The sequence below is a fragment of the Melospiza georgiana genome, chromosome 3 (assembly GCF_028018845.1).
Source record: "Melospiza georgiana isolate bMelGeo1 chromosome 3, bMelGeo1.pri, whole genome shotgun sequence".
NCBI lineage: Eukaryota > Metazoa > Chordata > Aves > Passeriformes > Passerellidae > Melospiza > Melospiza georgiana.
In genome coordinates this window covers 95,555,127-95,699,305 of record NC_080432.1, presented here as the reverse complement: position 1 = coordinate 95,699,305, position 144,179 = coordinate 95,555,127, and the positions used below count along the sequence as shown (strand labels likewise).

The window sequence follows — 144,179 nt, the reverse complement described above, 5'->3', positions numbered from 1 at the left end:
TTTCATATTTACCCAGACCGTTTTGAGGTTTTTTGCTGAAATTATGTTTAACTGGGGGTTTTGACATGACACCAAGTGAAATTCTGTTCCAAATTTTAGTTCCATTCAAGTTTAAAAAAAAAAAAAATGGAAGGGGGGACCATATCCTTCTCTGCTGTAAACCAGCATCTCTACATTACTTTCAATAAGGCTCTGTAAGCTTACAACAACTGAAGAGCTAATCCCAGTGAAGTAAAGCCATGTGGTGAATTGAACCAAAGAAAATGTTCAAACGAGTAAGGCCAGCTGTATAGCACAGGCAGACTCTGCAGCTGGGCATTGGGCCAGGTTTCCCCATTAATTGCCTCCCTATGCTTCATTGAAGGAAGTTTGAAGCCATTCCAAATCTCCTAAGCTCCCCAGCACCACCCCTCTGTTTTTACTCCAGCTGAGACTTCCAGACATTGCTCTAACCAGCAACAAAAATGGGAATTCACACAAAGAAGTTTTCTAAATAGTACTTTGCATGAACTGCAGAAATGGGGCTTAGTCATGAGTAACTCTAGTTCCTGGAGCAGCACTGTTGTAGGGGCTGATGATGAGGATCCAAGTAGAGGAAATGAGGTGGGAGGAGAGGCTGGGGCTGGAAAAACAAGGGGGGAAAGCATATGGGAAAATTAGGGCTGGTCTGAGTTGGTTGCAAAGGAAGGCAGAGGAAGCAGCTCTCAAAGCATAAAGACTTCTGAAAAAGTCTGAATGGAAAAGCAGGAAAGGAAAGTCCAAGAAGAAGTGCATGGGTAAAGTTTGTGAGTTAGATGTTCACAAGGCAGATCCATGTCTGGAAAGGAAACTGAGCAGGGCAGTGTGGGAAGGAATTGAAGACCTTCTTTAAGACAAATCATCAAGGAATGTTGAATGGGCCGGGAGAATGTGGTGGCAGTAAGCAAAGAGACACTGAGGGTAGGGAAGTGAGAGCTGGAGTGGGAAAAACTTAAATTGGCTAAAACAGGACAAGTCTGAACACCTGACTGAGGAGCTGGGAAAGTAGAGGGACTTGACATGAACATGATGGTTAAGACATCAGCAGAAAAGGTCTCACCTCAGGAAGAGATGGCCTAACACATCAGTATCCAGTAAAGCAGTCTCCCTTAAAACTCTAAAATATAGATCATCATTTCTGAGAATCAGCATTTCCAGTGGCAGCACATCACTGAAAGCCAGAGTAATTTTTATGCTGAAATGATCAAAAATAGCATGTATTAGAATGGTTCTGCCCATCACTCTCTGTGCTATCCAGTATCTGTTTCTGACACTTCACATACTCCAAGACAGTACTACTCAATCCTATTGGCAAGCAGTCTAAATTCTTTCTCACAGCCACGGCAGAGACGATAGCAATATTATTATTATTACTGCTATCAATTAATCTCTGAGTTGAAGGGGGGCTTAAAGAGGAAATGAGAACAGTGTGAAAGCCATGGAATGGTATGGAACTGATGAATGAATGAATGAATATGCACAAGCCAGAAGAGCTGTTTTGGAAAGATTAGATATTTTTCTTTACTATGAAATTAACACACAAAACAGAAAAAAACCCACTTAAAGGCTTTGAAAGAAGTTTACAAAGCAAATTTCACAGCTTTGCTCTCAGGTCTTCTGCCTTATGTCTTTCAGAACAAAGACCTCAAATGAATAAGACAGGGATGCAGGGACCCTGTCGGTCAGGGCGTGAAATTCATACTTCCCTTTCCCTGGTCCTTGGTTTAGAGGACTGAAACAAAGACTATTTGCTGCTGCCTTCTCACCTCAACTGTACTCTCCATGAAAAGTGTTCATCTTCAGTACTTGAGTGTTCTGTCAAAATTTTCAACTTGGAGGGACTGATGCCTTTAGCCAGACCTCTCTCTGTTCCCTGTAGTTATGACAATAGTTCTGTAATAGAGCTGCGCATGCTAATCACATCATGGGCAAGATGGTTTACTAAATGCTTTACCAAGTGTTATACAATATCAGTAGCTAGAAAACTACGCTTGCTTCTTCCTTTTTTAGTCTTCAGAGCCCTCAGACCCCCCAGCCTGGCCAGTGGGAGCTGGCAGAACATCCCCTGGGAAGTGCCATCTGATAGCTGTGAGAGAACAGCACAGGGTGGGTGCATTCCCTCCCTCTCCCCCTGGCCAAGTCCTCCAAACATGCAGACTGTACCTCTCTGTAAGTGGGAAGTCCTCAGTTGGTAAGACAGTCAGTTTTAGCTCTCCCTGCAATGCCAAAGGCGAGTCCTGAAGCATGAACGTAGTTCTTCGTGTTCTCCAAGATATTGACTAGCAGAGCCAACAGCAAACTTTGCTCTTTTGCCTTCTGTTCTGATTAAGTCAGACTTTAGGCCAAACATTGGAGTCACTTGCAGTGATTCTATTTCACTTCAAGGTAGAATAGTGTAAGCACTATGACTCTGTATTTATAACAGCCTAAATTCCCAATTCTTCTCTACCTTTCTGTGCAATTGCACTCTGCCTTGGTTACTTTTTATTTGGCTGCTCTTTAGCTTGTTGTTATGTCTGACAATAACACATATAGCTTTTTGTCATCTGTAGTCTTCAGCTTTTATAGCATTTAGGTTGTTCTGGTGAACTACCATCCCACCTCCCAGTCTTCCATTATCAAGTTAGTATTTGGAGGAGGCTGGGAGAATAGGGGGAACAGTGCATGACATAGTGATTTTCCCTCTTTTAAGCAATTGTATTTAGCAGACTGCATGTTCTTTATCCTAGAACAAAAAAACAGAGGTTATATGAAGATGTTTGAAAAGTGGATGGCATGGAGTGAATTCATTACCACTTCAAAAATTCCCACAAAGGTTTGATTTCCTTTGTTTTTAATTGCCAGCAATGAAACAGTTCACAGTACACTGCAAACACAGCCCCAGCTCTTTGTTAGAGACAGTTGGAGAGGAGGGGAGAGAGGGGAAGGCTCATGAGGAACATGAATGAGTAAGCTTTGCTGACTCTTCTAACTACAGAGCCTGAAAAAGTGCCTATAAATACATTTTCCATGATGGTAATAGCTGAGCAGGACTTTTGTTGTATGATAAGTGGGAATTCAATCTTGTCAAACTTAGACAAGTGGGAATAAATTATAATTAATATCTTGAATACAAAACAACTTATTACATTGATCTGTATTTTAAAACATAACTTTGACATGTATATCATAAACAATACATTTGCTTTACTGATTGTGCTTTCAAGTTACCTCTCTAGTATTTATTGGTATTTTACTACATATAATCTCTTAGCCTATCTAATCCAAATCACAGATGTCAATCACAAATACTATTTTTGGTTAAGAACAACTGTCCATTCATAGTGTATCACATAAACAGACTTATTAAACATGTAAGGTTGCATGTATGCAAATAATGACAAAAAAAAGAGAAGTATGTTTGTCACATGGTGTATCTGAAAGAAGTTAATTTTTCTTTTATTATCTTTCATTTTCCTCTAGGGATATTTATTTTCTGAAAACTTTTTTCAGACAAAAATTGAAAAGAGCTATTGTAAGCTATTGTAGTAACATCTCAGAAAAAGTTTTAGCAAGCATAAACATAAATCAGTGTCCTTTCCACTAAAACATGATAAAAATGTATTTCAAGATGTTAACATTTATGGAAAGAGAATTTTAATCTCATGGATTTATGTCTTGCAAAAATAAAAGTTGCTTTTAGCCACTGATTTTTTTAAATTACCTAAGATACAAAGTTCAGACACTGGATCTTCTGGTATCCCTAGTTATGCCTTTTTCACTTTCCTTTAGAAAAGGCCATACAGTTTTGCTCACTTCAGGTGCTCATTGTGGTTTACTGTGCCAGCTCTATTGCCTTTTACAGGTTTTCTCTTTTTGGTTGTACTTAACTAAAACAACTCTACTAATGCAATATAAAATCTGATATTTTTAGCTCAATAAATTAATGTACTATTTTATTAGGAAGAGAAGATGCTACTTCTAGTTCATCCCAATCATACCAATATCTTCTGAAAATTACTCAGTGAAATCATGGTGCATTTTCTATTGCTCCATATTTGCATAAGATCTGAGAGATGTTTCTTTGCTGTTTTTAATGGAACAAAAGTACAGACATATTCTACTGTAATCTGATGTCCATAGTTTGAAGCCAGATGATTTGAAGCCGGCAGAGTCTAACAGGATGATGTTTAGTAAATCCAAGTGCCAAGTCCTGCATTTTGGCCACAATAACCCCTGCAGCGTTGTAGGCTGGGGATGGTGTGGCTGGACAGTGCCCAGGCAGAAAGGGACCTGGGGGTGCTGGTGACAGCTGGCTGACCATGAGCCAGCAGTGTGCCCAGGTGGCCAAGAAGGCCAATGGCGTCCTGGCCTGCATCAGGAATGGTGTGGCCAGGACAGGGAGGTCACTGTTCCCCTGTACTCAGCACTGGTGAGGCCACACCCTGAGTGCTGTGTCCAGTTCTGGCCCCTCAGTTTGGGAAGGACGTTGGGATGCTTGAGCACATCCAGAGGAGGCAACAAGGCTGGAGAGGGGCTGGGAACCGTGTGAGGAATTACTGAGGGAGCTGGGGGTGTTTAGCCTGGAGAAGAGGAGACTCTGGGGTGACCTGATCACAACTCCCTGAAAGGTGGGGGTTGGTCTCTTTCACCAGGCAGCAACTGACAGAAGTAGAGGACGCAGTCTCAGGCTGCATCAAGGGAAATACAGGTTGAATATTAGGAAAAAGTTTTTCATGGAAACAGTCATAAAGTTCTGGAATGGCCTACCCAAGGAGGTGGTGGAGTCACCATCCCTGGATGTGTTTAAAAAAGACTGGATGTGGAACTCGGTGCCAGGGTTTAGTTGAGGTGTTAGGGCATGGATTGGACTTGATGATCTTTAAGGTCTCTTTCAACCTGGTCATTCTGTGAATTCTGTGAACACTGTGATCTTCAAAACAGGATGAGATTTCAATGCAGGTATATAACATACCACTCATACTTGCACTCTGGAGTTTCCATAGTATTTTTCCTGCCAAAGAACCACAAAAAAACCATTATACATTTTCTCAATTACATTTACTGTGTGTTTCAGTATTTTTCTATTCACTCCCCCATTCCCTTCATTATATGTCATCTTCCATGATACCTGCATGATATGCATAATTACACTCCTATGCACAAATGCAATCAAATATTGCCTGCTGAGATACATGTTTTATAAATTGTTTGCTTCATACTTCAAAGTTACAGATTCTGGTGCAGCGCCACTTCCTGCAAGCCTTCAAAGTTCACTCTTATGAATCTAATGAGTAAAGTTTCTTCCTAGTGGTCTTCATCCTTTTCCTCACCTTAGCTGCCTCTGAAAACAATCTCTTAACATGCTTAAATAAATGTTTATACTCACACATTCTTTTGATGACTTGAGAGGCTACCTAGAACAGGGACTAGACAGTGTTAAAGGAATAAAGTAGTACATTTATTAAAAAGGCCTTCAGAGGATATACCTTGGGCAGTACAAGAGCCTGGTCAGGGCTACACTCAAGGGTGTAGCCATGGGTCACTAGTTTTCACACTTTTATTAATTTTTGGTCCATTTACATATTGGGGTTAATTGTCCAATTACAGCTTCAGGTTATGAAGTCCCATCCTCCCAGTTTGCTCTCTTCAATTCACTGTTGTTTACACTTTTTGGCCCTGAACTTGCAATGGTGTCCTTGGTTCTTGGGCTGGAAAAGGATTGTTTTGTCTAAACTGTGATGAGAACTTGATAGCTTTATATGAAGTTCAGAGATATACTAATGCAGTACAGAATCTGAAAAATATGAAAGCTAAAACTTAAGGCATCACTTTCACTTAAAGGTCTCAGCCCTTCTTTTTTTTTTTTCCATATGAGATAATTTCTGGGGTGACAGCAAATTGAAGTGTTTATTATTTATTATGTTATATGAAGCCTCACAGCCTCCCTGCTCTGAAGACCTTAGACTCTCAACAGGTACAAGAGACAAAAAAATACTGTTTTTTTAACATTAGAGATCACCCAGCTCCCAGAAATACAACTTGATGCTTCTGCTCTGACAATTGTAAGACACTGGAAGGCAGAAAGTGCATGATAATTGCTCAGGGCAGCTCTTTCCTCTTCAGGCAGTAAGTGGCAGCATTGCAGTAGTCTTTGCTTCCTTATCTTCTTTGTTGCTGCCTTCCTAGGCAGTCCTGCTTTTCTGCTCAAGCTCACAAAACTCCTTCTGCCATTTCTATATCCCTAAAATATAATATTATATTGGAAAGCAATATATTATATTAAATATAAATAATCTTGTGTAAAATTAAATAAAAAATAAAATTTGCAGATGTAGGGTCTTGTGAATGGAGATTATGCATATGAAAAGCAACCCCTCCCTTTCTATGCTCTCAGTCAGGGAGTATTTTGTATCCTTATCAACATTTCTAAAAACTGAACAAATTAAATAAAAGGAAGCCGAAGTATTTTCTTCCTGTTTCTGAAGCAGAGGATGTAAATAGGGTTCTATCTATAGGTAGATATTATAGTGTAGATCCTTATTCTTGAATATTTTATAGCCACTAAAAAATAAGCATCAGATCATTTCATGTTAATTCACTTCTCAGTGATAAGGTACTGCATTTACCCAGTTCTAAAAGCACTTTTTGGAATAACAGCTGTGATTTTTTTCCTAGCTCATGATCATCATCAGCCATAAGGAAACGGCAATCAGAAGGGAGGAGACAGATCTGCTGATGAAGCACAAGCCTGCCTTGTATCTAATTCCCTCTCGAGCTTTGTTGGCTCTGCAGTGCTAAAAGGAGCAACATACATCAGGAATTTAGTTTTGTCACATGCATAAACATATAGTCCTGAATATGAAATACACCCTTTTCAGTGTCTGCTGAAGTGAGTGGCAATTTTCAGTTGTAGAGTAGGAGTAAAGAGTAAATCTTTTCCTGAGAAGAAATGGATTCTCAGGATAATTGAATTTTTGGTTAGGCCTGTCTGTAGTGATTAACTCGTGTGGTCATTAGTTCTTGGGCTGTTTCCACACTATCTGCCTCTGTACCATGATGCTGGATGTTCCTGTCAAAGGTTGTCGTTTTCTCTGGTGTGGCATTTATGTTACTGGCCATTGCAGAGGAATGAAAACTGTATGATCTCTCTCTTGTGGAAAATTGTCTTTATAAAGATCTAGTTTTCCCATAAGAACATGGCAAATTGTGTAAGGCAGCTTTTCATTAAAAACCTTTCTTATTAGCTGTCAAGGTTAAGAGGTGAATGAGAAGACTTCTTTATTCTTCAGGGCAAAATGGAGCATTTTCAGTGAAGAACACTAGAAACACTTGCAAGAAAAGGAAAAGGAAAAGGAAAATGGCTTTATAATAATTTGCACCATGCCTGTGTCAAAAAATCATTTTATGACATTTCTGATTCTCCGTTTTCAGTAACATTTTATTAACTGAGGCCTGATTTGATGCTTGGGCATTTTTGGTCATGTTTAGGACAATCAGTCATAGTAATATTTTAGTGAAAATTTTAAAAGAATTAATTAAAAGGATAATACAGTGCATAGTCTGGCAATTATTCAAAATTCTCTTTCAGTAATATTTATGTTTTTCTGCAACACCACATAAAAACACTTTTAATCAGCATGTTTTTAACATACTTTGGAATACTGTGATAATAAAAGTGCTTTATAAACTGTTACTATTAATTATTACTACAGAATTTTTCCTTCATCATCTTTCTGATCATTAAAGAGCATTAATGAGAAAGTTTACTCATTGTGAGTAAACACGCATGAGCTGGTTTTCATGAATGTCTTTCCCTGAGACTATATGACTGCTGAGATGAAAGCTCTCAAATGTTAATGCACTTGAGGTTTATAACATCTCATGTTACTGTCACAGCACATAGGTCAGGGAAGAGAACTGGGAGTGATTGCTCATGATAAACCATCTGCATATTATTTTGCAGCAACATAACAGGGCAAATTAAGTCCTGGGACATGTCTACTGAGTTATGAAGTTATTGAAGAACTTCATCTAACATTAATGAGGCATCATTTGAACAAATGGGAAACTCTTGTAATAGGATATCAGAGAACTAATTTCTAAGGAGCTGAAGGGAATAAATGTTGAGAAAAGGCTAACTGGATTTGGCCTTTAATGATGCATAGGGAAAAAGAGGAGAGTACTTCTCACATTTCATATTCCAGTATTAGGCTACAAAAACTGCCCTGTGTCCCCTTGAGAAATAAACAAAGTCTTTTTCAGAATTACTTTTTTCCCTTTGTTTTCTTCTCCTCTCTTCTATTTTATTTTGGAGGTCAAGACTTGAGATTACATGTTCACACACAGAATAATGAAAGAACTCTTTAAGCAGACTGTGTACATTCACAGCTATAAAGCATAAAAATCTTTTAATATCACTGTGCCTACTGTGCTCTAAACTACATTTTGCCGGCTAGTATCCAGCTACAAATTATATGTTTCAGGCTGAGTTGCTTTTTCAGTGATTTACATGTGCTTTTATTTTGTGTTCTGGTTTATGTTCTTCTTAGTTCTGTGATAGGGACAAAATCTCTACCTACAGTGGAGGAGGACTAGAGAAATTAAATAGCTCTTTTAAATTTTCCCTGTTTGAAAATGAATTTAATATTGACTACATGATTTGAACTAAGTCTGTAAATGTTCTGAGACCACTAGTTCAAATGTTAAATTGCTTTTTATTGATACCAATTACAGCTTCAGAATATATAAAGGAAGTTGCCCTTAAATCTATTCTGTTCCATTAATGGGATATGCAAGACTTACATTACCCAATTAAAGGCTTGTGCATCCTTCTAGCTTTTAAGAAAGTAAACATACAACTAGTTTGTCTAGTGTTTTGTATAGACACAAAACTAGTTATCTTAGAAGAGATGCATTTATTTATCCCCATGCTCTCAGACTCAAAGAAGCAAGGGTTATGTCCAGCATCCTATACTCTTCTGTGGGATAACTAAATCTTTAAACTACAAAGTGACAAACCCGTGTGTACTCAAATTTGTTCCTACAGGATCCCCTGGAGGAGAGCTGATGGGAGTGAATGGGGTTAATACCAGCAGAGAATTTGAACCATTTGTTAAATGGGAAAACAGCATAAACTACCATTGTCATAAGTCTCTTTTGTAAGCTTTATAAGAAATTAGAGATGTAAATAAGGTACAGGAAATTATTTTTCTTTCCAGGGAATTAGACCATTTGATTACAGCATGCTTTGGTTATTTAATAACATCTGGAGAAGCTATTTCAACTGCCTTCAAGATAAAGATTAGATAAAAATCTTGGAACATAGCATTTCCTATAAGTGGAAATAATGTGGTGTATGAAGGGGGAAAATAAATAACAACTCATGTATTCATGTTATTAGGCAGTGCTCAACATTCATTTTTATATGAAATTATGAAGTTCTTTTACCTTATGTCTGTCATTTGTGATGAGTAATTTCTATATTGTTGTCTGTTGCTACATGAGAGGAACGTTTTAAACACTGCAGGTATTTTTGGGAACCACCAGAACCTAGCAGTAGAAATGTTAAGTTAAAAACCTTCACAGTACAATAGATCTCCAGATCTTTCTACTGGGCAGAGAGAGGCCTGCCTCTAAATTTAGCTTTTGTCTTGTAATCTGTAGGATAATTCCAGGACATTTCAGTTCACTCAGACCAGCAGCAACAGTGAAAATAAAGCTATGATCCTTCAAGTCATGTTTGGGTTTAACTCTTGAGCCTTTTATATTTGATCTGTAATAAAATAATTCAGTGTAGCTGTTGGTCTCAAGGACCTGGGTACAAGTGACCTATTTTAATTATTCTTATGGGACCTACTGCCAGTGAACTATTACATTTTTTCTCTGAATTTCCTTGTCTTGAAACTGAGCAACCAGATTAATATCTGTTTAGTATTTATTATTAGCTGTGAATATTCAAGCAACACATTCGAGCTAAATTCAGTAAATTATTGAAATGGTAGATAATGTAGTTTGCAGGTGACACTCACAGAGAGAAAGAAAGAGAGAGAGAGAAGAGGAGAGGAGAGGAGAGGAGAGGAGAGGAGAGGAGAGGAGAGGAGAGGAGAGGAGAGGAGAGGAGAGGAGAGGAGAGGAGAGGAGAGGAGAGGAGAGGAGAGGAGAGGAGAGGAGAGGAGAGGAGAGGAGAGGAGAGGAGAGGAGAGGAGAGGAGAGGAGAGGAGAGGAGAGGAGAGGAGAGGAGAGGAGAGGAGAGGAGAGGAGAGGAGAGGAGAGGAGAGGAGAGGAGAGGAGAGGAGAGGAGAGGAGAGAGAAAAAAGAAAAAGAAAAAGAAAAAGAAAAAGAAAAAGAAAAAGAAAAAGAAAAAGAAAAAGAAAAAGAAAAAGAAAAAGAAAAAGAAAAAGAAAAAGAAAAAGAAAAAGAAAAAGAAAGAAAAAAAAGAAAAGAAAAGAAAAGAAAAGAAAAGAAAAGAAAAGAAAAGAAAAGAAAAGAAAAGAAAAGAAAAGAAAAGAAAAGAAAAGAAAAGAAAAGAAAAGAAAAGAAAAGAAAAGAAAAGAAAAGAAAAGAAAAGAAAAGAAAAGAAAAGAAAAGAAAAAAAGGAGGTTTTTACAGGTCTCATCTACATGACAGATGAGCAGCTGTTAGAAATAGTACCTGAGCTGAATGGTCTGGAATGACTATGTCCTTTATCCAGCTGTGACTAAATACACATACCCAGCAGAATGAATTACATTAGATTAATTTACATAGGAACAACAACAATTTTCTCTATGCTGATGTTGTAATTTCCTCTGCATCAGGGCACTCTTACTTATCTGATTATTTAGTTGATCAGCAACCTAAACCATCTGCACTCAATTAACAATGTCATTCCTGCTAAAAGCTGAGCTTGTGTGATTTCTAGGGATATTCATAAGCTTCTTGTTAGTTTGAAGAAATGCTGTGCTTACTTAAGTAACCATTCATGGGAAAGGAAGACTTGGCACTCACTGTAGGTACTATGGCTCCTATCACATATCCTCCATTGCTACTATGAAAAACCTTTTGAAGCAGACATTATTAAACACCCCTTAGCTGCCAACCCTTCACTGGGACACTGCAAAACAAAGTGGTTCAAAACATGTATGAGTTTTGGACAACTTGGGCAGGAGTCACTTCATGTAACTTTGAATACCTGCAAGGTACTTGTTAACATCCAAGCTCCTCACCCTTGGTTCCTTCTGCCATCAACAGAGGGAATGAGTCATGTCTATGACAGGATCCACCACAGCATAGGCATTCACAGGGTGAATCCTACCAAACTGTAAAGTGTGGAGTTTTGGTGATGAAAAGAGCCTAACTAATCTGAGCACAGATGTTCACTTTATAGTTTTCTAAAGTGAAGTAGAAGGAATCCAGCAAGGTTTTGGTGCTCTTTGAGAATCTGAAATGTCTGTCACCTGTCATTTTTATTTGCCATGATTCTACTGTTTTAAATTCAGATTACAGTGGAGATTTTCAGAAACTCGGCATACTCTCAGAAAACATGCAAAAAGATGAAATATATTTAATGGACAGCAGGAAGGAAAAGGAGCAGTGAAAGAAGGAGGCATTGCAAACTGTAATATGGAGTTGTTATACATTGCATTTCTGGCTGACAAATGGCATTCTAGCACTTTGCCACACTTTCCTGCCCTGTGTCCATAATCCTCAGAGTTCCCAGATCACAGCAGAGCACTCCCTCCTGTCTGCCTCTTGGCTGCTGGCAGTGAGTGCTCTGTGTGACAGGTGCAAAGCTGTGTCTCACAAAATGTAAAGGTATTTGTGTCCCTATTTTTGCTCAGTTACTCTTTAGGGATGTACATTTTCCTGTGGCTATATGTCTGGGGCAGATGTATCTGTTTTACAAGCCAGTCTCACTCACTGATTTTTCAAAATTTGCACTAATGAAAAAAATTCATCATTTCCTTTCCAACAGTAGTTACTAATATATCAGAAATACTCAGTAGTGAAATTCCAATGTTTATTTTTAGTTAGGTACAGTAAAGATTTCACATGCTAAAATGCATATTAATGCAATGATTCTTTTTCAATTTTTTTTATCCTTAAAATACATTTTTCTTCAATTTTCTTATTCCCATTATCAAAGACTGATGATATAATTTCCCTTCCTTTTCCAGATATCCTTTTTCATTCAATTCTAAAACTTTGCATTTTCAAGGGAAATATATCAGTGTATAAGGACTCAGTTAAACTTCTCCAAGGCAATGCTCTGGAGCAAAGTTCTTCTAGTTCTCGTAGGCAGTGATGTGGGTGCTCACTGCTCTGAGGAATAAGCCTTGTTCCTGAAACAAATTGGCCCAAGAGGTGTCTTGATAGTGTTCTAGCAACGTCTAGTTTGCTTACTGCCAATTGTTATTCTGTTCCTTAGAGTCTCTTCCTATTCATAAAGGCAAAACTTTCTAGATGCCTTTCTGAGCACTGATGAGCCAGCATCCAGCCTAAAGTAATCTACATTATTTCATCATGCAGTTGTACCCAGTGCATGGCCTTTTTGTGGACCTTACTTTCTGTTATAATTGAAATCTTGAACCCTCTTTTTTTCATGTTTATGCAATCTCTTTAGATATGGCAGCTTTCCAAAACACAACTTGTATGTAACAGTATCAAGACTACCTCATATTTTCTGTTTATATCACATTAAGTGAATGAAGTTAAATATTCAAATAGATTAAAGCTTGACATGTATTCCTGTGCTGGCATAATCGCACAATCTAAATCAAAACAACACAATGACTTAGTAAATTCAGATATATACTTTACATAATTACCTTAATAAAGACTGTGTCAGTGCCATGTTGGCAAGGATGTTACATCAGTTATAACCAGCCAGATTTATATTTATGCTGTGCAAGAGAAATGTGCCATTCAACAGGCCAATAATTCACCAGTTGTTGTTCTTCATTTCTTAGTAATTTTCTGTGATGAAAAGCTCAAGTCATGCTGAGACACATGAGTTGACCATTATCTTATTACAGCCTGCACAGGAGCATCTTCCAGTCTTTCAGAGTTCACTCCTCAAGGAATGCACATAGCTAAAGGTCTGTAATGCAGTAACTTCCAGGCAGGGTGATTGGTTATTTCCCTCTTTCTCCAGAAGAACGTGAGGAGAAGAAGTGGGAGAACAGGCATTGGTTCCTGTGTTTGATAAATAATTGCCTTTGCTGACATCACTCTACTCATGTTATGATTATTGCAGTCTTTCTAAGGATCTGCTGACTTCAAGCAGGGATCTTAAAGGAAAGACAGCACAGATAAGCAAATAAGCCAGCCCTTTCCTTGGAAGGCATAAAATTTTCCATTAAAAAGCAGAATATAATATTTGCTGGTGTTGAGTCTCCCTGGAGAACACATTTCTGCCAACATGCCCATTTTGTCATTTTGAAAGTCTAAGAACAATGTTAATTTTTTTAAACATGGTTTATTTTTTAATTCCTGTTTGAGGAGGTAAAAGAGAGTTTCAATAGTGTTAAAGAGCTTTCAAGTAGCTAAGGGGGAAATGTAAGAACTAGCTGTGTTAATTGCAGTGGCTTCAAACACATCTGTTAACAAAATGTGCGCATGCCTGTAGATTTTGATTACCAGTGGACTGTGAGATTTCATGCCCAATTATGCCAAGATATAAAGGAAGGTCTTAGCAGTGGCATGTGGCCACCACACACAGGCCCCAGACTCCCACTGCAACCTGGTGGTATCTGTGGCATGTCCCTGCAGGCCTTGTCCTCGCCCTCGCAGGCAGAACTTTGGTCACCATGCAGCAACACTCCTGCTCACGTTTCTGTATCGTGTTACTGTCACCATGCTGCTCATTTGGGTTCACGTGGTGCTTCTACACATGATTTTACACTGGCACAGGGAAGGCTGGATCCACAACCGTCAGCCCTCAGCAAATGTTCATTTGAAGAACTGAAGTTTGAGCATCAGGCTTTGAGACTTTATGACTCATCTTAAATGGGGTCATAATCTCTTAAATGGGGTATAAAGTGGGATTCAGAATATTAGTTTCTGGACTTCCTTCATTTTCAGAAAGCACATATGGACACAATATTCCTCAAAGTTTCTGGAGCCACTGCCTACACTTGCTCTCAAGCTGTTAGCATGTGAAAAAATTTTGTGACTAAATATAAACTGAGATTGATTTCTTCACAAAACTAATTCATGTCCAGGGAAACATTTGTGTTTGTTTACTTCTCTTACACTGTCTTTTTTTATTTACCAGTCACCATGTCCTAAGCTAGAATTTTTATTGACATTCCTTTGAAGTGTGACTACAAATACGTAAGCAAATTGAAAGAGTTTTGTTTGTTACTTTGTTGGATCTTATACCTAGAATCTTTCAAATTCTTCATCCATATTTCACATCTAAATATTGCGATTCTTTTTTTCCTCTTAGTATTTTCAACTTGACTTGAAAAATTAAGAGTTTGCTTTTCAGAAAGTGGAGGTACTTTGCTTTAAAAATTGAGTATTACTACAGTTGGGAAGCTTTTGAAGGCATTTCTTTTATTGTTTATGTATTTTATTCCACTTATCAGTGAGGCAAATTAAATCTAATATTGTATCTAACTCTATTTACTATAAATACGTTTGTTTTCTGAGAAACATCCTGTGAGAACAAAGTTCCCTGCTTCAGAGCTCAAAGGATTAGGCCAATTGCAAAGTTTCCTTTCCAGAAAGAAAGTTTAGCCCAGAAAATACAGCAGTTTGCCCCAGGCTTAACTAACTAGAATAATTGAATCTCCTGCCAGCCATCTTAGATATGGGTTAAAGTTGTTTTGTCAGACATTTCAGATATCTACATTTACTAGCTCAAATGATACACTAAGATTCTTACTAGGAGGTCAGTGGTAAATAGGTGAAATCCATACTGGGTACAGTGGAAGAGACAGAGAAAGATTTTGTATAACTGTGTTGGAGTTTTGCAAATTTGTATTATGGGGCAGAGAATACCCCTGAGAAAATTCAGTAGTTTCCATACACTTCTCTGGGTTTGTTACTCAGGTTCCCACACTTCTCCTTCCTGCCTCATTTCCATCACAGCTGCACTTTAAATAATCAGGGCCTAATTTCTCTTTCCCTTGATCCACTTTCACTGCAGTCTAATGGAGTTAGATTTTGTTTTATTTCATTACTTCAGGTAATGGTGATATTATTATGCACAGGGACATGAAGGCAGAACTTGTCAGAGTGACGAAGAGTTTGGGAAAGATGCTCTGAGAGCAAAAGGAGAATGAAGATGATTTATTCACACATGTTAAGTGGATAAACTATGGAGAAAGATTTTGTCAAATTCCATGTCTGAAGACCAAAGCCTCTGTATAAAGAATTTTTTTTCCAGTGCACTGGCTGCAGATGAAATACCATGTAAAAAAGAATGCTTACTGATTTGCAAGAATTTTGTTCCAGATATTATTTGTATTGTAGGTAGAAATAAAGTGAATTACAATAACTTCAATACAGCTCCCCCAAAGCATTGTATCTGTGGTGTACATATTTAAGACATTTTCTTTCTATTTTGAGTGAATAGTGTTCTAAATTATCTCGCAGAAAGAGAATGGATTAGTGTTTGAAGCATGTATAGATCTGTGGTTATCAATGCTTAGTCTACACTTCTAATAATGAATTAAAATCTACACACATGTAAGCAAAACTAATCAAATTTTTCTTTATGAAAGTTGGCACAAATAACCTGTATACATGGAAGCTTCTTCTCCTTGAGAAGAATCTGTACCTGAAGAAGGAGCCCTTATTTCTCCTTATATTTCTGCAGTGCAACTTACCTGTGACTTTTAAAAGTACATACTGCAAAGATTTTTTGAGTCAGCATTCAGATCTTACTCTATCAGTGAAAAGAGCTCATGGTTACTTGGATCTTTTCATGTGCAAGATCTATCCAGCCAGAAGACCCAGATGTAGCTCTGGATATCTACACATAATGTGTAGATAAAACCAGCAGATTTCCTGTGGTCACCAAAAGATGGGAGCAGAGAGCTCCTCCCCCTGCAAAGCACGAAGACACAGCGTTTACATAACATCCTTAATCATTTTTTTCAAATGTGTCACACAGAAGTTTTACAGAGCTGCTCATCTCAAAGCTTCTTCCTTTCACGGTAAAAAAAGGGGCTACTCTTGAGTCCAATCCAAGTCATTGTTCCAACTAAAGACAGATTGTGTTGCTGCATTTAGCCGAGTCCTGTTTATAAAACAGTTTTTTAATATTTTTTGTACTGTCACAGTAGATACAGTCCATGTCTTCAAACCTGAAAAAACCCAATTAATTTATTTAATTAAAAGAAGAGCTTAGATAATTTTTGCTACATATGAGATTCCTTGAGATTGCATAATGTGTCCAGAGTTTTGTATACTGTATATGTACTATACATAAAATGCATACTCAGTCAAGATTAAAAGGGCATTGAATGAAATGCACATTGTAAAATGTTGCTAAATTATGACAAACTACTTGATTTTGAGTAGCACATGAAGTATATAATGAAACTTATTCCTAAACCAAATCAACAAGACCTTTAGAAAGTTTCCTATTTGGCCCTCACTTTCTCAGGTTATTCAAAGAGAATACATATAAATGAAGTGTCAGTGATTCAATGCACAAAGCATAAAAAGCCAAAAATAATTTAGAGGGAACACATTCTTCACACACAGCATTTTATACTGTCACTCTGTTTTCTTTAATACCCAGGAGATTTTAGCATAAATTATTCTTTTAAAATTGATAGCTGTTAGCATTCATACTGTTCAGTCCCTTCTAATGAACTTCATTTGAGATTGAATTATATGAAATCATTCCCCAGTTGGCAAGCTATCCATTAGCAGTGACTTCTGATGATTTTTTATAAAGTCGGGATACAGTGAACATATTCTTCACTATATCTAAAAATCACATGCTGGAGTCAAGCAAACTTAGGATCATAGAAAAACCATGGAATTATGGCAGTTTCAGAATGTCAAGAAAAATACTCCTTCCTGTTCAGGCCTGAAGGAGTTGTTTAGCATTGGTGGACTAGCACATTCAAACAAGGATAGAAAATACTCTTAAGTCTGCAAAGATTTGTTCAATCATTAAGCCTCAACTAGAAATAAATTGAAAGAAGATATTTCCTAGATATTATGTTTAAAAACAAGCATTTAAGCTATTTCTTTTTAATTAAATATTGAGTATTGCTTTGGCAAGTAAAAAGCAATAATGATAATTTCAAAACTATGTAACTTCAGTGGAAGGGAGTAAGGATGTACATCACAGCTCCTGTGAAGCTGCTCCACTTTAGTGCTTCTATCACATCTCTGCTCCTTGGATTCCTTTACAGGTTAACTTCTATTCAGACAGAGGCTGCTGCTCATAAATCCCAATTAATTTTATAAGGATATGACAGAATAGTTAAAAATATTCTACAGGCTGAAGGGAAAGATATTCACAACAGCCAGCTTTACAATGAAGTGAGGCTGGGTGAATTGGAAAGCCATTATGCCTTGAACTGTGTGTGAAACCAGTTCCTCTGAGGGGGACTGAGACCAAGACTCCATCCTGTGCTCTCTCGCTGGAATAGAACAAGGTGGGGACAACCATCAGAAAGCAGAGAAGGTCCTGGGAGTCCTGGTGACGTTAAGCTGACCATGATCTACCAAAGGGACATCACAGCAAAGGCAAATAGCCTCCTGTACTAGGCAGCATTGCCAGCAGGATCAGGAAGGTGATCCTTCCCCTCTTTTCAACACCAGTGGGACCCATCTGGACTGTTGGGTACAACTCTGTGCCCCTCAGAACCAGAGAGACATTGGCATATTGGAGCAAATTCAGCCAAGGGCCATGAGGACGAGAAGCCTAAAAGCCTTCTTATTCCTATCTGATTTTTTTTTTTTCTTCTTAAAATGTAGATTATATCCCTGCTATAATTTTCACTTCAATAAATCACTTCTATGAAAACCTAATAGCATTACTTAATGGCAGTAGTTTTAAAGAAACTAAGGGTTCACATCACTTTCATGGTTTTTGTCAAAAGATGTTAGTATTTTAATCTGTTCACATACTGCCCCTACATTTATAATGAAGAAAGGTAATGCAATTCTAAGTACCCATTCAAAAACAGAAAGGCCATGAAGGTAGAGCCAGATCTCTGTACAGTGCTTTGTATTATGTTGCCCATTTACATAACTTGCTAATTCCATTCTGTGCATCTAATTTCTACACTTAATGAGTTTTTACTTTTCAGAATGACCTTGCTATCAATAAATAAATTAAGCATAAGGCATTAAATTAACCAGTACTACCAAATGAAATTAAAAAATCCTTGAGCCATAAAACAGTTTATAAATAGAGAACACATCTCAGGAAGCTCAATTTATCTTGAGCGCAATCACATGGCACATACAGGACAACCAAGGGATCAGGCTCATCCAGGATGGATTTAGGAAAGGCAGGACTAGCATGATCCATCTGATCTCCTTTTAGGACAGGGTGACCCACCTAGCGGATGAGGGAAAGGCTGTGAATGTTGTCTGCCTGGACTTCAGTAAATCCTTTGTGACTGTCCTTCACAGTATTGTCTGAGAGAAGCTGGCAGCCCATGGCTTGGACAGGTGCTGTGTCAGGGGAGGTTCAGGCTGGACATCAGGAAGAGTTTCTTCACTGAAATGATGGGTCAACATTGGAAAGGCCTGCTCAGAGAAGCTGTGGAGTCACTGTCCTTGAAAGAGTTCAAGAAATGACTGGATGTGGCACTCACTTCTATAGTGGGTAGTGATTAAAGTGAGATTGGACTCGATGATCTTGGAGGTCTTTTCTATTCAAACAATATTAAAATTGCTCAGAATAATCACACATCAGGCTCCTTTTACAATTGTCCATCATACCAATTTTACTGTCTCCACTCCAGACAGCCCAGGCTATGTATAGGTATCACAAACATATACAAAACCAGACGGCAGCGAGTATTCTGGCACAGCTTCCAGCTCAGCTGTCATCCCAGCTGATTCTCAGTGAGCTCAAATATAATCCATTGAAGATGTCATTCCCACAGGAAGCTGAGGATCAGTTCACACAGGACTTTGTGTTTGTTTGCATATGTGTATTCACTGTAGTTAATGTCATTTTACTGACTGCACTTAAAAATTGCCCTCCTCCCGAACCGTGTGAAATGAGATTATCCCTCAAACATGAGACTGTTTCTGAAAAAATACACGTGAATCAAGCCCCAGCTAGTCTCCCACGTTCATGAGAACCACTGGTTTCAGAAAAGCAGTATCTGAATAATAAATCTTCACATCTTATTTTGTCTTCATTATTCCTAATAGAAACAATAGACTGGCTACCCTTTTGGGTTTCTGATCCAGAATGATTGCAAAGTGATTATAAGCAAATCTTTTATGTCTCAGACAGAAATCAATTTTTTCCTTCAGGATGCAATGTTGTATCTTGTTTCAAGGATAAATGCTGAAAAAAATGAAGCTCTTTTCACCGAAACAAAATTACTGTAAGGATAAATGCGCAAATTAAAACAGAAAAAAAAAAACAACACCCTCAATACTACTATTACCTACAGTGTAATCCTAAACCAACAAAGTCCAAATGAGGATTTATGCTATATCTGTTACCAGTTTCGGACTGGCTGTGAAAAGGCTAGATCTAGTTTGAAGAAAGATCCTGCTGCAACACATGTTAGCCAGTGGAGTCTGTTGAAGTAAATGGAGTCATATCAATTATTATGAGAAGGATTGCCCGAGAATGAGAAAAAAAATCATCTTTCAATAAAGAGCTCTCTAACAAGGAGTAGTTCCACAGCAATATGTAACAACTACCTTTATTTGATACCCAGCAAAAGGAGAAAAAAAATACTTGAAAAAGTGGCAAAATTCTAGAAACAAGCATCTGTCCACAAAGAATAGGGAGTAATCATTGTGTAATAAATCTGTGAGGTCCCAGCATGGCTCTAAGAATATGTGGACAATAACCATGCATTCCTCTAAGCTGAATAACTCCTATAACTAAGAAAGAGGAAAACAGGAACCAAAATGTTGTTGCTAGGATTATAAACAAGCAAAAGTCCTCATCTTGGGTATATCCTTAACCATAAGATATCTAGTATCTTTTTGTTTCATCATTTTTGTGTCAGTCATATTTTAGTGTTTTATGTACCCTAGAATAAAAGTAGAGTATCTTATGTGGCACAGCTTCCAAACTTAGCAAAGGCAGCCAACACTCACTCATTCACCAGTTACAATGCATTAAATCTTTACACTGATGGGACTCACCATCAGTTTACACTGTCTGGATGCCTGAGTATCCAGTACTGGTATTACAGGACAAATCTTTCCAAATCCTTTAGCAACACTGCTAATACAAATATTATCTTGTGCCAGCACACTGTCAGGAACTATGATGCTGTCCACAGCAGTCTCAGAGAAGAAATAAAAGATGAGGAAAGTGAGGTGTAAATATGAGATCATGTAATACAAGTTAGAAAAGGGAAGTAAGAATTTTCTGCTTAAATAGGAAGTGTGGAAACCTCTTCTCTTTTCCTCTTAAACTTTTCCTCTCTCAATCTTCAGTCTTTGAAAAGATGTCTAGAGCAATCTTCTGGGAATTCCCTTAGTTTCTTGACCAAGTGTCTACTCAACAGGTGACTTCTTATGAAAATAAAAAAATACTTTTGTACTTTAAGACATATGGATTTTGTGGCATCTAAATTCTGGGCCTTACCCAAATTTCCTTTAAACTGATGAGGCCATCAATGACAAATATTTCAGTATATGTAATTCTCCTGAGGAATACTTTCAAAGCTGTGGGAAAAAGCTTTGAAAGATCATATCCAAATTTCATAGTGCTTTCTGTTTCATTTCTGTTACTTGGATTTCTTAACATTTTAGTAAATACAAAAAAAATTTTAACGTGTATTGGAAAAACAGACAAATATTCATGCACAGTCTGGAGTAACAAATGTTTCCAGAGAAATCCAAAAAGTAGTGGAAATGGTAATAAAAATCCTACCTGGCAAAAAGCCAGCTAATTTTCTGCAATGGAAAAGCACGCTAATTCCAGAACATAGCATGACAAAAGCTCTAATAAACATCCTGAATGCTTTGTACCCAGAAAAAAAAAAATCCCTTCTACTATGTTCTCTAGTCTACTATGAATACTGTTGCTGTGTGATCATCTCCTTCTGCATATCCCTGTGAAGAACTAGTACTCCAGGGATTTCTTTGCCTTTGATGACTAATCTGTCTCAGCGGTGATGGGAGTTTGCCCTTGACTTCTGCAGAAGCTGGGTCAGGATCCAGAACAAACAATGACAGACTGCTATCTGAATCTGTGCAAACTTGCTTGAAAAAAACCCCCACCAAGTATACGAGAAGGGGCAATGAAATGAATTTAAATGAATTTTATTTTACCTGTGACATCAAACAAAACATTTCTGATTGATACTATAGGCCAAATTTTCTCATATCGAAGCAGAATTCAAATTAAGCTACTATGTCCAACTTGGCAAACTTATCTGTTGTTTTAGTGAACAGGCCAAGGATTGACTAGACACTAGATCAGAGCTGGCAAAAATCTTCATAGTTGTACTAGATTGATTTATGCTGACTGAGAATCTAATCATATATCATCCTTTAATAAAGTCAGGTATACAAGAGGCAATGGCTTAAAACTTTTGATAGTTTTCTCTGCATGGACAGAAGACTTCAGAATTAATTCTGGCAACACTTAAAAACATACATTCACAAAACTTTTGGAACTAAGCCATTCTGGCAGCAAAAACTCAGACTAGATTTGAAAAGTAGTCTCTATGGAAATCTTTTATTGAAAAAAAAAAAAAAAAGTCCATGAAATTATTACTCTGTAGACCAGAAGAAATGCAAGCCCATTTCATTAGGTGTTAACTCTAGCAATTAGCAATTAGACATAAAAAGACTTTTCAGACTAGCATAGCCATAAATTCAAGGGATTGCTACTAATTACATCTATGTATTCTCATTTCAGTGAGATTCTGTCTGATTTGAATTTTATTCATCTAAAGCTTATTCCAAAATATTTTAGCTTTTCATCCATTATGAAAATATTGTATAATGCCAGAGGAAATACATGCTTCACACAGTTTCTCTTCTGATATTTCAAAGACATTTGGCACCTTCCCATTTAAGAAGGAACATCTTGTTATTGCAAATAACAAGACTGTAATTTTTTTAATGTAAATAGTGTGTCCCCTTCTCTAGAATTTTTAAGTCCCAATTGCAGTGATTCAACTAAACATTTCTGAAATCAAGTAGATAAGAAGAAAAATAGTACATGGTCAAGAGTCTGAAAATATGCAGATATCTTTGTTTCACAGTTTTTTATGATTTTGTGGCAACTGTTTTTAAATTCTATTTCTTCAGTATGAGGGGAAATAAATAAAACTACTGTTTTCACAGATTACAGGGTTTTTTTCTAATTAACTATTCACTGTGTTCACATGTTGATTTACAGCTAATGTAACAGAAAGGCAACTGTGCAAAAATCTCAGGGGTAGGAATAGTCAAAATTGTCCTGTTAAAATTGTCAGGCTGATTTCTGCTTTTCTCCTGAACCAAGCCTGTGATTCTCTGCCAAGATTAAGAGTCTGTCTTGGGAAGCAATTCTTACAAGTAATATAGCCCTTTCTCCTTCGTAGTTCCTTAGTGTTATCTCTCCTAGACCTTCATATAGAGAATCCAATTTAAAACCTAAAGTCGCAAAAAGTAGCAGAAATCCAGTACTTAAAATATATGCTTTGGATCTCCATCTGGTACAAACTTCACCTCACTGCAAATATTGATGTAAGAACTTGGTTACAATGTTCTTTAGTTCTCCAGTCCTCATGTCCAAGAATGCAAAGGTGAATTTTTCAGCTTATTCTCCTGTCTGTGGATCTGACACATCGCAGGGATGGGAAAGCCACCACTTCACACAAGGGTAGCCTTTGTGAATCCAGTTTTTTGCACAAGCAAAACCACATGGCATCTAATGAGGGTTATGCTAAGGTTCACATTAGACAAAGTCAAATTAAGAACTAGTAAAACTTTAAAACTGTTATGAAGTTTTAGCTGGGCATTCTCCAAGTGTTATTCTTACTTAGGTTATGGTATTTTACCTATGCAAGGTGCAGACACCTCTGCTGGACTTGGGATGGACTGTTCCTGGAGAATTGTTTCTATGGTGGCAAATGTTTGTGAATATAAGTGCATTCATGGCTGGACAATATCATGATAGCAACATCATGACAGTAAGCTTTCCTGTATGAAGTTCCTGAGCAAATGGTGGAAAAAGAAGTAACTTACTAAATGAAAAAGAAAAAAGTTAGGACAATAAAATTCCTGATAAGAAGGAATTTTAAAAGTCATTTCACATTGATTTCTGTGGGATTATCATTGGGTGATACTTTTTTGCATATTTATGATTTACAAAGCTCATTGCCACACATTATAATTCTCCCAGCTTTGAGATTGATTTGTATGTTCTTAAAAATTTTCAAAAGTATTACTTGAAAACATTATACTTACCAGAATGTGTCTGATTTACAGACAATTATGGAATGGAAATATTCTCATAACATCAACATGCATTAGTTAGTAAAGTTTTTGCAAACCATTCAAAATTTTACCAGGAATCAATAGAAAATCCTGTTGTTCCATTATGTGATTTATAACTTGGAGAAAGATAATGAATAGGGGAAACTGCTGATATGCATTAATAGCCATACAATGTAATTATTCCCTGAATGCAAATGAGTACAGTAGATTTTTGATAACTAAAATATTTTGAAATAGTCATAAGCACAGAAAAACTCCCCAATGTATATCCTCTCAGGCAGATATACTGGGAAATGCCCCTCAGCCTTCAGGCTCCCTTTGGTTTAAGGAATTCACATGGATAATTAAAGCTTCCATACTCTCAGACTGAGGCCAAGCAAAGCTGTGCTGGAATCCTTTAGCTGCCAGATGAACAGAGCCCCAGAACTTTCAGAAATTTTTCTTGCATCCTCTTACAATAAAATGACTGCCAAGGTTAACTGTCACATACTTGTAAGGAGAAGTAAATCTCTCAGTGAGAAAGGTATTTCCCATTGTTTAGTAAAAAAAAAATCTGGTTGGAATAGGTGAGAGAGGGAAAGACAAATGTGCTTTGAAGCCTGAGCCTTTTTCAAGACTGAACATCTTGAGTCTTTGCACCAAATAACATTTGCAAAGAATTAATATGTGAATGGGAGCTAGCAATTCAGCAGCCATTAGGGAGAGAATTATAGACCACAGTCTGAGGCTTTCCAGGGCACAGCCAGCTTTATATACTAAGAGAACAAATAAATTAACTTAATTTCTCCTGGTTTGGCTATGAATATAGATCACAATTATTTTATAATTTCATTTGGGTAGTTTCCCTGATTTTTTCTAAATATCTAAATAAAATTCCTCCAGCAGTGTTTTCTAGCACACACTAATCCTGTTCCTCTATATGGAACACTTCCAAATTGGATTGCTTATGATATTCTCTTCCTGCAAGCTATATTTCATCAGAAACACCTGTGATTTATAAGTTCTTTCACCATTTTGTTATTTAGAGAGTAGGATCTGATATTTACACTGTACAAGCAGCAATCCTGCTTGTCCCCTAGGAAAAGAATAACAAAATGGAACCAAAACTGTGGATAGTAGCATTTTTAATCAAGATAAAAATGCAATTAAAATAGAAAGATTCTTGAGGATTGCTCCACTGAGCTTACAGAAACAATAGTACCTATTTCTTTTTTTCTACACAACCCTTGTTTCCTTACCCAAGGAATACCATGCAATTTTTTTCTCTTTCAGCTTGAGTGACAGAGCTTGCTGAAAATTTATTCTACTTGCCCTCATTTGGCAGGGAAATTCTCCAGAAAAGGTTTTAATTTCTTTCTTAGAAGCAGTTTCAAGTGTCATGTAGCCTCTGATTGCTACCCTGGATTAGAGAATGTCCATTTTATCTGAACTAGGTAATAATTACTGTGGTGATGGACAATGCATGAGGTAACACTCATCTTCTTATTGCTTACTGCAACAAAATGCCAAAAAAATTGTAAATATCAGATTGTGCATGAGCTTTCATTTAGATTCCTCTGTGTTGTCAGCTATAACATATAGGTAAAAAAACAACTCCATCTCTGTTTTCACACATCTTTTAGAATATAAATGACAGAACAGAAAAATATATGTGCATATTTTGACATCAATAGCACTTAACAACAGTGCTTATAAATAAAAGATTGGGGAATAGGAAAATTAAAAAGGGAAATGCAAAGTTATGGAAGCATAGTTGAACTCTACACCATATAATAAGGAAGCCCAAATAATTCAACAGACTTACTCAACTTCTCTAAATATATAATCGCAAAATAAAAAAATTCTCTTTCCAAATTCATTCCTATGGCAAGTAGAACATCAACTGTGATCAAGGTCATGTTTTCTTCCCTACCTGGAGTTGGAATAAATATCTTTGATATGAAGTCATATAATTCATTCAATAAAATTAATCTAATTAATTATTAGAATCTTAAGTTCAATATTATATAATTGATACAGAAATAATTGTATGGGAAATTATTTTTTAAACCAAAAATAATCTTAACATTTAAGAATCAAAGCTGTAGAAAATAGACAACAAGAGGGAAATATTGCTTGTTGTGTTTTTGAAAATCTTTGATTCATTCTATAAAAGAGAATGAACATCAGTGTAAACATCAGCCCAATGATTAAGGAAAATAAATCTCTTATACAGTGAAAGCAATATGAATGAAATACAAGAATGTGATACTGACAATACTTAAACATTCTTGAAATTTCAGCATACATTACACAGTAGTTCTTTTATTCTATCTGAATGTATATGCAAGGAATTGAAATCTCATTGTGAGAGATAAAGTTGAATTTGTTGTGTAAGCAAAACTTAATGACAGTATAAGTACAAAAATGCAGTTTGATCAGTCTTGCTACATTAAGCACAATAAAGTCCAAAGCAGTAATATACATAATTAGTGCTTTGAAAGGAGACATTTCCCAGAACTGAAAAGAAATATGAGCCAAGTCAGCTAACAGAAAGAATTTAGGCAGAAAAATCATATGTCAACTAGAAATCAATTATGGGCATTTTGCTTTATGTTCAAAATGTAATAAGCCTATAAACAAACAAACAAAAAAACCCAGAAAACAAAATAAGAAGGCAGCTATAACTAGTGTGATATCTTGAAAATTCAGAAAACTAACAGTAAAAATATATAAATTAGAAGTTGGAAAATTGGAAGGAAAATAATATAAAACATTAAAACACAACAAGAATAAGGACAATGAGAAAGAATAATACATAAGGATTAACGTGGCGTAGGTCTGTTATTCTATAGAAATGGTACATCCATAAAATGATAGACATGATGCTAGAAAACACATGATCAATATTGATTGAATGTGGAAGGAATCACAGTAATTCTTCAGAATGAAAAGACAGAATGCCATCAGACTGATCATTTTAAAATGTAGTGCCGTTGTTTGTTTTGGAATTTTAAAATCAAGTAAGATTAATAGATATTGATTTTTTCAGTGATTTATCCAATAAAAAATTATATTTTTAATTGCACTTTTCATATCCCTTCATCCATGATCTTCACAATTCCTTTGCATTTTTTTCTGCAGTGAGTGCTTTAATTTTCTGTAGAGATCATCTTTTGCTAGTGGTGTCCTAAGTGTCATTTTAAGTGTCTAAAACAAAAGGCTTTTGGCTACTTCTGTGTTAACAAATCAAGCACTGCCAGGGAACATTCCTGGGCACTGGAGCTTGAATATGTTAAACTCTTAAATTCCCTGGCACCATTTTTCCTGGGCCAGCAAGTACTCTATCAAACAATTTCGAGGTATGGCTTGAATGTTAATGCAGCCCAGGAACTGATCTCAAAGATGTACAACCTGCTTTGGTGTCTAAGATGATAATGGATTCTGTCCTCTCCCCCTTGGCCTCAGTGTCATAGAGCAGCCCCAGGTGTACAGTTGCCTTGTAAATGTGTAGTCTTTTGTGACAGACCAAATAAAGACAGATTCAAAATTAATGTCTCAGATTCTGAGCCAATGAATGCCCTTTCATATTTTTGGCCATAAGTTTTAACTATCCCCAGAGCAAAGTCACTTTTTATGACTATTTTCAAGCTGCATTTTGGGCTTAATTACCCTTGCAGTATAAAATCCAGTTTTCTGTCCAATTTTCTTATTGTGATCCTGATAATGTAAGTTTCCTGTAGACAGTTTTATTGGGTATAACATGCCCCTTGTAAAAGTAAATGGGTTTAGTTCAGAGTAGGTCTTGAATCTTTTTCATTCTTTTTAATGTCTGCTGCTTTTTTTCACCTGGCTTTGTAAGTTCCCAGTACTGCAAAACAAATCTAGCACTTTTCTAAAGGACAGTATGAAAAAAACTTGACACCTGTAATTTTCTATATTGTCTTTCAAGCTTAGAATGGTCTAGGCAGCACTTTTGCCAGATGAAGTCTCACATTTCATAGGTACGAAATAAGCATTTCATGAACTTAAGGCAGATTACTTGAGTAACATTTAAAGTATAGTCTTTGTGAACATGAACTATGACTGTCTAAAATCAGTGCCTGATTTGTCTCTTTAGAGGATGGAGACACCACCATAAACCAGAAAAGGGACAGCCATTCTGCCCAGCAGAAGCACCTTCTGCAGCTCCAGTGTCATAAATAAAATCCACCTCCCACTTTAGGCTCTAGGTAATTTAGAAGTCTACATTTGTCTTTAAAAGTACAGAGAACAAGGATATAGCATGTCCCTGGCTTTTCCTTGATAAGACCATATGTACAGTGGGCTTATTTTTCTTTGGCCTAACAGGATAATGAAAAGAGAATTCCAGCAGCAAAGAAGAAAATTTAATTCTTGGTTCAATTTTGTTCAAAAGAGAAATATTTAGGCACACAAATACAGAGTAGCTAGACGGAAGCTCCTTACCTTCATTCTCTTTTGAAGACAAAATACTGAGAACAAAAGTAAGCCAGAAGTAAAAACAGCCCCTCTGCAGATGAATGGAATGAAAAATATCTGTTAAAGGGTCTTGGAAACTCTCAAGCTATGTTAGAATGTGCCTAGTTAGTACCGATGCCCGTAATTTCAGGGCATCTTTTGAAGTTACAACTGTTAAGATTCCTGTCTGAAACGCAGAAGCATTTTAGCCATTCAAATTTTAACTTGGGAAGGAAGGGACCTTAGGTCTACAGCTATGGTACAAAGTTAAAAATGCCCAGGAGCCACTTCTGGCACTGAGGCAGAAACAGTTTGTGTCATTAATAACAAATGGTTTATCCCACTAAATCAGGATGGCTTCATCCAAACTGTAAACTGGATGTTTTGTAGCACTATTTAATTTATTGCTATAGAGGTTATAGGTGAAATGGATCTCATCCAAAATTAGCACAGTCCCATATCTGAAACAGTCTCCAGCAGAGTACTGTATTTCATCAGCTGTTTTTCTTTTCTGTTTTCCTCCACAAATGCCTAGATTTTTCTATGTGTGACTAGTGGCATCTGCACTTATTAACTGGTTTTATGATCAATGCAGTTAGAACAACTAAGATTTGCATTATCCACAGTGCATATTTTTTTCAGTTTTCCAAGAAACAGTCATCTTAACTCACCTACAGACTTCTATTACTGTGGATTGTCATTTGGAGCTATTATTGATGTCAGAGGGAGTTGGATATGGGGATTAAAACAAGCTATTTCCTTTGGAGACTGATGTTACTACTTTGGTTTAACAATATTATATTTGCTCCAATGCTATTCATTTACTATCTGCTAGACTGAAAAATCCAGATCTTCCTTCCTTTCCATAATCTCATCATTTTACCGGAACTTCTATCTGCTGTAAACATTGTGTTTTGTTCTATTTCATTTCTGCAGGAATTTTGTTAAGAGATATTCCCATATGATTTAAGAGTTGTGAAGAGTGAACACATTTTACAAGATTCAAACATGACATTACTGAAGCCAAATAGCTTAGCTGTTTTCCAGTGTATTGGACCTTTGTACAAATAGTAAAATTATCCAGAGGATAGAAAATACTCACAGAACTTTTCTTTGATACATAAGTCCTCAGGTTTTTGGTATGAACCAGATTCCAACTGTTCAAGGAGAAAGAACTTCCCCATAGGTGGTGTCTGCCACAGCAGCCTGTAACGCCAAGCTGAAATATCTGCTTTCAACCACTGCTGGATAGAAATGCACACATAGTTCTCTGAAAATTATTAAAATCTTTTGTTGCTTTCACCATTAGTAGCATTCTTTGCAAATATTTCCTACAATTACTTACAGTCCTAATATAATGAATTTGCCAGGGTCATGCCCATTGTTTATTACCACCTTTCATCAGGTAGGACTGTTCAAATAAATGCACATAGAAAATGTGGGAAACAAATCGATTTATGCATCCAAGACAGGAACTCAACTGCATGAAATATATTCATCCAACAGGGAAAAAAAATAAATCAAGATAAATTGAACAAACTTTGTAAGTAAAGCAATAGTGCCTGATTTTTGGGTTTCTTTGTCTGACTGCCAAAGGAAAAGGCAGAGTCAAATAGTAAGATATCCTGTCCTGTCAAAACTTATGGAGAATACAACAAAGCTCAAACAGTAAAACTTTCCAGGAAAACTGGAATCCCGCTGAATGTTTTCCTCAGAGAGGCAAAGCGGATTGGACTCATGCACGTGATTAATTACAATGACCTGCCAGGAGTCCCCACCACCATGACCCAAAAATGAATGCAGAAAGGATAGCAATGTTATAAAACAGGCTGTGAAAAAAAAGTCTGAAGAAAGGCAGAATTGAATAGGGAGCCAGTAAATTAGCTGTCAGGCTGGAGAAAACAAGACAGGAAAAGGAGTAGCTCAACAGGAGACAAAACGTCCAGGGGCTCAAGCTGTCATAATAGAACAGCTGGAGCAGAAGAGCTTTTTACTCTGGTGGCTATTTCGCCCCATTTCTATTTTGTGCTGGGATCTTGGGAGAAAAAACAGAGTCCATGTATGACTTCCCTTTACTCTGTCCAGGAATTCACTGGAACATGGGGACTCAGATTACATTAATGTCATTTAAAACAAATAAATTAGAAATTACATCAGCAGAGATCCTTGCTGGTGAAGTGCTCTCTAACATGACCTAGCAAGCTGGCCATATTTTGTCCAAGTGTGAACAAGAACAGCATTCATTTAGTTTGACTCTCCATTAAAACAGCAGTATAAAAAAGAGCTCTCCCAACAGAAAACAGGCAAAATTGTCTAAAGCTTTGAACACTGGAAGAGCACATTCTGTTTCCAGTTCTGCCAGTGAACTGCTGTTCTTTCTCCATCTGTCAAGTTTCTCAGGTCATGGCTGACAGTAATGAAGTGTCATATAAAGAATAAATACACCATAAACTTGATAAAGAGGCTTGATAAAGAAATGCTATTTATTTTAATTAAGGGTGCTGAATTAACTAAATGGCAGTTGTTGCCACGGACTTTCGGTTTTTTTCTCAATTCAAGAAATCAAATAGCTTAAATTACTTCCTACCCTTCTCTTTTTTCTTCTGTCTCTTTATTGCCTAATTAAATGGGATGTGAATGCAATACTAGAGAAATTACAGTAACATTGCATGCTGTTTAGAACGAAAAAGGTTTTGTTGGTAGGTATCTCTGGAGGCTGTCTAGTCCAACCCCTGTCTCAGAGCCAGCTACCAAGCCAGGTCAGGCTGCTCAGGGCCTTGTCAAGTTGAGTTTCTACAGTTTCAAGGATGAAGATCCCATAGCCTTACTTCTCCAGTGCTTAACCAATGTCACAATGGAATATTTATCCCCATATCCAGCTGGAATTGCTCTTGTTACAACTTGTCGCTGTTGCCTTCTTTCACTGACTATCACAAAATCACAGAATACTTAGAGTTGGAAGTAACATATGGAGATGAACTGTATATTAACTGTGTAGGGGTTGGTTCCATCTATCAGAGGCATCCAGTACCTTTTGAAAGGATCTCCTTTTTGACACCCTGCTGCCATCCAGCAGGTCCCAGATGTCCCCAAGTTCAATGACTTCTGTCATTCTGCTGCCAGGCTCAGGTGTCTCAAATGACACTCAGGAATCATTGTACTGATGGCTGATTAAGTAAATAATCCTCCAATATTCATAATTTACACTGAACCATATTTTCATTGCCTTCAGTGGAAGTCTAAGTCCTGAAAATGCCTGTAGATACTTAACCCCAAGTATCTAAGTGGAGATGTCTTTTGTGCTGTCCGTGTCTGAACTACTCTAAAAGAGGGACAGAACTGGCACAGCAAACAATAATCTGTGATAATCTGGCATCAGTGATCAGAAATGCCTTTAGCTACCTTCTGCTAACAAAATTGGTTGTAAAAATAAGCTTTCAACAGAATCACTGAGCAATATTAGAGATATTTTCTGGGGAAGAATACAATGCAATTCATCAGGAACGAATGTCAAGTTCTGTACATAAGAGTGATCAGCTGTATAATGACAGGCTGAATAATTATGATCTCTGCTGCTATAGAAAAGGGTCTCTAAAGTAGAATGAGCCATGAATTGAAAGTTATTCAGTGTTAGGCTGCTACAAAAAAACAGAACATACCATATTGTGATAGATAAGCAATAGTTTTGTTTGCAAAACACGAGAAGTAACTTGTCAGTAGCATAACCTCAGGGGGAGCACCATGTCCATTTTTGGGCAGTGCAGATCAAGAAGAACGTGGGTCAGTTCAGACAAGCAACAGAAATGACAGAAAACATGGCCCATAAATGTTGAAGGAATTAGGACTGCAAAATCCAGATAGGGCTGAGGAAAGAAAACATGGCATGACTTAATCTTTTCTGACTTTAAAAGTGACAAAAAGAACAAGGAGGACATAAAGACTCAAGGCCATTTCTGGTGCTGATTGGTACTAAAGATGTTTGGCCACTATAATTTATTTCTCCCATGTGAGTGTATCAGGAGCAGGGTCCATGCAGCCAGTTCATCCATCACTACTGCTTAGGTCACCCTCATGAGCTAGGATTTTGGCAACAGAAGTCTCTCAGAAAATATGAAACTGCTGCCAAACACTGAAGACTATCCAGTCTTGTAATCTTTATTTTCCCCCATACTATGTGTCAGCTTGTATTTGTACAAAGAGTGTTTACACCACATAAAGAGCTGAGTCAAGGGCAAGCTATACAAATAATTTCATGACAAAATTTGACCATATTTCCATTTCTTTAAAGACAGAATCCAAGTGCAATTATCAGCTCAGAGTTAAGTAGTGCTGTGGAGTTGTGCACAAAACATGTGCTTCTGTTTAAAAGAAAAAAAAAAAAAGAAGAAAAAATAAATCCATTGGTAAAAATTTGATGCCAGGGAGTAGCAAGGGCCAGCTGTTGCCTAAGGGCAATGACAGGGAAGGTGATACAGGGCAAGTCATGCCCTCATCAAGTAGGTGCAGTCCTGCAGGGCTGAGCAAATTGGGCAGGACCATGGGCTGGTAGCCGGCTGTGGTGGTTTGACCAGGAAGAAGTGGGAATTCTGGGATGCTGTGGTCAAACCAATGGGGGCTCGGATTTTGATATTGGGACCTGGTGTAGCCAGTGGGGTTTGGACACACCTCTGAGACCACACAGGGGTTAAAGCAGAGCTTCGGCCCTGGGAGGCTCTCTTGAGACTTCGAGGGATGGAGGTCAGATCTCCCTTCCCCCGTCCAGCCGCTGCTGCTGGGCAGGGGAGGGGCAGCCATGCGGTAGGCCTGGGCCTGGACAGAGATGGGGGGTGAGGAGGCCCTTGAGGATGGAAGGGTGGAGGAGCCCTGAGAGACATCGGGCAGCCATTCCCCCCCCAGGAGTGAGAGAGAGGAGAGCCGGCATCTGAATTTGGTAGGGGCCGGCCCAGGAGGAAAAGGGGTGGGGGGAATGCAGCGAGGAGGTGCTGGCTGGAGCAGCAGCGAGTGTGGGAGTGCCGGAGCTCTGGGACAGACAGAGACTGATTTTTAACCCTTTTCTTACATGATTGGGACCTTGCAAAAATGCTGATCCTCCTCGGAGCTGAATAAGAAGGGAGATAAGAGATGAGATAACAAGGACCTGGCCCAAAGGATGTGGAGAAGCCTGGCTGAGTGGGGAGAGATGATTGGAGTGGCCTTTTGGCTGGACTTTTCTTGTGTAGCCATAGACTCAGATTTATTCCTGTGACACAGAGACTGCACTTAGGGGGAGGCAGTGCCTCAGAACCAGGAGGGTTCAGTGTGGGTACCCCTTGGCCCCAGGGGTTGGAAAAAAATGGGGGGGACAGATGTCCCAAAGCAGAGACTGTGCCTTTTTGGAGTGAGACAAGGCATCCTTGAAAGACAACCCTAGGAGCAGCTCTGGTCCATGCACAGTGGTGAGAGCACTGGGCATGGAAGGAAGGCGTCACGATGGCAAAGGACTTTCTGGGCGGTGCCGAGTGACACGGAAGCACAGGAGGTTTCAGGGTGTTTCCAGGGGAAGCCTATGGTGCAAGAAAGACTCCACTCCTCTTCATGAACTGAAGATTGCGTATTCTGAAGGGTGGTGCCAGACTGGGCAGTTGGTGATTTGGGGGAATGTATCAGATCAGGAAATTTTGATGGTGGGGAGGAGGAAAGTGCTTTTTGTAAGGTTTTCAATTTTTTCCCTTATAGTTTTTTCCTATTTTCTTGTAGTTTAGGTAATAAAGTTTTCTTTATTTCTAAGCTGGAGCCTGCTTTGCTTATTCCTGGTCACATCTCACAGCAGACACCAGGGAGAGGGTATACTCATGGGGGCACTGGCTCTGTGCCAGGCCCAAACCATGACACCGGCCCACCAACAGCCCCAGATCCAGGTCCACAACTGATGGACTGCCAAGGATCTGAACAGGGGCAAAAAAGATGGAAATATCTGCAAACAGACACAAAACAGTTTGCACAGGGACAAGAGAGGCTGTGGCCAAGATTAAATGGTGTCCTGGCCTACAGGGTGGGGTGTGGAAGGCCAGCAGGATTAGTAAGGTGTATCAGTTCTCTCATGGCTCTGGAAAGTTTCAAAGGAACAAAAAATGACTTATTCTTGATTTAACACAGATCAGACTGATTTTAAGGGTAGCTGTTCTTAGAAACAGTTGATGCTACACAGCATTTTAAAGTTCAAAGGAAGATGTATAAAATTCAATAAATACAATTTGTTCACTACTATTGAATTCAAATATACACATTTCTACCAACAGCAAAACATATTAGACATTTTCTAGTAAATATGGGCTGAAAGAGAGATTTTTGGTCTTGGCTTATGCTTGGAGTTTACCAAAATTACATCTTGGGTTGATGGCAGAACCAACTGTGCCAAAATCTTCTCAAATAGTCATGTAGTTTTGGAAAAAATTCTCATTAAATCTCCCGAGAATTGTTGTTTTTTGAAAGTCTTGGCTGCATCTGAAATGGGAAACAGGCTCTTCCAGCATTGGGATTTTACTGGAAACCATAAGCAAAGAAATGATGTTGAAGCTGGGAATTCAAATGTTTCCCCGCCCTTCTTGGCCAGAGATTAGATGAGCTGGATGTGACATACTAGTTTCAATCCATCTGTTCTTTCAGGCACTATCAGATACATAGCTCATTTCACTGACAGCAAATGCTCTGAATAATTTGTACTACTTGCATTCTGCAATATCCTTGGTGATCTGTTCCCCTTCCCCACTTCCCCCACAGACACAGACTTAGCTATTCATCATGTGCTCCTCACCTCATTGTACTGTGAGACAGCTGTGCTCTCTTTAGACCATTTGACTGCAAAAGTTGGCTGGCAATCCTGTACAGCTGTAACCTTGGCCCACTAACTTTCTAATGAAACCCATGCCACAGTGGGTACCAAGGGGAAAACAAATACCCTTTTGTCCATGGAAAGTCTGGCAGGGAAGCAGATCCACTTTTGTTTCAATAACAAATTTCCTTTGACTGCAGCCCTCCCTTTGATTTTTTTCACAGTTAGTCAAATTGTCAGAATAGCCAAGGGCAGGGAGGAGACCTACTGTACTTTGGGTTACAGCTGCCAATTATTCGAAACAAAGAATCTATGCACAATTAGCAAAGAAACTGCTAAATCAATTCTTAGAGTTCTTAATGGGAGGTGGTTTCATTCTTCAGACTGGTTTCTTTTTCATATGCACACACATTCAGTAGAAAAGCCTGGAGCAGTGAGGAATGTCTGGCATTTCTGCTGTCAGTGTGCATGTACATTGGAGTCTGTTATTTTTAGCAGCCCATCACATTCAAGTATGCATGAATTCTCACGTAACCTCATAGCATGAGCAGCTCAGGGAGTCAGGGATGTGAGGCTTTATCAGATCAAACACACAACTTGGTTCCTGCTGAGTGTTTTTCACACTAACACTTGCTGAATATTCCAATCCAGGGGCAAATGATACTATAAGATTAAAATGGAGAAGAGAAGCAGGAAAGGCTGTGGTGGCTGTGGTATAGCATAACTCTGCAGGACAGAGCTAAAATTCATTAACCTGGAGATGGCATGGGGAAAGCTGATGTTCAGTGCATTTTAGACAGCCATATGTCTTTTGTAAGTGGCTCTAAGAAAACGTTTCTTTCTTAGGGGAAATTTTCTGTAAATAGAAGATTTCTGGTGGGTGTACTGTAGTTTTCTGACCCGTGTCTAGAAATGAAGCTTTCTTTCTTCTGTCTTGGCCAGATTATCTGATAAGCAGCCTTTAAGGGCCTTCACAGTAGAAGTAAAACAGGGTCAGCTTTACAAAGAAAGCCCAGGGAAGGTCAGCTTTTGAGAATGTTTGAGACATAGTTATTCATGTAAGAGAAAGGGGCAAATTTGAACTGGAATTTTCCAGAGCTTTTTCAATTTCCCTTTAATTCCAAAAAGAGTAAGGATACCATTTCTTCCAATGCCAAAGCCCAGCAAAAGTAAGAAAAAACACTTAAGAAAATATCCCAGTGTTAGGGGCAGAGGATTTACTGGTTCAGCCACAGAACAATTTTACAATGAGCTTCCACTTAAAGAGGGCATTGTTTTAAAGATAGGGCAAGGATCTCTAAACTGCTGAGTGGTTTTAGATCCCTGAAATTTTGCAGGCCAAGCAGAGGACAGTTTCAAGTGCCTTGCATCTCTGCTCTAGCACCAAAACATCCAAAATCACTTGACATATAAATGGGAGGGGGATGCACTGAAAAAAATAAACAGGACTGTATTCCATCAGAGCACTTCTTAAAAAAAAATACTTTTTCAGTAAAATGAGGCAGAAATAAATGTGAACCATGGGTCAAGTATTTTTTAATTTTTTTCATTGAAGTGTTTAATCAGACTTTCACTATTTAATTTAATCACCAAAGCTTGGGCCTAAAGCCCTTTGCTGAGGGAAATCCAAGTTTAGAACATAAATACAACATTCCTGCCTAATGCAGCTTTGATCTAATGAATAATAACATGGAGTGATTCTTGTTCTATTACTCCCAGAACACAAATGAAATGGCCTTTGTGTTAACTTTCTCTGGTCTTGATTACATCTGTATGTCATTTATGTCTAAGAGAGTAAGACAAAAGCAATTATAATTCTGTTGGCTTAAGGGCAATCTCTGCTTTTGGACACAGAGAGGTTTAAAAAGGGTTGAATTGACTTTTTCCCCTCCTCCATTTTTATTTTAAGTTTCTTTTAAAAAACAGAATGAAGAAATGGAAAAAAATGAGCTAATGATATGGCTACTAGTGCTACTTGTTGCTTCTTGTGAGCTTGTCCAGAGTTCATAATGCACATTTCCTTCAGAGAGGAGATAAAGTTTTACATAAATATAGATAGCATGGTGTCAAGCTACTAGGGCTGTGCAGGCTTAAGGCAGCCTCTAAAAATACTGTGTATGAATATGCTGAATGTCTTTCTAGTCCCCATGGTAACCAAAGGAACAATCAGTTGCTCTGAGGACAAGTGGAAAAGAAATGCTATGAGAAAAACAGACCCTTTCTGACTAGAGCAAGAAAAAGGCATGATCTCTACAGCCTCCTAGAAAAAATGTACACTGTCATTATAACTTGCAGTATGCAAACAAAGGTCACAAAGGGGATGGAAAATACAGAGCTGGCACGAGGCTCTGTGGTTTTGTGATTGAGCTTGAGGTACAGAGGTAATTTTCAGCTGGTAATTATTATTTCCCTGCTACTGCCAAGGCTTCCATGGACTAATCTCTACTCTTTCAGGGTTTCTAATTGGGTATCCTCTGAACAAAGCCCCACAGCTCATCTTGCTCAGCATCAGTCATCTTTTAGAGGTGCATCAAAGCCACTGCCAGGTATAAGTAGGATTGCCTTACTCCAGGGCAGAAGTACCTATTAACACCAGCATAAGATATCTGCAGCATTCCCACCAGAACTCACCAAGCTGAGTTTCTTGTCACAGCATAATCTTATGTGAATTTTCATAAACAAAAATATTAATTTTCCATAATGATGATGTATGAGAGATCAGCTTGGTATACCAGACATGTGATCTTGTTTTTGTTGTAGAGATCTCAGAGAGCAGGAAGGAAATGTTCCTGAGGAGCACAAGGGAAAGGAAGAGGATCTGGAGCATGAATTTGCAGCAGAGAATTGGAGGAAATAGCTGGGGAAGATGGACACCTGGCACAGTAATTGAAGTTCATAACATGATTTTACATGAGAACATCAAACCTGTACCAAACATTTAAAACCATGTATGTTTAATACACTTTCTAAAAACATTTATCTATGCAGCAGAACATATAAAAATGTCACTAGAATACAACTATATTAATAACTGTAACAGTGAAGAGTTCATAGTCGTAACTGATTTTAGTCATTGTCTAAATCACTAATTGAGCATCCCACAATGCTCAAACTAGCAAAATAGTATTTTCTATCAAATGATTGCTTAAAAGCATTGTCTTGCATCTTACTCTAAAGCTTGAAGAGTTCTTTTGGGCTTCACACCAGAAAAATGAGTGCCAGTGAAAGAGATCCTTTATGTTGTGTCTCTGATCTCAGACACTGGCTCTAAATGCAGATTTAGGAATCCTTCACCTCATCATTCTCAGCAGGCATTGTCTTTTGAAATCTCTCCCATTATTTGAAAAGACAGCAGAAAAATTTCAACACATTAAGTGTAAACTGTAGAGAAAAATGTATTTCTCATTCCTGCATGTCACTTCCAGAATTTCAGCAGCAGATGTAGCAGAGCTACCAGAGCTTCTGAGACCAGATTCAAGATCCCTTCCTTCTGCCCTAGGTAAGGTACACTGTTTTCTTGGCAGTTTTTGAGTGGCGCCTCCTAGGCAGAAATACATGTACGTGTGCTAGGCTTTGGAATTCCACACGGTTAATTTGGAATTCTACCATATGTGGAATGATCTGGACAGCGTTCCACGACACAGGGGCCCACTGGATGTGATGCACAGACTGACCTCTCAGACCTGAAGTGTACACTTGCACTAGGTCTGGCCCTTTCAAAGTATGATCCATCAGTGCACCATAAGCAGAATGCAGCTTATACAGCAGTCTCAATTTACATCATGCATTACTGCCTGTCACTGTAGTAATTACCATTAATGGATAATAAAAGACAAATCATCCTCATGTGTCCCTGTAATCCTCACATTCATACATGTCCATCTGGTAAATAAATTTACTTTATATTAGTAGCATGTTAACCAATTTATTTTTCAAATTATATTTAGTGAAAAATTATATTTTTCACCATTATATCTCATAAGGCAGAAATTTTTAGCATTATTGTTGTCTGTCTTCTCTTGATGCAGGGAACCTAAACCCCTCATGCTTTTTTTGCTGCATTTATTTACTTTCCATCATCCCTTCTCTCTCACTGGAGAGCACATGTCTCAGAAAAGTTATGGCCATGGAAGAAGGATGTTAGAAGCAGCAGGAAGAAGATGGATGCAAGATCCAAGTTGGACAAAACTTCAAAGCAAGAACATATGCACTCACCCTCTTATCTCCTTTCCGCTTTATCAAGACACATCTCTTGCTTCAAACACACCTAACAGCATAAGGTCTGTCAGTGTACCTTAAAACATCAGTGAAAGTGCCTAGGTCTACAGAGTCCTGGGGAAAAGAATAGTGGCATTTCAACCACATGAATGCATCATTAATCAAGTAGTAAAAAAGTGCTGGGTTTACAAAGTATGACCTTTTTCTCCAGTCACACTGGATTTTATCACTTCCAACAAACTGTTGGTAGAGCATGACAAAAGAAAAGAACAAGATCTTTGGATTGTCAAAGCTCACTGTCAGTCATTGTGAGGACTGCAAATGTTGATAACATCCTGGGCTGGGCATCCAGGTCAGATTGTAGAACTGTTTTTCACTCCTGCATGTGCTGAGGGAGAGCCTTAAGGGAGTTGTACAAAGGCAGTCTCAAGATCATTGCTCTTCCCTGCCACACACTTCATGGCCAAAAACTGGAGGGAAACTAACGAACACTATAAATAAGGAAAAATAAATACAAAAAGACTAAAAGAGGTTACAGTAAAGCAGAAATTAGAAACAGGCATAAGTCAAAAAACAAGCAACAGTCTAAATAGAGACAGGCTGGCATCAGTTCAAGCTATGGGACTTAAAATAATTTAAGGCAGTCACCTTTAAAAAGAAGCCGTAGCAATTCACTGGTTCTATCAACAGCTTAAGCCCTTCTACAGAGTAAAATCTCTGTTCTTTCCCCTGTTTACTCTGTTTTTTCATGCATCTGGCATTTCCCTCAGGTCCTAGTCCTCACAGATAAATTTTCCTCCTTCTCAGAAATGCATTATTTAGAGTACTTAAGCCCAGGGTTTTTTTAAATTATACTGGTAAGCAATGGTATTTTTCTGGGTCTTTGACAAGGGGTGACAATTTTTAAATTAAGGCAACACAAAATTTTGCACAATTGTTTTTACTGTATTATGTCTCAAAATAACAGCAAAGCAGTTGAAAGTATAATCACTTATGGAGAGATAAAAATGCTTTAAATTTGCCATCTATAAAGATGAACAATTAAGAAAAACTAATGTATGAAAATGAGGTTACCATAAAATAGCCCGGAATAGTTATGCTGAAAATTTTTTGTTAAATGGGAATAAAATATTACTGAAAAATATTATAGAAAAATCTTTTTAAAATGCCCTTTCACAGAAAACGTAAATGGTATTGGCTTTGTCCCAAGTAGAAACAAGCTAAAATGTCCATGGGGTCATGAAGATTTCCCAGAAACTCCACAAAACTGTGAAGTGTGTCACAAGGAGGATTTTCCTGATGAAACCATGTATAAATAGTTTAAATAAAGTAAGCAGAAGAGTTAATTCTGGCAGAAGAGATCCACCTTGAGTTATTGAGAAGTTGCTAACTCCTCATGTGTCACTCTCAATTTAAATCAATGGATATTACAGCTCAAACCATCAGAGAATAGAAAAACCTGGGACTGGTAACTTCTTATTTAATTCCCAGTCATAGACTTTGGGTTTCTGGGAATGTTCTCTGCCCCTTCTTGGCTCAGTACAAGACACCGCTCAACCCATCTGCCTACCCCACTGCCTTCCTACCCCTTCTGCACACTGAGGACAAGGTAGGTGCAGCTAGCTAGTTGAGAAACATAATTTGTTCCAAGATGTTATGTTTCTCAAGTGAATGTCAGATGAATTTGTAATTGTGAGAACTCTTGAAACATTTCCAGCCTTACACAACATGTTTGTTTTAGGGCTCCGGTAATGTCTGTAATGTGTGGGTCTGCTGAGATTTGGAACAGATGCATTATTTTCCTCAGCCACCTGGAAGAAAGTAAAATATTGAAAAAAGGTGGTTTATAACAACTCCCTGGTGTCCACAAGCTGGTCTGGCTAATAAAAGAGAAAACATTTCTGATTTTTTTCAGCTGCAAAACAAATAGCAAACGTATCATTGCTGCTTTCTGTCAAGGACATTAAAATGTCAGGAAGTTTGCAAGGCTTAAAATCAACACACAGTAGCTTGCTTAGTGTCCTGGTTTGGGGGTACAGTAAGGATTTGTGAATATACTTTTCAGACCTGTCCTGTAAACCTGAAACTAAAGAGAGAAGGCCTCAAACCTGTGTGCAATTTAGTGTACACCAGGTGGTTTTAGCAGGAGTTAGAAGAAATTCATAAGGTTGTTTCAAGTTCATAAATTATTTTACTGGGAAAAAGACACATTTGAAGTTTACACTTCTGAGAGTAAAAGATATTTGAAAAAGTGGCCAAGATCAAACGGCAGCCCAAACAATGGACCTCTCCAGACTGAGCAACGTTCAGCTTGTTGCAACTGCCCTTGAAATTACTGGCAAACTCTTTCACATATACAAATATTACCAGCCACAACATTTGCTGAAGTCCTTCCTTGCTTCCCTTCAATATAATGAAATGTGACAAAATCTTTTGTTATCCCCATTCCCTTCTTTGAGACATAGGGGCCTGTCTGTCTTCAGGCTGAAAAGAGGAGCTTTGTGAGCACAGCCCTGGGCCTAGGGGCAGGCCCAGCACGTTGTCTGCCAGCAGTGACGTTGTAGATGAGCAAAGCCTCAGGCAGGGATCAGGAATGTGTGAGGAGACCCTGCTAACCTGCAAGGCTCCATCTGCTGCTCTGCTCATGTATGGTCTCATGGCCTCAGAGCTGGTGGCATCCATAACAAGAAATTCCCAAGCTGGCTCAAGATGGAGCTTCTCTCATGCAGCCATTGGTTCTTAAAGGTGGTGAATAACAAATCTTCCTGCATGCAGGGGCCATGGACGATTACAGACCAATCCACAGAATGTGGATATTGTCAGGAGAGATAAGCCTTTAAAGCAGCTCTATAGGCGTGCTTTAATATCCAGGATTTCTCAGGTGGATTTACTTTTTAAAAAGTGTTTTAAAATGTCTTCACAGGCTTACCAAAGTTTTCCCCCATTCAGATATACAAGGTTTTACCTGAATTATTTTCATAAATTTTCCTGAAATGTCATCAATGTTAGGTAAATGAGGTGTTTCTTAACTAATGCTGTGAATAGGGAGGACAATAGTATACACAGCAAAAAGCACTTGTCAGAGACAAGAGGTTTTGTCCCAGATATACACATTTCAGCTGTAAATGTAAAGACCAGTTGTTTCACCGGACATCTTAAGCTGCTGGCCTAAAAATAAAGTTTGGGTAGATAGTATTCTAAAGAAAGAACTCTGGCCGGCTGTGTTTGCAGGCTTTACAACCCTGAATGTACTTCTCCTTCACATGTTACAACTCAGCTGCAAGACATATACACTGGAATGTCCAAACTAGGTTTCAGATCTATATATTTTATTGAAATTATTTTTTTTTCATTTCATTAGAATGCTAAAATTTCAAAGGAAACAATCTGCCTCTATTGCCAAGAGAACATCAAGTTTATCTTTTGTCTCTGCATTTCAGAGATCGAATGGCAATGATTAAAATATGATTTTGTAGCAAATATTTATGCATCACTAACAAAATTCCTGCATTGTTCTTGTGTGCTAGCCATTGTGTAAGACACAGTCAGTTCATCTCATCTTCGAAATATAAATTATGACATTTACATAGCAAAGTGCTGTGTAAAGGGATCAGTGTGAGAGAAGCTGGCACTTCTTGAAAAAAACAAACCAAATAAAATGTTTATTTTTCAAGCCTCTTCTCTGCTAAGTGAGCTAGAATATAAGGACATTTAGTTATAATACTAAGAAAATGAAAAATTGAATACATTCCTTTCCTTTCACGCCCCCCCCCAAATCTAAATCTTCGTTATCTAACAATTTACAATGAGCTACATCTGCAAAACTGCATAGCTGCATTTGAAAATCCCAAAGGCCTAGTGCAATTCCTAACAGATGTATCATTGCTTTTATACAAAGGGGAATAATATGGCCCACTAACCACAAGAAATACATCAAATTATATCTCTGGTGATGACTCTAGCGTCTGGTGATGATATCATGTGCCAAAGAGTTTTTTCAGCATCTTACACAGACCTAGAATTAGGCCTGTCTGTGAAGCTCAGCAGAGAATTGCTGAGCTCACTTCTCAGTCTCAATAGCTCACTTCTTATTGACTTTTCAGAAATGCTATGGAACATTTAATTGAAATGATAATGCATTTATGAAGTCTATTATTTAGTAAACCATTTGTTATCCTTACATCATGGTATAATCCAGATATCAGGTTTACGGGCAATGTCTTCTTGTGTTAGACTCAAATTGCTCTCCTGGGGTTTGATGGCGTGCTTGATTTTTCCAACTAAGCCCAATCTGGAGGCAAAGTGGGAGTGAGACAAGCAAACCTGGATGAAAAGCTAATGGGAGTAGAAGGGTTAAGATGAGTAGTTAAGGATACAAGGGGAGGAAAAAGAGCAAGCGACCAAGGTGACAATGCAGAAGAGAAGGTAAACTGAAAGGTACATCAGAGAAGTGACAGCAGGTCTGGACCCAAACAGGGCTTGTCAGCTAATATAGAAATTACATGGACCTGTAGCCTTCAAGCAGCTCACATAATTGCCAGTTATCCCAGGCATTATTTTGTCCATTGGTTTTTAGACATGTAAAAATTGCCACTCTTCGAAACTCGTTGGCCTGTTTGCGCTAACTTTTTGGAAAATGTTAGTTGGAATGAGATGGGAATGTGCAGGTTCTTTCTAACTCATTCACAGGTATGAAGCCTGGCATCATTCTATTTACTGTCATACAGAGCTTCATCAGCCTTGGAGTCAGCCGCATGTCTGCATCACTGCCCTGGCCTGCAACCAGCTGTTCTTGCATGCAGAACAGCCTAGCCTTCTGATAAAGTGGTTCTTAAGTCTGTGAATTTTCTCTGTCTTCATTCCATCAACATTTAATATTAGGCACCACCTAGCTCTCAGCCTCTCAAGCATAATGAGCTAATCAGCAAGACTGCATTGCTGCATTGCTCCTCTGATGCTTTATAAGCCATTAAATTACTGTCAAAGCATTAAAACATAAAAAGTCTCAGTAAACTTTTACATGAAGTATTATCAAGTAGCTGAAAATTAGCACTGGCATGCCTTTTCCCAGTTACCTAAAGAAAAAGGTTATTGTAGGTTGCTCACTGTTAAGCATATTCTTTTATCATATAGCCCATTTTTATTTTCTTAACTGCCATTGTGCATTATATTAAGTTTAATATCCAGCATCACATTTTTATCTGACCTTTTAGTGGTATTTCTCATAAAGTAGCTATCTTCAGAGATCTTTCTACTCACTGGAGAAATACTATATTGATTGTCTACCATTGTACACAGTAAGTTCTGTCAATAGCATCTAGATAAGTACAAAAGGTTCTTCTTCCTACTAAGAGTATATATGAATACAAATTTACTTTTCATGTTATGACATCAAGCAGTTAATGGTCATTCAGAAAATTTGCCACAGTGTAACAAGATTACTGGTGAATAGCATATAAATATTTTAGTAAAAACATTCATGCACACTAGACAAGGAATTCAAAGACTAACAGAGAGTAGGGTGTATCTAAGAAATACTTTGCTTAATTCTACCTATGCTCAACTTTTTACAGGGAAATCTCTAATTGAACTTCTTATATAAGATTTAAAGCTGCTAATTTCTTTAGGAGGAAGGGTATAAAAATATAATTCATGCTATAAAAATTACCTGTCTTCAGTCAGAAGATTTTGAATTCAGCTGTGAAATTAGCCCATCTCTCATCCCTCATCAGGTACATTTATGAAAGGGGCATCTTTACATCTTTATCAAGAACTCTTGTTGAACAACTTGCAAGAAACAAACTTCTTATTAAGATTATTGAACATTGCATGGCTGCAGAAACTCTAGTGTTTTGAGAAAGTAGAAGCATGTCTTGTCTGATTCCATGCTTGCCTGGGAAAATTTCAAGAAGGTAAATATGCCAACAGAATGTGAAGACAATATTTTCCAGATTAATTTAGGATGGAGATTGTCTGAAAACATCAAAAATTCTGATGAAAGATGGAATTTAGGACTCATCAAACATCTTAGAAAATTAAACTGATAAAAACTTAATTCTATCTGCTAGCAGAGACAATATTTTTGCCTGTGCATTGTCTGATGATGATTTCAAGTTCACTGGGGTTCAGTGAAATTCTGGGATGTTCTATGATTGTTTTCAAATTATATTAACTGCATTTTTACTTCAGTTTAGTTTCAGATGAGCAATCTGATGTTCAAGTGATTTGAGGATTTATTTTAAGGGCACAGGCTATCTGTGGCTATCTGACAGGAATTAGATTTGCACAAGTATGGTCTCACTAATTCTTCTTGCCTTACTCCATCTGCATGAGAGGAAGGAAGAAAGGACAGGGAACTCTAAATCTCCACTATAGGGCAGCTGGTAGGAAATGACAGGCACTGCAAGGCCATTATCAGCCACTCCCAGACCTGGAAAACTTCTGTCATAATCAGACCATCTAAGACTCAGCTTCCCCCTCTGGTTAAAAGTTCATGGAGGTGTTGTACATGGTAGATTTGTCTTCCTTTGATCAACCAAACTTCTATTCAAAATAAAGCCAAAGATCACCAAAATGAAAAATAAACAAGGAAAGGAAATAACACATAAGAAGAAACAACAGTAAGCTTTCTCTGAGACACAACAGGCCACCAGTGAGCTTCAGAGTTTTTAAAATACTTTAAGAGGCCTGCATTATTATGTCTTTCTTACAGACAGAAGACTTAAATATTGAGAGCTTAAATTAATTGCCTGAGCATGCCCAAAAGCTAACCCAAGAACTAAACCTTCCTATTTCTTATCTTCAAGGCCATCCTGCCTTCAATTAATTGCTCCAAATCTAGTCAAACAAAGTTAAGAGATGTTTTTCCCTCTGTCTACCTTGATGCAGAATCTACTTTATGATCAAGATGTCAAATAGTATCAATGTAAATCCAATAAGTCTGGAGACAAGAAGGTGAGCACCTTCATTAGCCAAGTGTCCTCTCCAATGTGTTTAAGAGCAAAAACTTCCTCCTAAATTCTATTTAAATACTTAGGCTAACTCACAGCTTGACTGCTAGAGTTAAAAACCATTTTCTTGCTTTTTTATTTTAGTTTAGGCAACTAATTCTACCTCTGACTTTTAGTTTTAAAAAGCATTTTATTTTGGTTCAATCATGTATATAAAACACATTTAAAAAAGGAAATACTGTGCAGACTGTAGAGTACTCCCTAATAGTTCATTTCCACTTTTCAGTACACAGGTCTCTGTTGCCTTCAGGTCAGAGAAACAGAATTGTACCAGAGAATAGATACAAGGAACAAGAGTCCTAACCACTGGTTTTGGCTGGAGTAGAATTCATTTTCTTCCCAGTGGCTAGTATGGGGCTGTGTTCAGGATTTGTGCTGAACACAGGGTTGATAACACAGACTTTTTTTTTTTATTTCTGAGAAAGTCTTGCACAGAGCCAAGGTCTTTTCTGCTTTCCATGCTGCCATGCTGGTGAGGAGGCTGGAGGTCCATGGGAGGTTGGGAGGAGACACAGCCAGGAGAGGTGATCCAGATTGAGCAGAGGGATATTCCAGACCACACAACATCATGCTCAGTATAGGAAGTGGGGGGAGAAAGGAAGAAGAGGGAATGTTTGTTCTCCCAAGTGATCATTGTGTGTGATGGGGCCTTGGTCTCCTGGAGATGACTGAGCTTGGGAAGCACTGAATTAATTCCTTGTTTTGCTTTCCTTCCCCTGTTAAACTGTTTTAATCTCAACCTATAAGTTTTCTACCTTTTTTCCCTAGCTTTTACCCTTCTGACCCTCTCCACATACCCGCTGATAGGGGGATAAGAGGCTGCTTGGGGTCGTTTGCTGGATGGAGTGAAACCATGACATCCAGTCATCTTAAAATCTTTATCAAAGGAATACACAATCTATTAACACAGTAATGGCAACTTACCACTTACAAAACCACATTCTAAATACTGCAAATAGTTCTTACATGGTGGCATTTCTTTCACAAGGAATAGAACTTTCTAGGTGATAATGAGTAAATCAGCATATAAGTAAAAGCAGGTACAATGTATTTAGATATGCTGCAAATCTTGAAAATTAAGAATTTAATATATATTTATTTTTGTACATCCTGCACTCACTTCTGTGCAGATTTCACCATGGACTGAATAAATTAATTCCCTCAGTTTACTTCAGGGATTATTCCACACTTTGAGGAATTTAATAGGGTAGCTCAATGTTCAATGGCCATTTTTCTCCTCCCAAAATTGCGTTCTATTTAAATCACCTCAAAAAAACTCTTCCTTCCATTTTCCCAAACATTTCCTTCAAAATAATTGTGAATTGTTGCCATATTCAGACACTTCGTGATGGTTGCTTGGCAAAAGATCTGTTAACTCCCTTAGGAAATGAGTCCCTGTGGCACCATAAATGCTGGTTTTCTCTTACATCCATTCCCTTTGACAGAACACTTTGGTGAGGACTTTGTATCACTTGTTTAGGTACAAGGTCACCAGAATCATGCAATAGAGAGTCATGTGGACTACAGAGGTCACTAGATAGGCATAAGAAATATTTACATCTTAGAAATAAATACATGTAATCACTACAGTCACAAAGACTTTAACTCATATAAATATAAAATATTTCATAATTAAAAGAAAATACATGTAATAAAGGAATACGATTTTCAGTGGAGATTTCCTTTCTGGCTCCAGCTGGAAATTCATGTATTCTATAGAGATATTTAACTAATTTGCTCTCAAGTTTACAAGACAAAAGGGAAGTATGGATTTTCTGCCTGATTGCCAGAGGTTTTATTCAGGGCCCAAGAGAGAAATGTGTTCATGCAAGTCATGATCCTGTGCATGCTTCCTTGGTGTGCTGTGCCAAGACTGATGTAACAAGCCTTGGGAATCTTCACTGAGGACCCTAATGTGCTAACTGAGATCTGAGATAGCAGCCATCATCCTGACAGTCTGGCAAGCTGTCTAGAGGAATTCTCTAAATCTTCTGAAAGAGTCAAAGATATTCTCTAAAAAGTGAAGGATTTCCTGATATCTTGCCCAAACCACAAAAGCTAGCTTTTATGTGGATTCCAATTTCAGTTGTAGCTAGCACTCACAAGGATGGACCCTGCGTAATAAAATCTACCTAGGAAAAAAAATTAAATCTTTTCTAGGATAACATCACCAAGGTTTTTATTGGTGTCCTAGAAAAGGAATACATTTAGTGAAATCCTGTCCTTAAATTGTAGTCACATATTATCCCTGGCAATCTTATTAGGGAAGATTTCTAAGTAAATTGGTCATGAATGTTCCTTGGAATACTTCTGTTTTCAGGAGCTGCAACTAACTGCTCTGTTTATTCAGTTTACTTGCACTGGGCACTTGTGTAAACAAACAAAAATTAGGACAGAGGCCTGGGACATTAAAGAGAATAGGATTTCTTCCTAATGAAAATATACTGTTCAGTGGTGTCATATTGAACTGTAGTAAGATGACATTACTGACACTGATCTCCTGATCTTGTATCTAAGACACCAAATTCCTTCTCCTTAACACACAGAATCGAGAACTACAGGAGTATTATTCGATTATCTGGGTGGAAATCCTGGCCCAACAAGAGTCTTTCCCAGGACTGACCATGAAGTGTCAATGACATCACCACATTGACTTAGCAGAAAGAAGATTTCAGCCCTGTCTTATCCCTTGGTAATTTTTATGAGATTTTAATGTTAATATTTTAATTTTAATTTAATGATTTTTATGGGCTTTCAGAATGAAAAAAGGCCACCTGTTTGGTTGAAGATAGAAAGACAAAACAGAAAAATAGTGGTCCACTTAGGTAAGTGTTGGAGAATTTTGCTCAGAAATGGCTTATAGAGTTTTGTTCAGACATGCCATAAGCATATACAGCTGATGGAAATGTAAAAGGCAGCTGTGAGGAGCAAATTCTCACAGCCTGTTTCTGTAAACAGCAAAAGTTCTCAGGCACGTTTATGTAAACCGCAGAGGTTCTCAGATTGTTTTTAATAACAAGTAAATATCTTGTCCTTGGCTGGTTTGGGAAAGCAAAAGTTGACAAACATGGAGGCCTTGAGAACTTTCATAACAGGGTGAGAAAATAAATCTTGGATTCAATAACAAACCTCAGGTATTGAAAACAAAAGGAGGGGTTAATGTGTAATCTGTGACCTATGATGAGCTCGGATTTTGCAATATGCATGAGCTTAATTAACACTACTATAAAGGTGTGTAAGTGAGATCAATAAATTGGAGTCGATGCTGATCAACAAGGATGGGTCGTCTCCCTTCGCTTTCAACAGGTAAGCAGTTTCTATAACACTTTTCCAAGATCATACCTTATTAAGAGCTTAAATTGTAAGTACTTACATTTTCTATAATCCCATAGGAAAATTAAGATTATGATTTTAAAACAGCTGAAATGAGCTGCACAGTCACTGACATCAGCTTTCTTCAGACCAGACTTAGTACTAGTATCTTGGTTGCTTTGCAAGAATCTGTGAAAGTAAAGCTATAACATTTTCTGTGAAAGTCTGGGATTAACATTCTAGTTTATACTTAGTAATAAGCAGTCAACTACTTAAGATTTGGTTTACAAAATAAAGCAGTAATTGTTGTGGCATTTCCATTTTCTTTTATTCTTTTATATTTACTATTTTATCTCTTTTATATTTTACTATTTAAAGTAGTAATTAATTTTAAAAACACTATGTATGCATAAATATTCTAATAGTCCAAATAAAAAATATTATGGATTTTAAGGTGTCCATAGTTAAATACAGCTAATGCAAATACTTCTACAAGACAGGTAAGATGGTTTGCAAAGTTTCTAGTGGAGAAGCAAAATTGTAACCAGTAATTCAGCGCAGAACAGAAGCACACTTCTCCTTTCTAACCACCTGTGAACAAGTGATGCCACAAAGCCCACCAGGCTGGTACTTGCAGTGTTAGTCTCAAAAGAGACACCAAGGCTTGAATGAACTCAGGTTCATTCTGTCTCTGAGTAATTTTCCAGAGCTGTGGTGGTGTTCAGAGGCACTAGGAAGTTCTCACATCTGCCAACCTTGCAAGCCAAGTCATTTTATTTTCCAGTGGTGCAAATCCAGCACTAAAATATGCAAAATTCCTGACCACAGCTATAGCTTCATGTAGCCCAAACTCTTTAAACTTCTAATATAAACAATTTCCCCAGCCATATTTTTCTGCTCTTTCATAAGTGTGGGCTATTCTTGTTTAAATCTAATTTAAATTAGAGACAGAACTAAGAGCTACAATACAGGAAAGCTGAAAGGAAGAGACAAGATTATCACTAGGAGAACACAACCTACACTGTGTGTTACTGCACAGTGTAAGTCCTGACTTTCTGTCAAAGCCTCTCCCTAAGCTCTTGTACCTTTAAATAGTGCATCAAGAGTGAAGCAAACAGCAGCAGATATGAGGGGGAAAAAAGCTGGAGACCATCACCAGCTTTTTTTCATTTGTGAACATCTCACCGCAGAAGGAAAGCAGCAGCCCAGCCTTCATTTCTTTTTCCTTTGCTTTCTTATTCTCTCAAGTGTGGTCAGTCATACTTGGCTAATTATTGCTACAAAGAATCTCCAAGATGGATTCACTGTAACTGCATCAGAACATCTCTACCAGATTACTTAAATTTCAAGTTATGTAAGTAAATAACTTTTTCTAAAGAAAATGAAAACAATTACTGATAAATCTGGTTTACTTTCTGGACTGTTTATCTGATTAGAGTAACATAGTTAAATGCAAAATCATTCACGGGGGGGATGACTCCTAAAAAATTCAGGCCTATAAAATAGCTAAAAGCAGCTCTAATATCTGGCTGAACATTAATTCTTGGCGTCATTTAGTCAAGAGTCATCTTACACTGCAAATGGCACCCATCTAAACCTTGTAGGTTTGAAATTAAAACAAAAAGAAGGCTGGTCTAATTTAAAAGTGAAACTATGGGTTAGGATGAGTGGTTCAGTACTAGAATACAAAACTATTGCAAACTGAATTTTTTTTTGTGAGAGTAATCCCTACTACACTTCAAATTATGGTCATGTGGAAGCAACATTTTAAAATTTTCTGCCAAGACTGGAAGCCTTTTAAAGGCACTATTCAAACACAAGATTGTGCTTTAATGCAAAAAACTCTAGACAAATTGAGTTTACTAGAGAAGGCAACAGTGACTTGTCAGGACTTCAAAAAGTTTGTTAATCTAAAGCAATAGGTAGGACCTATGCCACTTTTTATCACTCCCAATGTGCAAAATCCTTGAACTCAAAAAGTAAGATGACATTTTCTAATATATACCTGCAGATCAAATAAAAAATACTAGCTGCTTGTGAAATAGGATTTGGAGTAACAATAGTATTCCATCAAAAAAAAAAAAAAAAAAGAACATAGGATGAAGGTTTTAAAATCTACAGTAATGTTTGCCAGTAGCAGAAACAAGCTGTCCTTTTCTGACTGCAAGGTACTTATTGTTTGTTATTGCCTGAATTGATTGATGATATAAAATAAATTCCAAATATTCCCACAGCAATATTTAAATACTCTTAAGTATTAGAGAACAGCCTGGCAACATCCAAGGCTGAATGCAATCCTGCAAAGACATTTCAGATGGAAGAAAACATTTATTCCACTTCTGCAATATCTCCAGTCTGTTGCATTCCATTCAAGAAAGCTATTTCCAAAAAGCCTAATTAAGAAAAAATCCTTTCCTGTGACAGCATTTGAGTTTTTAAATAAAAATGTAGGTTGCTAAATAACTGATTTTTACCCAGAGATAATCATGGCTAAAACAGCTTGAGTATTCCTTCAGGAACTGGAATAGCTCTCTGTATATGAAAGTTGTTACACTTACCTCTCAGGTGTAGCAAGAAGATGGCTTTCTACAAAAAGAGTGACCTAGGAAAGAGCGAGCCCTCAGCTTGGTGTCTCCTAGCAGATTTCCATGGAAGTGTGAAATCTCTGTTATTGAAATCCAAAACTAACAGTGCCAAATCTGTCATCCAAGCACAGGAAAAGAACAGGAACCACTGTATGTCCCTCTGGGAAATGTTTTTAACTGAATGACGCTGAATCTTTCTCTGAAGCATCTCATTCAGGCCTCTCTTGTCTTTGTTCAGCAGCCAGGTCCTGCCATTCTGGGTCAGGCTGATGACATGCCCTAATAAACACCTTGACCTTCAGTCCTGAGCTCACATTTAAGTCCTCTAGCTATGAAAGCAGGTAGGAGAGAAAAAAATAAATCTTCACTGCAAGAAAGGCAATGCACAGAGTGGAGGTAGGGGACTAAAATCCTCCCTTACTACCACTAGTGGCTGGTTCAATAAATGGCGAAATTGCTTCCCAGTGCCTCTGGACTGTCTATTGCAGCCTAGTATGTGTGACTTTGGTAAAATTAACCTGCTCCTATATTCCTAATGCATTCTTGCAGTTGCCTAAAAAATTTCAGAGGCCTTGATGAAATCCTTCCTTTTTTCTCTCTGCTAAAACAAAACAGTATCTTATTTCCTTTTCTCTGGACAATTCCTGACTACTTCCCCCCCCCCCCCCCCCCATCCCCTCTGGACACCTTTTTCATGCTTATCTCTACGAAAAGAGACATGATGCACTTTGCCATTTCAGTCCTTGGGATGGCTGCACATGAGATTAACCACTTACAGCATCTCATAAAGATATAAGTAAATAATGAGATTTGTTTTGGCAACTAAGCAACAGCACATGACTTGTGGGAATATAAAGCTGTATCACTGAGGGAGGCATCAAAAAACCACAAACATCTTTACCAAATGCAATAATTAGGTTTGTTCCCTTATTGCAGGAATTGCTGTTCTGTTTGTTCCATTTCTGAACAGATTCAAACAGATATTCAATTCATAGCTTTTAAGCCAAACACAGCTAGCCAGATCTTCTTGTAACTTACACATATCTGATCTGTACTCTGCTCCATCTGTTAGCAGGTTGTAATGCTCAAGCCCCGTGAAAGGACCATTCATAACACTGCCAGCTGGACAGCAAATTCATTGGGCCCAAAAGAAAAGGAGAAGTTATGCTGGAGGTGCAGAGGTTTCCTTACCATGTCATAGCAGGCTAAGTGAGAAAAAAAGGAAAGTAACAAACCATGTTATGAAAGACAGGACTCGAGGAAATGGCATGAAACTGTCTCAGCAAGGTTTAGGTTGTGTATCAGGAAAAGGTTCTTCACCCAGAGGGTGTTTGGGCACTGGAACAGACTCCCCAGGAAAGTGGTCACTGCACCAGAGCTCAAGAATCATTTGGACAGTGCTCTCGGGAACATGGTAGGAATCCTGGAAATGCAGGGCCAGGAGCGGGGCTCAGTGATCCTTGTGGGTGCCTTCCAACTCAGCTGATTCTGTGGCTCTATGAACTAGGCAGCCAGAACAATTGCAAAACAAGAGTCTGGTATTCTTAGTATGTTGGCTTTAAAATATGCTGTTAAGCGACAACGCTGCTTCTTTGTGACTCAGAACAATCTCCTGACATCATGATCCAAAGCTGGTCAGGACTGTATTAGTCTTGAGCAATTCATTAAGCGTTTAGCAATTTATTGGTTCACATTAGTTTTAAGGAGAAAATGCTTCATTCTGCTGGGAGCCTGACAAACTTCCAGCATGAATGAGATATGTGCATATGCTCATATTAGTATTTTTTGTTGACACAGTTTAATCATATATTGGATGGACAGTTTAATCTTATATTTTTTCTTATACAAACCAAAAATTAGTCCAGTGAATTCTGAAATATATTTCACTGAACCCCATGCTGTAGATGAGAGACCATTAGAGGACATTATGCAGTCTTTTCTTCTCCTGATAATTTTATAATTTTATTACACTGCTTATGCATAACTTAAACTATTTTAACAATACAACAACAGAATAATGCAGATGTTTTGAGAAAATTAGTCACATTTATCAGCTTTTGATACCTTAATCTAGTTTTCAAACTAAAACCATGGAACAGTCCAACATGTCTAATGATCTCTCTACAAAGATTTCTGATTTGGTACATACTACAGATATAAAGCATGAAGCTAGTTGAGGATTTGAAAGACAATATGAGGAAAAATACTTTAGATGATATAATGATATAGGCTATGGCAGCAAAATATTATTTTACAAAACAAAGTTAATGGCTATGGGAGGTCATTCCCTATAAAGATGACTTTAATCATACTGCAACCAAATTATTCTTAGTTGTAATAAACTAAAAGAAATAAAAAGAAAAAAAAATTATTATTTCAAATACAACCAAGTCTTCCTCAAAATATATCAGTATCAGTGCAAGGGTTTTATTCTAAATGTCTACACTTTGTGGTTTGTTAGCAAACTTCTAGGCAATTAACACTGAGTGTGGGTGAGCAGCAGTATTTTTCAGCAGCCTGCTGGAAAACACACAAATGACCTATTGCAGTTTTGCTTTTCTAGATTTGCCTTATAAAAAACTGTAAACTATATAAACTATAGTGAAGTGCAATTAACTGCAACTGAACACCATTCTTAACCTTGTCTCTTGGAATCCTTCTTTAACTTCTTCCATATCAAAATAAGGTAACTTACAATTTTTATAACTTCAGTGATACTGTATCACAAAATTCTTCAAATGAATTTCAAGTAAATCTGAAAAAGGAACTGACCTAGTGTCCTAGAGATCCTAACACTTCACCAGAGGATGAGAGCAACTCATCATGTGTCCAGTAGTTATTCATGTCCCGAGATAAAAAAAATAAATGAGGTAGAGAAGATCTCTTGCACAGAAGATTCATTTTGAGCTGAGATTGCATGAACCTGAATATCCATTGGTGAAATGATGTGAAAAAAGAATGAATGTAGAATCAAGTGCTTGGGAAGGCAAGCCATGACTGGACCTATTTGAAGACATGAGGAACTGTAAGAATAGGCTTAAATTTGCATGTGTTTGTATTTAACTGTTATGGCATTCCCATTTAAAAAAAAAATTCAGCACTAAGGTCTAAAAAATGCATTTTGCTAAGAAAGAAGTGTATTTTTAAATATTCTTCCTAAGCCTGTGGTATCTTTTTCCAATCATCTAGAAGAAAACAATGAAGAGACATTTTAATTATATGTGTTGTAATATTACATAAACTACTGAATCTACATGACTCATTAGCCCATTGCTTACTTCTCAGAAACACTCTTGATTATGACAATCCTGCTTAAGATAAGTAATATGAATCCTATAAAAGGTTTACATTGGAACTTCAGCAAATAATTTAAAGAATACATGTACAAGAAGAAATCTTGAAATTTACTTGGAAATGTGACCCATTTTATTTTAACTGTAAAGCATTCATTATACAGTGCAAACAGTTCTTTGGTAAATTTACTGATTAAAATAACAACAATGACAACTTTGTTTTAGGTAACATTAAAAAAAGAAAATAAATATGTAAAATTTGCATCATATTACAGCAATATTCTCACAGTGGATACTGAGCAAATGGTCAGCTAGCCATTGGCCACTGTTTCAGAAATGTTGAAGTCAAGGCTGATTCTAAAGACACTGCAATAAAACTGAACTAGTACAATCCATGACTGATTACATTTTACACTGTGGATAAAGACCTTTTTTTCCTGGTTTATAAACAATGGATGGTGAAAAATAACTCAATATTAGACTTGTTACATTTGTTTAAGCATATCCAGACTCCTAAGCCCATTTTATATACCAAATGAATAAACAGTGAACAACGAAGAAAACCTCCCACTTTGGAGGCTGGAGAAAAGGAACAATCAGCTATAAGGTACTATTTTATAATGTATAAAATGGAAACTCTCTTCTCCTATAAGCAGAAATCTTGAGAAAATTTACTTATTATAAAATTGAAAAGAAAGAATGCAAGTAACCAGCTGGATGTATTACTGCCTTATTTAACTGTTTTGACAGTTAAATTATATTTGGTTTAGCTATGCAACCCTTCCTCTTTGAGGAATTTCTGCTATAGGTCAATGGGAGCTCCATCTGAGTTGGAATTACAGGACGAGATGTGGTTTGGACTCTCAAGAAAAGTCAACAAAACACAGAGTATCAAAGGAACACAGGAATGGCAATCTTTAGGAACCATGTGATACTCAAATATGCTCGCCACCCAATTTCTAGAAGTATTAACAAAGAACATTACATAAATCAAAACATTGTATATAAAATCAATTAAAATATTCTTAAAAATATAAATTGCAATTCCATGTGTACCACACACCTTTAACACAGCACTCACATGTACATATTGATTCTACCATAGTATGAAACAAAGTTTCTGTAGTAAGCTTCAAAGTTACAACAAAGTTTGAATGTGTGTCATGGTAACAGTTTATCAAATTAGAAATTATTCATGTTAGTAATCAGAAAAATTATGTGCCAAAATATGATAGTGGATTTCATATTGCTGTGCTAGGTTAGTTATTAGACAGGTATTTGTTCTACCATGCAATAATTAAGTACTCAGTCTGTTTGCATAATCTGAAATACTTAACATATGAAGTTTTAATTTTGTGCAGATTTCTTTGATACCCCAATCACTGTCCCTTGAATTTCAACACTTAAGCTCAGAAGTCAGTGAACCATGTAACCAGTTTTGCTTCTTGTGAGTCCTGGCTTTGGACTAAAGGACAAGGCAATAATATCTAACAAATTAAGTATTCAGGGAAAGAATCAATTCTGAATAAACAGAATAAAAACTGTAAAATGAGGTATGATAGTTGTCCTTCACTCAATCTAATTCCTGGTCAAAAACACACAGTTTGCATCCTATAAAGTACACAACTTTGAAATGCTAGTGTAGACATATACTCTATAATGTTCAACATTGAAATGGGAGATGAAGTCCATTGAAGACCATTTTTAACACGAATGATAAAAATATTGAGGTAAATATATATATATTCATTAGATGAAACTGGGAAAAAACCAAACACCTTGTCAGAAAAAGTAGTCAATCCACAATTAATCATGTTGCTTGATTTTGATTTTTCCTTTTTTCAACAGTGCCACAATATAATCAGGAACATATGTCTATTGACAACATGCACAATGAATCAGTAGAAATCTTTGTATACAAAATGGCGTGTGACATCTTTTCACATTTTCAAAACAGGGCCATAAAATTACATGAGCTGATCTGAGATAAAGATAAGCATGCTTTCAAACTGACCTGGATGGTGATGTTACAAAATTTAAAATAAATGAAACCAACAAACAAAAAATTCATCAAGCAATTATAAATGTTTTGACAAAAGGATTCTGCTAATTTTTAAGATCAAATGCTACTCTGTCATGCATGTTTCCCTAGAATGAGGAACACTGTCAATTATATCTATAATACACATTCAGTTGCTTTTACTTTCTTCCAATCACAGCTATTTATATTTCCTTACTAATTCTAGCTTTTATTGCTTTGAAAATTCGGTTAATTTTGCTCCTTAAATTAAGGAAAGGATGTTGAAAGGTGTCAAGTAGCTTTCTTTATTTCCTTGCTGGTCCAGGCCCAGCAGGGGTAGTGTGATTTAACAGAATTTCCATGCATTGATGTTTGCAGAAACTGGCCTGGATATGGCATTGCTCAGGCACGGTGACCTCGTGTTTTCCTTTTCCTGGCATTTTACTAAATAACAGCAAAAAGTTAAGTATCAAGACAGACTGGTACTAGAAAGGGACATTTACTTAATGTTGCTAAGTAAAGATAGGAAACAAAGTGTTCATTTTAGAGTAAATCCTAAACCCAGTCATTTTGGGTACCTAAAATTACCCGACAGTGTTCTTTTAAAGTAGCACCAGTTCGAGTTTGTCTAACCTGAGAAGTATAACACACAATTAACTTTGACCTGTTTGCTATTTTCCCTTTTGTTAATTTTTGCATTGTGATTCACCTTCACGGGCAGAAAATTAAATGATACATTATGTTATACTGTTACAGCACCATTAGAATATTGTAAATCTCTATTTCTTGCTGTTGTTAGGACTGCAGTTACCTGGTTTTGCCATCAGAAGGCGCTGATATGATTTGAGGAGTATGCACCCTAAATTCTTAAAAAGCAGAGTTATGGCTTCTTTTTATTAGTATTTTGTTGTAAGCAGACTGGACAGCAATCTCCTTCACCCTTCACAGGTGCTTCGCAGTCAGCGGGCGGGCACGATTCCACAAAACAGGTAATCTGACCACCCTGTGCCAGGGGAAAATGACAGCACAGAAACAAACTTAGCTACATGTTCCAAACAGAAAATACATTTTTCATGTTATTGCAGAAAATAATCTCATTCCTTCCCTGTAAGAACCTGATTAATATGGAAACTGCACAGAGTCTGCTTCAGTATAACCTTGCATTGAGAAGGTGAAGGCACTCTCTGGATTAGCTCGTTTTTTGATAAAGCAGCCTATATGCTTTTGTCCAACATTCAGGTGTGACTGGGGTCACAGAATGTTGTGACCTGGGGACTAAGCACTAACATATTTTTCTACTACCTTTTTAAAACTTTCTCTCTGATAGAAGATAATTACAATCTAGCAATAAGTCAGATGAGCTTTTATTGATTTTTATGCATTTGGTTGGATTTTTTCCAAAGTGTTTTGCTTTGCAATTAAATTTACCCATGTAACTACACATCCATGAAAACAGAAATATAATAGATAACAGCTGGATTGAAAAATAATGTCCAGGGCAGGGATGTCTGAATAATATAATTTTCTGCAAACAAAACCCTGAGAACCATAGAAAAATTTTGCAAGTATTACACAGAAATTATCAGGTACAAAACTGGAACTGCTGTTTTAGAAGCAAAATTATCATTTCTATCACTAAATTAATTTCCAAATACTTACTTTGCATTCACACACAGTACAAGGGTCCCTTTTCCAGGTTTCATTGCTGGAATATGATTTACCCTCTTCATCAGTGCAATCAGAATTACTGAGGCGTGATTCAAGTTTTTTTATCTTGAAAACATTAAAAAAAGTTAGCAACTGAATCAAAAAAAGTTTTTATTTGTGTAAAGTATTCTGTTTTTTCTCCTATGATACATGTTATATAATCCTTGTTGTACTTGTCTGGGTTTTTCTTCTCACTGCTTAGTTTTTATATGCTAAAAGATTAGAAACAGGTAAAACATATGAAGATAATCTTTCAAAAGAAAGCTAACAGAAAATACATCTTTCCTACCATTGAAATACTCAGATAGAGCATACAAAGAGAAAAATCTTCATGTTTAATCTACAAAAAGACAAATTTAAACTGTCAAAAATGTTTTGGAAAGGAAGTGAATTTTAATTTTTTTTTAAAAAGCACCTTAATTAAAAATGTTTACTTGAATTTTTAAATAACTTCTGTTTGGTATACATTTTAAAAATGGGATTCCACTATGGCTGAATAGAGTTTACCTGCAAACATTGTAAAGTCTTCTCTAAGTGATCTAAAGCTTAAATCTGTTTATAGCTGTAGTCTGGCACATTACTTCTTCTGAAGTCTGCATTTTAATCATTGCTTTACAAAAATTGTACACATTTCAAATGGTAAAAAATATTTTATTAACACTAAAAACAAATTTTTAGAAGATGAATTCTGTGTTTAGTATACAGTGGTTACACAAGGCTTCAGGTTCAAAAGTCAAGAGGGTCCAGCTGTAGAATATTTCAGTATGATTTCAAAAGAACACAGAAATAAAGAATACCACACCATCTTCTGTGTTGGTTTTTGTTTGAGGTACTATGTGGTGGGTATTTTCTGCAGGGGATGTCTAAATATTAAAAAATGTAAGACAGATTATAGGAAAACATTATTAATTAAATCTACAATCAGACATTATAGACTACAATAAATTCATTATAGCATCTTACCTGATTTCTGAGGCTTGAAATAGTTTTTTGCATTTCCAAAACAAATTCTTTGAAGTCATTCACTGCAGGTACATTTCTATTTTCATCAGATGTGGATGTTGCATTTCGAAAATATTTACTCTGTTTCACGGAACTGCAACAAATAAATGCAAAGTCAGGATATTCATCTAAATCCTTTTCATTTGGCTAGATATTTTAGGACACTTAACAAAAATGTAGAAGAAAAGCAACCAACAAATGTAGGAATATGAACCACAACAGCTGGTGCTGAAGACAGACTGAGGACAGGTGAGCTCCAGATTACTGTCAACATCAACACCAACAGGGAATTTCTTATACTTAGAAAAGTGATGTATTTCATGCAGGGATACGCAAAAAGTTGTCACCAGTGACACTACAGCATCGCATTAAATTCACCCCTGATCTCCAACAGGAAAGCAGGCTAAAGTAAGGGAGTCTTAAATAGTGTTCCCTCCAATATGAAATTCACATTTCACATTCTGAACCATAGATTCTTCCTCTACAGGCTTGTATCAAAACATGTATTTTAAGAAATATGACTTTAAAAAGGAGAAAGTTGCATTTCATAAATAAATGAGAAGTACTTCTAGGTATGAATATTTTTTTAACTAACAATTGACATCAATACTGCTTATAGTACACAAAAACGAAAGTCTTTTGTCTGTAGTGTTTTGTCTTTCCAGCTGATATCTCATAACAGATATATAACACTAAATTGTGTTAATCAACTTAAACTGTTAATGAGAAAGAGTAACAAAAGGAACTGTCTGTAACTAACAATATATTATCTGGTACTACTTGAATAAACAGGCATTCAAAAGTATGGATAACACTAATTTTTAAGTCTCTTATTACATTAAGATCCTTGAATCCATTTACTTTTTTAAGGATTCTTGAATCCATTAATAATTACAGGCATTACTATTTGGTTAGCATGTCATCTCCAGTGCTAAGGGATACCCAAAGAATGAACTGGCAAAGAAATTCTCATATATCAGCGCTCAGGACTTATAATCTTTCTGCATAAATTAAAGCAGCACTTCCTGGCAGGGGTTCAAGCTACTCAGTTTCCCATAGTTTATAATCTAAATTAGAGAAAAAGAACTCTAAACAACATAACATGCCAAAGTTCAAGTAAACCAGCTGCTATTGTATAACAAAATATTTAATCTTCCCCACCTGTCCAAGTTATTGAAAATGAGAAGCTAAAAAAAAGGAGGAAAAAACCACAAATGTAATTTAAATACAACACTGAGCATGAGAACTCATGGGAATGTTCAGTGACAGAGGTTGCTCTAGCTTTATTTATGCTACAAAGGAAATATTGTAAATCTACTATTTTGTAGTCCTAATTAGTAATTGGACTGAAACACAGCCAAACGAGCTGGTAGTTAAATGTAAGGGTTTTTTTTTCCTTGCTTTCATTTTGACTTAATTTTACTCCTATTACAACTTTAGAATTATGGGACTACGCACCCTTAAAAAGTCAATTGCTGTTTTGTAAATTTTTCTAGCAGTTCCTTTGCAAAGATGGACAAAACATCCTTCTTCAAGGATTACTTCAAAGGAACCTTCCTTTTCATATTATCTATAGACCAGCTTATCCATAGCTGCTGTCTTCTCTTGTCTAAAATCCTAACACCTAAAGGATCTTTTATTTTGGGACAGATTCCTCTCAAATGAGTGGAACATAATCATAGTATTCCTTCAAGTACTATAACACCTCCAGAGGATTTGAAATTGCTGAAATTCATTTACCTCTCTATGTATCTGTCTAGATGCTTTCCTTGTCAGAGTGGGTACACTCTGCTAGATCATCATCATCATCACTCAAATAGAAAGCTTTGTTTGTTAAAAGAATGCATGCTGAATAGAAAGAGCTGTAATTCAGGTGTCTCAAATTTGTTCATCATGAAGGATCCTCACAAGAAATGGTCTGAGCAGAACTCATTTCATGTCACTAATTCATAGGTAAGTTTTCATTCCCATGAAAGGGCAAGGATCTGTACAGCTGATAATTTGTGACTGAAACTGTGATTTAATTCCTTGGTATATTTTGACGATTCGGGAGTTATAAACAATATCATTGGCACTGCTGTTCTCCATTCCTGCTTGAAGTATTTTGGGCCCAGGAGCAATCCTTATCATTATCTCAAATTTTTATGCAACTGAAATCACCACTTGGTATCCTCCTATTTCTACAGGAAAATCTAGAAAGTCCAAGTAGGAAATAAAATAATTTAGATTAATTTAGTTACTGCAGGTGCTGTAGGAATGTGGCATTTCATATCTCCAAATTACACTTCATTAGTGACTTTTTTTTCATGAAAACTGCAGGAAGAACAAGTACTATACTTGAGTTTTACACAAATTTGAGCTTGAAAAAAACCTGGTTCATTGTTAGTAGATATGCAGAAGTGTCAGAATAAAACACATCAATCATAAACTTGAGAAAGCAGGAACCGGAAAAAAAGTGGCATGTGCTCCTAAAGAAATTATTCAGTTTCATTCCATTTTGAAAAAAATGTTTTTTTAGAATTCTTTTTTAAAAAAAGGCCTCACCTTACTGATTTGGACATTTTCATTTTCTTCAGGGGCTTGTCCTCCTGAAAGCTGTAGTCAAGAGAACGTCTTCCCCGAAAGTGATACGAAAATGCATTAAACTGTCCTCTGGTTCTACAGTCTGAAAACAGACAAGAAATTACACATAAACAACAGCATATTTCAGCAGTTACAATATTAATATGGTTTGGCAGTGTTTTCTGTATTGGTAAAAGCAAGTCATACATTCAGTCTGATCCCTCTGGAACTGGTTGATGGCAGATGAATAAATCTCAGTGATAGAATATTTAAGCTAGTTAGATGCAGAGAATGTGATTACCCACAGACCAGCTTTTTAGTGTGAAACAAAGGAATAAATACAACTTTAACAAACCCATATAGTGCTACTTTATTCTTTTAACTTCTGAAATTTTCACTCTCTTGGCTTTTAATTATTTTCTGGGCAAACAGGGCAGCTACATAGGAAGAAAAACAATGACAGAAAAACCGCTTTGTGGGTACCTCATCTATCCCAGCCATTATTACTTGTTATTTCTGCCATCTGAAAGACAATTTTCAATTTAATTCCAAATGTGCAGACATGCTTTATAGGTTGATGAGTCTTATTTCCAAATCTGGGGAATCTGAATGTATCACCAGATCCTAAACTCCTTCCACAACAGAGCAAAAATCTCAAGCCTGAAAATGAGCTATAACAGAAATCTTCTAAGATCTGAAGAGAAGATCTTGGCAGCATGAAGAATGTCTTTCTTCCAGTTCACTTTATTTAGCCTTTCAACCACAGTGAGTATTTGGAAAGAGTCCCATTTAAGACAGAAAAGCAAAACAAAATAAAACTGCAACAGCGCTTGATAGAGGAGACAATGAGAAAATAGAAGTTTTCTCATTTCTGTTCACAGAAGCTTTAAAGCTACAAGTTATAACGGGCCAAGCTGAGGCAGGAACAAACTACATGATCAACTGCTAGAAGCAGAGTCTGCTAAAACCAAAGGGAAAGTCTAAATAAAGGACGCCATAGGCATTTCTCAGCTAAGTTTGGTATTAGCAGAATTAGCCATGAAAGCAACTGAACGTGGGAAGGAGTAATTTTCCATAACGTTTCTCTTAATTTGCACCAAAACAAATTAAATCAGGATCTCGGTAATATTTATAAAGTATTTTTCTGGAATTTAGATTGAATACCTGAAGTTAACACAAATTACTGCAAAAGTTTCAAGTCTATAAACACTGCTTTAATGAGCAACTAGAGAAACAAATGGAAGGTTGCTCTGATTACAAAAAAATAGGTATCTTGGACTACTCTTAATTGTGTTGAACTTTTATGTATATTAAAATATTATCATTTCTCTGTTAGGAAAAACTTACGTTTGTCTTAATGGCTTAATATCATTTAAGACAAAAAAAGAAGAGGATTACTGACAAAAAAAAAATTCAGATCAAAACCAATATCTACAGATCATTCTTGAACACCTTATCCACAATTCCCCTTCCCTGTGCTTTCCTTGCTGTTAGTCCCATTCTTTAATAAATGCATTACTTTCCTCCTGTAACAACAGCACCCACTAAAGAACTACATGCTATTTGCTGCCAACATATTGTTCATTCTTCTTCTGTGTTCTGCTGTTTCCCACATAACCTCCTTGCTGTCCACTCAGAAAGTAAACTCGTTCAGATGGGAACAGACCCATGTGTCTGTAAGAGGCTCGGCATGAAGGCATTTTTGAACACCCTTAGACACTTCTATATTTAGTATGGAAATATAAGTAATAAGTAATATAAATAAGAGAAAAAGGATCATACTGAAAGGTTCCTGAAGAATGAACTAATTCTGGTCAGGGGAATGTTTTCCTCAAAGCAATGTGCTGCTTAAAGTTTCCCTGAGTATCACAAAGTCTCTGGTTTCTCTTGAAAGCAATATGTGAAAAGTTTCTGCTATCCTCCTTTGTTTAGTAACTGCTATAGTCATCTTACATAACACAGATTTTTTGGGGTTTTTTTGTACAATAACACAATGACCCATTGTTTTTTTCATTCTTAGGTTGTTTCTTAGAAACAAAGGTCTGAAATCTTGGGAAGATTTTATCACCTTAGACTGGTAAATATGAGAATCATATGTTCAGTGGCAGCTTTAAGTACACAGATCTGACTTTCTGAGTTTTTCAAAACTCAAATATGCCAATGTGCCAAATTACCAGCTCATGCTGTTGGTTTCTCTTTCAGGTAAAACAGGGAGGAATGTCACTGCTGAGAGGTGCAGGACAAAATGCATCAGCTTTCAGACAGCCTAAATGAAGAAATTCCTTCTGTCTCCTTTTTTTTTTTAAACTTTATTCTTAATAAAGAATATCTTAGCAGTAGCAGTAAATAAATTGAAAAAAAGCCTGAAATACTGCTCCCCCCCCTCCCCAGCTTAACCAATATCTCCCCAGATTAGCTATACCCATTTAATTAGCTATATACCATTTAATTTTCTGCAGAAAAAGTGAATGTTTAAAAGTGACCTAAGAATTCTTTTTCTCTGTGGACAGTTTTATCTCCCAGAAGTTAGCTACTGTTACACTGCAAGTGTCAAGTTGATCCATTTACAGAATCACAAATAATCACAGAATAATTTATGTTGGAAAAGACCCCTGATATCTTCAGATCCAACCTTTGACCAAACACCCCCTTGTCAACTAGACCATGGCACTAAATAACATATTCAGTCATTTCCTGAAAAATTCCAGGGATGATGACCCTCCCACCACCTCGCTGGGCAGCCTGTTCCAATATATAAAATCCTTTCCATAAAGAAATTGGCATTTCTATTTGTATATGGAAGCCATGTTCATATATTTAGAAAATCCAGTTTCCCACGAGGTTTAAAAAATGCAACTATTACATAAATTGGATAATAAAAAACCCGATGGAGAATTATAGTGCAATCTTAATTCTCTGTGAATCAGTCCTCAAAATCTAGGCCATGGAGAATTAATCTAACAGTAGATTTAAACAAAACAACTTGAAAGACTGAGGAAATGTGAAGCAAAGCACATATATCTATTTGATACTAGTTTGATTCTCCAAGATTTATTGTAGTGAATTAGGTTGCTTTTACTGTAAGCATTTGTATTAAGAACTTGTAGACATGCCAGTGGGACCAGTAAAAGGGTGGAGAAACTAAAAATATCTGATGTAAAATGATTTTTTTTGAGTAGATGTTTTCACAAAGCAGCTACTTAAAAATTGCACAACATAGGAAAGCAACTTTTCACACAAAATGAAGCCCTAACTCGAAACAGTTGCTTTTGTTATTGCCAAAATGGGCCATAACCCTTCACACTGGACAGTATATCTTCATTTATTCTGTTGAATAAGACTTTCTAACAAAGGATAAATTGAACATCTCCAAAAATGTAATGTGGTGGTCTGAAATCCTACACTACTCTGCTCAGATCAGAACAGATGTCTTTTGTAAAAAGATTAGTTAAACATCTGAAAAGGAAAATGTATAGGAGGCAGAAGATGAAGTAACATCTGCATCGGTTGTCGTCTGCCAGCTGATATACTGGGGAATTTTAAGAATAAAGATGTTTTCTGTAGTTTATCTCAAAGCTCACAGACTGAGCTTCAAGATCAGTCTATTACCAGAACTAGAAGGTTCAAATGTTGGGAAAGCAAATGTCGAGTTTGATAATATATAGCTAATGATAAGACTAAAGATATTTAAAAACATATCACACTTTCATGATGTAAATAGGTCTTGGATGGTCTTCAGGTAGATAAAGGAGAAACACTAGGTTCTTGACACCAAACCAAAGCAAATCCAACCTCTCCAGTGGAAAAATTAAATAGGACTAGTTAGGGGATTTTGAAGATCAAAAATATGCAGCTTTCGGAATACAAATCAGTAAGAAAAAGTAATTTCAGACAGACTGAAAATCCGTGGAAATTTTTAAAATAAAGACCCTAGGAACTGTCCTGCTCACCAGATTGTGAAGTCAAGAGTGTCTCAGAAAGGCAGCAACAGTCCATAGAAAAGAAGGATATCCTTCAGCTGCCTAGATTTGTAGAAATCACTGAGACAATTCAATTAGGATGCTTTCCCACCCATGTTGATCTTAGAGTCAATGAACACTGACATAAGGCGAGATTGCAGCCTGACTGTCCTCCAGAGACATCTCTTTATTGCCAGCAGTGGAACTTGGACAGATCTGGCAACTGAGTCAGGAGTTTGAATTTGACCACAATGATTGAGGCCTGTTGTTTTCCTGTTGCTCTTTGGAAGGGAGGGCAACTACTGGCATGAAACTCCTGGTAGCAAAGACAAAGCAATGTAATAACTTGTCTTCTTAATTTATGTTTATGAATGGAGAATTGTATTTAATGGATCATAGATACCTGAGAAAGATAAAATATTTTTGGTTTGGATGAAATACAAATAAAATACTGATTCTCTCAGTAAAATCTGTAATCATACAAAAACTGGGCTATATTAAATATTTCCACTCAAAGATAAAAAGGATGACGCCTTTATAATTATAGACCGTGGAACTTAATTTTAGTAGCCTGGAATAGACTGAATTGTTACTAAGCTAACAGACCCTATCTTTAAATGTAAATTTAAATGTACAAAGATAATTTGAACATAGAAAGCAAAGATATATGACCTGACCAAAGCATACAAGTTCTGGGTAAAGACAAAATCTTTTCAGACATAAATCACATCATTTTGGTGCTTTGGGAGTTCTTGGTGAACAATATCCTTAGTCAAAAGAGAACTTCCAGTCTCACACAGAGATTTCTGTTAACATTTTAGAGAGTTATTTCCACTATAAAGCACAGAATTTAGTGCTTTGCCCAGTGCTGTTTAGTATTCTCGTTGAAGATTAAAGGACATAATGAGAAGTGCATAATAAGAGATTAATGTTGTCAGTAGAGAAGCAATAGACAGCATAATTGTTTCTCTGGTCTTAAAATACAAGAGTTCATAAACATAGGTCTAATATACCGAAAGCATTCAGATTAAGAATGTATCTTAACTCTTCTAATGAAATACAGTGGAATTAAAATGTTTGATCATAATTTGTATAAGGCTGTATTCTTGAATTAAACAAACAAAGAAAAAGAACAATATCTGACAGAGGAGATAGGCTGTTCACTAACTGAGAAATAGTTAAGAAAAATCTTTCCAAATCAGTTTACACTTATAAGGATGACTTGCATCTTATCTGAATCACTTCCTCCAGGGTCATTGTCCATTGTCCTCCTGGGTCCATGTGAAACCTCAAGGGTTTTGACATAAAACAAAAGGTTAAAAAAATTTCTTACTTCAGCTTACAAAAAAAAAAAAAACTCCACAAAACAAAACCAAAAAGTGTGAAACTTTTAAAGATTTACATTTGAGTAATCATGAAAACCTACACTGATTACTTTAAAAAAAGAAAACAAATTCAAAGTACACTTCTTGCACTAGAGAGCCTGAAATAAAGCACCAAAAGTTTCTTGTTTGACATATTTAAAGCTCGAGTGCTCTTTGCACAAATAAAGAGCAGCAGCAAATCCAGCAATTACTCATCATCTCTGACAGGACAAAGAAAGGTAGAAAGTGAAATAAGACGGAAGAAAACTTTTGCACTTCAGTGGAACTCCTACTTTTTGCCATAATAAACTAGTAATTCTGTTGTATGATTTGCCAATTGAAATCTAAAGTCAATCTGTTCTTTTTATTATTATAAAGAGGAATAATTCTTTGCTTTATAAGAAGGAAATGCTATCATTATTCAAAAATCTACAATGCAGATTTTTATAACTAAGAAATTTTTCTATTCTTCATATGGAAAAGCATTTTGACTTTTAACAAAACAGGAAGGACAACAAAACCAGATGTGTTTTTAACCAGGCTGAAACAGCTGAACACATGGGTCACTTATGAAACACACATAAAGGGCAATGAGCAATCTTCTGTATGTGAGATCTAAACTTAGGATAATTTAAATTTTAAAATCATTAGAAGCATTTTAAATCTGGAGAGGGATTAAATTTTTTTTTCCTTTTAAATAATGAACAATAATAAATTTAAATAAACAAACCCCCTTAATGTATTCAACTCAAAATGCTGTTCCTGAGTGTATGCCCCACCTCAGAGAAACAGTGGCTACGGAAGGAAAGAAATTTTTTATATCAGCTACTTAAACTGGATTCCACAGAAAACGTCACCATCATTCATCCGTGCAAGAAAGCAGTTCAAGCCACGCATACTTCACTTTCTCTTCATTAACCCCTGCAAGGCTTCAGCAGTTCAGAAAAAGGGGATACAAATAGGAATTTTTTTATAAAACAGTACTTATTTACCCTTACTTTTGCTGGACAGTTGTCTAACTGTGCTGCATCCAGTGGTATTCTCTGGTAGCGACTTTCTTAAATGAAAGTGCAAACTGGGTTGTTGAACACAAGAATACTCTTTTCCAAAGATAACATCTGTTCTAAAGGGCTCAGTGATAATATAACATTTAGAGAATCAACACATAATTTCTCAGAACAGCTTTATCTTTTTTACAAATCAATATAAAATATGTATTTGTGAAACTGTCTGTCAAGCTTCATGAACCATGGCAAAGAGAACTTATCCTGAATTTGAAGAATGTGCTTTATTTATGGTAAAGCATTTAAAGAGTGATAATTGATTTTCTCCCAATGTTTCTGGCATATGCCAGGGAAATTTTGAAGAGATTCTGGAAGACTTTGTATTAAAATTACAATGTGTCAACAATGCCTAGCTTTTTAGAAACTATTATCATTAATTTGGGAATGGCAAACCTGTCTTTTAAACATTGTTTCAAAAAACCCAAGTAACTTACCAAAAAAAAAAGCTGTAAAAATTAGAGTAAGGCCTGAAGGATATTGTATATGGGGAATACTGTACAAGATCTTATTGAAATTGAAAGTATTTATTTCTGTTAGTTTCACACTGATAACTGACATTTTGAACAGTCTTCAAGGAAGAATTTCCTTAGAGAGGGATTATTTTAAAGACTTGTTAATTGGATAAGACAATACAGTAATCAGTTTAAAAGCTAAGTTATGCAGTAAATTTGAATAATAAATCTCTATCTACCTTTTTAATTATGAGTGATATCTGAGTTTGTTCTCATGGTACAGTCACATGACTGTAAATCCTTCCTCAGTATTTACTGTATCTGTAGCAGACTGAAGAGACATCCTCTATCAGTTTAACTTTTACCTTTTGCAATAAATTCTGAGCTGTATCGCTAAAGAACTTGTCATTGTGGACAATTATATTTTACCAAAAGAGTTAAATAGATAAGACACTAGTGGAAGATTATGACTTCTTTCAAAAATGAAATCCACCAGTTCTTTACACATGCATGTCTTTCAACAGAATATTGAATATCCTACTCAGCAGTAGTAAACTCAAGAGAATCAGCAGTAGAAAAGATGAAGAACACAGATCTGGATACCTTTCATCAGCAAATCTACAAGGTATTAGTATTCAAATATATTAGGGAAATGATCAGATTCTAATATTATCAACCAATACTACCCTTATCCTCTGAAATAAGAGCAAGGCTCTTCATACTAGGAATTTGTTTGACAGCAATTTCTCAATACTAAGAGTTCCCAAAATTCCTGAATATACTTTTACAGCCTGGGCATGCAATTTGAATTTTGTCCAAAGAAAAAGATAACAACATTGTCAAGGAGATCTCAAGAAAGAGAGGTCATTGTCCTCTGAAGCATTTTGTTGTTGATGCTACTGAAAACCATTCTGCACGATCCAGAAGATTCTCTTGGGAATGGATTCTAACTATGTAACAGTTGCAGAGAACTCTGATGTGACGATGGCTGAAGAGAGGCCACGCAGAAAATCTGTGAGATAGAAGCCAACAAACAGGCCACCAAGCAGTGTCCTGTGCTCCATGCAGCTAAACAAATCCTATTTTAGAAGAAAAAAAGCTTATTTTTCAGGGAAAAAAAATTACCCCATGCTCCTAACTTTTGAAGGAGATGGCAATGAACAAGAATATTTGTCCACAAAAGAAAAAACCAAGTAAACAATTATCTACACCTTGCTCAAATCAATGTAATTTTTATGAAGTGGTTATTTAAGATAGAATATGGAATGATTTCCCACTTAACAGGGGCTATGCTTCAGATTAGAATTTGTGATATCTTAACAAAACCCCCAAAATAGTAAAATATCTTCTTAAAATAGACACTTAACAAACTACATACACTTCACTGCCCCCAAATCCACCTCTATACAGACCTTCACAGCAATCTTGCCACATTCTGAGGTCCAGTTTAGGAATATCTTCACAGCTACTATATCCATGAGGGAATTCAGCCACCTTAAAGACATCATGTTGTACCCTGGTTATGTTGTCACCATTGTCACACAAAACTCTGGCAAGAGATGTCTGCTTGATCTGAGTGAGCTGAGCAGGCGTGAACACACCTGGGTTTTCATACCATAACCTGTAATCTCACAGAAAAGACAAGTCTGCTAGTGAAAAGAAACAACTGGCAGTTTTTCAAAGATATTTCAATACTGTGTTCAGAATTAAATGAATTATCTCATAAATCCTGTTCTGAACATTCTATCAAGGGACTGATCCAAATGCAAAAATCTTGGTTCCTGGTGTCACTTCAGCACTAGCTGGTGTCATGCCGACACTCTGAAAGCGATGAAATCTTCAAGGAATTATTTGATTTCTCTTCTATTCTCATTTTGATGACTTGAGTATTTCTGGACATCTAAAATGCCACCAGACTATGAAGTTAAAGGTTCTTTTAAGTAAGAAACTTGAATGACCATAATTTCTTTCTTTAGGCAACCTTCTTATGGTCATGAAAACCTTTTGATGGAATTGCTGACATTAGAAGAACAGTTAATCTATTTCTAGTTGACTATAAAGATAAGTGAGATGATTTAATTCACCAGTGATTTTTTTTTCTGTTAAACTTTTTTCATGACTATATTGATTCAGGGACTTTCTCATACATGCTCAGCTAATTAATTATATTCAAGAAGTAAACAGTATGGTTTCAAATAGTTCGTTTTTCATACATAAAGGGCTAAAAGCCTGTTATCAATAGCAAATATAAATAACACATTACCATAAAAAGAAAGCTTTAAATGGAAAAGAAAATTTCTTAAGTTACTGATTCTAACTGCTTACTGTTCAGACTGCTTGCATTGTAGTATGCATAGGGGTTATATATAGAAATACTGTTCCAACCTATGCTTAAGTAACAACCACAATTTCTTTGCCAATAAAATAACTCAATAACAATAAGAGAAGCATCATGCACTTTTTCAAAAAGGCCAAGTGACTTAATACCTAGCAAAAGGAAACTCAACATGTGCTGGCTGTTGTGTTTTTGGGGGTCAGTATGACATTCACCACAAAAACTAACAGAATTAATAAGGAATCATGGCTTCTAGCCATGTTTTAAACATGTATTCTTCATCTTTTCACATATATTTTAAAATCATAAATGAAGCTAAAGTACAGTTTGTTTTGGAAACATGACATTGCAACTGTTATTAAGCATCCTTAAGTTAAAATTCATTTTGGTTTCCACGGTATTTTAATGTACCTGTCTCCATCCCGAATACGCCTGAACTGTGTGCTTAACAGACACATCAAAGTTGGCCCCAGTCGACTCCCTGGAACTAAGTCTTCCACCATCAGGGCAGGAAATAGGTCTATGTTCAGTGGGGAGCCATACAACCTATAAATTGAAAAATACAAATATTGAATAACAAATATTTTATATTAACAAAATAATCAGTACATGGTGAAGCTAAGAGATACAAATAATTCACAGGAAAAAAATGTAGTGATAGCACTACATCTTTTGTGAACAAGCTGTGAGTGTATACACAAGAAATCCTGCAACACAGGTTGTACACACCAGGTGGGTCTGCATGTCTAGCCTGCAATTTATTTTCTCCTAGCAGCTTTGTTCTGATTTCTTAGAAATGTTTTTTTTTATAGTTTGTCTTTCCTGAGCCTCTGTGCACTCTTTCTGTACACACTTTTTATACTACTAAAGCTGAGACTAATTCTCTATCTTTAATTTTAAGCAAATAAGCTAGGGGTGGCAGGTTGATGTAGACTTTCAAACACTGAATCTCTAAAAGAAGAACTGATTACTGCTAGTGAAGGATGTCCACATGATAGTACAGTGGACAATACTGACAATTGTTTCACTGTACAGAATTAATGGAATTGAGCATCTAAATATTTGCATGAAGTTGGCATTTAATATGACCTTACACTGAAATAGCACTCATATTTAACAGCATTTACAAAGCTAGGCATTTCAAATTAATAATTTCATGAACACATGCAGTATGTTTTACTGTATATATACTGTATATATTCCTACTGTTCATAGAGATGCAGAAGTAGAGAAATTATCTGAATGTGGAAATTGTTAACATCTATTTTCTGGTACTGATGGGTGCTTCTTAAAAATCCCATTAAGTCTTAGCAAGTATCTTTTTCTAGATAAGACATTCAGATAAGGCTTTTGCATGCACATTTAGATAATTGACTTTTTCTTCACCTCAGGCTCACCTGCTAAGTTTCTCCCTGATTTCAGGATTCTTAATTTCATTTTTCAGATCTTCAAAAGTCTGAGCTGAAGAAAGATTACAGTAAACTCTAAAATCATGGTAGGGAGGAATTCCATGATCTCTGCCTCTCTGAATATTCATAGCTGCCAGATCTAAAGCCACAGTACGTGCCATGGAGAAGAGTCTTTCTGTTAATTCTGTATTGAGTAATTGTGAGGGGACACGCATCTTACCAGCAACACCAAAAAATCCCCTTAGAAGTGGATCAATGCCTCCTTCATTTACAATCCGAAATGGAGAGAAGAATGCCTTGTGAAGAGGTAGATGGCCTTGTGGAATAGGTTCAAAGTTTTCATCCAGTCGATACAGAAAAGGATTAATGAGTGTGTGACCAAACCTAAAAGCGGCAGTTGCAAACTCATTAGTTATGCCAGAATTAACACTGGGATCATAACCCTTATATTCGCCAAGCATCTTCATGCCTACCTCTCCAAAGATCTTAGGGAGCCAGTGGCTAAATGTTATGTGTTGCATTTCTGCACCCACAATTTTGCGTGTTTCATGATATATTGTGTCACCGTCCCAGTGAGGATTGAGTTTCAGTAGCTCTGTGGCAATTCTGTTGTGCTCTCTAAACCACAATGTGTGGATGCTGGTAAGACCCAACTGTTCGTTAGAGCGCTGATCACCAGCTAAAAAGCAGGGTATTGGGCTCTCATTCTCATCTCTCATACATTCTGTTGGTGGGCCAGTGGCAAATGGAAGAAGGGGCTTGCCAGACCTCTGTACAATGCCCTGCCTCAGAAGACCCCTTTGACTTGCCAAGTCTCTGATTTCTAGTGCTTCATGGTCCGAACTGCCGTACACATTGGACGCATCAATGTACGAAGTCAGCTGGTTGATCTGTTCTCGTGGGTACACAGAATTCATCAGGAGAGATGTCATGCCGCTTCCACAAACTGGGCTGGAGCGTACGAAAAACATGCAGCGCGCGCCATTTCTAACTCTGGGATCGTTTGGTGGTATCATGATTGAAAAGCACGGAGGATCATTTGTACAAACAGAACTGCAATGCTGACCATCTGAAAACCTGGCCTCACTCAGCGCAGCCACGGTGAGGTCAAGGTCATGGTCAAGAAACTGACCCCACTGCATGAGCATGTGAGTGTACTGGTCGTCAGGAGTTATGGTTTCTGTGCCGATCAGAGTAGTTGAAACCAAGCGAGGCATTGGGAGGGGGTAGCCATTGGAGAGTCGTCTGGGTTCAATTCCCCGAGGCAAATTAAATCCATTATCATACACTGACTTTAACAGACGTTCAAAAGCTGTCAGAGAAGCGCCCCACATGGGGTGCTGAAGGTTGTTGCATGTTCCATCGTGTGTCCTGTACTTCTGGTGGAAGCACATATCAGAGCAGTTGTTCACTCGTCGATGGGCTGTACAGCCTGAGAGATTGGCTATCAGATTCAAGTACTGTGGGGATACAAGGTCATTATAGTGATAACCTGAAAGAGAAAACAGAGAAAGAAAACTATCAGAGAATTCATAGACTCATAGTCCCCCCACAGATCATGAATGTATTTGAAATGCTATTTTGTTTTTTATTTTATTTACATTTCCCACCAGATTAAACATCCCTATTTTTAGATAAGGATAGCAATAATCATATATGCATATGTGAGTATTAGGCCATTTGAACAACTTCACAACCACTATGTCAGGAGGAAACTTTCTAAAATGCCAATTCAAGTGCAACTTTTACAAAATGATCACAAGAGGAGCTCACTACTTATTTGGTCACTTAGGAAAGAGATATTTTCAGAAAGAAAAGCCTCATATTGAGACAAGTAGAACATTTTTCTCATATTACTAAAAGCATTTTAAAAATGTCAGCAACACTTAAATGCACTTCAAGACTTTAGCTTTTGAGGCTTGCTTATTCACTGAGCAATACTATTTTGTTTTGCTTTATTACAGTGAAAGTTGCAGATTTTAAGAAAAAAATCAATGAAAAAGTAAAATACCACCAGCAATAGAGCTAAATGTGGAATGATCTCTAGGAAAAATGTTGTGGAGTAACTCATATTCACATTATCCTGGACGAGTTTCTATACAAAAGTAGTGTTTGTGTAGCATTTGGCACAGATTCCCTCTGCAATCCACACCATTCACCTCTGGGACTAAAACATACTTATCATTTTCCTGTATTTTTTTCTCAGTTCACAGAAAAATAATACCGACAAAATATATATACTGTAATTCACTGGAGTTATGTTTTTAGAACCTCTAACTAAGGTTATGTACTGCATGATCTCTGTTGTGGTATGATGGCATGTAGAAGGACTGAAGACCATAAGGTCTTCAGGTCCCAGTACCGTGTTGGCTGACTGCAAATAGTAGAAAAGTCAGCCTGTGCCTTGTCCTTGCTGCCTATTAGGAATCATTGTAAAAGTGATTTTTACTTAGTAACATTTGAATTTAATTTCAGGGGGGAAAATTCTGGCTACATCTACATTATCAACTTGTGTGGATCAAGAGAAATGTCTCAGTAAAGAAAATTTTTGCTGCTGAGTAAGCATACCCACTGTATCCAGTAGGCTTTCTTGAGAAAATCTTTACTTTGTGCCCCTAGACTGAATGTGGGCCTGGGCCTGATTTTTCATTTAAGTTGAAAAGAATTCACATTGTTCAAGACCCTATCACAAATCATGCCAAGGGAAGTAAGGGGGAACAACTTCAAAAAGGAGCCGCTAGTCCAAAGCAAAAGGCACACCATGAGTGACTAATGGATATAGAGCGTGGATGAACAAGGTTCCAGGATCCAGGAAAAAGTCCAGGAGGTGGAGTATTTGGCAGTGTAGATGTACATTCCACTAACTAGAAACCATCATACACCACCAAGGATCTTGATTTGGAAAGCTTGCAGTCAGGAATAAAACCAAACAGTATAAAGGCAAAAAGAAAGAAGGAAATGAGTGAGTGTAGAGGGGTACTGTGCTCCCACAGGCTTCAGGAGTTCCCAGCATGATGGCAAGCACTCAAAAATATGAACTGAATGCAGTTTTGCAAGGGGTCGGTATCGGTCAATTGCACACAGTTGGGAAATGTTACTTTTAGTCCCGAGCTCAGTCCCAGTGTGCCTGCAAAGACAATGGTCTTCATCTAAATTCAACACATAAACATGTGCTAGGCACAACTGGCTCTCTGCCAAATTCCACAATGCAGGGCAATTGCAAACAAACTACCTAAAGCCCAGCCTTGTCTTTGCCTTGAAAGGGACTGGGTTGCTCAACTCAAGGTTGCTCAGCCAGGGAAGCTGTTTTCCCAGCCTCAGGCTATGAGTACTCCATGTGGCTTGCAAGTCAAAGCAAAGATATCAGAGATTTAGTGCTTGCATTAGGCAAAGCTAACATGCTCGTGTAGACATACAGAAACTATTTTATGGAATATTCCATACTAGGAAAAAAGAAAAACAAACCACAGAGCTAAAATTTTAAGTGCCACTGGGTAATGCAGCAAAATGCACACTTTGAGGATAGAATTGATAGATAGCATATTAACATATCCTGGCTACTGGGGCAGTTTAACTCTAGAACTGCGCCCAGAAAACTTATCTTCTTTATAATAACACTGCTGCTTAAATTATCATCATTCATTATGGAGTTGTTTGCTTATGATAATTATTCATTCAAATAAACATTTGTGGTTATCCTGATTGCCACCCCCATTTCTGAAATCAAGTTGCGAGCAAAACTCGACTGTGAACCTTTCGGATGGAATGACCTTCAGTACAAATTTAAAATAAAAGGCTCAGGTTGTCTCTTTAGAAGTTCAAGTGGGATGTAATGTCTTATGATGGATTAGATTTTGGCTTTCTGATGCCAGTTGCTAATCCTTAATTACCTCTCACATTATAGGCACTAGCTTTGCCTCTACTCTCTAAATGGCTGGGTGCTGGGCATTTCCAGTGCTTAGAAGCTGCCTAGCTCAATTCACATATTAACTTTTTTTTTTGAAGCAAGAAAGATGTTTCATAGAGTCATAGAAATATTGATTATAAATGACCTCTTATCCAGACCAAGTTCCTGCTAGAAGTAGAGCTGTTTTCAGCACTAGATACCTGTATAGCTGGTCCAGCAAGCTTGAAAAACTGACAAGTCTGAGACTCCTCCACCTTTCTGGATTAGTTGTTTCAGTGCTGCACTGGTCTCCTGGAGAGAAACTGTTTTCTAACATCTAACCAAGACTTCCATTAATGGCCATTCCCCTTGTTACACAGTCTGGCACTGTGAAGGAGAATTTGGCTACATAGTCTTTCCTTAGGATATTCAAAGGTTTTGCAAAAAAAATAAATCTCTGACTAGGAAACGGTCACGTTTCTCAACTGTTCTCAGTACTAAAGTGCTAAATAACACCTTTCATTTGGCTCTGTATTTCAAAATAAAATGAAATAAGGACAAAAATTGCTATTAAAAAATGGAGTATTGGCCAATTTAAATGAAAATAAGATTTATTTTATTATTCAAGTTTCCCTAAAAGCCAGGTTTCTTTGGATACTGTCGATCTGAAAAGTAAGATCTGGTTGCAAAGAGAATTTCCAGTATCACCGAAAGTTGCCTACTTTTGTTTTTATTAACTAATATCCATAGGCTTTAATACCAGTTTTTGGTAAACCTTAGGTGTTTCACTATTATGAATCCTAGTCAACCCATTCTCACACATCACATTTTATATATTGCTAGTACTGTATATTTATAGCATATATATTCAATATTCTTGCATATGCATCTAATCAGAGAACCAAACCAAACAGGGTGGCTCTTATAATACATCAGCCTTCAAAGAATTTTGAGTAAGGTTTTGTGGTAAACAATTCATCAAGAATTATCTACTCAGCTCTAATAATGAGTAACAAGCTGCTTTCACTAGCAAATGTGACAGTACACCACAAAGCTTGTTGCTTTGGTCTTACAAATACTTGATAGTTCATGGCCAGTGCTAAAGTTTTCAGAAGTTATAATAAATACTCAATTATAAACATCAAAAAGAATATAATGAGTAAAAGTATTTCCTCTAGATTGTCAGTGTAGTTTTTGGCTCTGTCTCAAGTCTCAAAAGCTTTCCTAAAACTCTATCATTATTTCCAAATGCCTCAATCCTATGTTTCAAGCCTATCCACACATATATCTACACACATTAGCTGTATGTACTCCAGCTGGACTTCATGAGTTTGACTGGAATCCAATACTTAAAAGGCAGAAATTAAACATCACACTTTTTTTTGCTAGTTATAAAAAGCAACAAGAACTGTGTTTCTCATTACATCATGTCACTGTTAAACAAAGCAATTAGCTTAGTTTGACACTCATTTACAAAGTAGCAAATAATTATTTGAATACTATTGTGGTACATGCAGAAACCTTGGTTTGTAAGGTATACAAATCCTTCTTGTTATGTCATATTTTCTCCTTGCCAAGGCACGCTGATATTAAAAGGTTTTTCTTAAAGAAACAGGAACAAAACACTACTTATTTTTATCACACAACAGAAAAGTCTGTTCTGCTATGAGCAATGATACTAAGTTCAGCCAGCAGAAGAATCAGAATCTGAACTTTTTCCTAATAGGTCAGTATGAGAAAAAACACTCCACTCAGAGAGCTGAGAGTTATATAGTGAACAATGTGTAAACCAAAGATGGAATTTGGTAAAGATTTGCAAAGTCAAATACTTCACTGATTTCAATGTAATGGTTCTGCAGTTGGGACCAAACCTCAGCAAATTAATGTCTCCTGAAGTATAATGACTTAAAAAGGCAAATACATGTCAAAACAGGAAAAAAAGGAAAGAATACTGACTTGTTCCATTCAGGTCAACCATTAGACCATCTTGTACATGATCTTGAATAAGCTGTAAGGTCCTTTCAAATATTTCCCCAGCTCTTGCTTGCTCAACAGTGTATGGGTCCCTTGGGTATCGAAATAAGGCTAGCAAATCATTTGGAGAACGAGGACGACTGATAGATAATTTGGAAAGAAATAGTAAGTGTACACAGGAGTTACAAAACAACAACACTACATAAATCATATAAATGTTCAGCAACATGATTAGTACATACCTTGGTTACTCATCTCAAAATGGAAGGCAAACCAAAAAGAAAAAAATTCAATAAAATAATAAAAAAAATCAATATTTAGTAGTAATTAAATGTTTAGTAACATTTTAATGTACATTATCTCAGCAGAAGAACTGCTGCAGTGAACAGAGATCTGAGCAGGAGTGTATAAACAATAAGAATCCTTACATGTTAAATTGTTAGTATTCTCAGAAACAACCAGACACTAACAATGCCTTTTAAGTGACAAAATGGTTGCTTGTTTAATAAATCTCCCATTATTTCTAGTATATACAAAATTAATTCTGACTTCTCAATTGAAAAAAAAAAAAAGGAGATACCTGTCAAACAGATGTGTACGTGTTGAATTTATTGCTCTGTCAACAGTTGCAATTGCTTCCACAATTGACGTTTGTACAAAAGGATCTCCATTTCGGCTGACATTAGGAACTAGAGAAAAAGGAATTCACATGTTATTGCAAAAATGGCCACACACAAAAAGATACTTTCATAAAACAGTCTAGACACGACATCATTTATTTCAGTTCTACAAAGTAAACCTTAAGTCTTAGTTCATCCAAATATAAAATTCTTAACCATTTTGGAATGCTATCAAGGCATATTAAAGTAGAAAAAAATTAATTTAAAACAGAAGTAAACCTAAGCTTAAAAGTCATCTAGCTTATAACTCAAAACCAAGATAAAGATAAATGCACACAGTGTTTACCCATCCCTTAATTAAACCTACAATTTCAAATGCAGGTGTCCAAATCAAAAATTAATTATTAAGGGTTTTTTTCTGGTGTTGGTATCAAAAGCCTGATCTATAACCACTGAAATCAATGCAGATTTCCCCTTTGATTTCAGCTAGTTCTGAATTTGTATTGAATTCAATGTAAGAACTTAAAGAGCCTACAGGAATGTGCTGCAAGTGGTACATAATGAGCATAATTTACATCACTGAATGAACATAAATTAACATTATTCTTCTCCTGGTCTCAGTATAATAAGCAACACAGATTAATTTTAGAGGGCAGTAAATGTTTTTTTTAATTTAGATCACTACTTGTTTTCCTACTTTACAATTATCTATTTACAATTTTTTGTTTCCTATTTTACAATTATCAATTTACTTTACAATTATCTTTTTAATACTAGATTAAACCTCACATGCTTAAATGCTATTTAACAACCATATACAACACTGGAAACTCAATAACGCTTAGGCCTTTTTATACAGTGCTTTGTTGCAGCTGGATGTTTGTACAAACTACATAGGACTAATAACCTTCCTTTCAGTGTAAACTAAGAACTACCAGATCCAGGGGCAACAGCTAACAATTTCCAGAGTGTGTTTAGATTGGAGAAGTCACACAGGAAGAAGGGTAAAGCAGGGAAAAAGTCCAAAGCAAATATACTGGTATAAAATCAGCAGATGTACAAAATCATCTGACATAAAAAATGTTGTTTATAAGCTTTGCATTATTTCTTTTTTTTTCCCTATGCAACTTTTCATTATTCCTTCCTAAGTGGCAGCTTAAATTGTCTCTACATGAGTTTCATAGTCTAGACCCACTTAATCAAACTTAACCATCTATACCATCAAATAAAAGAGTCCCTGGAACTCTATAGCTGCAGATGAAGCCCCTTTCTGTGCCCTGAGGCCAGTCTCAGGCTTTTGGCAATATATTCCCAGCATCCAAAATCAGCTGACCCTTTCCACACTGCCTGAGGGCAGTAGTCCCTGATCCATCCTAATTACCAGCTGTACTTGCTTGACAGCTTCATTTTCAATAGCAACCATACAGAAACACTATCAGATAAGCTACTTATTTTAGGAATAAATGGCATTTACAGGTTTAAATCTTAAGTTTCAGTTGTTTCAGCATGTTTGTGTGCCTTGAATGATGTAAACAATGCAAAATTGCAGTCTTTAGAAATCCAGTGGCTGGTTACCCTCCTCAGTGCTGTCTACATTAGATGTAAACTTGGTGTTTCCTTGCAGGGCTATCTTTCTGATTAATGGTATACGTGGGCTGAATCATAAACCTTGGTCAGATGTTAACTTTTCTGTACTTGATTTTTGTTTAGATTATTTATTGCTAGCAGTTCTTTTTTTAGACTGATAAATGTTAGAAGTTAAAGCTCCTTGTAAGAGTCTCCCACAATACTTTTTTTTTTATTTGGGCAGGGAGGGGGAATGACTCTTATAAAACAATGGAAAAGGACAGAAGAAAATGGCTCAAGGAAAGGATCTTTAAAATATTATCCAACACAGTCAGCAAAACCTGTTCACAGCTTCTATACACTTGCCTTTATTTGGTCTCAATCTTAGGAAAGTCTTTTGATTTAGAAACATTCATAAAAGAATGTTTAAAAGAAATGATGGCAAGCAAGGTTTTAGTATTTTCTGGCTATGCCATTATAAATACAATCTACACAGCAATTAACCAGTACTTAAAATCTGTCCACTTGTCCTCCTTGATCCTCTTACAGCATCAGCTTTTAAAGCAGCCACAGCTAAACAGCATCTCATATCCCACTAGTTTGAAGGACAAATTTCATTTATGGCTTCAGATGGAATGCAGATTAATTAAGTGTAGTTTCACTAAATTTAGGTTTATTTGTGCTATAGTTTAAAAGAAATTACCCATATTACAATTATGTACTGCAAATCTGCTAATAAGTAGTTTTGTAGTTTGCTGATTTCAGCAGATGAGAAGGATCAATTTACACCTGCAGTAAGTGAATAAAACTCATTTCCACTGGGGTTTTATTTCATCTCGTTGTTTCATTTTTCAGCACTCTTAGTGACTTGAGAACTAGCTAACCTTTCCTAAACAAAAATGGGTTTTTGCTATGCATCTCCAGAGTAGCCAAATGAACTGATTTTCATAGACTTCCTTTTCCATGTAGATGGAAACTTATTACTGAATGATTCCCAACCCTACAATTTTTCTCTCATGAATAATCCCCACAGATTATTCAAAAAATATATTTCATAGAAGAAAATGTAAAAGTCTTTTAAAAGCAACCTTAGACAGGTAACCCAGTAGTTTTATTGATACCATGGCAAACAATACATTAGAAAAGTCAGAGATACATTTTTATCAATTTAGTAAACAAAATACACAACATCCCAAATAACACTGGGAAATAATATCCAATATATTGAAGATATCTTCACACTAATCTTCAAAATACCAAAAAATTACTGTTCTATACTAATCTTTTAAAGATACAAAAATATTGTCTCATATTCCCTACTGAGACACAGAAATCATACAATTTCTTTAATTTTCCATGAAAATGTAACTGAAAAATCAGTTTAGGCAATGAGTCAGAAAAGCACTAGGATCAATCTTTGTAGCAAATACATCTCCTTAGCTTCTTTTGCTGCTTTATTGCCATTTGTTACATAGTAATAATTGAGAACTATTATTTGCCATTATTACTTTCAAATAATTAGAACAAGATCAAATATTCTCCTTTTCTTTCTGTTTTCTCTTTTAGCTTCTTGAGGTCTGTATGATGTTCCTGAACTGTTTTGCAATAGTTGCAGCCTAATTTTCAATGACATGCTGTAAGTGTCCCTTTGAAGATGTCAGAAGACATTAGTCAAGTTATTTCTAAAATTTAGACTGGGTATTTGACTAGCAAATTCTAAAAGCTCTAAATAATATCTCAGGAAGAAAGTTGAAAGATTAACTTGAGCCCAAAGCATATCTGGTTTTGGAGCTTAACACCTAGGGATATTCCTATTATGACATTACCATCTTAGCAAATTATGGGGGAAAAAAAAGAAAGAATCATGGGAGGACAACAGACACATGAATAAAATAACTAATTTAGTATTTCGACAACTTTGTTTCACCTTACATGTTAGACAATTAGGACAAAACTGAGTCATGTATCTTACCATTTACACTAAGCACCATACTGACAGAGGAGTATCCTATGGTGTTCCTGGCCACGCACTCGTAGCGCCCCTCATCGGCGGTGCCAACATCGCGAATGGTGAGAAATCCCTCCGGACTAACATGGAACTTTCCGCTCTCCGTTACCTGCACTCCGTCCTGCAGGAAAGCCCAAAGCTGACTTAATCAAAACACACTCATTTTCATACATTATTTTGTTGTCATTTTTTTCTCTTCTGCTTCTATTTTTTGTTTTATATTTCTATTTCGTATGCCAAATTCACAGTCAGAGAGTTTTAAATAGGCTTATATAGAAAAATCACATGTACTTCTAGAATGTACATTATATTTCTTTACTTCTAAAATTACTCATTATTACAAACCAAAGTATTTTAATAGGCATTCACCACATAAGATCTATGACCCAAAAATAAGATAACACCACTTGAGAAAACACACATATTTTATTTTTCTCAAAATTAACCAACTGAAATAGATCTCAAGAGCTTGATGTATATCAGTTCTTCATGTGCTACATATTTAGAAGCTATTCAAGGTTCATTAGAGTAAATTTATAATATTCACTAATTGAAGAACATAATCAGAAAAAATGAATATCAATATCAGCAACTCATTAATTCACTGGTAACTCTGCTAATACTCTGTAGTTTGATATAGAAATTATTACATGAATGGAAATCAAAGCCACAAAGAGGTTACCAGAAAGTTACCAAAGCCTGTCCTGGTTGGTCTCAACACAGCAGTATCAAATGGCTCCAATACACCATTTCTTATTGTTTTATATCAATAATATCATTGAAAGTGTGAAAATTAGTAGGCTATTCACAAAGAACTGCCACTAAATACAGACCTTTTAAGGTATACATTATGAATTTTAGCTGGTCTGCACAGTAATTTGCATAACTACGTATGTAAATTTATCTATATAAAATTCAAGTTTAGTATCTATATGCATGCTCTGTATTAAATACTTACTGACTGGACTTCAGGTAATGTTTTCAGACACCATAGGAAGCAATAATTTGGCAATGTGCATTTTCAATAATTAATTATGAAGAGATGGAAAGGCCATTGCCTTTTTGCAATAACTATGTATTACGTAAAATGTACTACATGCATATTATGTAATATTTAGTACCTTATTCCATGTAATGACTGGCTCTGGCTCTCCTTGAGCACTGCATGGGATCTGCACATTTGTGCCCACCTCCACTGTCATGTCACTGGGAACACTGGCAAATACAGGAGTCACTAAAAAAGCCAAATGATACACTGATATATTATGAAATACAACTTGTGCAAAAGACAATCAAAAAATAGGTCAGCACTCTGGTTTTATCAGTTACTGAACATTTCTTAATCTATTACATGATTCTACCTGCAGGCTTTTAGTTGCTTATAACTTTGTTTTAGGGATTAAATTCTCTTTGAAGAAACTAACTTCCCATGGTGTGGATGTATATTCTTTCCTGGATAAAAAACTGGCTGGATGGTCAGGCCCAGAGATAGTAGTGAATGGAATTACATCCAGTTGGTGGCCAGTAACAAGTGGTGTTCCCCAGGGCTCAGTACTGGGGCCAGCCCTGTTAAATATTTTCATCATTAGCTGAGGAGATGAAGTGCACCCTAAGCAAGTTCATTGACAACACTAAGTTGGGCGGGGGTGTTGATCTGCTGGAGAGTAGAAAGACTCTACAGAGGGAGCTGGACAGGCTGAATAAATGGGCTGAGGCCAATTGTATGAGGTACAATCAGGCCAAGTGCCAGGTCCTGCCCTTGGGTCACAACAACCCCTGCAGTGCTGCAGGCTGGGGACAGGGCGGCTGGAAAGCTGCCCCATGGAAAAGAACCTGAGGGTGCTGGTTGAAGCAGCTGAACATGAGCCAGAGTGTGCCCAGGTGGCCAAGAGAGCAAATGGCATCCTGGCCTGTATCAGCAATAGTGTGGCCAGCAGGACAGGGCAGTGACTGTCCCCCTGTACTCAGCACTGCTGAGCTCACACCTCGAGTCTTGTGTCCAGCTTTCAGCCTCTCACTATATATAAGACATTGCAGTGCTGGAGCATGTCCAGAGAAGGGCTGGTAACAAGTGACAGGACAAGATGAAATGCCCCTAAGTTCCACCAGAGGAGCTTTAGATTAGATATAGGGAAAAAATTTTGCATAGAAAGGGCTGTCAAGCACTGGAACAGATTGTCCAGGGAAATTGCAGAGCGACCATCCCTGCAAGTGTTCAAAAAAAGTGTGGATATGGCACTTAGGGACACGGTTTAATGGTTAACATGGTGGTAGTGCTACATTGACAGCTGGACTTCATGAAAGGTCTTTTCCAAACTTAATGAATCTATGACCTTATTTGTGATGTCTCCTTCAGGATGATTTTAAAGTACTCTAAACTTCTAACATAATAGGCTAGTAGTTGTCAAAACCACTTAAGTTTCATTAATTTAGAGCTCTGAAAATAATTTCTGTTAATAGCTAAACCTGTACAAAATCATCAGAATGAATACTGCATTAACTTGTCATCTTTATTTTTTTGTTGTTTTAATTTTTTTATGCAGCGATAACTGCACTTTCTCAGATGACAAAAGCAAAGCCTTCTACAACTCAATCGAGTCTCTCAGCTTGACTTGCTGAGGCACTGAGTCTTGACATAGCTCCCACCTCCATGACACCTATGAGCCTCAGCCCTTAAAACATCAAAAAATCACCTTCAATTCTAAGGACAGAGTACACTGTTACCTAAATCCACCGTGAATAAAATTAATGTGCTTTTAAACTGTAATTTTTTCAAATCCAAACTGATGCCTGGCACTCAGATATCACCATAAGAAGCACATACAAGATTATGAAGACTTTAAGAATGCTATTTCTCCTGTAACATACACTGCTATGTTACTCATGTCATGATACTGATATATGGGGGGGAGTGGGAGAGGTTGGAGGCTGTGCTTTTACAGAGAAGTATGTGGCGCCATTGCAGTCATTTATATTACCAACCAAATCTAGCCCGACTGTTAAACTGTAGATAAATGCCTCTAAAGGACCAGAAACCAGTTCAAATAAGGCATCCAGAGACAGGTGTCCAGCACTGGGAGGTAAGAGAGTCTGGCTCTGTGGATATGAGCTGAGTCATGCCAGCAAACAGACCTGGACCATTAATCTGTGTTTATTAACACTGACTTAACCACAGTGACCAATGACTAAACATTCCTCAGATGAACAGCCCTTTTGTTAGAAGCCCAAAAGAAGAAAATTTCTCTTCTCGCACAATTGAAAACAGCATTGCAAATAATCTGTGGAGAGCTCCAATTTCATGCTACATATTCAGCCTTTAATCTTGCATTTACTATCTGACTGAATTTTGCAACCAAAGTTGCACAAAAATTGTTTTATTAAACTTTACTCAAGTCCAGTGAAATATAACACTGCTAGAAAGCTATAAAAATTTTTAAAACTGATACTTGTTTTATATTATTTTAATCAACATTTTATATAGGTTAAAAAAATCTCAATTTTGATTAATCTATCTCCTAATACTTCTCTTAACTAAGAAAAATCAATAGAATTTTTTTTTTCTGACAAACTTCTAGGCTCATTTGAGCCCCTTTTACTAATATACAGTTTTAAGTTAGGTCAGTAAAAAGAAATGTTTTGAATTCCATGTTTTATCTCCTTGAATTCAGTTAAACAACAAAGTACTTAAATAAATTATGAATGGTAATAGGATTATAATTTATCCTAGAAGTAACTTACTTAGAGTTTAATTGAAAAAAAGCATAAAAATAGAGTTTGGGGTTGGTGTTTTAGGACTTTCTTTTGTGTCAGTTTTATTTTCAGTACAAAGAATGACTTTTCTTAGTGAAGTTCATTCTCTTCTGTAAAAGAAAGTGTTCTGTTTCTGGACATGAAACATTATGTTAATAACACCACTTGACTAATATTATAGAGCCTCTTTGGAAACTAGACTTTTCACAAAATAAAATATTTTCCAATGCATAGGAATACTGTCATCCTCAAAGCAAACCTCCACTTCTTACCAAAAAAAAAAAAAAAGTAAATCAGATAAACCTCTTTCCCAGAAGACAGACTGTTCTAAAGGAATGATACCCTGCACAAATACTGGTAAATGTCCAGACATGTTATTTGTTGGAAACCAGCTGGGATCTACAAGGAGACACACTCAGAAAAAATCACACATGGAACTGTGTATTTTCGTGTAAGCTTAAATATTTCTCCTTTTTCTTTTTTTCCTTCCCAGCAGCTGTATGTGCATGGGCTGTACCTCTGGGCTGCACAGTCAGGTACACAACGATGCGCTGGGATCCGATGATGTTGACAGCTTGGCATTCATACTGTCCCTGGTCATGCAGAGCAACCCTGGAAATCCTCAGCGTCCCAGTGGAGAGAACTAAATGTCTTCTGTCAACAGACAACTGGCCTCCTGAAACACACAACAACACCATTTGCTCTTTATGGCAACAAAGAATTTTTCCTTTGTGTCCAAGAAAGGAAAACCCAGGTTTTAAATTTGATAAAACACTGGAAAATATTAAAATTTCTTAAAATTAAAAAAAAAAATCAAAAACAAAACAAACAAGAAAATAAGTCTGAAACCTTTACTTCTAAGAAGATAAACATGAAAAGCAAACACATTATGCATATACGCACAATCATAATTCTTACTTCTTCTCTGTTTGTGGTAGAAATAAATATTTTTCTTTAAGGAGCATGCTAAAGCATCCAAATGAGAAGGTATAAACACCAACATGTGTTACTGCTCATATCATATTATTACCATGTGTGTAAGACACAATTTATCTCATTGGCCTAGGCCTAGATAATCTACAGAAGTATAGACTTGGTCCTGAAAAAAATGTAATATAAGAAAAATGGATTTACATCACTGTCTATACCCTATCCTTTCTTTCTGAACATTTCATTTGATTGGTGCAGTCTAAGCAGAGAGAGAAGCAGGGACATTACCAGCATCAAAATGATGATCAATTTGTTAAGAATCTGCTTTATGTACGAGAATTTAGAATTTCCTAAGAGTTATTTAGCTCGCTAGAGTTTTTTCACTCAAATCAAACGGAACTTTTGCTTATTTTACTTACTGATAAAACATCCACTACAATATTTCTTCCTGATAGATTTGGCTTAATGCCTTTAGAGGCATAACTTGATAAAATAGTCAGCAGAGTGCACCCGTTGTTTCTGTCAATGTGCATTAAGTGACAGAGATGCTGGTACAGTACAGGCTGGACAGTTCTGGTTTCTGAAGAGAGCACATCCCACCTAATTTCAGACCTCCAGTTAATGACAGCCATCTCCATTTCTTCTGCACTACAACAGCAGTGATACATACTGCTACATGTAATTTGCCTCATATTTCTTAAACATTTATTATTAGTAATCTATTATGAACACATACTTTAGTGACTCTTTTTTACCTAATAATGAAAAATGCTAATAATGAAAAATGCTCCTGTGAGATACCTTGCCTTACCCAGCTAAAGGAGAAAGAGATTAACTCTGTTTCCTTCAGAGACTGAAGCATCTAAACAAATACATGCAGCTCCTTTCAGTAAAGAAGTGATTCCAATATGACTGCTAGACTATCCTGGTAGTTTAAAAGTAAGAATGGAACACACTTACCTCCTTTAGTCCAGGCAATAACTGGCTGGGGATAACCTTGTGCTTCACAAGGGAAGTCAACGGTTTGTCCCTCGATCACTGTTTTGTCTTGTGGGGTGACAGTAAACTGAGGTAGAGCTACAGAAGAGGAAATAAAGCCGTTTCAAAAAGACAACTGAAAAATGCACGACTAAATTGCATACTATTTCCTGTGTAAGTTGAAATAGCTCATATTGGTGGGAAGACAGATGCTAATGTAATTCTTTATATTGTGACCGCCAGAGAGAAGAGAGTTAGGGCAGCCACTTGTGCAAAAGGAACATCTCTCTCACAACCTGGCCCTGATATCAGCGAAGGCATGTGGGATCTACTGCAACAGATCCAAAATAAGAGGTGCAGTAAAACTTGTAGAATCAAACATTGAAACTTCCCTGGATTAATAATATTATCTTCTCTTTCTCTCAAAACTTCCCAGTTAAATTGTGAAGAAAAAGTAATGTCATCAAAACCTTCTTGAGCTGATTGTTTTCTTCCATGAAAGCAAAGAGTGGAGCGTGGGGCAGATTTGGCAGTAACGCTGAGCACTAACTACTCACTGTGTGAAAAGTATGTGTTCAGCTCTCAAAATGCAATGATCCACTGGTAATAAATGAACAAACCACACAGAGAAGTTGTTTTGTACAGCTTTAGAACTCATTTAAAAGGTATTTGCAATCTTAACTGTTTGCCAACTAAAGATTTTAACATGAGAACAGAAGCAAACAAATTTAAAGGCTACTTAAAGTATTTTGTAAATAAAAGTTCCAGCATGAAAGTGTTTGCAAAAAATATTATCTATATACACAGGAGACTTCTGATAGTTGATCTCAAATACTTTATAATCACATTATTGACATGCAATATCAAAATTATTGCAATCACGAGTTAGAGTACTTTGACTTTTGCTTTGCAGAAAAGCTGTGCTAATGCCTCAGCTGGCAGAATGATAGCTTCTATCAAACTGTTTCCACATTCCCTGAAGTGTCTACAACAGAAAAGTGGCACAGATCTGTATTCAAAACTCCATTTCTAGTTCTCCAGGCACAAATTCTAATCTCCAGCATTTCTGCCTGTTACAGAAAATATTTAATCATTCAAAAATTTGACAATGCTTGTTTGTTCCTCCATGCAAACAAAACATAAGAAATTAACATTTGAAAACATTAACCTTCTGATAATAATCACCAAAACATAATTTTCAGGGAAATAGTAAGTAATATCTTACTCTGTGTGAAATGTATAGCAGCTTCCCCATGAACTACAATAGTGCAATTAAAAGTAAAAACTCTTATGTTTTAAGTTTGGCTCAGTCAACTCAGAAGACAAGACAAATCCACACAATTTCAAGTAGTATGTCTCTCCCAGTTTAACATTATTTACCTTGGACTATGATGTATGCAGTGGCGTGGATGTTATCTACGGTGTTAGTTGCAAAACAGGTGTACTCGCCACTGTCCTCCTGCTTCACATTCTGTATGTAAAGTCCTCCTGAGGGAGTTATGGTGACACGAGGGTCATTTGGTAGAGGGGTTCTGTCGCCTTTGGTCCAGGTAATTCGTGGCTGAGGGTGCCCAGTTGCACTGCATTCCAAGGTAACGCTCTCTCCAACCAGCACTTCGGTGTTTTGCGGGTGAATCACAAAACTTGGCCTGGCTGTGAGGAAACAGCAATGCCTAAATACAGCTTCAAGCTTGCACAGCTCTAATTTAGACAAACATAGTCTATAACTGGGGACACCCAGTTATCCTAGAGCTTTAATAGGCTCTAGGATACCTCTAATCTTGGTGCAAACGCTGCGCCTTGCTTTAAGTCTAATCTAACTGCAGATACCAATAGATAAAAACAAAAGCTCATAATTGCTCTGAAGTTTTTTTCTCTACTCCCATTAAAACAATTTTCAAACATTTTGCTCTCCTATGCTGATGTTTATAAAGGTCTCTTCAGAGTCATGGACATTGAAACCCAAAACACAAACAGGCTAAAAATTGCTTTAAGTGAACAAAAGCCAAAACTGATTAAGCCACATTTTAAGTAACCTTTCTCAAGTACATGAGTAATTTGCAGTGACATTTTAAGTTTACCTGGTGCTGTGTGTCAAAACAAAATGTTCTCACAGCAAAGACCACGTTTTAAAAACATTACAGTCCTGGCATGGAATTTAGTCCTTGCAAACATGAGGACTTGGCTAGACAGAGCTAAAAGGTTCTTGAGCAAGGATGGCTGCACAGGGTTGTGCTGAAGCTTCCATGAATGGCTTGATCAGCAGCTTGTGGTTTTTGGTATCCAGAGAGAATGTTACTGCATTGAGAAATGTTGCAATGCAAAGCCTCTTCTCCTAATCCTTCTACAGCCTACAAGACTATTATAAAAATTGCATACTACAATAAACATATTAATTAACCAGCTGAGTTGTATTTTTGTTCTAAGGATATCTTCATGATCTAGGTCTTAAGATGTCCAAGCCAAACAAATCTACATATCAAGCGCCAAAGCATTTTATTTTTTAGCAATCTTATTATCAAAACAACTGTCTATCTGAATGTAAAATTCAAACTTAATGTTCTTTACCTGGAGACTCAAAGTATCTAAGAGTAACTTCCTGAGTTTTCACTTCTCCAGCCACATTTTTTGCCATGCACTGGTAAATGCCTTGGTCTGTTTCTTGAGTATTCTGAATCATCAACGTGCCATCATCTAGCAAGTTTAGACGGGAATCTTCTTTCATACTGAGCTCATTACTGAGAAGAAAAGGATCTGCTAGAGTTAAACCTTTAAATCACACGTGCAGAAAACTGCCAAATAATAAAACCCAGGAGATAAATTACCCAAAATAACTTGTGGGGAAAAAAAACCTTTTACTTTGTTAAAAATAATGGAACTTTATATTTTCTCCTAAAGAGAAGAAGAGGAAAAACAAATCATGAAACTGTTTTGCTTATGCAAGTAATGCACCTTCAAAATGAAAAGTTAAAATAAATTTATGAGGAATAGCTTACAGGGGAAAAAAAAACAGTGAACAATACACATACCTGGTCTTTAAAAGGTTGTTCTAGTTAGCAAAACAATTAAAATTGTTTTTAAGTATCTTGAATATGAACTTGCATCTTGAATATGAACTTCTACTGGAAGTATGTCATGCAAGTTCATATTCAAGATACTTTCTGCTAGGAGAGAAGTCAGTTGCTATAAAACCATCTTTGCGCCAAGCTCTGCCTGGATTGTTCAAGAAGCACTAACGAACTTGATTATACTTTGTACTGGTTTAAAATATAAGTTAAGGTCAGGTCTTCAGGTTAGGTCATGGATGAAAAGTTTCTGTGATGTAACCTAAGAAGTCTTAGGGGGTTTTATTAAAGGAACTTCTTCACAGTCCACCCCTCACTACATGATGAAGAAAGCACAGAGGAAGGGATGAGATCATGCCTTTTATGTACAAAGCCCAGCCTACTGATCTATTCAACATACTGCTCAACAGGCTGATGGCTTTTGACTGAAATCTTGCCATATTCAACTACCCTGCAAACAGCTCTGCTCTCATTCATGCAGCCAGGAAACAAGCCAGAGTCAATAATCTCTCACCCCAAGCTCAAATTTCTTCTTAAAACTCATATGTGTATTCTGAATACATTTTCTTTGTGTATTATAAATACTTGAGCCAGAGAAAATTTTAAAGAAATAATTATACCATTCAAGTTCAAGGCTCTGTTCTTGACATACTCCATAAATGCTGTGCCTTTGCTGCACTAGGGGTTCTCACTGACATCAGCAGAAAGATAAAGAACCAGGACTCTAAACCATACTATTTCATCTGCCACTGACTAATTAAAATGCTTTATAGAAACTGTAAGGGAATTTATGTTCCAGGTCAGGTTTGTATAAGATCATTATTAAACCAAAGTCTAATTTACTGATGGTAAACTCACAGTTCACGTGTCCATTGTAAGCTCACACCAGTTTAAGGGGGTGATGTGCTGGCACAAGGCTGGTTCAGCTGTGCTGTGCCCAGTGCAGCTGGAGGGAGCCAGGCTCTGGGCACAGCCTGAGCAGCCACTCTGCAGGCAGGATGGCCCTTGGGCTGTGTAAAGATAGTCATCCTCTATAGAACCTTCTCCCGTCTTCTAAGTGGTGAAGGAAAGGAATGCAGTAGCTTGCCCAGACCCTTGTGCTATCTCCATCCTTAGAGGCTTTTAAGACCCATCTGGATAAAGCAACCTTTATAATCCTGCTTTGAGCAGAAGGCTGCACTGGAGACCTCCTCTAAACTGGGAGACCTCCACCAACGTGAATTACACTACAATCTTATGATCTAAAGACTTGCCTGCCCTCCATGTACTGGTTTGAGGAGGCTGGAAACAGATGTCTCTCTCCTCTCCTGGGACAGAGCTCAACCTTGGAGGGAAGATACCTCTGAGGAGCTAGGGTTCCAGAAAGAATTCTCTGAAACTTTAATTGTATCCAGCTGGAGTCCTTAAGGTATCTCTTGCTCCACTCCAAAACATGCAAATGCTAAGTAATCCATGGACTGTACATACCACATGTCCACAAGTCCTGGTCCTTAGATATAAATGATTTAGTGATTTAGTATTACAATTGTGAGCAGCTTTGCAGGTAAACTACAGCTGAAGATCTTACAAATTGCACTACAGTAAAAATACTTTCTAGTTACCAGTTTTTAAATGCTTAAAAATATTAATAAAAAGCTATGGGCCATCATTACTTCATATGCTTATTTTAATTATAGTATGATTTTGCTGTAACTATTTCATTTATTACCATATATAGCACATGGACATACACCCAGAAATGCACACATACACAGGCAAATGTAATTACAACAAGTTTCTCTCTTCCTCTTTCAAACTTACTTGTTTCGAAGCCAGATAATTTCTGGTTTAGGATTGCCTTCAGCCCTGCAAGTGAAGTACACTGTATTCCCTGAGGTAACGTCCACATCCTGAGGCTCTGATGTAATTCTTGGCCTCTCTATATCAACAATAAAACATACAAGGAACTCTTACTTATTTTAAAACTACTAAAAACTGGTAAATAAAAACATTTCCACACATCTTGCAAAAAATATTTTTCACAAATGTTTTGACTTTATATGTATGACTAAATATGTATATGCTTAGTCAGGATTAAATGCACTTTTCCCTGTGCAAAAGTGACTGTGGGATTTCTGACCTCCTTCATTGTTCCTTAGGACCTTTCAGCAGACTGGAAATAGATTGTGCAAATTTATATCAGGTTCTAAAACAGCTGTTTTATTTATTTGAACAGAGATTCAAATTGCCTATGAAGGAAAAACTTTAAAGCAGCAAGCACAAGTGCCATTTAAAATAACTTCCTCCAGATAAGTATCAGTGCCTAAGCTGCCTCACAGAATAATTTGTACAGCTTGCTTCCTGCAGTTTCCATATTCAGGCTCCTTAGAAGTGTAAAGAGCTGGTAGGATGCCATGTGCATTATTCTTGCATCAAATTCCCTTTGTACTATCTTTCTCAAGAACCTTGTAGATGCTTATGGTCATAGTTCTCTTGATCAGAATTATATCCAACACATAACCAGAAGGATAATTTACTTATTTTATACTTTGGCTTCATTATGTGAGTGGGCAGGCAAATGCCCATAGCTTGATGAGAAATCTGCATTTTGATTTCAGAACACAAGAGGTACTGGGCAAAGTCATAGGGTGCCAAGTTTTTGCACCTCTAGGGTGAAGGAATATACACAAACAAAAGGAATACAAAGGTGCTTTTCCATTAATCCTCAGTGGCAGAGGATTTCAGAGCCTGTGTGGGGTACTCCTATTAATTATAGCTGAGTAAAAAAAAATTTAGTGGCCCAAACCCAATTCCTACATCAACAAAAATTTTATAGGCCAGAACTGTGTCATCAGGGGCAATTCAGTAAAGCTTCCTTCTTTCCTTTCCCTCATATAGGAGGGAATAAACGACACCAAATAATATTAATGCAACATCATAGACCCTAGCTGACAATCCTGTTATGATCAGAACTGAAATATAAAGGGGAAAAATAAATTCCCTCAGGATAATCACCTTTCATTCTTCAAGGGGAAATTTCAAGCATGTTTATATGTGTTTCATTAAAGATAGGCTGAAGGGTAAAAGCAATCAATCCTGTCAGAAGCACTGTGACGGTGGTCACAAGGGTTTTCAGGGTGAGAGAGAGGCGAGAATGTTGATTCTATGGTCAGAAGGCTTGATTTATTATTTTATGATATATATACTACATCATAACTATACTAAAAAGAAATAGAAGGAAAAGTTCTCAGAAGGCTAGCTAAGCTAAGAATAGAAAAGAATGAATAACAAAGATCTGTGTCCTGACAGAGAGAAAGAGAGCTCTGCCGTGAGTCATCAGTAAATCCAAATATCCACAGGAGACCAATCACGGACACACCTGTTGCATTCCACAGCAGCAGATAACTATTGTTTACATTTGTTGCTGAAACTTCTCAGCTTCAGCAGGAAAAACTCTAAGAAAGGATTTTAATGAAAAGATGTCTGCGACAAAGCACACAAAACCAGAAAAGGAATGTGGAGAGATTTCTAGAAATAACCAATATTATCCAGAGGTGGTCAGTGTTAATAAACAGAACAACAAATTCTTACTCCCCCAAAAAATACAGTTCAGATACATGCAGTGCATTAAAAATAAGCCATCAGGAAGCGGCAAACCCACCACAGTTCAACTCCTCTGGTGTTATTGTGGCCACCGATCTGCCCTGGATCCGGCGCGGATACTCGCAGGTGGCAGCCGCCTGAGCGTTGCCCGACTCCGCGTACGTCTTGAGCAGCTCCGCCAGCCACAGGATCTCGCAGTCGCAGTGGAGAGCGTTGGAGTCCAAGCGCCTGCACAAAACAAGGAGCAGCCACAGCTCTGTGAGCAAGCCTCAGCCATCTTTTTCTAGGATCAACATGGTTCTGTAAATGGAGCAATGCCTTTGTCTGGGAATACAGACAACGACCAACAGGCAATACAGCTGATGGTTGCTTGCTTATAGGCATTCTGGCAGTTTTTATTAGAAGAATGTGTGTTATTTTTACTGCCCAAAGGACAATCTATGTATATTATTTAATCTATAAAACAATGATTACAAATAATACCAGTATAGGAAATAAACTTCAGTCAGTAACGAAAGAAAATAGATATAAAACAATGTTCTCAATCTATGCATATAAACAACTGGAGCACAGTTAGGAAAAAAATTAATATTTAAAACAATTGCGCCATGAAAGGCATTTGCAAGGAAAATAAATATTGCAGAGAAGATACAGTCTAATTATTCTAATTGGGTTATTTAAGATTTCATTAGTTCAATAATAATTGAATTTACTTACAGTCTCTTCATAGATTCTAAGTGACTAAATGTTCCAGGAATCAAATGAGCTATTCTGTTGTTATGCAAAAACCTGTTAAAACACAGAAATATGCATGTAATAATTCAGATTTTGTGATGCATTTATTTCATTTACATATTTCTGGAAGGTTTTCAATAGAAATTAATCTAAGAAAATTTAAGAAAAAAAAATGAACCTGTTCAGCAACTCATTGTCTGGTATTTTTTAAGTGGCCTCCAAGGTGTACTTGGGTATGTCCATGTGGGGAAAAAGAAGCCATAAATAACTACAAGGAAGGGAGTTCATAAGCTTTCAAATTAGAAATTAAAAAGGTCCTAAATAAATAGTCTCATTCTTCATTCATAACATTTATTTTAGGCCAAACATTGATAACAGATCTTTGGGAAGTAGTTTCGCAAAAGAAAAATAAACCACAGGTAACGCTCACTTCTGCATGCCTCTAAGGTCAGCCTCACCAAAGTGCTCTTGGAAAGACTATGTAGTAGTTACAGTTAAAAAAAAATTATTCAAAACTATCTATGGCAATGATAAAAATATTGTATTTTAGTTTAAAATGCTTGATTTAATTCAAAGAAGGAAGTAACCTGTCTTCTGACTCTTACCCCAAGAAAAACAAACTTACAGCCTTTCAAGTTTTGGAAGATGAGTAAAGGATTCAGGTTCCAACGTTTCTATTTGATTAAAGTGCAGATACCTGAAAATATGTTAAACAAAAAGAAAAACACTGAAACCATTTTCTTGGTGAAATATTTTAAAGAACTTATTATTTCCATAATGTTTACAGATCTAAATGGCCATAGTGATGTAGCAGCTTTTTTCTGTTACCATCTGAATCTCATACTTGAATCTGAGAAATAGAAGACATGACAAACAAAGATGTATTTGCAGATCACTATATTGAGAGTGTGTGTATATAAGCAAAAAAGTCCAAACATTGCTGTGGAGATTTTGAAGATAATACTTTGAATGCTATTTTGCCAACTCTGATGTTCATTGTATGCATGCTTGAAACAATTTATCAAAAAAAGAAAATTATTATTTTTAATAGGAAAAATGTTAGAGGTTGTTTAGAAAACATTTACAGTTTCCAGCACAGTAACATTTTTTGTGGCCAAATGTTTTCATTTCCATGAGTGAAAATTTCAAAAGATACTGAGAAATCATCTTCTCTAGTCCATGAACACTGGCATTTAAAGCTGTGAATGTTCTCAAAACCAAATTTGTAATATAAACCCAAGTTTCACTAATTTGGCTTTAGACAAAGGGCTTCATACCAACTGGTGCTGTTTGAGCTCTCTTGATGCTTATGCCAAGCTATGAACATTACACAACAATAAATCTAGGGAGCTGTTAATGCTGTAAAATTGACAAAGTTAACACAACAAGACAATTAACCAGACTATTAACCTGTAACTATTGTGAAAATGGACTGCAAAGGCAGATCATTCCAGCATCTACTATTTTGTGGAGCTACCCCTGAACCTTGCAGATGAGAATACAAGATGTATGGATAAGACTGGCACAAGAAACTGTGAAAATGATTTATAAACTTTGGATCTTGATTATATCCAAATGTATTCAAAACCCTTTAAGTTTGGTATTTGACCTCTGACAAACTCAGGAACCTCTGGAGAATGTGTTTATACAGAAATCACTGCGGTCTGAAGAACAAAAAGCCTGTCCTTTAAAAACAGTGAGAACAACTCCGAGCTCAGTATCTCCTGAAACATCAATCCCTCAGCACGACAAGGCCAAGGAGGACATGGGGATTTGCCTGTGCTGAGCCGGGTGGTGGCTGTGCAGAGGGAAAAGCGGGAGCAGCGGTGGATCCAGCCAAGCCTTGCAGGGAGCCTGGAAGGCGCGTGCAGGGGGAGCCAGGCTCGTGCCTGGCAGCCGCCCAGGACAAGCGCGAGCCAGCGAGCGATGCCAGGGAGCAGTGAATGGGGAGCACAGAAAAAGCCAATAAATCAGCAGGGGCCTGATCACGCACATCAGGGTGTCACGTGAATGGGGAGCACAGAAAAAGCCAATAAATCAGCACGGGCCTGATCAAGCACATCAGGGTGTCACACGAATGGGGAGCACAGAAAAAGCCAATAAATCAGCAGTGGCCTGATCAAGCACATCGAGGTATCACGCCTGCCTACTGCCAGTGCAACGCCACAGAGTGTCCTGAGCAGAGAGCATGGTCTTGTTAGCATGAAGAACCAAGAACTGCATCACCTTGCTGGGATTGACAGTTTTCATGTCCCCTTTAAAAATACAGGGCGATTTCTTCTGCATTAAAAAGACAGATCTCAAAGGCAGATATTTCCTGCAAGATTCATTTGATTTGCCAGCAGAGAGAGGAGAGACCTCAGTGAGGAAGGACTGGCAGGACAAGGACTGGGCATGGCCCAGCCATGACGTGGGCAGGCCCTGCTTGCCCGGAGCCAGGGCTCTGCTCATCCACCTTCCAGGGTCAGCAGCATTTGGGAGGGGGCAAGGCAAGGTGGGGATCACTGCAATGAAAGAGTACAAAGGGAACAACCAGGCACAACTACAGATAGGGTTTGTTATCACTGAAGCAGCTTTTGTTTTGGAAAAAATTTATAAACACTACTTCTTTTGCAGGCAGCAGTGATATTTTTCCTTTTTAATTTTTTAAATTCTTCTTGCATTTTTATGCCTCATGAGCACCTCACAAATACATCTCTTAATATTCCGAATAAATGAATCTCCTGTACTTTTTTGGCATCAACAAGGCAAGATTTGTAGGCATCTCCTATTTGAACAAAAATAACATTGGTAAAAGCAGATACATTGAGTCACACAACCCCTTCTTCATGGCCACAAATCAGGTCGAAATTAGAAAGAGAGAAAAAGAAAGAATACCTCTCTCACATAGTTTAAGTAGTATATACATTGCAAAACTCAAAGCTCCAGCCCATAATAGCTGTTTAGCACTCATTATTAGAATTACAGATGTAATCAATATGTGCCTGAAAAGTCACCTTGTTTTTCCAAACAAATTTTAAAAAAATATTTCTGTTACAAACCTTGCCTTGTTTACAAGCTCACACCGTTGCAGATACAATAATTCAGGTGCTGAAGAACATTTTAATAGCTAACTTTACCTCATCAGATATCACATGTCTAAAGTAGCTCAAAAAAATCAAATCGTGAAATCCAGCTAGAAAATACTCTTAACTGCTTCATAGTAGTTGGGCTACACAAATTAGTTGGGCTTTGCAGGTCTTTAAATTATGATCTAAAAAAGACCCTGAGAAATTTATCATGCAATTTATTAACAGAACAAGGTATTCAATATCTGGCCAAAATAATTTGTAATTAGATGCAGAAACCAGATTGCATTTTAAGTCTACAGTAAAGAGAATATAAAAATCCTTGGCATTATGACCTACACTTTAATCCCGTTTTATCACTTAGGTTTATCACTTCTATTATTTTATTCCACGTACCACAATAAAGTTTTGTAAAGATATTTTAATATTTTAATTAATATGGTAATTCCTTGGATTTAAAATTCACTCGAAAGGTAACAATATTCAGGAAATAATCTCACACTAGCATATATTAATAGGCATCTTTTATGTTCAGAGTACAAAGCATTAAAAATAGTAGTACCATGTAATAAATTAGATATTAAAAAGACTTTCAGAATGAAATTGAAAGAAAAAGCATGCAAGAGTGATTTTTAAATACCAACATATCTGTCCTTTTAAATTCTAAAAACACTATCTAGAATTAAATAGAAGGAAAGGAAATACCTATAGGGAAAAAAGTCCAAATAAAACACATCAAGAGGAAGATTAAGATTTTATCAAATAAGCATGGTATAGATTTCTTATTATTAATCTCATAGGACAAAAAATTACTGTAAAATTCAGTCCCAGTGACATTTTTCACAGCATTAAATTTTGGATTATATCTTATGTAGCTTTGAATTTTTTGTAGGTGAGGACTTTTATTAAATATGCCAGTTGTTCTTTTACTAATAGCATCATCACATCTTTGGGGAAATACTCATTAGCTGAGTATAATCTATGTTCTGAATATTTAAACAGCATGTTTGCCCTTTTGATTATTTGAATAAGAATGACCAAACATATATGTTCCATATTTATCAATGAGCTTTCCCTGCTCAGGGACGACAAGTAGCAGCCTTAAACCACAAGGAAAAATATTTAAATGTATATTGTGATAATGATATAAAATTCTGGAACAGGATACTTAAGGAGATTATGGAATCCTCACTGAAGACTTTTAAAATAAGGCTAGACAAGTATCTGTTTCCAGTTTGTTGTGCCTAGCTAATCTTATTGTAGAATAATAAGGATTAACTTCTCAACACCCCTGTCATACCTCTTGGGTTCCTTTGTTTGTTTATTAACTAATTAACTAATATCTGACATAGAGTCATGCAAAAATCAGGAACTTGTAGTATAAAACAAGAAAATAAATAGCAACACTTCAAAAATACTGAAAACTGAATTGAATTAAATAGACTTAATATAACAAACTGTATCACTATATGTTAGTTAAGGTTTTTGTCTATTAATTCTCTCAAAATATGTACATGTACATAAACTACATGTACATGTACATAAACTACAGCATAACTAGTAACAGCTTATAAAGAACAAAATTAGTATGTTAATATGAAAGTTACAAGAAAATGCATAACTAGGATTAGATAAACAGATTTAAATAATTCCATTAATATCTGGGGATGCTGCTAGTTAAATAGTGGAGTACACTTTTTGTCCCTGATACATACAACTCATAAGCTGAGATCTCACAAATGTGACAGATATTTGGAAGGAAAGCAATGTATACACATCTGGAAATGGACTCCATTTAGAGCTAGATCTTGGGATCCAAGCTCATGACATCCCCAGCAGGGTATTTTGCCATTTCAGGTGGGATTCAGTGGTCAAGTCCAGGCACAGAGGCACAGAGCAGCTGCCTAAGCCCAGGCACACAGAGGCAGCCCTCCTTGCCTTTCGGGTGCTCTGTCTGCCTTCCGGCTGCTGCTCTGAAAAAATGCAAGTTTCCTGCAGCTCTCTGCTCTCTGTGCCAGACCCAAGCATATGTCTTGCAGATTTAACAGTGTCTAAACTGGTACTAAGCAGCTACTTTTCATCAACACTCTCCCTTCATGCCCAGCCACAGGTGAAAAGTTAGCTGACGAAATATGTATGGCTCAGTGTGTTCAAGCACCTAAAACTGCCAATTTTTCTTCAGAATTTACCCTAGCACAAACAGGTTTCAAGATCTGATTCAAAGATCTTATTTTCTTGGTAGAAATTTCCAAAGGAAAAGCTATTTTGACTACATCAGCAGCTAAGAATTCTGCTTCAGAGGTTTAAGGAGGAACCTGCCAGCTGCAGTAAATACTTGGGGGGTTTTGTCCCTTATACATGCAACAGTACATTTAGGTTTTAGTTAGTGTAATTTAGTTACATTTAACTACATTTAGTTTTGGGTAACAACAACAATCACCAAAAATATGTTTGCTTTGCTGATCAGATATTTTTTAAAAGGCAACAATCAGTTGAATTCTGCTTCACTGGAGTAGAAGAAATAGCTGTGAAGCAACTCATTCCCTGAAATGTGGTCATCAGTGTCGACTTCTGAGAACTCTGCTGAGCACTGAGAACAGCATTTGGCTGAGTTAACACAACCAGTAGCAAAATGTGTTCAATAACTTGTGGCCACAGAGACCTCAAATGCAGAAACATTGAGTTAATACTGTCAATACAGTTCAAAACTGAAATTAGGACACTTAGAAACTTGTTTGCCAAGGGTAACTCTTGTATTGTCAGCAGTTTTTCTCCAAAGCTAATGTGATAAAACAGACCTTGTAGAGTCAGAACATATTTTTATGCTGAAGATGCATAAATGCCAAATCTCTCCTAAACTAAAAATCTCAAAGCTTACTCTCCATTGAATTTATTTCTGTGCCTGCTACCGGCTTCATGTAGTGCCATTTTCCCTCCTGGCAAGCTCTGTGTTCAGGAGAGGAGCAGAGGAGCTCTAAAAGGCACTGAGCTCTGATGCAGGCAGTGGGGTGGCACTGCCCCCCATTCCCAGCAGCTGCAGGTGCTGACAGGACACACGGGCAGGCAATGAGCAGTGACTCTGCCAGGCTCCATAGCCAATCTTCCCAGCTGGAGATGAGACTCGAGCCCGAGCCTGAATCTCAGTTTCATACTGAATAATGTGGATGTCTCAAAAGTTTGAGCTTAAGCTGATACAGTGTGATATCACTGTAGGCAGAGAGGCTTAACTGCCACATAGTGGAAAAGAGCATTCAGAAGGTGTCAATACTCCAAACTGATTTATGTTTTTCAGTAATAACATAGGTCAATAGGGAAAAAGAACACAAGAAAAAAGGACAAATATTGCCACTTGCAGCATATGAGGCCTGTGGCATGGGGAAGAACATTCTCTTGGAAACATTAGTAATTCAATAAATGGGCCTCGGTATTCCAAATTCTACACAAAAATTATGTATTGCTATTAGCATGCAAGTAAGCCCTACCAGTTGCTGACAATATGGTGCAGTAATAATTTCTAGAGTAAAAGGAGAAGGAATAGAAAGGCATTAAGGAAAAAATACATATTTAAATACTTTTTATAATTAACACTTCTGTTTTACATAGAAGTTCCTCCTTCAAAAGGCCTATTGCACTCTAAAAGGAGCATCTATGATTTTGTACCCATATAAAGTGTCATTTTATTTCATATATACTCTGTGTCTACTAATATCCATTAGAGGCTTACAGTAACAAGGAAACTGGTACATGGAGAACACTTGTAATACACTAATATCTTTCATCAGTTTAAAAATGTATATTCAGCTCCCAATTTATACACTACAAAACTCATTAGTTTGCTACTGTTATTTGGTAGTCAAACTGTGAAGCAACTATACACTTACATTTTTTTTCCTTTTTCTAAATATTATCACAATGAATGTAAAGCAATGCTTTCTGATCATAGAGTAATAGAATTGTTAAGGCTAGAAAAGACATTTAGGATTTTCAAGTCTAACCATCGACCTAGCACCACTATCATGTTCATCACTAAACCATGACCTCAAGTGCCATATCTAGTCGTTTCTTGAACACTTCCAGGAAGTGTGACTCCACTGCTTCCCAAGGCAGCCCGTTTCATGCTTTACCACCCTCTCCATGAAAAGATTTTTTCTAACACCAATCTAAACCTCTCCTGGTGCAACTTGCGACCATTTCCTCTTTTCCTGTCACTTGTTACCTGGGAGAAGAGACCACTCCCCTGTTCACTATAACCTCATTTCAAGCAGTGGTAGAGAGAAATGAGGTCTCCACTGAGGCTCCTTTTGCCCAGACTAAACAAGCCCAGCTCCCTCAGCTGCTCCTCACAGGATTTGTGCTCCAGCCCCTTCAGTCGCTTCACTGCCCTTCTCTGGACTCATGCCAGCAATTCAATGTCTCTCCTACAGTGATTATACAACAAAACATAGTTGAACTTAATGGAATCAATACAACTGGGTTTTGTCATGCTTAGGACTGTATTCTTCATTCTTTTTAGAAATTATTCTTCATTATCCAGGAAAAGAAGTATGATTTTAATCGATCTGTCTGGAGGACATTACTGAAACATCTACATTGCAAATGATGAACTTTCCTACTTTTTAAACATCTGTATCTGTATATGGCAATGATTAACACATATAAATTATACCAAGGTTTTTATTTTAAAAACTATTCTTGTTTCAAAGTATAACAAAACAGGGTTGAACTTGCAGAGGCTAATTCAGCTTTAGTTATGCCATATAAAACAAAGTAACTGCTGCAGTGAAAGGAAGTGAGATATAATAAAAACCTGCAGAAATTAAAGCAGAATCTATCTCTAAGCAATACACATCAGTTTTCAACATCTTCCACAATAATTCTCCTTTGTCAAAGTTACGTAACAATGTATAGGGACATCAGGAATGCAAATCACAAATAAAAGACAAACATAGAAATGAGGAACTTGACACAGAGATCAATTGTGGTTTTTTCACATGCAAATGATTAAGGGGCTTTCTGCCCAACCCAGGGGTGCAGACGTGCAGAGCATGCAGGTAGGATGTATGGATCAAGGCGTGCACTTTTCCTCTGCAGGGGAACCATGGAGATGACAGCACAGAAGAGAAAAGGCACTTACAGTTGTTCTAGAGAGGCAAGTCCTTTAAATGCTTGCCTGTCAATTGACTGGATTTCATTCTTGTACAAATAGCTGAAACAAGAAACAATCAGTAATATTAGTACACAAACAAGAGCTACATGAAGGTGGAAAAGAAGAATTAAGTTGACACGTGAAGACAGTTTTTCAACTACATATTAGAAAAAAAATACAAATCAAAAACTAAAAACATAAAAATACTCCATCCTTGAGATTTCATCCCAAATGACATAAGTCTGGGGCCTTGAAGACCCTGAGGCTCACACCCAGATGGACATGGGCTTTCTAGTGCTCATAGCACAACTTACTGGATTTTTGTCCCTTTTTTCTTGATTGGTTTGCCAAAAGTCAAAATAAGTTCAACTTAATGGGACAGAATTGCATTCGAGGTGCCTTTACCAGAACGCACCAGGGATGGCTTCTTGATTTCTTTAAAATACTCATCTGAATACTGGTATAAATATTCAAATTAGGATAGAGTGGGTCTTTTACTGGACTTGGAGAACAAACAGTGAGAAATTTCTGTAACTCCGCCTGTGTCACCTTTGGAATATTCACAAAAAATACAAGTTATAATACTGGTATCACATCCATAAAGCAGCACTGTATATTTGCTTTATCACTGTGCAGAAGATGGACATTAGGTCCCCATTGATACTCAACAATATAAACAAATACACATGCAGAGTATCAGTATGATCATATGTGTTGTCTACACCTTTTTTATGGAATTAAAATAAATCAGGAAGGATCAGTGTATGGGCTCATGTTCATCATGCTCTTAGCAGCAAGGATGGTTTAGTGAAGGGGTATTGGAGAAAAATCAGTTTGGCTGATGACTGCAGTTTCTGCATGGAGGCAGCAAATGAAAATACTTTGGGGGTTCAGTGTCAGTCACTCTTTTTGTGTTAGGATAGGCACAGGTTTGTGGTTAAGAACTTTTTCACAATTATTTGACAAATGATTTGAAACTCAGTTAATCAGGCATGGGTTTCTATGGAAAGGGGATGAAAAGACTTCGTACCACAAATGACTTTATTAGCAGGCATCTTATTAGTAGTGGTTTTGGGTTTTCTATTACAGTTTTCAGTAACTTACTGGAAATATTGCAAACTCCTTTTGGTGCAACAGAAAAAATACTGGCTCTGCTGGAGGTGGTGGCAGTTTTTATACTGATGTGACAATGGGCAACATTTCACAATAGGCCCTAACAAGGAAAGAAGTTGTAGGTATTTGATATTAAACTAATGACAACTTTGGGGAACAATAAGGAGTAGCATCCTTCCTTTGAATCTAAATTAAATTCCAATGCACTGCTTGTTGACAATCTAACACATTAATATACAGAGATTTCTGTGTGCTTTTTTAACATAGATATGCATCTGAATAAAAAAGCAGAATTCTTCCAAGAGCAGGTAGCATGGAAATAAAAATTTCTGAGGTTTTTAAAATATTCAAAACCAGAAAAAAATTACTGTCTTGTGAAATTACTGTAAAAACTTTTAAAATAATTTGAAAACAGTGATTTTTTTATGTGGAACTGGTTTTTATTCTATTTGAAAAAAAATATTTCATGAGTATTAAAATATTTGTTTTGGCTCAGATTTACCAATTCAATTGAGGATCACAGTCATTATGATTTTCTCTCCTTAATTTTCCTCTCTGATATTCAATTCCTATCTTATTTTCCTGGGAGAATTTTAAACACACCTTTTGACTCCATAGAAAATTTCGAGGACTGATCAGCTGAAGTTATTTATCTTAATACACTTAATTTCACTTGGCAGTGTGGAAACCCCTCTTATTTCTCAGTACTTCTGGTCAGACCAGAGAACCAAAGTGGGCTTAGACAGTTTTGAAAACTGCCCTCAGTTAATCATCTCTTTCTGGCATTTCAACAATTTTATTCAAAAAATCTGAATTCATCAGATTTTTTAAAAAGTTTTACCACAACCAGTCATATAACTTTTATTTACTCTCTGCAGAAAGAGGCAGAGAGTGAAAATCGGAGTTGAATTAGACTGGGATAAGGACTGTAGTACTGCAGGCTTTTACCAGCATACTGCAGGGAAGGGAGCAGCCTTTTAGGAGTTCTCACCAAGCCACTGCAGTGAGCCTTTATTTGGTGTTTTCAGCTTTAAATCACAGCTTTTTCCGTTCTGACCAGAAAACCCTCAGCTGCAGGAAACTCAACCAACCTCAGTCAACCATATCCTCCCTTCAATCCCAGCAACCTCAGGCTACACATCCTATGACAAATGAAACTTCCATTTAATTGTGTAGCTATTTCACTGAGGACAATAGAAAGAAAGACATATAATTATTTGCCTAATGGACAGAGACATGTCAGAATATAAAGTACAAATAAGTATCATTCACAAAAATAATTTGTCCTTCTAAAATGGCAGCATGCACATACAGTGTTTAGAAGTAAAGTTTTGTAAACATTCTTAAATTTTAACAAATATTCTCAAAATTTATCTCAGTTACATTATCAGAAAACAAATGTAGTACAACGAGGGAAAAAATGATTTATCATTTAATTTACCTAAAGGCTCTCTTACAGAACTGAATATTAGAATTTTACAGGAGATGAATAAAGTGGATTGAAAAGGAACAGGGATATATTAAGACATTAAATTATTTTTGGACAATTATTAATATCTATTTTTAGAAATGTTAAAAAAAAAGGCATTTTTTTTTCCAGAAATGCAAGCAAGGCTGCTAGAGATCAGAGGTACTGTCATATACTTCAGAAATGAACAAATAGGTAATCAGTTACCAGAAAATTTGGAGAAAAAGTAGCTTTAATTAACAAGCCTGCTAGATTATGAGGATATTATTGGGGGGGTTCTTTTTTTCTTTTTTTAATGGGCCATATTAAAAATCATGTGATTCTGGGAAAGTAAGATTCAGATATATTTGTTTGGAACTGGAGGGGGAAAAGGCAAAAAGAAACAAGCATTGCAGCATTAAATCTCACAAGTAAATAGACACCCAAAGACAGGTTGACATAGGAACACGAAGAACAGTGGAACCAGCAACATGAATTGCAAAGAAAAGAGCTCTGGGACCACTGGAGGTGCCCAGAGGACCAAGTAACATGGCCAAGACAGCAAGAGTGGCAGAAGGTATGGAAGGAAATGAGACCTAATCTCAAACACAACCTCTCCTATTATTACTTCATTCACCAGACACAAAACAAAATTTGCATGCTCCCTGTTGGCATTTCTGGAACTGACACACTTCATAAGTCTTACAAATTACCATTTACGATATGCTCATGGTAATACTTTAATGCCTGTTTCCTCATCTATGCATTTCATACCAGGCCAACATACAACATTGTTGACAAATTTCATTCCCCAGTTTTATTGCTTTCACTTCCTTCATGTTATCTTCTAGCTCACTGCTCTGTAAATGTCCAATATGTGTTCTCCTTATCTGGAAAGGTTTTTAATTGCTAACCTGTATTATAAATTTTTCCCTATCTCCTCCTGACTTCTTCCTTTTTTAACTCACATTCATTTTTTCCACTTCTGATTCCAAAATCTTCTAGTATTCTACATGTTGCAATGGTAATAATGTGCCTACTTTCAATTCCCAACTATCTTCTCTCTTGGAGAATAAACTGTTGACTTTTAGGCTTAGGAAGAATTATCGTATCATGTTTCCACAAATTTACCTGCATCTATACTATAAGGTTGGGAAGCTTACTAAAGAACTTTATTGCCAACAGTGAAGTATATGGAGTAAAGACAGATGGACAGAAAAGCAGAGAATCAGAAGAAAAAGAAAAAGAAAAAAAAGTATCCTCTTGATTTCACAACAAAACAATAATTACATTTCGTTTTTTCCAACCTTTAGTATATTAATACAAAACCAAATTATTACCACAAACAGCACAGCAAAATCACACAAAACTGCTTTTGTAATTGCCAGAATTTCAATTACATAAAGAACAAGACAATAAAAAATCCTAAAAAAATGTAAAAAAATTATGCGCACAGTTTTCTTTTGATGATGTAAAGACCAAGTTTTACAGTGATGAATACTTTTAATGCAGAGAAAATTGACAAAATATTACTCTTCATCAAAATGTGTTCTTCATACAGATAATTGTGGTAACATACACTCCTCATAAAACTAAAAGCTCAGCTTCAGAAAGGGATAGTACAAAGAAGCATTTGAAAATCCTGATTTAGATCCTGTTGAAAAAAAGTTTGTTTGAAAGTGCAATAGCTGATCTTTAGCAGTCATACAGGAACAGATCTTAACATCTATCTCTCAGTGACTGGCTTTAAAAAAATAAATACACTGTGATATACTTTATATATTTTATATAAAAATATATAATTGTGACTGGTTTTAGTTTTAAATATGCATGTTTGCTAATTGTTATAGATTTTATATTTATATATACTCACATTTTGCTAAATCAGGGATACTGAGAAAGCACAGGTTTTTTAAAATTAGTCAGGGAATTATACATTTTCAGAACCACATGCAATCCAGTACAAATTGTCATAAGAACAGAAGTAACATCATGGATCAATGATCTAGTTTTATGAAACATGACAGTACAAGTTAGGTTTGCAAATATCAACAGCACCAGATGATACTAAATCTCAACTTGTCCAGGTGATTTGACTTCATAATAGTACAATCTGAGCAGTATTTCTAACATTTGCACCATCTCTCCCCCCTGATTTCTACTTCAGTGAATTCTTTTGGAAAGAAATGTTTTGATTTATTCCCTTCATTTAATAGAATACAGTTAGCATTCATTAACTCAGCTGAAACTTTAACTGCTGAACAGTATTGATTTGTTACATCTAAGTCTTCTGTATTGATAACCTGACCAGTACCAGAAATTTTTTAACTTGAAGGCTGTTCAATTTAAACATTGTCACAGCCCTTGAAACAGGCAAAAAACCCCTTCATTTATTTTTTCAAAGCAAAGGACAGCTTTAAAGAGCTCCCTGCAGTTGAATAAATTACCACACTGAACTTTATATTTAAATTTCCTGGGGAACAACAGGAAAATAAAATATCTTCCTCTTAATAATACAGATACTGACAGCCATTACTACATGTATATGAAAACAAATCAGAGTTCTGTTATCTTTTTTCACTTTTTCACTGAACTGAACATTCTGCATTGTTAAGCTTTATTTCACATTTACTACAGCTCGGCATAGGCAAGCATATGAAAACAAAAAAGTAATAAGAGTCAAGAAAAATCTTTGCACAGTTGCTGACGATGGAAAGAAGTTTAGCAAACCTCACATAGTAAAACCCTATGTACTATACTACTACACGCAGACATTTCTTATAAAAAATACAATCATCATGGACTTTAATCATTCATTGGCAACAGTCTGTTCAATAGTCTTTTCCCTCCTGGTGTGTAGATGTTAAACAATTTCATTACTGAAAGACAATACACATAAAAAGGAGAGCAGGAAACGTTATCAAGCACAACTTGGAAAAACAGGCAAATGTGTCTGCACAAATTTATGTGATTTTCTCCCTGCTCCCACCTCCTTAGAGGTCTTCTGGCTGTATTCTTGGAAACTGCATGGAAATTTCAGCATTTGAATTGTTTCCGAAGCAATGAAATCTCAATGTGACCTTTTCCTTCTGTATGTCATTCAAGTAACCATCAATCAATACTCCAATTCAATGGAGTGAAACTTTTCTAAATGACAATCCATAAGGTCGTCTCCAGAAACCAGAGCTGAGAATCCATGACAACTAACTATGCAGCTTTAGTCTATTATACAGACAAAAATAACATTTTGATACCTTTTGTTTATTCATATAATTAATAACCTTGGTATGTTTGTTAAAAATGAGAGAAGTTAGGCTTAAAATATACAGGCTGACTGAAAACCTGGAACAGCAAATCATATACATACTCTGGTATTTTGGGTTTGACTGAATTTTTCACTTATGAATTCAGTGACAAATTTAGGGATAGTTAATAAGCTTAGGTAAGTTACAAGCTTCTGCTGACACAACCTTTGGCCTAACTACTTTGGAATCACTTTTGAAAAGACAAAAAGTACCTGTGTGAAGGTTTCAGTGAACAATTGAAGAGGTGGTTTCCTTCACCTTTCAATGTATCCCTTCTTAAATTATAAGTTGTATATAATAAACAGCAACTAGTAAGTCCTTTAAAATGGATTGTCTGCAGAGAGCAGTCTTTTATTAGCAATAACTTAGAGAAAAACAGTTGCCCCCACCCATAAATTCATTTCACAGACTTTCAGTGCAGTTTATCTCCTGATATAGTGGGTCAGATATCACCATGTCAGATTAGAACTTTCTCACTGAAGAAGCTGTTAACACAGTGAAGTGACATTTCATTTAACTTACAGATATTTCAGATTTTCAAGATCTTCAAATGCTCCACTAGGAATTCTTTTGATTTGATTGTTGTTTAGAAGCCTACAAAAAGAAATAAATAACCATTTATTTTAACATAAAGAATCACTTGGGGGAAAAAGTGTAAAAGCAGGGACAATATAGTATTAAATAGAAAATGCTTTTTCCCCTAAGAGTATATGTTAGAGGAAAAAAAGTGTGCTTACAGCTGCCCAACCACTATCTTGCAGGTGAAAACCTGAAAAAATTAGACAGAATTGCGAAAAAATAAATTAAAAAACACCCTAACCCATAAAAACAGCAACAAGATAAACAAACAAAACCCCAAACCCCAAAAAAACCTCAACAATTTAGCACCCTGTCAAAAAAAAATGTTACAATAATGGTCTTCATTTTTTCATGAAATTCAATTAAAGTATATCAGTAAAATACTAGTATGCAAATAATTTTCTTTTTATTTTGATAAACATACACGTGTTTTTGCCTTCAGATATTTTGGTCTTAACCCCCACTTCTCCCATCTGTATCAATGCTACAGCTCAAATTTATGAGACTACTTACCTGTGAAAAGTAAGCAAATATGACACATTATCAAATTGATCATATTAAGTCAAAAGGAAAAGGGTCTTAGGGTTGAAAAAGGACTTACAGTGTGTTCAGGTTTTTAAGCCTTCTAAACTCTCCAGGCTGGATTTCTTTAATCCTATTAAACCTCAGGTCTCTGTAGAATAAAAAAAGAAAAAAAAAACATATTATTAAAAAAGCTTAGTATTTTTTAATATGAAAAAATGAACTAAGCACAAGTCTTTTGTGATGACTGACCAGCTTCTGTCCATAAAACACAACACAACCAAAGCAAAACAATTCCAAAGGCTGTTTGACAAGTTTAGGAGAGGATTCACAAATGTGTCACAACTGTAATCTTTGCACCATGCCTGGTCTCAATTAAAACAAATGTGCTCTGCATTTTCACAGGTAATATGTTAACAAAAGTCTCTCTGCAATTTGGTTAAAGGAAATACAGAAGAGTAGACAAAACTCAATCAGCTGCATCCCAATCCCATACAACTCCACTGGCTGAGGCTGCACTAATGGCAGGAATAGTTGTCTGAAGTCTTTTATGAAGAACATACTTAAGCATCATTCCTCATGAATCCACCCATCAGGACTTGTTCAGCTCTGGAATAATGGCCTCAGAAGGACTTTTTCTATGTTAATGGTTTAGGAAGTGGCCTACTGTTCATTGCAGGGAAAGGATTAGACAGGTGGTTCTGTTTGCATTACACTCCACCAAAATACTTGATCAGTGACTGGAGTAAATGAGGGATGCAAACTCCTATCTCTTCTTTAGATGTGTAGTTAAACTGCCAGTAGATGTGCTGGAAAGCCCCTTTACACAACACTCAGCAAACTGAGGATTTCCAGATTTAGAAACACAAATTTTCAAAACCCTAACTTGTTCTTCACAAAAGCACTTATTTAGTTCTACTTTAATAGCATTGTTTTGCTCATCACTCAGATGTTTCATGTGTCATACACATACGTTCCTGATGAGAAGGAGATGCTGCCTCTGAACCTCAGGTGCCAAGATATTCCAAACAACCATGGAATGTCATATCCTGCACTGAGAGAAGATACAGCAGATCCCTCACTAAGAATCATTGGACATGACATACCACTTTACTTTTCTTGATTTTTCTAGATTATCTGAAAGCTTATTTTGTTCCGAAAGAGCGTTTTAGTTTTGATTAAGATATTCAAAAGTGCAAAAAATCAATATTCTTGAATGGAATATTGGAAACAGTGTTTCTCAAAAGCCTCAAATTACCATTACAACTAGCAATATTTAGCTCCTAAAACCCTCTTTTTTTAGATATAAAATAATGTACATTCATCCATATGACAAGTAGGCCTATTCCCTACATCAGCGCAAAGGCAATAAATAAAAATTTAAAACTTTCATGAATGCAAGCAAGGAGCCAGCCCTCTGGGTCAGCAGCAAAATCAACCCCATTTTGATGTATCCAATCTACTCTGCAGTAACTCTTGAGGATATCTGGGGATTAGGAACACCAGGCAAAGTAATTACATGCATTATTGCATGCAGTACCAAGCTGCATGTAACATCATATCTAGTGATACTTATCTCAACTCCTAACACTATTGTCTTCTCATATTGTTAAAGCTAAAGAAGACATCAGGTTTGAAATTCTAGCCATTCATTTTCATTCTACATAAAAATATGAGAAAAAGGAGCTGCAATAAAACACAGCACATAAATTTTCTCTAGAGCACAGTATATTTTGTATCTGTAAGTAAAATTATGAAGAATATATATGTATTGTTCAAAGTCAGTACTACAATTAAAATTGGAGGGAAAAAACAATGTTAACCTTACTAAAATGTAGGATTATAATTTTGGTCCATTCATTCAAAGAATATTTCCTCCTTCATAGGAAGTAATATTTATCTTTCACTCAAAGTATTTTCATTAATTTTCAGCACAAAGATCCCCCAAAATAAAGAGTTAAACAACTCACAAATTGAGAAGATAAAAGTTAAATCATAACCACTGAAGATTTCTAAAGAAGGAATCTGTCAAACTGTAATAATTTCGCTATACAACAAGAAAATAAACAAGTGGATAAAGGAAATAGAATTTTCATTGCATGCATTAGTTTATGGGGTGTGGTATATACAATTCACATAAACAATAGAGGAAATCTCTGTAAACCAAGTTTTCAACTGCTAGGGAAAAAGATATGCAATTATTTATTGAAGTGAAAGATTGCATCCAACAGAATTGGCAGAGATCAGAGAAATGCTTTGCCCCCACAGCACAGACACCATATCCAGCTTACGATAACAGAATGATTTCAGGGAACAGAAGAGCTCAGAGCAAAAGCCCAACAGCAATCGGAATTGTCCCCTCGGAGAGTGAATGGCAGGAATGAGGACTGTGTTAAAACTGAAAAATGAGTATGGGTAGCACAAATAGGCCATTATGGAGCAGATCTTCAAAGGCATTTTGTGTTGCTGAAATAATGTGTGGTCAACCAGCATGATGAGGTTTCTTGACCCTTTTTTCCTGACAGTTCCGGCCCAACCGTGCCACATGACTTTCACTCACAAAAGCCTGTTCCCTGCCCATTCAATTCTCTTTCACCTTGTTCACTGCTCCCCATTTCACTCTTACAAACTGACATATCCTGGCTGGATGCTGTGCTTTGGACCAGAGCAAGCCTGACTCCCACTGACCGGCCAGAGTGCACCAGGAGGTTAAAACAGCACACTCAGGGAAGCCACTCAGTTGTCACTGTCATTTTTCCCTCTCCTAATCTCTAAACAGTAAATGAAATGACCAATTAAAGAAATGCAAACACCTGTGATGATGGCATTGAATTTTAGGGTATGTATTTAACAACTTTTGCCTAACAATTCAAAACTAAATGTCATGCATTTGGTTTTTAAAATAAAAACCTCTTACACCTAATTCAGATTGTCTCTTTTACTATGTGTTTCAAAGTGAAAACATTTATTTCTTAAAATTGTAGCTAGACAACATAATTCAAGCTGAAAAATCCACTTTAGCTGCACAGGCTTCCCCAGAAGCTAAGCCCAACATTTTGAAGCATGTCTTGCTTGAATAACAAACAAAACACATCCATGATGGCCAGCAAACTGAACACTCTCAAGGGTTATTTTATTCCTGGCTGCACTCAGGAGCTCTGCTCTGCGCTAATCCATGGAGCATGACCAGGAAATGTTCGGCAGAGCGCGAGGCTGCGTGGGCCAAGAACGTGCCAGGGAGCAGGCGGTCAATTTAGCAATTGGATGCTCCTGAGATTCACATTCCAGTGCCTGGGAATGGCCGTGGTCCCACGGCCCTGCAAGCAGCCGTGGCCAGGACATGTGCCAGGCAGGGTGTGCACACACACTCTGGCCTTGCCAGCTTCTGCATTCCATTACCTGAACAGGGCTCTGGGAAGATCCCTAAGGCCCACATGGATGGCATGGAAGTAAATATAGCATTTGTGTATGTTTCCTTTTCTGTCACAAAGCAAATGAGAAATGTGCTGCAGACACTTTTCGTCCGGATGAAAATTAATCCTGTTCTTAATAAATTCTGTATTTGAGCTAACAGCATCCATTTATCTCCTCTCCTTACAACGCCCATTTTAAACTATTTCTAATTTAGCATTGAAAATTAACTTTTAAAAAGATTTTTATTTAATTAAACACAGTGAAAATTTCTAAGTATATAAAAATTAAAAACCATTGCTGTCCCATGAGATCCAATGCTTCCATGGCACATCCTGGCACTGTAGGACAGGACATTCTTTAAAGCTTGCACTGGCAGTGTGCAGTAATGAAAGATAGGGTTTCTCTCTTAAAACATCCTAATGGGGTATGGCAACATTGGGCCATATGAATTCATTGCAAGTTTACAAATTAACACTTTATAAATACTAAAGACCTTAATAAATATTTGGACATATGACAGTCACACAGGGTACACAGCAAACAGTACAAAATTGACCTCAAACATCAAGCAACTTAAAAGAAGAACTAATTAAAGAAGTTTCTGTTTGAAATCTCTATGAGAGAAGGGATTGTTTTTGCTTAGATCAAACCATGTACTGAATGTAAAAGTGCAACATTTTATATAAAATGCCTAAAGTGCAGTTTTCCTTTATTCTTTTTTTTCTAGTTATTGCTAAGCAACATACAGGGTGGAAAGGTAAGGATTATAATTTCATTACTTTTATAAAGAGTTAGACTTCACGTATTTCAGTAATATTATTCCAGGTCCCTTTTTGCATATGCTTGATTCTGTTGCTTCATCAAATTCAGAAAAATCATTAACTGCTCTAAGTCAGATGGATTTAAAGTAGGGTTGTGAAGAACATATCATGTGCTCTCATCATGCACCTCAAAAGGCACCTTTGGAGCAGATTGTGCATACTCCACACCAAACCTGGTCAGTCCAAGTCATCACTCCACCAATGGTAACCTACTGATCTCAGACAATAAGCACTCATTAGTCAGCAGTTATTACAAAAAGTGTCATCCTAAGCAGGACAAATGTGAAAATTCCTTATAAAGAACTGCTGGAGCAGCAGTAGGAAAAACACCAGGGCTTCTCCTCTGTTTGATCCAACCCAGCCATGCACTTCTCATCTCTCCTTGAGAACTGGGCATCCTGTGACTTATTAGAGCTTGCAGGATGTCCCAGAGATCCCGTCATTGCTAGAGAGCATACTAAAAATGGCTTTAATTTTTTTCAATTTTAATCTGTGTCAGAAAAAAAAATTGTCATGATCCAATACTGAGATCTTTAATAAAAAAATTAAACCCAAAATTTAACATGTTATGCTACTGCTTCCTCTACAGTCATCCTTCTCTATATATACACATATAATTAGCCAATTGTAACATGGATATAGAAACAATGTATTAAGTGATAATGTAATTAAAAACATCTATCTTGGGAGATATTATATATATGCATAGCATAACATCAGGACATTCACAAAAAAACTCACTCTGCATGTCACAGAAATGAGACAATTAAAGAGATTTCAAATCTAGAATTACCAACACAGCCCCAAAATCTTAGATTAAGTAAGGGAGATTGCTTTGGACACCTGTTATTAAAAAATGCTTGAGAGGGGAATTCTATATGCAAAAGGAAGATTTTTAAGCACAATGTGCAATTTGATCTTCTGTTTATATCTCTCCCGATACTTGAGGCATTCACATTTTCTGAAAAATCCTTTTGCTCAGGATTTTTCTCCTGGGAAGTTGAGAAGCCTCAGAGAAAAATGAAAACAATAATTATCTCATTTGCTTCTCCTCTGTTTTGCTCATGTGGAATGTGTTTGGAGATTGTTTATCCAAGAGTTGATTGTTTCATTGGATTTCTGGTGTGTTTTGACTCAATGGCCAGTCAGTGCCAAGCTGTGTCAGGACTCTGGAGAAAGTCATGAGTTTTCATTATTATCTTTTTAGCATTGTGTAAGTATCCTTTCTGTATTCTTTAGTATAGTTCAGTATAGTATTCTTTAATATAATATAGTATCATAAAATAATTAATTAGCCTTCTGAGAACATGGAGTCAGATTCATCATTCCTTCCTGCCACAAGGGTCCTCACAAATACAATAGATACTGAAAAAGATAAATACAAAAATTGACTTTTGATCCCATTTCCTTGTCACACTGAAGAATAAATTTGTAATTGTTTTCACTGTTAAGGCTGAGGAAGACACACAGCTGGTCAAACCAAGCACTCATTAGTTGCACTGACACCAACCAATTGTGCAACATAAAGCTATGTCTTACTTAGTACTTTTTTGTTAGACCTACTTCATACGATCTAAACTTCCCAACTTCAGAAGATCCCTTTAATAATTTGTTCATCTCCAAGGATCTGTTTTAAGCTTTTCTAGTCCAAAAATGAAAATATCCTCTTACTTTGCTTAATAACACTAAATGCAAACAACAGATCAACCTAAACACCAAATTGCACTTACATTTGTTAGAGTTATTTTAGGGACTATTGACCAGCATATTGCTCCCAGGTATCACAGTGTAAAGATCACATTCACATATTCATGCTAAAGAACACTACATGAAAAGGAGAGTAACTAAAACAAAACATTTTTCCTTAAAACCACCTAATCCTAGGAGTGTCTCCAAAACCAGTATCTGTAAATACAGAATAAAGAAAATTTACCATTGGCACACTAGAACAAAGTATTTAAACTGAAGTTTTGAAGAGCTGCATTTTTTTTAGCCTGTTATTGAAAGCATCTGATTTCATACTTGAAATTGAAAATAGTTGTATATCTGTTAGCTTTGGACAAGACAAAGGCAATTTGGATGAAACCAACTTAGTCATAAATACGCTGTTTCAAATGCCATGCTGACCCATTAATGATTTTTATTACCAGTTCTCATTTGACAGCAAAATACTAAAGTATTTACCAATAAAACCAAATCCTGATTTCTATTAGCAAAAATAAAAGGAGGCAAGTATCTCATTACCTTGTTTCAAGGGTTCACCAGCATTGATTCAAGACATGAATGAACTTAAAATTTAGAGTTATTTCCTCAGCTAAGCAAAATCACCACAGCGGTAAAAGCTGAAAAGAAAATCTGAAAGAACACTACTGTCTTAAGTATTTTAAAAATGGACAGGTTCCCAAATGTCCAACCTCTGCTGCGAAGGTAGACCCTTTTTAAAGGTCCAGTGAAAACTATTTAAAGCTAAACCTCTTTCTCTATAAGTGATTGTAAAGTATATGGTAATATAATCTTCATTACTTTAATCTGATAAATTAAAAGGAGGTAGTGGGAGAAATAATGCAAGTTTTAAAATTATGCATTTATCATTGTCATAACATTCTGCTATTGAGGGTTATAAACAGTCTGAGAAAGATTCTTATGTGAAACACAGTGCAATCATACATCTGTAAGGCTAGTTATGAAATGCTGAGTGGCAACAAGAAGTGACAAAATGGAAAATAAATTCCTTCAGCTGTGTGATATATACTGGATCTTGAAAAATGGTGCAAACTAGCTAATCTCATTTTCCTTTAAAAAAAAAAAGGAAGGGAGCAAATTAATAGACAAACATTAGATTTGTAGATCTATTAGATTTAAAAGGTAAATCAATAATTTAAGTTTACATAATTGCCATCATGCATTTAACACTTTTATGACGTGTTCGTAAGGTAGGAATTGTCATAACCAGATGATTTTACCATTGCTAACTCAAAAGAACAAAATAAGACACATTTTTTTCCTAACCACTGCAGATGAATTACTATTCAGCAGAAATAACCTATACCTTGAACACCAAACTGCTCTTTCTCAATACAGAACAAAAGATCTGCAAATGCCAGCAAGGCTACATTGCTTATGTCTACTTTATTCTTATTCTTTTTTTATTCAAGGTCATCCCAGCAGGAAATGAAAAACAGCCATCAGCATAGTAAAAACATTCAAAAGGAGCAGAGCATGAAAATTGCACAAAAGAGGTTATATAATCAAGTCAGTGGAGTAACTGGATGATGTCAATGACACTTTAATGCTGCTTTAACTACTGCTTTGTAAAAAAAATGTGTCACTTTGTTGAACAAACAAAGACACAGACACCACTTAAAAACATAAAACCAAATCCTACTTGCAGCTGCAGCACTACTTACAGTAATCATCTGTTAGCAGTGTAACACTGGTTGGAATACTAGAGAAACCAAGTTTTTGGAGTTTTTTTTGCCTCCTTTTCAGATTTAGCCCTAGAACTTCTTTTACAAACAAAATTATATCATTCTTCTTTATATTGGTGTTTCATTTTCTGGGTTAATCTTCCCCAGTCTAATTATTACATACAATATGTAATTTTCTCTAATTTATATTGAGATATTTTTATTATCTGTACATTAGCATGCAGCACATAAAAAAGCCACTGCATTTTGAGATGGGAAATTAAAACATTATTCTTATACAGTGAGGGTGCATCATAGCCAGTAGTACTTAGTATACTGTAATTTCAGTACCAAAAGTAAATGGTAGGACCACAAAAATATTGAAATCTGTTGAACAGGATGCAGAACATTCGGCAGTACTCGCCTTGATCATAAACCCATGCTTCAGAAAATATAAATAATGAAGTCTAGATGATATACCAACTATCTAATTAAAATAATATCTGATTTGCACAAATACGTATGATTTGTTAACAGGAACTTTGAATTCACATGTCTTAAGAACTATTTTTTCAGCTACAGATTTGGTGAACACAGAGCTTATTACATATCCTTCTCCAAGAGCTAAGGATTTGTTTTAACTAACAATTATCTTGCCATTACAGTTGAAAGGAAAACATTTACATGTTAATTCAATCAAATGCACTACAGTATTGTCTTACTAAGTCTTTAGATCCCTTTGCTGCCCTTGTCACCAATATTTCTAACCAGCCATTAAAAGTGCCATTAAAAGGACTCAAGTGGGATTTGCTGCTCCAAAGTTTTAGGTCTGTAGGCTTGCCAAAAATTATACATGGAAATTTTACCATGATGTGATTGTGGCTCTTTGTCTTATCCACTTTCAGAGTCCTTCAATATTCATCCACTACAGAAATTATTTTGAAATTAGAAATTTTATTTTATAATGGTTTCTAATTCTCATGCTACCTTAAAAAAAAAAAATAAATAAAACAACACCAAAACAAAACCAAACTAACACAACTAAATCCCCCTCCTTTTACCAGCATGGACAGAATTCAGAGATGCAATTGCTGTTTCTGCAGTCTGAGAAATTACAAGAAGAGGCAAAATCTGTCTTTATTTCTCTCAGGGGGATCTATTGCTGAAACCAAACAATGAAAAGGCTGTTGACAGCACAGCCATATGTTTCATTACTGATTATTTTTCACAGAAATGACCTTGGGAAAGGGCTGATGTTTTGTCCTGTGTTTGTGCTATGCCCAATAAAACAGAGCACGACAGTTGTATCTGCATGCTGCACTAACACAAATCTGAGGTAGCAAAGGTCTTGGATCAAACTAATGCTTGGCACAGTCTGCGTAAAGAGCTATGATACATTGAAATATTTTAGAGGACTAGTCGCAGTTGGAGATGCAACCTTTTCTTGGTTTCCTTTTTAATATTTAAGAATATGCAGTTCTAATTGGACTTTTGAATAAAAAGTTACATTTCTCCTCTATAGTAGGCTAAAGAAGACACCAAAATATGAAGCTGGCTAGTTTATGGCTCAGCATGCACCACTGAAACAAATGCACTAGTTTTGTTTGCTTTTAAAGTTAGCAGTCCTGTGAATTACTACTGTGAAAAGACCACAGAAATTCTGACGTTATGCAGTCATAAATTAGTCTTATTTTCCTCCCATGTACCATTCTGTAAAATAAATACTGTTTCTCCACTTCTCTGTCTCACGGGGATGCTTAATTCTAAACTCTATGTCCATGAAATACTGATATTCTCAGAGGAAAAAACTGAAAGCCAGAAAGAAACATTATCATTCCCGAACCTCTCACACAAGATAAGTCACACAACAACAGAGAAATTCCTGTCTTAAGGCAATTATTGCTGTCAGAGCTGAGCCATCCCTTTGAGAAATATATAAAATTGTGATTCAAGACCATTAATCAAGCAAAATCTAATGGCTTGCTAGTCCTTCTAGCAGTAAACTATATTCACTGTTGAAAATTAGACAGTCTCTAATAGTCTGCTTCCAAATCAGATAGTCTGATTCCAAATTTCAGCTTGAGCATGTTTGTTTCCAGTTTCTGCTCAGCAGAAACAAACACCTTTAAGTGAAGAATAGCACTGATAATTTTTCTTTAAAAAATTCAAACACGGAAGTTCATGGGGTTTTTTTGGTTTTTTTTTTTTTTTTTTTTTCTTTGCAGCAGCAGCAGCTCTTGAAAGATTTAAGAAGAAATAAACCATAAAACTTCAAATAGCTATGGGTAGGGAAAACTACAACTCTGATTTTGTTTCTGTAGCAGATTTGTTCTCTCAGGAAAATGGATGCAAATAGTGCGCATATTCATAATTGAAAACCAACACAGAATAATCACCTGTGTTTTACCAGAGTGCCTTAAGCTTCTTTCTAACTCTGCCACTCAGCACCTCTGCCACAGGAGCACCCTGTGCTGGGTGAGGATCAGTGCAGGGCTGAGCTCTCAGCTACAAAGACCCTACAGCTGAAAACAGGGGTGAGAGAGAGGGCTCTGAATGAACCAACAAACTGGACAGGTAAACTAATGAGCCAGTATAAAAGTGTGGTTTCCCCATCACTGCAGTTTCAGGGACCTTCCTCAGGGCAGGCAGCCTCATTGATGCAGTGCATGTGAGCTTGTATTATGTTTATTATGCCAATAAATAACATCCGGCGTCTAAAATGCCAATGACCTTACTAAAGAATGCCCATTTTGTTTCCTTCAATTCAAAAAGAAGTTCTGCAATTCAGGACCAACATCAAGCCAAAGGATGTGGAAAATTGAAGGAATTACTGCATCTAAAAATAACATCTAAATTTGACTCAAAAGCTTTTATTCATTGTAAATCTATGCGTCACTCTTCCCCATACACTAGGCAGATTTTGTTGGAATATATTTCCAACTGTTTTGTACTTCCCATTTGTTTCCAATAGTGACAGGTATATTAGATTCCAATAGACTTGGAGGTGTTAGAATTTACATGGAGAGTTGTTCTTGTAGAATGCTAAGGGCATTTTACTATTAAAATGGAAACACTGTTGGCTTGCATAAAGAGTAACAACAAAAATTCAGGCACTCTATCACTTGGCTGCAGACTGGATCCCTGGTTTCAGACAAAGCAACAGCTCTTCCTTCCACTTCATGGAAAATCCCAGGTCACCTCAATGAAAAAGCTGCAACTCTTGGAATGGAATTTTCTGCTTCCTGAGGTTAACAACAGGCTGCAAGAGCAGATAAGTTAGCTGCTTTCTGACTCTGCTTCCAGCTCCTCCTGCTCCAGTAAAAGAACACTCAGAGGACCAGGGGCCTTAGGACTCCTGATATTTATCTCCCCATTCCTCAGGAGTGCAGACAGCCTCAAGGCAGGCAACTGGGCGTTCCTGTCTCTTGGGAGAAGTTGTTTTCTCACTATGAAGTGTAGTGCAAGTGGCTACTAGAAGACATTCAACCTTAAAGTACCCAGCCTAATGACATGCAGAGAAGAGAAGAGAACATCTGGGAACTGATTATTGCTTCCCTTTTCCTCTTACATCATGTCCATTCTCACACAGAGACCAAAATTATAAACAAAAATCAGTTTTGGAGCTACTGCTCATTAGGGGACAAGCTACCTTACAGAATGCACAAGTTACCTTATAGAATGCATCAAGAGAATAATAGAAGATTAATAATAAACATTAGGCTTTATACATTTTTATTATATTCCATAGCTTGACTCAGTCAATACCCATTGTCTCTTACCTCACATTGCAAAAGTAGAACTAAGCAATACTAGCCTACAACTTCTTCCCCTGCACATTTCTTTTCTCCTTTCTCTACCTAAATTGAATTGATTGGTCATCTTTAAAAACAGCTTGAAAAACTGGATTGCTGAAAATTATGGATGTAACTGAAATTTCCAAGTAAATCTTACTAGTCTTGTCAGTATTTTTAATTCCAGTAGCCTCAGGAGATCACATCTATTTTGCATTGTCATGCACCCTCTTCCTAGCAGTTCTAATACTGGCAGCATTAAGCCAACAATCAATTAGAAAGCACTCTTCTGAATCTCTCTGTAATTATTCCATTCTATTGACACAATACTGAAGACACCAGAAAAAAATATGAAACATGTGTGGACAAAATGTTTTTACACACTTCCATGTTGTTCATAATACAAAACCCGTAACTTCTGAATAAAATCAAAGACAAGTTTGTCCTTCTTCAGTCTTCACAGTGTAATGCCATTTTTAAAGTTCTAATTCAATCTGATTTTTCTATTTTGAACATGTTTCAACTTACATTCTTGCTTTAATTACCCCATACAAACTAGCTATACCCAGGCCATATAAATACCATTTGGGCCACATGGAGAGCAGCCAAGCTGCCCAGTAACACAGAGTAGCAAATGGGGACTCTCAAGGGGTCTTTCCTCAGATCAAACATAAACAACACTTTTGACTAGTGTGTATGTAAAAAAAGTTCAAACATTTGATTACTCTTGCCAAAGTAGCATGAAAATACCAGAATTATCTCTAAAATATTCAATTAAGTACAAACCTGCCTTTAAGGAATATCAGATGGTTAAAAATACCCACATAATAAATACCTAGCACAACAACTCAATAGAGGGGACATTAATTAAAGACTAATTTGTGGCAGTTCAAATTGCAGACATTTCTGAGGTAGAACATAGGTTTGCTCTGGCGGGTGGGTGCAGTAGCCCAGGGAAGCAGAGCAGGGGCTGGTGCCACTCGCATCCCTGGCAAGGAAGGAAAGTGCAAGGGGGCTTTTTCTCTAGAAGGGGCACTCAGAGCTCTCTGTTTGCCCAAACCTGCCCCTTCAAGCTGCATCACAGATTCAGCTAATTTTATGGTTTTCTCTGAGGTTTAATGAGGCTCCAGGGGCAGGCAGCAGGTTTTTTCAAGAGGCAGCTCCTCCCCTCTCTCAGACATCACCACCAGGCCACCAAACCAGGGAAATGATTCAGACAAACCAAATGTTCCTCCCTTGCTTCTTTTCCAGCTAACTCTGAGAAATAAATGGTGAAGACCACGGGCAGGAGTGAGCAACTACTGCTGGCCAAAAGAAAGACAAGGAGCTTCACAGGGTGTTTCTGAGTTGTTGGTTTGGGTTTTTTTTTTTTTTTTTTTTACTGCAAAAGGGTACAATCTCTCTTTTGTAAATTCAAAGAGAAAGTTGGAGAAAACAAGTAGCTATATACTAGCATTAATACAATTAATAGACCAACTACTTAAATACATTAGAGCTACTATTTTCTTTTAATATGCAATCTAAATAATAAAAAAATTCTATCTGCAGCCATTTAAAAAAAATCTTACTTTCAATAACCAGATATATCTACCAAATAATTTCCAGCTCCGAATAAAAGATTCTTACAATTTTTCTACTACTAAAAAACACATCTAAATGACTTGAAATATAAATTAGTAATATTGCACTTAACTAAGACCACTGCTATGTCAAATATTTGGCTTAAAAGCCTGTGAAAAAATTATTTCCCAGAAATATTAATCACCAAATTTTAAGTTTAACTGCAAAAGAATCCTCTGGACCCACAGTTAAACGATCACTGTTCTAAGAGTGGTCAGAAGTACAAATATACCCTCTGATCCAAAGGCACACAAACACCAGTTTGTGGCTGGGATTTCCATAAACACTTAAGACACTTCAGGAACTGAAGAGGCTGAAGACTGCAAGTTACAAACCCAGAACTCAGCACTTAAGTGAAAAATTTTCTACTGGTGAAGTTTCCTCAGTTGTCAGATATTGTGCTACTGCAGCAGTCCTGTGGCTGAAATCTCTCCTGAGAGATTACACAGGGCTCTGGGCTCAGGAGGGACAACTCCTTCCCATGTCCAAACCACACAGCTGAAGATAAGCCTGAACTGAAAGAACATTTTATTTCCTGCCCACTGAAGCTTCATCACTATGCAGTTAAAACCAACAGATTTACATAATGAGAGAGACACCAATCAAGAAAAAAACAAAACAAACCCCAAATTTTAAATACCCAAAGGAATTAGAAAAGATTTACAAATTCTGATGCTTTCAGAAAATTCTTACATGTGGGTCTGAATGTTAAAACTCATTTATTTTATGGGTCTACCATCATGTTGAACTACCTCCAAATTTCAAAGTTAAAAAAATAAAATAAATTAATTCCACTCAAATCATAACCTTCTTTTTAAAAAACACTTTTTGTTTACACTGTCCAGAAGATTGATTCCTGAAAAATGAAATATTCTTTCAGAGAAATACAGGTATTTTTAAAGTGAAGTCAGCCTGCAAAAGCCAGTAAGTATATAAAAGTTATTTAATTTACCAACCAACCAAATAGGACACAAATTCTGTGACAGACAATGTCTGACATGCGAGACAGGCACTTGCTCTATTCTAGCACTATTAAGAAACAATTCCTTGTGGATATTCAGAGTAAAAAAAGTAAATTAAAGGTAATGAAAAACTCTCATCTAAGTAATCTGTCTTGTGTTCTATGTACAGTGGGAATTCAAAATTTTACCAATATTGAAAAGACAAAACTAGTTTGAATTCAACTTGATTATGTTAAATGGTGAGTGCCAAACCACAGCTAGTTCTTATTTCTTTCTCTGATGAATAAGAGATTATAAACACCATGGAGTTATAAAACTGGCCTACATAATATCCCTGAGTGTGAGGGCTGTACACAAGTCACTTGCCTACCTGTCATATTTGTTTTAAGTGTTGTTCACATTGCAGCTTCATCAAAACCAGAAAATTTCCTCTGTACTATCTGAGGTATTTGACAATCCCACAGATTTCTTCAAAAGACAAGTCTATCTTACACCTATTGATGGATACATATCTTTTATACAGATATGACCAGTATAAAGATTGACACTGAAGGCTGGATTGTTTTGTTGTTTTACTTAAATAAACCTTGCTTTCAGCCAATTAATTACTGTTCAGTTAGAAATTACTGTTCATTAGAAATCTCTAATGAATACTGGTCCCAGACTCCTTTTACATATTTTTTTCTCTTTCTAAATCTTACATTCAATTATTCCCATGCAAGATGTATCCAAATTTTTAAAGTAAAATAGAGGATATCAAAAAGAAAACATCTATTCCAGAAAGTACACAAAGCTGACATAGTATAAAATATCCAAGAAAATACTCATATCACAATGGAGGATTAGAGGATTTTCTGGCTAAGTTTTCAAAACTGTTGTTTACTGAATCAAGAAAAAATTTTCAACATGTATCAACATTTTAGAAATTTCAAGGCATTTAGATTATTGATAGAGAACTCAGGAAAAAATACAATATCCTGAGTTTTTAAAATTGGTTTAAATAAATTATAAATGTTACCATACTAAGAAAGGTAATTTACAGACCTTTAATAATTGTCTGGTAGCCGTTATTTACACACCTGATAACTAAGTCTCCAATCTACAAGTTAACATCCTTTAGCTATACATAAACATCTAACTAGGAAACATTTTAATTTATTTTACCCCCTACATAGGTGCTTTTGCATTTACTTAAGCTTTTCCCAGGGCAATAAAATTGAACCAGGAAGTTAATGTCATGAATTTGGCCAGAGCAAGCAACCAACTCACAAAATCAAATTGCTCTCCCTGCTCTTACAGCTCTGTCACAGGTCTGCAGTTCTCTTTGCCTGATATAAATCTCTCCTTCTACTGACACATTAATTAAATTACCTAGGCCCTTTTTACTGGAGCCTGAGAACCTTACCAAAGTCAAAGATCTGAATTTTCTCATTCAATTTATGGCTGTAAGAAAAAAATACTATCACTTCTCCAATTCCTTGGAGAGTTTATCAAAATGCCATCAAACCAAAACTTCTTTCTTGAACCCAAATTAGCTATTATCCCAAAGAGTGACAAAATATCCCTTTAAAGGTATCCTGCTTTGATAGGCCATGTGCTTTTTAATCTACATATGTCACACCATCATCCTGCTGCTCTAGCTCTTTATCTTAGCAGACAATGTAATGTGACATTTATTTATTTTTGAGTTTTGAATGGCCTGCTAGGGTTATCTGTGTACCAGAACACACATGGCCCCTCATACTTTTCAAAATATTTTGGAAAAATTGGGAAGAAAAATTCTCTGCTGTCACCATTAAAAAATGACAAGACATTAATTTAAAGATTTGAAAACTGGTGACTGATTTAATCTGATTATGATTATAATCTATCATTAATAGAAGCCACCATGAGACACCAAATAGTGAAATTTTATATTAAAGTGGACAACCAATATCTTGTAAAAGTGAAATATTTGCTTCTGTAGAGCATGATGGACCTTGGACAGAGGCTATAAGCCTCTGAATTTCACTGTTGTGTGAAGTCTGCACTGAATTTCATGCTATCCTAGTCACAACACTCACACTGCCTAGAGATAAATCAAGCATGCAAGGACTCATTTATTCTTTATTTTTTTTCTGCAACAAAGGAAACCAGCAGCAAAATGGCTAATAAAAGGCTATTAAATCCAGTCTGGCTAACACAGTGCAAAGAACTTGACATTTAGCAGTCATCATCCTCCTTACCAAAAACAGTCATTAGTTAAGGTAACACCGTGTACCAAGTAATATTTTTCCTTTTTCAGACTAGCCAGGCAATGAGCAGTCTGTTGTAATAAGTGATTTAAGGGGAAAGAATGCTGAAAGAAAATGTTTCCGAAAGATACAGGGAGTGGCAAATTGGAAAGAGAATAAAAAAATCTGAAAGTTACAACAACAGATCACACCAAAAAAGAGAGCAATGTCACAGGCAGTGAAACTAACTTGGAGTTAAATACATTTGCTCATTGTTTTCCTTAGTGAAACTTAAAAAACAACTCAGAAAAGAAAACTAAAAGGGAACACTACATCACACAAAACGTCACACTTTTTATTCTACAAACTTTCACATAGTTTCTAGAAACCCAGCCAGCCACTGCACAAACTCTTCAATGTCCTAATCTTTGCTTACCTTTGTAAATACAATTAAACAAAACGACATGAAGATGAGAGACCACATTAATCTCTCCTCTGTGAGTCTTTCTCAAGATTTTGAGACTCTTTTTTATTTGTAGTAAACATTAAATGTTCTGTTTAAAAGAATCACTTGACTCTCATTAGCAGCAGTAATAATGCCACACCAAAAAGAAATCAAATTTGGCAGCCTGATAAGCAAAGCAAGGAAAAGGAAACATTTGAGTCATTCCGTTCCAGCTCAGTCAGCTCTTGTTGCACCATCTCTATGGATTGTCTTGAAACCCTGCCCACATTTGCAATAAGAAAGCCTTTAAAGTTACTTTTGTTTTGGTCTGGATTTTTTTCTTCTTGAATCCAAATGGAAAAAAATTGGACAATTTAGCTCAGTTGTTTCCCTATATCTATCTATCCATCTATCTGCATACACACACATTATGTACAGCATGTGTACATATAAATATACAGAAACACATATATACATAAGTATTTAAAGTACTAACTTCTTTTTATACATAGACTTCACCAGAAAGACAAGCAACTACAAATGTTTAGATTGTGTGATTCAGATTTTAAATGTCACCTTTATAAATGGATCTTTTCTGTAAGTGAAGTCTTATCCTATAAGGATGTAAACACTTTGGCTTGCTGGAAAGAGACTCAGCAAATGTCCATGTCCGGGAAAAATTAGCAGCCTGGGGTTTACTCATGTATACAAAGCTATGCGTGGGTCCTGCAAGATGAGATCTAGAGTCTACAAAATATTTGATCACAAAATACTGTAAACAAACTACAATCAGCTTTGAAAGTCCCAGAAATTTGAATCCAAAAATAAATTATAGAAAAAATACCATATTAAAACCATGAATCAAGATGGATTAAAATTTAGTTGGTTTTTCAGTTGTTCAAAATAGAATTGGAGTCTCAAACATTAATCTAGCATTTTCATTTTACCCATTATACACAGTAAAATATTCCTGTAAAGGCTATTTTGTAATTAAAAAAAAAAATAATATGCAATTTTAAGCATAATGCACTACTACTCTTCTTTTGTTATTCCCTGAATAGCTGTCTGCTATTTTTTCACATCATAATAGCAATATTGACTTCTTCTATTATATTATGTTGGCTTCTTTCTGCAGTTTCCTTCTATCTTCATGCCAAGCTCTATTCTTCACTGGCTGCATTTCCTAATTTTATTTTCTGCTAGACTTGCAACCTTTCAATTTAAACCTAGCTTACTTGCAAGGCAATCCATAGGCACGTGTGACAGGCCTAACATTTATTTAACACCTAAATGACAAAGCTTTCTGCAGGCTAATGACATCCCCATGTCATCTCTTAATGAGCACTGACCTCACCTGGGAGAAAACTCAGTAGGAGCTACTCAGAAAATGGAGGAGGTTAGAATATTTATTAATCATGTTTTTCTCTTAGGCATGTGTTTACCACCATTTCAGGTGAGACACTCCTTTCCCTGTTTCAGATCCAGACCCTCCAGATGATGTAAGGATAGGCATCTCCCTGTTATTTTTCCACCAGCTGCCTTTGGGAATTAAGAGAGAAAGAATATATTTACTCATGCCCAAGCATCCATTTCCTACTCTTTCCAATACGTAATCCCGTGTTTGTCTCTGCAACACAAAAATTTCTTATTCACTGTCCCTCATGCCCCTAAATTCCCCAAAGTAATGCTGAAAATTCATTGAACTCATCATTTTTTAATTATGTTGTCTGGGAAAATTGAGTAACAGCAGAGACACTGAAGCTCTTTGTTAAACAGAATCAGAAAGACAGAAAAATGTTTTTAAAAAATTTTGAATAGTGTATGTAGACAACAACACCAAGCAATCCACTGATCTGTATAATCCTTATAGCTTTCTAAAACACTTCAGTAGAACAAACAAAAAAACTTGTGATGACAACAGTCCAAACTCCCAAAGCTTTGGGAATTAGAAGACAATCTTTTGAAACAGCTATAAAGCAAATACTCCACAAGTCCAGATGAGTATATGAAGAGATGTTTGCAGTAAATGGAGAATTTTTGTAGTTGGGAAAGGTCACCAGTAGAGTTTCACAGAGAGCTGTGCTGAGTTGTGCATTGTTCAGTTCATTCCTACATGGAAGAGTGATGAACCACAGAAAGTACAAGGTTTTGCTTATGATATTAATCTATTTTAACAAAGTCCCCCTAGGAAGAATGGCAAAAAAACCTACCAACAGTCCATGAATGGCTATTAAAATGCAGACCTAATGCACGTATTAATATAAAATAATGTATACGGAAAAAATCAAACTTTACAAATAAAATGGCAGGCCTAGAAGAGATCATTACTACTTACAGACAAGATCTTAAGCTTCCCTTGATTAGACCATGAGATCTCATACCAGATTTGTCCATACAAATACTGGGCAAAGTCACAAATTGCTCACCTCCAAACACAGCAGAGGGGGGAAGCAACCCCAGATGGTGAGAAATTAATACCAACCTTTCATTGAGAAGACTCCAATATTAAAAAGAAAGGAATGGAGAAGCTTAGGATCAAAGATCACAAAATCATGGCTGCATTGGAATGATAGAAAGGGATCAAGTACTCACTGTCTCTTCCAATGGAAGAAATGGGGAATACTAAGTGAAGCTAACAACTTTCAGGCTTCAAACAGAAGACAGCAATTTCCACCATGTAGTACCCCTTGTCACTGAAAGTTATAATGCAACTTAACAGCTAAATTATTATAGGTATAAACAACTATATGCTGCTCTATACTGTCTACTTGTTCATAAGATGTGCTTTCCATCACCCTCCAAAAACAGATGTCAGGTCAAACAGATCTTGTGGTTTACTTATTAAAGGTATCTTTCTGTAAATAAACACATATTTATCATTTTAACATTCAAATGTTAAGTATTTACTGCTTAAAAATGCATCTTAGTAAAACAAGATGAAAACAAGAAATTGTATTTATTCACTGTAATATACGACAATGTATTCCTCTGATGACAGTGTGTTAAGTGTACAGTAAGCTACTTGCAGCAAATGATGGATATGATTTTGTTCCATATATTTTCCCATTCTTCAGCAAAGGATTTGATGAGGGCTAGCACAGTTTTGAGATGACAAAAATATCTTCCCACCAGTGAATCCCGTGACTGGAAGCGAAGACTCGTTTGGGCCTTCTGTTGCAGCCCTCAGCAGCTTTGCCTCTGTCTCCCAGTAAATGTCAAACACTATCAGTGCTGTGCCCTTCTGCCCCCTGCTAATGGCCAAACACATTCTGCAAGCTCTGCAAATGTCTCCTTAACACACTCATGCCTTGGTCCTGGCTCGTTCCATCAGCAGTGCAACCAGACTGCCTGGGAATGGCTTCGGCAGGCTTTACCTCCTACACACTCTCCACAGCTGCTTTGCTGGGGAGGATTGGTATCTTTTGCAGTATCCACTTGATTTGTTGGGACTCAGGATGGGGTTTAATAGAGAGAAAACAACCATTTTTAGCAACAATTTACGCCCTTTGAAAGCTAATTTTTTAAAATCCCTTATGACTCCTTTGCCTAGTTTTTGCAAGTAGTTTCTTTCTGTTGAAAATTCCATGAAAACATTCTCATCTGAAAAATACTTTAAACTTTGGTTTAGACAAATATCAACATCTACATACAGACATTTCTGTATGAAATGTTTCTGTATGTTGTTTGAAAGGGGAAGGTGATCTTTATTGTCAACAGATGACTATTCAACACACTTGAGCTGGAGAAGGCACAAATAAATTAATAATCTGCCCAAACAGTAGCTAATAAATTCAGCTGTCTGACCAGTGGTGCCCACTGTTCATTTAGATGTCCTAGGCTGAGAGCAAGCAGCTATGACACAGGCCCAATAGTCTGAGGTTAGAAATTATCATTTCCAATAAAGGTGTCCCCTTCTGAGTGCCTGAGTTCTGCTCCAGGTACTATGAAGGAAGATGTAAGATAATTTTTATTGAAATAATCTTGTGTTTATCCTCCCCTGTTCTGTGTTGTTAAAGAAAATCATCACTGACACCTACTGCAGTTTGCTGCCCAAACAGGAGTGCCAATAGCTGTGTCAGTATTAAGTTATTTTCAAACCCTTCAAATAAATCTTCAGAATCTGTAGTTCTTTTTTTAATATTAAGTATGTATAAATCCCTGCATCTTGAGCAAAATCTTCTGGTGTGTTATGTCATGACTAACTCCTACATGCAAACTGATGTTTACCCATAAAGTGATCAAGTTTACTCATAGTCCACATTTGAGATTGCAATCCTTCACCCTGATGAGTTGTGTTTATTTTATTTGGTCTTAATTTTAATCTACTGGAATTTTTCTAAAAGGGTTTCAAAGATCTAACAGAACACAATGATCTTGTATTTTCAGATGAAAATGGGATGGTTGTTTGCAGGCTGAAAATGCATCATTTCAAATAGCAGATCTGCTAACAGCATGCAGATTTCTGCTGTGATAGCCCAGAGACTTCTGCACTCACAGTCTCCAAACACATCACCCATTTCATTTTCCTAAACATCTCTGCTAAGAGGTATAATGTTAGCACAAATCAACAATGAAATGTGAAATTTCATTATATTTCCATTACCCCTACCTCTTTAGTGATTCACATATTCTCCAAATAGATGTGATTTGTGTCATTTAGTGTTGTGGGGTTTTTATTTGTATTAAGACAGATACTCTTGGGAAGCCTCAATAATGGTTTTCACTGGCATTATGAACACACATTAGCTTCCACCAAAAGCTCTTATGGAAAGATGAAAAAAACATAAGTACTTTTACTCAGCTGTCCGGAAAATCACCATAGAATTAAATTACTAAAACTTCCCCCTTAGACATCTACAGTACAAACCAGAAATTAAAATACATTGATAAATGAGTAAATAAAAAAGTACACACCCTAAACTATCCAATATTGAGAATATGTTAGAATCATGTAACAAAAGCAGTAACATGCAACACAAACTTCAATTTCATTCAGAGCCTACCTTCAAAAGTTATTCAGCTGGAATGGCTGCAACTTAAGAAGTTCTATTAAAGTTTGATCACTTAAAATTATACTCTCATGTTGAAAAGGTGTTTTACTCGTAGCAGACATGCCGGTGTAATAATAATTACACCCAAAGTAATAATCACATAGCAAAGACAGAATGACTTATTTCAAAATTAAATCTTCTCCTCAATAATTTGCATGTCATTCTCAGTGCAAATGAAGTCCACTTTCTTTTGTGACAACTATTTTTTGTCAATTTTTACCTTTTCTGCTATTAACAGAACATTAGTTTCTTTTCTTGTTCAGTCTGTTAGACTCAAGTGCAGTGAATACAATTTTGTTTGTACAGCTAGCAAGAAACAAGAGAGCAATGAGGTGCTGCCAAGAAAAACTGTGAACAAATTTCAGTATTGGTCTGAGTATGTGTAGCTAGTCCTGTAGACAGGTTTGGATTTGGATTGTGTTTAGATACAAATAGTAACATATTGCATCAATATTTAAAGGTCTTCTGTCAGAATTATCAACAACACATACACGAAATTGCTCTAGAACACAGACATTCTCTAAAAAGTGTAAGACGGGATACAATTATGGGAGGGGGAGTGACCAAGAGGAGATACCAGAATTTTACATTCATCAACAGTTTAAAGGGTTTAATATAAATATGTTTCACCAATTTCTGTGAAAATAAGCACTCTGTATTTAGTCAGAGATGAAATGAAATTTCCATGATTGCATTTATGGCATTAAGTAGCTTTTCAAACCATTTTGTACACGGGTTTGCATTTTTAAGGGAAGTCGGCACAGGACTGGGATGCTGGCCCTCGTCCAAAAAAGTCCCAAATTGTCCCAGGTAAAAATTAAACCCCATGCTTATGCAAGGCTCCCTGAGCTCTTTCAAAACTGGCAGAACCCACCCTGCAGAAGCAATCTAAACCACGGTTCCGAGCCTGCAGCAGGGAAGGGGAAGTGCCAGAAAGTCGGAGGAGCAGGGGAGAGTGAGAAAATGTACAGCCAGAAGTAGCACTGGCAAGGTCAGCAACCAGAAATGTTATGAACAGCTTTCAAAAGAGAGCCTGAGATTGGGAGTAGACATTTTTGATATGTGGGAGAAAACACTTGGCTGCACCATTGGTCTGGGCCCCATGCTGCTTTAATCCATGTAACAAATGATATGTGAAGTAGAGCAAAGTCAATGCAGCTTCCAAAATGGGGCATTTTTCAGAAGCAGAACTCAGCAAAATACTTATAAACCAGGAAAAACTTAGGGTGATATTTTTTGACTAAATTACTCTGCACAGTCAATCTATGTTATAAGTAAGAAATAAAACAGATGAGAACGTGGAATTTATAAATGCCAGTAAAAATGGACTTAACCCATCAGCAATACACTTTGCAGGATTTCCTAAATTTTTGTTTGAAAGGGGAAGGTGATCAATTTAAATTAATTTATTATTTTTAATTATCTAACTATCAACACCACTACTAAAGAAAATACATTTAATATTCAGGCACCACTTGAAAGTCAAGCATTGAGAGTCAAACCAGAGATTAAATAACTGCTTACTTTCATACTTAAAAATGAAACTGTTCTTGAGTGTAGAAAGCCCTCTCTGGGTGATGGGCTACCTCTGTGAAGTGCAGTGTAGAACTACAGTTCAACATTGCAGGTAAGTAAGAAAAATGAGTGGTAATTCAGTGAGTACCTCAGACATGTAATAGTTATTCTGAAAGTACCTCCTACAGCTAAAACTAAGCAATTCATTTAAAACAGGTAAGCTATTTATGTATGATTGGTACCTTCAAACTACTGATTATTAAATCAATTGTACCATTGTTCTTTGTCCCAAAGACTCATATTGCCCAACTATCTTCTGACCCAGCTCCTTTGCATTCAGCAGAACTGTAGCAGAAGGAGTAACTGAGTATTTACAGATGTAATACTGCCTATTTCATCTGTAACAGTTCCCCAGTCAGTTGTTCAGAAAGGATAATACCCATCACTAGATGACCACTAGGTTTTGAAGAATGCTGGTCATCTGCAGGCATATTTTGAAAACAACCATTCTTTGTCAAGCTGGAAACATAAACTTCTTCTGCATTACTTCTTCAGCATGGTAGCTTGCCTTCTACCAGAATGATAATTCACATTTGGGATACCAGACAACTTGATATATTAGTGGAGTTAGACGAGTATAATGCTTGCATTGTTCACACATTCTCCTCTGACTCACTGCAAGATTATAAATACCCACCGTAAGGGGAGCTCCTCTCGGCGAGGTTTAATCTAATATTTTCTGCTGTTGCAGACCCTTCTACCTTTAAGACGAAACCAAGCCATTAAGACTTGACTCCACTCTAAGACTTTTTTGCTTTTTCATTTAAGATGATTCACAAAAACTAGCTTTACACGGTTTCCTGTAATCTCAAGGCAAAAGGTGTTCTGTAAATGTACTTTGTTTCAAATGTAAGAAACATTAACCACCCACTTCCTGTACTGTTCCCTAAAAGGTTTACAAGTACTGCAGGACTAATCCAATTCTGCCAAAAGCCTGCACTTCTTGCCAAAGAGGGACTCAGTTAATGCTAAATGACTGTACTCTTCACATTAAATAATAGTTGGAAGCTGAAACACAGCAAGGCTTTATAGACCCCTTTTGAAAATATCTGACAAAGTCACAAGTTAATTTATGACAGGAGGCCCCGCAGAAAATTCCCAGGGCCAAGCTCTGCTGAGCTTCCACGGCTGAGTGTGTGTAAGGAAAGGGCAGGGCTGGTGCCAAGAGCTTTCCGAGCCCAAGTAACATATAAGCAGGTCAGTGGAACAAATCTGTTCCTCTTAGTAAGCCACGAAACAAAATAGTGTGTGATGTTCATTTGGAACTTTGCCTTTATTGCAGGGAAATATGCCTGGAAAGGTAACTGCTTCAGTCAAATCAATGTGAATTAAATGTCAATCATTGTCAATACTGAAATTTATACCAGTGCAATCACACCCAAAACAGTGACCACAGGAACGGCATTTCAACTGACAAATTTGTTGTGCCTGAACTAACAAACTGGTTATAAACTAATGTTCGCAAATCCCTGCAGGAATCTGAGCCGGGTTCGTTTCCAGCAAGTCCAGGGCTTGTGTCCCGGTTTGCTCGTACATCCCCAACATGTCTAAGAATTGAGCAGAAAGTGTCACCGATGTCCCTGTCGATCCCTCTGCCGCCTGAAAATGCTTTTAAACAGGATACTAAGGAAGTACTGAAATCCTTCTAGGGACGAACTGTGCTGGGACACGGCACCCGCACGCTAACCAGAACACCCACCTCCAAGAGCCCGGCAGAGCCGGGGGCACCGCTCCGACCCGCGGGAGCCGGGCAGGGGCGCTCCGGGCACGGCGGGGCCGAGCGGGGCCGGGGGCGGCGGGCGCAGCCCCGGAGCAGCGCAGCGACGCCCGGGCCCCTCGGGCAGAGCCACGGCCGCGGGTCCGGCCCCCTCCCCCGACCGCAGACAAAGGGCTGAGGCTGCGCCGCCACCCTGCCCAGCGCCTCTCGTCCCAGGTATCCATCCCCTCCTCCCTCCCTTCCTGCCGCCCTCCCTGCCCCGGGCCCCGCGGCAGCCCCCGCCGGCACTCACAGGATGGTGGTCTGGGGCGACACGGCGGGGACGCTCTCCAGCATGAGATGCATGCAGCGCACCGTGGTGCGGAAGCAGAGGCAGCGGCTGGGGCACCACACGCTCCCGCGCTGCGGCGGCGGCTGCGCGGCGGCGGGGGCCAAGAGCCCCTCACTGCGGAGCAGCAGCAGCAGCAGCAGGCAGAGCCCGGGGGCGGCCGCCGCCTCGCACCGGGCCATGCTGCCGGGCGCAGGGCGAGGAGGAAGAAGAGGAGGAGGAGGAGGAGAGGGGCTCCTGCAGATCCGCGTCGCGGCCGCTCCGCTCCCGGCTGCCGCTCGGGTCGGCGGCGGGGCGATCCCGGCCCCGCGCGGGCTGGAGGAGGGGACGGCGCTGGGCCCGCCCCGGCCGGCGCAGCGATGGAGGGGCGGCCGCCCGAGGGGCTCCGCGCCGCCCTCCGCACGCACCGGGACCGAGCCGGCCGGGGCCGGGACCGGGGCCAGGGCCGGGGTCCGCCCGCCCCCCGGGCTGCTACTGCGGCTCCGCCGTGCGCGGAAGGGACAGCGTGGGAGTCCCTCTGAGCGGGACGGCACCCTGCGCCTCGGGAGAGGAGAGAAGGAAGGCAAAATGAGGGGACTGGGGAAGGGGAAAGAAAGGGTAAGGAGAGGAAAGGAGAACAGAAAGCAAAGAGAAAAGATGAGGACAAACAGATCAGGGAAAGAGAAACCCTTTTGGGAAGAACCAAGTCCAGCAAGCCAATTTCCATTTCTGCCCTGGTTTGAAAACCCACATACACAACCCTTGGACTGTTCTCTGTGACTTTGACTTTGACTTTGCTGAGCCAGGACAATCTGTTGGATTTGCCCTGAATTACTTTCTGGTGGTGGTTTTGGGTAAGTGGGTGCAGAGGCAAGGAGGTATAAGACCCACTAGAATGTCACGTAGAGGAATAATACTTGCAGCCACAGCTGACATGATCTTAACGCTTTCTCAAAACAAACCGTGCCTGAAAATAAAGCACAACCAAAAAAAAAAAAAACTAGATTGGCTTTGAAATTTCTAACATTGCCCTAAATACTTTGCCATTCTTACATGATGTCAGTCAGTCCTAAGCAGATCTATACCTTATCATCCACCCTTTGCCTATCCCAGGTGAGCACTGGTACAACATTTCTATGATGACATTAACAGTGATCACAACTAACCTATTATGTCTAACAACAACACATTCTCTTATAAGTAATGGATTCCAGCACCCCCAGTTCCACCTCAAAAATAAGCCATGGCACTTCTGCAGCATTACCTGAATCTCTTTTTCTTCAAGAAATAATGTAGAGGCCATTCTTGCCTAAAACTTAACTATAGTAATTCATGGAACAGATTGCTCAGGGAAGTTGTAGAATCCCCCTCACTGGAGATAACTGTCTGGATGCAATCCTGTTCCATGTGCTCTAGAACACCCTGTCTGAGCTGGTAGGTTGGACCACATCACTCATTGTGCTACCTTCCAACCTCCTCCACTCTGTGATTCTGTTATTCTGAATCTCACTGTGAAAACCTGTGTTTAGCTGTTTAGCCCATGAGTCTGGGAATTACTTTTGGACACTTTTTTTTTTCTTTTTTAACATCAAGTCAAATACCTTATCAAGAAAATCAGAGCATGGAAGTCTGCTGTGATGCTAGAAGTCACGAATGGGTCCATAATTAAAATACACTGAGATGATTCATTATATTTGACTGTGTTTTCCATGAGTCACTATGCCTCTTTCTCTAAAGCAACCCAACTGCTCCCTTCAGCACCCCAGTGGTTAACTGAGAGCCTGCGGGCTCAATCTGTGTCTGGAGGTAAGGAAGGCTTGCTGACTTGCCATCAGTATGATTACTGATTTTCTAGGGTGGTCAGAGACTCCTAGAAGAATCTTACCAGTTAGGTACACTTCTGCATTGGGTGCATTTCTAAATACTCTTGCAGGGCTGGGTTTAAATCCTCTATTTCAACATCTTAAATTGCTCAGAAACTCATATTCATCCCCATCAGCTGTTTTACAGCAGAAGATACCAATCTGAAGTAGAAGAGAATTTACAGAATAATCAGGTTAAAAAGTTTATCACTTCAATGTCAATTCGGCAAGCAGCTGCTATGTTATCACCTCTTCTGCATTTGTAATCAGTGTTGGGATATAAGCATGTCTTAATCTGAAAATTATATTTGTTTTGTTTTCCTGGTCCAGGAAAACCTCTGACACTTTTGACCCACAAAGTGGAAATGTTGGCACAATTAAGTTTTTGTTGCAGAAATGCCACTCCCTTTAGAGCATCTTGGCAGCTGTAAATCTGTCATCCTGCAGTGCCTGTACTGAAAGCAGCAGAACATCTGAGGTTAGATAATTAAACACAATCATAGAGAGATAGCACCAAATTGGGATATTTGTAGCATTTAGGAAAATATGATGACAGTTTACTTTGTGTAATTTTGGTGCTTTATGATGATATATTTTTCAGAAAAAAGTACATAGTTAAAATTATGTTTTCTACTGTTCTGAAAAGTTTTTAGCATTTGGGATCTTGATAGACTATTGTGCTATGCCTCAGAAGTATCTGTGCTATTACACCTGTAATTGTGACAGTGAGAATTAAAGTGCATAGATACTCTCATGGTCCTTAGGCAATTTAGATGTAACATGCTATAGCCTTTTTGCCATTTATTACATGCAACTTCCAGGCTCTTGGTGAATATGGTATTGATGCCTCATAAGTCATTTAAGTTAGCCTTTTTTTCATGCCGAGTTGAATCCAGAACAGTGAGGTGTTATGTTTATAGTTGGACTCAATGATCTTAAAGGTGATGTTTTCCTAAACAGTTCTATATTTTTATGATTTTAATATTCATTGCATGCTATTCTAAATTGCTGGCAGGGAAGACTTTGATAAATAAAACTTCCAAATGGTTTTGATATGTGTTTCTATTCTTAGCCAGTTTTTATAGAAGAATTTTTATAAAATGTGCAGGGTCATTTTTGTTGACCTTGCATATAAATATCCATGGGAAATTTGTCTTCTGTTTCCAATTTCTCTATTTGAAGAGTTGACCTAGCAAGAAAGAAAAAGAAAAGGAAAAACAATATGCTGGAAATGAGATATGTTTCTTTCCAAATGCTAGCAGAAATTATTACCTTATAGTTAGATATAGTGTAAATCTCCATTTGCTTTTAAAAGGTTCCTATCCATCTAACAAATTTTGTCAAATACTGCCACTTGCTGGTTTTATTCCATACCAGTAATTTAGTTTCATAGATTTTGCTTTGGTGAGGTACTAAAAAAAACTTTGTAAAAGATCAAATAGGTAATGCTTTTATATTTTGTTTTTCTAAAAATTCAGTATAAGAAATATATACTCAAATCCTCTTCAGTTTAGTTTATATCTCCATGTTAACATTCTATCTTCGGATATAAAATCAAACATTCTAGACATTTCAACATTTCTTCAGATAGCTGACAGTGAAAATGCTTTGCCTTGTCTCTAGCAGACAGTGAATCATGACTAGATCATTAATTAGAACCTTTGGGGCAATAATAATAGTAAGAGTTAAGAGGACCATATTGACAAGATCTTGAATGGAGCACCATAGAAATGTATACTTAAAGTGTTTTCATGATAATATACCAGCACAGGGATCTAAAGATTAAAAACATATGATTGTTGATTTTTTTAAAGGCAGAAAAAAAACTCAAACTGGTCTTGAAATCACATAATCTTCCTTTTATTTCTATTCTGTATGCCAAGTGAATGTCATAGAGTAGCTGGATGGCATGTCAGCAATTATTAAAATTCATAAATTCATAAGCATTTCTCAATTGTCCAGGAAAGCTTTAGGCTATGCTCAGATACATCATTCTTGAAACTCCCCATGCATCTCCACAGCCACATCTGTCAGAGGCAATGTAACTTCTCCGACCATGGCAACTTGAGGGTTTATGTTATCTGCTGGCACAGCAAAGAACATTGAGGATATTGTCTCCAAATACTCACAAATCCTTCTTCCTCTCAGTTGGGATAGTGATGTTGATATCTTTAAAAGCTGCCATTCTCCTTTCCTGAATCTATTATGAATTTATGGGGGAAGTTATTCCTGCACTGGCTCCATCATAAAAGATGTTCTGTCCAAGTTTGAACAAGAGTGTGCCTAGCTGTGGAATGTGATAACTTTATTTGCCTGGTGACTTGCAGACACCTGAACAAGTGTTGCTAGTTTCTTTATAATAATAAATTCTTGTGACTGAAAAAACAAAAGGAAATCTTGTCTTCCAAGTTACCTTTGAATCTTCGCTTCAACCAGACTACCTGATATTAGTGAATGTGTTCAAGGAAAGATGCTTACTGTGTCTTAAATCAAACAGTACAACTTACATTTGCTACATATTTCTGTTCTTCCAGACAATGCATTTTAATGTGTCCTCCCTTTCAAAGGGACAGTTTGTTACATGCAGGAAATGGACCTTGCCTACCCCATATCTGATATTTAGCAAAATAAACCATAAGCTTGGTTTTTTTACCAGCTGTGCAATAAGGATCTGTTAGACCTAATTCCTTTGGTTTGATTCCACACAACTCTCACAGGTAACACAGTAGAGGTAAAAAACTTACCAACCTGCACTGACTAGTGAAGACAGGCTTGAAAAGTAGCACAGGAGGAGAACCTATTTTTATCCTTCTGGCTTTTTTAATTATATGCTAAAAAATACTGAATAAAATAAATAATATTAAGCTCTGCTTTGGCAAGCCACTTAAAATGCAGAGAAACATGGCCAGCCAACATACAATGGAAGAGTTTGCCTGTGATGATAAATAAAAATAAGAAAACTCCCCTGAAGAGACTTTCCCAAAGGAAAATGTACTTGAACCAATGAGCTCCTGTTTTCCCACAGAGTAATTTTCCTTAATATCAGCATAGCGGGAAATTGGGTGTTATTAGTTTAATCCCTCGACTACACTGAGGAAATACCTCACCCAGAAGAGATTCCAGGCTGTGATTTGTTCTGCAGCTGTGCCTGGAGGCCTCAGAGGGTCAGAGCCACCAGCCACATGTTTACAATCATAAATAAAACCAAATGCCCTCACTGAACACAGACAAATGCTGTGGGATTGTGCCCACTTCCCAGTGGGCACTGGGCTGATCCTGGGCACCTTGAGCCCAGGGGCCTGGCTCTTGGGGTGCTGGGACAATCTGGGAAGAGCAGAGCTGGTCCCTGGGCAGAGGGAGCTGCTGTGGGGAAGGCCAGAGCCCCTGTGAGGCCAAGCAGACCTGCTTCTAAACAAAACTGCCTTTTCACAGAATCACAGAATCACAGAATCACAGAATTTTCAAGACTGGAAGGGACCTATAAGATCATCTAGTCCAGCCGATGTTCTAACTGTTCAACTAGATCATGGCAGCAAGTGCCACATCCAGTCTTTTTTTAAATTCTTCAAGGGATGATGCCTCCACCACCTCACTGGGTAAATGATTCCAGTTTCTGACCACTCTTTCTGTGAAGTATTTTCTTCTTACTTCTAACTTACATCTACCTTGACGCAACTTGAGACTGTGTCCTCTTGTTCTATCCGTTGTCGCCCGGAGAAAGAGGCCGACCCCCAGCTCACTACAGCCACCCTTCAGGAAGTTGTAGAGAGTGATGAGGTCACCCCTTAGTCTCCTTTTCTCCAGGCTGAACAACCCCAGCTCCCTCAGTCGCTCTTCATATGGCTTGTGTTCCAAGCCCTTTATTAGTTTCGTTGCTCTCCTCTGGACACGCTCAAGTAACTCGACGTCCCTCCTGAAGTGAGGGGCCCAGAACTGGATGCAATACTCTAAGTGAGGCCTCACCAGTGCCGAGTACAGGGGAAGAATGACCTCTCTGTTCCTGCTGGCCACTCCATTTCTGATACTGGCCAGGATGGCATTGGCCCTCTTGGCTACCTGGGCACACTGCTGGCTCATATTCAATCGACTGTCAACCAGCACCCCCAGGTCCCTTTCCACCTGGGCACTATCCAGCCACTCCATCCCCAGCTTGTATCGGTACAGGGGATTATTATGGCCGAAGTGCAATACTCGGCACTTGGACTTATTGAAGCTCATCCCGTTTGATTCTGTCCATATGTCCAGCCTTTCCAAGTCTCTCTGAAGAATCCTACACCCCTCTAATTGATCTACACTCATTCCCAATTTGGTATCGTCAGCGAAACTACTAATAAAAGACTCTAAGCCCTCATCCATATCATCAATAAAAATATTGAACAAAACTGGTCCCAACACAGACCCCTGAGGGACACCACTGGTGACTGGTTGCCAGCTGGATGTGACACCATTCACCAGCACTCTCTGGGCCCGGCCATCCAGCCAGTTCTGAACCCAGCAAAGGGTATTCCTATCCAGACCACGACCAGCTAGCTTGTGTAGGAGTATGCTATGGGATACAGTGTCGAAGGCCTTGCTGAAATCCAGAAAAACAACATCTACAGCCTTCCCTGCATCCACTAGCCGGGTTACCTGGTCATAAAAAGTGATCAGGTTAGTTAGACATGATTTACCCCTCCTAAATCCGTGCTGGCTGGGTCTGATACCCTGGCCATCCTGCAAATTTTGCATGATGGCACGTAATATGAACTGTTCCATTATTTTGCCAGGTATAGATGTTAGACTGACTGGTCTATAATTGCCAGGATCATCCTTTGCGCCCTTTTTGTGAATGGGTATCACATTGGCCAGCTTCCAGTCATCCGGAACCTCACCACTAATCCATGACTGTTGGTAAATGATAGAGAGTGGCTTTGCAATCTCATTTGCCAACTCTCTCATCACCCTGGGGTGGATCCCGTCTGGTCCCATAGATTTGTGAATGTCCAAACATTTCAATAGTTCTATAACTGCCTCTTCTTGGATAATGTGGGGACCATTCTGTTCCCTAAAACCATCTACCAGTCCAGACGGACGGGAGTCTTGAGGGCAAGTCATCTTCTCTTTCCAGCCCATTCCCACAGCCCAAGCAGACCTGCTTTTAAACAAAAGTGCCATTTCCAGCCCATGCCCATCCCCACAGCCCTGCCCACACATCCCAGGCTGTGCCGGGCGCTGGTTCCCCCATGGGGCTGATCCCAAGCCCAGCCCAGAGGGAGTGGCAGGAGGAACAGGCCCCAGCCATGGGCATAGGGAATCCTAGGAAGGATCCTGGAGGCAGTGCTGTTCAACTCTCCAGAGCAGTGTAGACGTTTTCTGTTCTCAATTTTAAATGAATGAGCATAATCAGGAGAAACAGAGGCAGCAATCAAAGGAGGAGGCTTTCTGCCACAGCTGGTGCAGGTGAGGTGCCACCTGTGAGGAAGGACACATCCTCTTCTGCCTTACCAGATCAAAGGGGATAACAAAAAGCTAGAAGAAGGAACACCAAGATGCCCAACGGCCTGGAGTACGTGACTGTGAGC

The 144,179-nt window shown here is 37.2% G+C and overlaps 1 protein-coding gene across 1 annotated transcript; it reads right to left on the bottom strand.

Annotated features, from left to right (window-relative positions):
* Window positions 1–55,392: 55,392 nt before the first annotated feature.
* On the bottom strand, window positions 55,393–137,027 carry PXDN (peroxidasin). Its single transcript, XM_058021012.1, has 23 exons — window positions 136,742–137,027; window positions 111,513–111,584; window positions 110,855–110,926; window positions 104,456–104,527; window positions 96,879–96,950; window positions 96,236–96,307; window positions 95,577–95,746; window positions 93,737–93,854; window positions 91,440–91,609; window positions 90,252–90,524; window positions 88,854–88,970; window positions 87,481–87,639; window positions 84,335–84,447; window positions 83,178–83,334; window positions 79,600–79,708; window positions 79,002–79,159; window positions 73,148–74,651; window positions 72,162–72,296; window positions 70,828–71,036; window positions 62,559–62,679; window positions 59,976–60,108; window positions 58,965–59,078; window positions 55,393–58,308 (listed from the first exon to the last, which is right to left on the bottom strand). Exons 1-23 carry the CDS (start codon window positions 136,957–136,959, stop codon window positions 58,186–58,188), a joined length of 4,461 nt encoding a protein of 1,486 aa, XP_057876995.1. The 5' UTR covers window positions 136,960–137,027; the 3' UTR covers window positions 55,393–58,185.
* Between the last annotated feature and the right edge of the window lie 7,152 nt (window positions 137,028–144,179).

Coding starts and splice junctions, on each gene's coding strand:
- PXDN (XM_058021012.1), bottom strand. CDS start 136,959: ATGGCCCGGTGCGAGGCGGCGGCCGCCCCCGGGCTCTGCCTGCTGCTG. Junction 96,951..104,455: donor CTTGCCTCTCTAGAACAACT/GTAAGTGCCTTT, acceptor ACATATTTTCAG/GTATCTGCACTTTAATCAAA. Junction 60,109..62,558: donor AAAATGTCCAAATCAGTAAG/GTGAGGCCTTTT, acceptor TATTTGTTGCAG/TTCCGTGAAACAGAGTAAAT.